This window comes from Saccopteryx leptura, chromosome 3 (genome assembly GCF_036850995.1).
Source record: "Saccopteryx leptura isolate mSacLep1 chromosome 3, mSacLep1_pri_phased_curated, whole genome shotgun sequence".
NCBI classification, from domain to species: domain Eukaryota; kingdom Metazoa; phylum Chordata; class Mammalia; order Chiroptera; family Emballonuridae; genus Saccopteryx; species Saccopteryx leptura.
In genome coordinates this window covers 130,273,303-130,389,070 of record NC_089505.1, presented here as the reverse complement: position 1 = coordinate 130,389,070, position 115,768 = coordinate 130,273,303, and the positions used below count along the sequence as shown (strand labels likewise).

At 38.8% G+C, this 115,768-nt stretch overlaps 2 protein-coding genes and 1 non-coding gene across 5 annotated transcripts in view; 1 reads left to right on the top strand and 2 right to left on the bottom strand.

The window, feature by feature from the left end:
• Positions 1 to 15,327, top strand: part of FYB2 (FYN binding protein 2) — a 115,597-nt gene extending 100,270 nt beyond the window's left edge. The window contains exons 16-20 of one of the 2 annotated variants that reach the window (XM_066376394.1): positions 6,188 to 6,271; positions 8,626 to 8,716; positions 12,481 to 12,637; positions 12,731 to 12,764; positions 13,101 to 15,327. In XM_066376394.1, the coding sequence (XP_066232491.1) occupies positions 6,188 to 6,271; positions 8,626 to 8,716; positions 12,481 to 12,637; positions 12,731 to 12,764; positions 13,101 to 13,122 (388 nt within the window). In that variant the 3' untranslated portion in view covers positions 13,123 to 15,327. Of the gene's footprint in view, positions 1 to 6,187; positions 6,272 to 8,625; positions 8,717 to 12,464; positions 12,638 to 12,730; positions 12,765 to 13,100 lie in introns of those variants that run through there. The other variant, XM_066376395.1, reaches the window with a different exon arrangement.
• Positions 15,328 to 26,589: 11,262 nt separating this feature from the next.
• Positions 26,590 to 93,543, bottom strand: PRKAA2 (protein kinase AMP-activated catalytic subunit alpha 2). Of its 2 annotated transcripts, XM_066376392.1 has the most exons (10): positions 93,320 to 93,408; positions 76,332 to 76,406; positions 63,235 to 63,376; positions 47,369 to 47,462; positions 46,293 to 46,437; positions 44,548 to 44,635; positions 42,954 to 43,178; positions 37,940 to 38,444; positions 36,094 to 36,220; positions 26,590 to 34,466 (listed from the first exon to the last, which is right to left on the bottom strand). In XM_066376392.1, the coding sequence occupies exons 2-10, from the start codon at positions 76,348 to 76,350 to the stop codon at positions 34,228 to 34,230; spliced, it is 1,584 nt and encodes a 527-aa protein (XP_066232489.1). In that variant the 5' UTR covers positions 76,351 to 76,406; positions 93,320 to 93,408; the 3' UTR covers positions 26,590 to 34,227. The 2 variants fall into 2 exon arrangements, with proteins under 2 accessions (XP_066232489.1, XP_066232488.1); XM_066376391.1 differs by lacking the exon at positions 76,332 to 76,406 and having other exon boundaries at positions 93,320 to 93,543.
• Positions 93,544 to 98,404: 4,861 nt separating this feature from the next.
• TRNAP-GGG (transfer RNA proline (anticodon GGG)) lies at positions 98,405 to 98,480 on the bottom strand. The gene has a single exon. It is a non-coding gene; the product is annotated as a tRNA-Pro (tRNA).
• Positions 98,481 to 115,768: the final 17,288 nt, after the last annotated feature.

Sequence of the window (115,768 nt, the reverse complement as noted above, 5' to 3'; positions counted from 1 at the left end):
TTTGGTTGGATATTTTGAAAGAGTGGGCCTAAGGTGTGTGTTGTGGGAGAAGACTGGTAGTCATTTTAGAGTAGATGAGGAGACCTCTGTGAGGAGGTAAGAATTCAAGAAAAAAAAAGTTTGGTGCTTCCTATCACACTTAGCCATGCTTTTTGTCTCGTTATTTATTTTATCCCTCATTTACAACCAAATTCAGTTTTTACTTTCTCCAGGAAACCCTCTCTGACCTTACCTATTCGGGTGAGCTACCCCTTCTTTATCAGAACCTTTACCATGGTTGCAGTGGTCTTACTTCTTGCTTCTTCTCTCAATGGAAACTCCTTGAGGTAGGGATGGTGGCTTTCCAATCTATATCATGTGACCATACACCAAAACTTAATTTGTTTACTCAGTTAACAAGAGATTTTATGATTGTTGCATTATCTTTTAAAGAAATCTTTATCCCAAGGTTCTATAATGTTCTCCCATATTTCCTTCTAAAACTGTTAGTTTTGCCTTTTACACTTAAACCTTAGACCTATCTAGAATGGATTTTTGTATTCCTAGGGAAGTAGAGATCTAATTAGATTTTCATCCATGAGTAGATATCCTAGCATGATTGAGTGGTCCCTATTGTTCCCATTGATCTACAGTACCACCTTTGTCATACCAAGTTTCCATACATCTGAGGATCTATATTTCAAGTTCTCTACCCCATTTCACTGTCATCTATATTTTGAGCACTGTGGTCTGAGACAGTAGCTGACCAGCTATTAGTATGCTGAGGAAGTAGTTGATATCAGCACTTTTACATGTTCTGACACATGATTTATACCTAGTCATGGTCAGTTTTTATAGACGTTCCATGTGTATTTTAGAAATCTATGCCCTCTTGTTTGTTTTTTTACTTCTCTAATATTTTGATACAAGGATCAATTTATGTCCTTTAAATCAAGAGTGTGTTCATTCTCATTAAAATCTTCTACTGATTCATGAATTTTTAGATGCTTGATCCGTCAACATTTAAAAGAAATTGGCTGAAATCTTGCACAAAGATGATAGACTTGTCAGTTTCTTCCAAAAGTTCTATCATTTGTTGCTTTATATATTATTATTACAAAATTTATTCTAGTGAATTGAATGTTTCTTCATTCTGTTACAGCCATCTCTATCCCTAATACTATTAACAAAAATACTTACATACTTTTACTCAGTCACTGTTTCATATATTTAATATGTATTAACTCATGCAATCTCACAACAACCCTATGAGGTAGATGCTGTTATTATATAAATTTTATAGAAGAGAGACTGAGGCACAAAGCTTAAGTTACTTGTCTAAGCTCACACAGCTAGTGTTAGAACCAGAATTCAAACCCAAGCAATTGGATGCCCAGTCCATTCTCTTTACTATGTACTACAGCATGCTCTATAGCCTAGTGATTCTCTGTCTTAAAGTGTAATTTGCCCAATATTAAATACCATATTTCCCCATGTATAAAATGTTCCCAGGTATAAGATGCACCTTAATTTTGGGACCTGAAATTTGAAAAAAAAAAATGTATTACATAAAGTTATTGAACTCAAGTTTTATTCATCATAAAATTCATACAACTCCTCATCACTGTCAAAACTCCCATCCATTAGCTTGTCCTCATCTGTGTCTAATGACTAATCACTGCCCTCATATATTGCCTCATCCTCAGTTCTATCTATGGCATTGGAAATGCCACACTTCTACAACCACTGTATAAGATGCACCCAGTTTTTAGACCCTAAATTTTTATTTATTTATTTATTTATATTTGTTATTTTCCGACGTTAGAAGCAGGGAGGCAGTCAGACAGATTCTCGCATGTGCACGACCGGGATCCACCTGGCATGCCCACCAGGGGGCGATGCTCTGCCCATCTGGAGTGTTGTTTCATTGTGTCGGGAGCCATTCTAGGACCTGAAGTGGAGGTCATGAAGCCATCCTCAGCGCCCAGGCCAATTTTGCTCCAATGGAGCCTTGGCTGCAGGAGGGGAAGTGAGAGACAGAAAGGAAGGAGAGGGGGAAGAATGGAGAAGCTGATGGGTGCTTCTCCTGTGTGCCCTGACTGAGAATCAAACCTGGGACTTCCACACACCGGGTTGATGCTCTACCACTAAGCCAACCAGCCAGGGCCTAGTCCCTAAATTTTTTAAACAAAATGTATATCTTATACATGGGGAAATATAATACCTACTGATCTTAGTTAGTATTTCTCTAGTAAACATTTTTATTTTTTAATTTTGTTTTCCATATTCACATTCATTGTCTCTCATATAAATTTGGCTCTTAAAAAAAATTCAGTGTGACAATTCATCTTATCTCCTACCTTGTCCTTGACATAAATTTCCGTCTTCTGAAATGTTATGGTGCTGATGCTAGCATTTTCCTCAGGACAGACTTGCCTTTTGTGCTTGCATACTGTTCTCTGTCTGGTCTCAGCTGACTTGGTGGTGGCTATTAGAGTACTATGAGTAATTCTTATTCTTCGTGTCAAGTGTGACAATTTGTTAAGACAAAATAAGACAAAAGACTTTTATCCAGGATTGAGTAGTTTTGAATTTGGAGGACCCTTTTTGAATATCCTTCTGCCCTGTACTGCCAAGTAAGTAAGTCCAGAACTCTGAACAAGAGGACAATCTAATCAGAGCTGTGCTTCAGGAAGAGTAACCCAGCCCCTTTTCAGGCTGCTGTGGAGAAAGTCTGCAGTAGAACAAATGTTAGAATGTCATTACAATCACTCAGGTGAAAGGTGACCAAAATGTCTTCTAGGGTGGTTAAAGGAATGGAGACATTAGTTCAGAGAATTTAAGTAGATGTTATTAAATTGTGAATTCCTCTGGTAGAAACCATATCTTCCTTTTTTACTTTTTTAAGTTTTCCATTGATTTGAGAGAGAGAGGGGAAGAGAGAGAGAACAAGAGGAGAAGGAAGAGACAAAGAGGGGATCATCAGCTTGCCATTCCACTTAGTTGTTCCATTTAGATGTATACTGAAACCATACCTTCCTCTCCATTATACAGCTCCTAATATAGCGCCTAAGACATGGTAGGTACATGAGAAACACTTCATAAACAAATATTTACCAAATCACCCTATCAAAATCTGATTTTCATGTGATAAAGGAAATCTTTTGTTTGGCCTTAGAGGAACCAATTATTAAAGGTATCTGTGGCAGGTAGAACACTGATGGCAAGTAGCAGAATTTGAAATGAGAAGGAGGAGGGGGGAAGATGGTATTTGAGTTCTTCTAAGCTTGGCTAGTTTCATGTCATGTCTTGGTAGGGATTGGACTGAGGAATAGCCCAAACCATTCTGGATGAAACTGGTGCTAGATAATCTAGACCTTGGCTTTGTGTTTCATTTCCTTTTGTTCATTAAAATATCTCCTAGGGCAGTGATGGGCAATCTTTTGAGCCTGGTGTGTCAAAATTCGCCCAAAAATCAAGCATAACTCGGATGTTGTGTCACTTCGAGAAAAATGGCCTAACCAGAAGTCCCAGAACTAGACGCTCTGTGTCAGAGTTCTGTTGTTTTGGCCTATAGACCTCCGGCACAGAGTGTTTACACTACAGCAAAGGTTTTATCCTCGGCTACTGCACCTGGCCGTGCGGGATTCGAGGATGAAACGTCCTTCTCAGCATGCTGCCCCATACTTCTCTGGTATGCGGCCACATGTCATCAAAAATGGCTACACGTGTCAGTGCTGACACACAGTTCATAGGTTCACCATCACGGTCCTAGTGAGTCAGCAAGAGAAGGAAGGGAGAATCTGGCAAAAGACACTGGAACAGCTTCTACAACCTGATATCAATGGGACGTGTGTCACGTCATCTTCTCTGAACCTTATTTTCTTAACCTGTGATGTGATAACAATCCTTACCCTGCCAAATTCATTAAGGTCTCCAACTAGATCCCTAGAAAAGCAAAAATAAGTTGACAAAGAGGCAGACTTGATTGTGATGTTTTCATGGTTAGCAAGGGTATAAATTGGTATGATATGATCTTTCTGAAAGATTAATTTGGCAATGTGTATCTAAGATGCCCTGACCCGGCCCTGGCTGGCTCAACGTTAGAGCATCGGCCCAGTGTGTGGAAGTCCTGGGTTTGATTTCCAGTCAGGGCACACAGAAGAAGCACCCATCTGCTTCTCCACCCCTCCCCTTCTCGCTTCTCTCTCTTTCTTTCCTCCTGCAGCCATGGCTTGAATTGGAGCGAGTTGGCCCCGGCCACTGAGGATGGCTCCATCGCCATCAGGCAATAAGAGTTCAGTTGCTGAGCAATGGAGAATGCCCCAGATGGGCAGAGCATCACCCTCTAGTGGGCTTGCTTGGTGGGTCCCTGTCCAGCTGCTCATGAGGAATTCTGTCTCTATGCCTCGCCTTCTCTTACTGAATTAAAATAGTTAATTAATTAATTAAAATACCTAGACCCTTTACTTAACCCAGTAATTTTACTTCAAGCAACTTGCTCTAGTAAAACAAACAAACAAAAAACAAAGAAAACATAAATATCTGTTTCAGGGTTATTTATAAAAATGAGATATTTAAAACCACTCAAACAATGAATGCTTTAATAAGTATAGTAGTCAACATAAACATGAAAATATATGCTATTTTAATGGAGGAATATTTGCACTGTGACAACTGAAAAGTAGTAGAATGGAAAATGGTATGTATAGTATAATTTCAATTCAGTTTTTAAAAGGACTTGGGAAATATTTAGAAGGAAACTCATATGTCTTGAGAGACCTGATTACGCTTATTTTGTCTCTTCTCTACTTCTGCTTCCAGTTTTTAAATACTCAGACTGTATTGCTTCATAATCAGGAAATAAGCTTTGAAGTAGGCATTGGCCTTGCCCATTCCCTGCCCTCACAGCTGTAGCTTCTTCCAGACAAGCCCACCCACCGGTGCTCACGGAACGCTCACTGAGTGCCCAGCATTGTGCCAAGCTGGTGGGACACTTTGGATTATGTTGTTGGATCCCATCTTCTGAGAACCTAAAGCGAAGAGAGAAAGTGAGCAACCATTAGATAGTTTATAAGCAGTAATTGCTGAGCTCCACGTTCTAGACTCCAAAGGCAGCAGACATTGAGAAAAGAGAGGGATTGGAGATCGCTTGACCAGTCCTGGGGGCTTCTTTAAAAACATATCTAAGCTGCATCTTCATAAATGCTGGGTCTTTGACATTCTGTTGGACATCTGTGACCATAATCTGAAGGGAATGGGAACATAATATCTCTGAAAATCTCAAAAATTCCTGTGACATACTATCCTGTGGTTATAATTTACTCAATGAAGAGTTTGTTAAGTGTTCAGTTGTGCAGACACCAGAGACAGACAGATGGTTGATGGAATAGGGTCCTGTTTTGCTCATATCAATGATGGACATATTGGTAACTGCGTCATACCAAGCAAAAAAATGTTTTGAAGCAGAAGCATGGTAAAAGACCATAGACTTTGGAGTCAAAGGCCCTGGGGGTGCAAAGCCAGCATTTCTGTGACCAAGATATTTCTCTGATTCTCTATTTCCTCCTTTGTAAAACTGTATGAATGACTACTTTAAAAAGTGCTTATTGTGAAAAAACAAATCAATTAACATATGCAAAAGCACAAAGACTTGACACAGAGTTGCAGAAAAAGTATTAGTTCTTCCTCTCCCCTCCCTGAATCCTTTTCTACAAATGCTGAACACCAGTTGACTAGTTTTCTCTCATAGTGGAGATTAATATTATTATTCATGCTTTAAAGGGAAAGAAAATGAAGCTCAGAAAAAGATAGAAAGTATGATATAATAATCATATTGATAATATGATTGATGTTTTTGCTTCTGGTTTCAAATTTGTATTACAGATTGATGTTTTTGCTTCTGGTTTCAAATTTGGATTGCTACAGATCAGGGGTCAACACTAGATGGTCTTGGGACTAAATATGGCCGGCCACTTGTTTTTGTAAATATAGTCACAACAGCGGTGTTAAGTGGTTACCATAGAGATGTTATGCCTTGCCAAGCCTAAAATATTCACTATCTGGTCTTGCCATAGATTATCAAAGTATACTTCTCGATGATTTTCAAATATGTTTTTAAAACATAATTGCCCAGGGAGCACTGATAATTCCATAACTATTTCCAATCTTAATTTACTTGCCCCCCCAAAAATGTTTTTCTCCTCAGAGATGAAGATAAAGTAAAAAGTTGGAAGTCCAAGTTTTTTAAAACAAAGGAGAAAAAAGAGAAAAGTGCTGAAGAATCAGAGAGGTAAGTACACAGGTGCCCTACATTACAGCTCACTTGCTGCCATTGATACCTCTCACCAGCTGCGTAAACTTTGGCACGTCAGCAGATTTGATTTTCGGCTCTTCACCTACAAAATGAGAATTGCAACACCTAAATTCTAGTTCAGCGAGAAGATCAGAAGAGACACAGGATGTGGGAATGTAGAGCCACACTCGTGTGTCCTCTTCACCGTCATCCCTGCTTTTTGGTGAATAGGGAGCGAGGAAAGAGTTCAAGCCAGCCCTGACCAAACCATGAGGTTTCCAGTCTTCTTTCAGGCTGAAAGCACTGTTCTCCTGTAATACAAACCTTAAATAACATACCAGTTTGAACTTAAATAAGAGTAGGTATCATATAGTAAGACTGATTTCCCTAAAATACAATGTAATTCCAGTTATGTCTATGTTCATGTTAAAATTACAAAATATTTTATCAACTCAGAATCTAACCCTCACTCATGTTGTTCAAGTTCGCATTTGGCTGTTGGGGGAGGTGATGTTTTTACTGTCCCAGGTGGTTGCTTGGTGCTCAGTGCTCCAGCTCCCCTCAGTTGTTAGGACATGGGGCAGACCCCAGGTATACTTTTGAACCAGTGTCTTCAGGAAATCCTTGTCTAAATAGTCATTAAGCTGGGAACACTGTGTGGTCTGTCTGCTTTGGAAAACCTGTCTAGAAAGGTCCTACAGGGACACCCCGAAAGAAATAAGACATTAGTCTCTACCAAATTTAAACTCAGAGGATGGTATGCAATGACCTTCCCCTTATGTTTATTTTCTTTGGGTTTAGACTTGATGTAATTTATTTTTCCCAGGTTGGAAAGATCTATTCACAGACTGGGAAGCACTTCCCATTTTAAACTACATACCTTTGCATAGCATAGCAAAACAGAATTCAAAGAGAGGAAATAACAGAATTTTTTACTGTCCACTGCCTAACCCCCTAAAAAAAATGCTTTTCAGTATTTTAATGACTACACATAAGTCTTTTTAGGAAAGATTTTTCTAGTGGTTTTTCTTTTTTTAATTCTTACAACAAATTGCTGTAATAGTTTACTTTTATTCTCAATGGAGTAAATGTGAAAATGTGGTAAATTTACAAATGCAATATACTGAGGCTATCTTGACTCCTGCAGACTGATGGATCAATTTTTATGGGCTCCTGATTTCTTTTTGAATGGTTTCTACCATCATTCATTCTACCAATAAGAAATGCTTTCTATATCAGTATAGCCCTTTCATTATCCCTTTAATAGTCCAAGATGATATGTTTTCAGAGACACCGGGGAAGGGTATGACAGGTATAAAGCCATGGGGATGGTAGCCCACCTTGTAAGATGTTCCATGCCCACAGACTCTGCATGTCGATGGGAAAGGGCAGCTGAAAAGGCAGAGTGGCCACATTATCACATACCCTGTAGACCATCGGAATAGGACTTTATCTTCTAGGCCGTGGAAAGATGAGATGGTTTTATGTAAGAGAATGACATGGTCAATTAAATTTTAGAAAGATGACTGGTGGCCAGTATGCAGGCGGAATCACAGAAGGAAAGACAAGAGGAAGGTGGCCATAGTCTAAAATAGGGCAGAGACTGATCTTGCACGGAATGAAACAGATATAGGTGATACTTCTGAGTAAAAGTGACAGGACTTGTTGACCTGTTTCCCTCTGTCAATACATAAATACATAAAAGCACTAAAATGCAGCGCCCCCCCACCCCCATGGAAGGGCAGGGTGGAGGAAAAGGAAGTATAAATATGAGCACAGTCAGCTTCTGCTGTCGAGACTTCCACTTTTATACCCTGAAACTTGAGCGTGTATTTTGTGACGTCTTGCTTTATTTTTTTAATTCTGTCTTCTCTAAAATCAGTCAGCAAACTGGACAGTTCTTTGATTGTTGCAGAGACTTTTGATTCCCCAGTTAGGTTTGAAAACCCACAAGATGTGATCATTCACTCACTCTTACTGGTTTCCATTAAATAATCTGAGGGTGAATGGGACAATTTATAACTCTCAAGTTTTTCTTTCTTAATTATACTTGTAAATCTGATTCAAAGCGGTTTTTTGTTTAAATTGCTTAACTAACTAGATGTTATTTCGAGTTATCTTGCTGCCAAAAAAGTGGTTTTTAATTGTAGTGGAAAAGAACTGGTATTACTCTGTTCAGCTGTTTTGACAATATGCTGTAGTAGAAATGTGTGTGTGATAGAAGGTATATAAAATTATATACACAAAGAAATTATACTTAAATTTATCCTGAAATAGGATGACTTTATAGGTTTGGAAGCATAAGAGTTTTGTTGTAGTACAGTTAACCCTACCTGCATTTTTCTTGCCAGTTTATCACGTAGGAATTTCTTTAGAATCAAGAAGCAAAAATTGGAAAAGAAGAGACTGGAAAGAGAAAATCTTTTCAGAGAAAGATTTGAGGTAAGTTCTGCCCTGCAGGTAAAAATCAACAATATGAAAGGCAAGAAACTTCTGTTTTGAAAGATTCTGTGTTGTACCTCTGCCTCCCTGGGATTAAGTCATGGTTTTTGACTAAAAAGCTGGTATTTTTATTTTTTCCTGATACATTTCTGTATTACCCTGCCTTTGTATATGCTATTTGCTATGCCTGGGAAAACTCCTAAGTTGCACAGTTCAAACATCAACCACTGTTCCCCAACTCCTTCAGGCAAAGTTACTCCCTCAGAACACTTTAAAAATCTATTATACACATACCTGGCCCTGGCCGGTTGGCTCAGTGGTAGAGCATTGGCCTGGCGTGCAGGAGTCCCAGGTTCGATTCCTGACCAGGGCACACAGGAGAAGCGCCCATCTGCTTCTCCACCCCTCCCCCTCTCCTTCCTCTCTGTCTCTCTCTTCCCCTCCTGCAGCCAAGGCTCCATTGGAGCAAAGTTGGCCCGGGCGCTGAGGATGGCTCTGTGGCATCTGCCTCAGGTACTAGAATGGCTCTGGTTGCAACAGAACAATGCCCCAGATGGGCAGAGCATCGCCCCCTGGTGGGCATGCTGGGTGGATCCCGGTCAGGCGCATGCAGGAGTCTGTCTGCCTCCCCATTTCCAACTTCAGGAAAAAAAAAATCTATTATACACATACCTGTAAGTACAGTTAGAACCAGTTGATCGCATTACAACCTATGTGTGCACGCATGCACACTTGAAACTAAAACTCGAGTCTCTTTTGAGATTTTCCTCTCAAATTAGCTCCCAACATAAAACATAAAACATTCAGTGAATGAATGAATCACTAAACAAAAGAAATGAATAGATAAATAAGTGAAGCATCTGATGCTCCTTGATCTTGTATCCTGTCATTAGGATCTCATGGAACATTCTTCCAGAATTCCAACTAAGTCAGACTATCCTCCCATCTGAGTTTACATACTGTCAAAACAAGAACTTATTAAGAGACATACATATTAAACACCACCCATGTGCCAGACATTGGATTGAGTATGCATCCTGCTCATAAAATTTATCCAAGTTACTTCTCTGCCTATAATCTTTCAAAAGTTCCACATTTCCAAATGGATAAAGTTTGGGCTTCTTAATATGGCACATATAGTTCTTCATGTCACAGAAACACATTAGGTTTTCAGTTGATAATTTCATACTATTAAAGTGTGGGATGAAATTGTCTACTGCAAACTCTGATGCTACTTGACTAGTTGAAAAACAACAGTGTAACAACTTCTTTTTATTTATTTATTTATTTTTATTTATTCATTTTTAGAGAGGAGAGAGAGAGACAGAGAGGGAGAGAGAGGAGAGAGAGACAGAGAGAGAGAAGGGGGGAGGAGCTGGAAGCATCAACTCCCATATGTGCCTTGACCAGGCAAGCCCAGGGTTTCGAACCGGCGACCTCAGCATTTCCAGGTCGACGATTTATCCACTGCGCCACCACAGGTCAGGCACAACTTCTTGATGAAAAGACCCAGACATTCCACCCAGTGCTTTTCTCCCCCACTGTCTTTGGACTGCCCCATATGGGGCAGAAATTCCATTTCTCCTTATTGCCTGTGGAGTGTTTCTTTGATATTCCATTAGAAAAAGTATGTCATTTCAATAACTTTTTTTAGCTCAAATCACAAAACATTAGGTATGTTTGTGCCAGGCATGGAAGGTGAAAGCATCAATAAAACTGTCTTCCACTTTCATTTTATAATACAAAATGTTTATTATAATGCTATAACAATTATATACAACATGCAATTGAAACTATAAATTATACATAGCATTCATCAGGCAAGGTGGTTAAGAGAAAAATAAAAGGCATTCCAGGCATGAGCGATGGCATTAAACTATGACAGGTAGGTGGTATATTCAGGATTATCATATGGCCCAGGGGTCAAGAACCTATGGCTTGTGAGCCAGATGTGGCTCTTTTTTTCCCCCCCCCTGAAGCTGGAAACGGGGAGGCAGTCAGACAGACTCCCACATGCGCCCAACCGGATCCACCCGGCATGCCCACCAGGGGGCGACGCTCTGCCCCTCTGGGGTGTCGCTCTGTTGCATCCAGAGCCTTCTAGCCCCTGAGGCAGAGGCCACAGAGCCATCCCCAGCGCCCGGGCCATCTTTGCTCCAATGGAGCCTTGGCTGGGGGAGGGGAAGAGAAAGACAGAGAGGAAGGAGAGGGGGAGGGGTGGAGAAGCAGATGGGCGCCTCTCCTGTGTGCCCTGGCTGAGAATCAAACCCGGGACTCCTGCACGCCAGGCTGACACTCTACCGCCGAGCCAATCGGCCAGGGCTCTAGATGTGGCTCTTTTGATGGCTGCATCTGGCTCACAGACAAATCTTTAATAAAAAAAAATAATGTTAAAAATATAAAACATTCTCATGTATTACAATCCATTCATTTCCTTCCGCTCATGTTCATGGTTGCGGGTGGCTGGAGCCAATCACAGCTGTCCTCCGGGACAACACCAAATTTTTATTGGATAATGCATAACGTGCATGGGTCATTGTATGGCTCTCACGGAATTACATTTTAAAATATGTGGTGTTCATGGCTCTCTCAGCCAAAAAGGTTCCCGACCCCTGATATAGCCGGATGTTTCAACAACATGGATAAGAATGAGGGTGTGAGGAGTGACAGTCTGCAGAGGACCTCGAATGTCAGGCTGAGAAATGTGGATCTTGTCCTGAGAGCAATGAACAGTTTTTAGAACTCTGAAAAGGAAGGTGACCAAATCTAATTTTCATTCTAAGAAATCACTGTGTAGTCACTGTGAACAACAGTCTAGAAAGGGTAAGGAATCAATTAGGAAGCTATTACTTTGTAAGACAAATCTATCTTGTGCTCAGACCCCACTTGGTAGAGGATGATCTTATAATCCATCAGCCAAATCCGGGATACTTCTGAGCGTGGAAGGAGGCACACCCAATCACAATAAATATTTGTCACTGAAGACTGAGCAAAGGGAGGTGTCTGGCCACCCCAATTTGGTAAAGTTGACATCTGTAAATATAAGCTATATATTCTGGAACTATGTTATTTTTCAGTCAAGGGATTTCATTAATCAGAAGGTGATGTACCTATAAATGTGTGGGCAGGTTAGTTTCAAACAAAAAAAAACCCCTCCCCTGATGGCAGACACTGAATTGCTCTTTTCTTTTCCTCTCACAAATGACTGTCTTTGACCACAAAAGGAGAGTGGGAATGCCCACACACCCATTCCTACTCCTTTAAAATGTGTGCTATAGCTATCACAGAGAGGAAGGGGGGTGGTGGGGTGGAGAGTGTGCCACCTAGAAGCACTAGTTATGTAAGAACATTATAAACTTTAAGAGGGTTTTCTCCCCCCCCCCCCCAACACATACCCCTTTTTAACTTCTCCTTTCCTGGGATTGGTGGTAATTTTATTACTGGAAGCCAGTACTTAATGAATACCCATGTTACAGCCCTCTCATTCACCAGATTCATTCTAGTACCATTAGATAATGGATGTGAAGACACTTTGAAAATAGGGTCATACCAAGCAAATATAAGATTGTAGCATTTCACAATTATTTCCTTAAACAACTTTACTTTCATGAAATAGCTTGCTATTTTCTATTCTATCTAAAAAATTAGATATTTACTAATATCTAGCACTTTGAGGTTACTATATTATGTCCTCCATTAATTTTATTACAATGAAAACATGAAATCTATATGACCCTAATCTGATTAGGAATTTCTCCTTTTAGTATGACAAAGAGATTACTGTCATCAACACCGCAGTGGCATGTTCCAGTAACTCCAGAAATGGAATATTTGACTTGCCAATAACCCGTGGAGAAGAACTGGAAGTCATTGATACCACAGAGGGAAATCTAGTGCTATGTCGCAATTCTGAAGGCAAATGTAAGTCATTGGCTTAATGCCCATAAAACTATACTGTTTCAGAAATTCTCAAAGCATTATCTACATAACTCTTAATGATTTTTGTTTCTCTAGATGGATATGTGCTCATTGAACACCTAAATTTCAAGTGAGTGGTTAGATTTTATACTTCAAATCATGAATTCTAAATACTCAACACACTGCCATGTACATTAGGCTCAAGGAAATACTACTGAATTTATTTATACTCAGAAAAAAAACACTAAAAATTAGATATGCAGTGCTCTTTCTATAAGGGTTACTTCGGAAGAGACTTTATTATTGTATCTCTTGAGTATGTCATCAAACTTCTCTCCAGACAATAATTATAAACATTTTAAAAGAGCATAAAATTATTAAACTGGATACAAAATTCCCCATAAATCTCCTGTTCATTATGCCACTGGTCTATATTTCAAAATATATTTTTTTTATTTTTTCTTAGGCATCAAGGTTGGTCACCTTAGGAAGATCAAGATCAAATGTATGGATGCACAAGTGAACTAGTTCTAAGACATCAGTCCTGCTCACGTTAGTTTCAGTTCATGGTCAGAATGAGATGGTAGAATCTGTGGAAACTCTGATAGGAATTTAGGAGAAAACAAAAACAAATCCTCCACACTTAGTTGGTTTTACTCCTAAAGGTTATCTTTCCAGGTCTATTTCAGAATCAACTCCACTGCTGGCTCAGAGACTATGAAACCATGTGCTAGCATTTCAGCACTAATTTAATGAGCTACATCCAAAGTTAGAAAGCATGCCTTATGGCACTACCTAGTCAACTGTACAGATGGTTAGCGCGTGTCTAATATTAGTACATGAGCATTTGTAATTTCTAAAAGATGTTGTACATTTAGGTTGGGCATAATTTAATTCTGAAAAAAAATAGTGTGACCAAGATCTTTTAAATACTCAAAGTATAACCTTGAAATAATTACAGCTCAGTCTTGAAAAAAAAAAAAAGGTATACGTGTTCTGCTTTATCACAAAAACAAAATCAGACTAAAAATGCTGCTCAAAATTGGTTTCTTTGGGAAGAGTATACTGAAAATTTATTCATAAGTTCTCCCAACATCACTTTAACATATATATATATATGCTGTATTGGTTTAAAATGTCCTGTTGCCCAAAATAAGTAATACTTATTATTATTTTGTCTATGCTTGAACACCTATTCAAATAATAAAATTCATATATATTTTCACTTATATGTGAAAGAAAAATAGGCTGAGCTGTAAATAACACTCTATATTTTAAATGATTTACACTGTCTGTTAAGCAGGGTGAGTCTGGCCTTCAAGGGGTAAATTTATTCTGTGGCCTCATCCTTTATACTGTGAGATTATTTCTTAGGCTTTTAGCTTTTTTTCTTTTTCAATTTCCAAATTGCACTTGTCAATAAAGGCCAAGCTTATTCTAGAAGACAAGAATGGAAAGTATTGTAGAGTTTGCAGAGGGAAATAGATATGAATGCAATGCCTAGAAGATTAAGAAAGGTTTTATAGATAAGATGGCGCTGCAGATCGGTCTTGAATCACAAGTATATTTGTTAGACAAGGCACAGCGATGGAAAGCCATGCTCTCTGCTGGCTGGGAAGAAATGGAAGGGGACTAGGGTGCCCTGTGTCTGGTGGGAAAAGGCAAGAGCTGGCGTGGGGTACGCTGGGGCTAGAACGTGACAAGAGTTCTGACTCAAAGGTCTCAAGCCGGAAAGCAATGACAGATGTTTAGAGAGAGAAAAATTTACAACAATACGAGTGATGTAGCAGTTGTTTTTGCAATATTCTAGGCAAAAGAGCATTTGAGGATAAGACAGCCTCAGTAAAAACATATAGGACAGGAGCCCCATCAGAGAGATCACGGAGGTAAGGAAACAACAGAATCAGTCTCGGTGACTGATTAGAGGAGAGAGAAAGAATTAGAGAATGACTCCAAGATTTCCTTTTGGGGAGCTGAGATTGAGGATGGAACCAAAAGTGAGACTGTGTTTCTGCTTGGACCCCCTGAATTAAATTCACCTACTGAGAGGCGGGGCAGTCAGGCCAGACCGGAACAGCCGGTGTGGAGGTCGCACCTGCCCAGAGCAGGTAAGTGCGGCTTGTGTGCAGGAGGTGAGGAAGAGCGAGGGCAGGGCTGTGCTGAGGAGAGATCTGTCGCGCAATAATCCTGTAAAAACGAGAATCATAAACCTTCTATCACTCCTGCCACCTGACCAAAACATGAAGTATTTTAAACCTACCATGGCAATGGGACTAAATTTCAACTGAGACGAGTTTGTCCCCTACACGTTCCATCTGGGGCTCGCCTCTGAGTCTCAATTGTCTCATCAGTAAAAGAGGGCTAATAACACTCACCTGTCTACTTCACGGGGTTGTTGTCAGGCTGTAATATAGTAACACAAATAAAAGTGTCCTAAAAATCCTTAACACACAATACTGCACAAATGTTGCTAATTTCAGCGCCTGGCCTTTTCTGAAGTTGGAAGATGTTTTGAAATTCAAATCTTAAGACGTGAAAAAAATTGCTGGGATACAAGTTTTATATAGATCTATTTAATAAACTCTTAAAACAACATTTTTCTATGTTTTTAAAGTATAAACAAAACTAACCAGTTACTACTTGTTGACATGGACTATATTTTTAGGAACAATAAAGACTTCTATCTATACTCAGCGTGATTGTCTTATTTTACTTTCAGCCACATTTCTTCCATCCTTTTACCACTGAAATTTCTCACACTATTGATTGGCAAGATTCTCTAATGTGAACATTATAACTAAGATGTCAGTGGTGTCATCTGTCTCCTAGAATGCTAATCTTAGCAAAAGTTTCAATGGAAAGACTGAGTCTCTACTTTTTACCATATTTCTCCATATATAAGACACACGATTTAAAAATAAATTTGGGGTCTAAAAACTGGCTGCATCTTATACAGTGGTTATAAGTTCTTTTACTTGCATTTCCCACTTTTTCGTGCTTGTTTTTGCGCTCACTGTTGAAGACAGTGATTTGTCATCAGACAGATGAGGACAAGCTAACGGATGGGAGTTTTGACATTGATGAGGAGTTGTATGAATTTTATGATGAATAAAACGAGTTCAGTAACATTATGTGATACATTTTTTTTTCCAGATTTTGGGCCCCAAAATTAAGCTGTGTCTTATACATGGGGAAATATGGTGATTTTGCATGGACACATACCAGTAAAGATAACATTCTGTCAGATAAAAACATCCAAAGGTACTTGACCCCACCAGAGGTGAACACGGGCCCACACAAATTCACTTCTCAGCCAAGTCACCTGCCACAACAAGACCTCCCCTTCCTCCTGTGGGTACTTCTGCGCAACACTCGGTCTCCCAGGATGGCACACCATGCCATGGACCAGATCCTCCTGTACATCTTCAGAACTTTTAAACATTCTAGGGGAAGACTAGGAAGAGAAAAAAAAAAAAGAATATATAATGACAAATTCCTAAGAAGTGGTTGTTTCTGGGTAACAACCCTGAATGATTTTAGGATAATTCCTTTTCAGCTTCAAACTTCCTGTACTTTTCAAATGTCCCACAATAAGCGTCCCCTACCCATGGAATTTAGAAAATAAAGGAAAAAAACGTTTTTACTAATAAAATACAAATTCCTTATTCTAAATTTAGAAAAACAAATTAAAATCTTTACTTACAGATCTTGACTTGCATGTGTCATTAAATGAGGACTAAAGTATAATGTTTTTCAAAATGTTGCTTTTAGGTATATAAATACGGACTGTCACCGTTATCATTTGGACATGGGATCACATCAGCACTGCTTGTTCTCTTCTCAGCAGCCATTAGTATAAACTTCCATTACTACCTGAGACCCTCTAGGCCTGCCCTTCCTGCTCAATGGCTGTGTAAGCAGAGTTTCAGCCTCCGTAGTAGCATGCCCCAGCACCGTACCTGTACATGTGTTATGTTCCAGTTTAAATAGATTATCCAGGCGAGCCCTATTCAATTGTATAAGCCCTTAAAACCAGAAGAGTCAGCCACTCAGATATGTAGTGGAAGAAGAGGCAGTGGACATCTGAACCATGAGCACCCTGTTGCTGGCTTTGAAGATGAAGGGAACAGTGGTCCAAAGAACCACAATGGCCTCCAGGTGCTACAAATGACCCGGAGCCCAGATCCAGAAAGAAAATGGGACTTCAGTCCCACAGCAACAGGAAATTAAATTCTGCCAACAACTTAAATGATTCTCCACCAGAGCCCAGCTCTACAAATGCTTCATTTTCAGTCTTATGTGACTGGAAGCAGACACACCAGCCAAGTTCACTGAATTTCTGAGTTATAGAACTATAAGATAAATTGGTGGTTTGGGAGTAAAATCAGCATCACAGCAGCATGAAACACCCCTGTGTATATCCTCTTAAATCTACAACCAGTAGGACATTTATAACTGAACAAAGGTTCCTCTGCTCAGCACCCTAAGACACACGAGAGTATTGGCATGCACAGTGGAGGCAGAAGTGGGGGGCCTCTCTAGCTGCCAGGGTGGAGCCTGCACCCCCAGTCAATGCAGTGGTGCTGGAGGAGTTGTGGTGTGGCCGCCACACCACTGCCTGCCAGAAAGTAAGAGGCCAGCAGCAGCAGCAGCAGCGCCCAAGAATCCAACTCCCTCCCACGGGTTGTGGTCGTGCTCACCAGAGAGACTATAGCAGCAGTAGAGATGTCTCTAGGCTCCTGGACACAGGGCCAGCTGCCATAAGGAAGCAGGAAGCACCATGACAGTCTGGCAAACCAGGCCATTCCCACACCTGCCACCTTCCCATCATGGTGGTGGTGACACAAGACTCAGGCAACCCAGACACAGTAGGGCACCCACCATCCTGATCACCCTGGTGGCGACTTCCACAACCACAATGACACCGTCCCCTCCACCACCACCACAAAGTGGAGAAAGCACCAGAGATTGGAAAGACGTAAGTAGTGTGCAGGTAAGAGAAAAACTGAAATTTGCATTATAGCACCTCCTACTGGAAACAAAAGACTTCTAATTATCAAACTGCTGAATTGGTAAAATCAAAATGGTACCTAAACACAAAATGTGTTCACTACTGTAAAAGCTCTGTAAGAGGAACAACACATCAAACACCATGAACCACTAAGGTAACATGGCATCACAAAAAGAAAATGACAATTCTCGAGAAACCAAATTAAAAGTCATGGATGATTGTGATCGAGCAGTCATAAAGAAACTCAACAAGATATAAGAATACTCAGAAAGGAAGGTCAACAAGCTCAAGAATAAAATTAATGAACAGAAGGAGCACTTTACTGAGTAGACTGAAACTCTCAGAGACTGAAACTCTCAGAAAGAACCACAAAGAAATTCTGAAGCTGAAGAACTCAGAAAATGAGGTGAAGAATGTATCAAACAATTGGGAATAAACAGACAGATCAGATCATGAGAAAGAGAGAATTAGCGAGCTCAAAGAAATTTAGAAATGATTCAGACTGAGGGGAAGAGAAAACTAAGATTTTTTAAAATGAAAGAAGTCTATGAGGACATTCTAACTCCATCATAAAGGGCAATATAAGGATAATGGCCATCCTACAAGGAGAACAGAGGGAGAAATAACAGGACATAGAAGTATAAGAAGCTGACAGAACACCTAATTAGCTCAATGCAAAGGGTCCAAGAAACATTAAAATTCAAAAGTTAATGCCAGCCCTGGCTGGTTGATCTGGTGATAGAGCATCAGCCCAATGTGTGAAAATCCCAGGTTTGATTCCCGGCCAGGGCACACAGGAGAAGCGCCCATCTGCTTCTCCACCCTTTCCCCTCTCCTTTTTCTCCATCTCTCTCTTCCCTTCCTGCAGCCAAGGCTCCATTGGAGCAAAGTTGGCCCAGGCACTGAGGATGGCTCCTGGTCTCTGCCTCAGGCGCTAGAATAGCTCTAGTTGCAATGAAGCAACACCCCAGATGGGCAGAGCATCGCCCCCTAGTGGGCATGCCAGGTGGATCCTGGTCGGGCACATGCAGGAGTCTGTCTCTCTGCGTCCCTGCTTCTCACTTCAGAAAAATACAAAAAAAAAAAAAATGTTAATGCCAAAGAATTTTCCTGAAACCTTTATGAATCAGTGTCACCTCAATAAATTCAACTAAAAAAAATTTTAAATTACTATGACCTTAGCTCTGGGGAAAAAAATTTTCAATGACAGATGGCCAGCAGGCATATGAAAAAATACTTAACATCAGTTAGTTTATTACCAGGGAAATGCCAACCCAACCACAGATTCTCATTTGTAAAGCACCCAGGAAACATAATCTGATCCTTCTGGCCTTCCCTTCTTCTCTGCTCAAGCCTAGCCAGCCACTTGAGTCCCTTAAGTACTGGGAACTTCTAAGGCCAATGACAACATAAGTCCCTCACATCATTTTAATCAGAATAAGGAAATGTCATAAAATGTCTGTGTTCACAGTTTTGGTTTCATTTAGGATATCCATAACACTCCTTAGAGCCTCTGCACGTATTCCTGGCTCCATCTTGAATGCTTAAAATGGGTCTGTACTCAGACCTGGTATGTTCAACCCTCTAAAAAATGATACAAGGATCAGGAGCATGTGAGAAAACAGTATGTTCTACCATGAGGCATGTATGAGTTATCTGTCATTGGGTCAGCTCTGACTTCTGGTGACCCTATGAATAAGTGATGTCCACAATGTCCTGTCCTCAATAGCCCTGCTGAGCTGCTGAGCTCCTATAGATACATGCCAATGGCTCCTTTTATACAGCCAATCCATCTCATATTTGTCTTCCTCTTTTCCTGCTGCCTTCTGTTTTCCAGCATGATTGTGTTTTCAAAAGAACCCTGCCTTCTCACAATGTACCCTTCAGTTTTGTCATTCTTGCCTCCAGCAATGTTTCAGGTTTAATTTGTTCTAGGACCCACTTTGTCTTTCTAGTTTCCAGGGTATCCATAGACTCTCCTCCAATACCGTATTTCAGATTAATCAATTTTTCCTATCCACCTCCTTCACTGTCCAAGTTTCGAATTTATACATAGTATCTGTAATTGGGAACACGAGCATGCGGATGCTCTTAGCCTTGGTATGTAACAACACGTCTTTGCTGTTGGTGATCCTTCCTAATTCTCCCACTGCCCTTCCAAGTCTCAGCCTTCTGTTTATTTCTTGGCTGCAGGCTCCATTTGAATTCATGACTGAACCAAGGTAAGCAAAATCTTTAACAAATTCAATGTCTCTGTTGTCTGTGTTAAAGTTGTACATTTCTTCTGTAGTCACGATTTATGTTGTCTTGTTCAGATGCCATCCTACTTTGACACTTTCTTCTTTCACTTTCACCCATTATTTCATACCACTGCTACTTCCTGCCCATAAGATGGTGTCATCTGCACACCTGAAGTTACTGACATTTCTTCCACCACGAGGTAAATACAGGGAAATGGGCTTCCAAGGCCAGCAAAGGCTAACTAAAGGTGAGGCCCAAAGGGCATGAGGAAATGTTTGCCCTAAAAATGTCTTCTAAAGATTTCAATAAGGCCACAAATGCCACATTTTAGAAGTTCATTCCTGTGGTTTACAGCTGTGCCTTCTGAGGGCACTAATAAAAGGCCAGGGAGTGCATGACGGGGTGGCTAAGTGTTGCTTGCACCTTAGTGGAGCAGCTGTTTCCTTTATGGCTTCTAGCTGAGACCAATGGTCCTGAACTGTCTTTTTAGAGAGCAAAAAGGACAATTTGGAGCAGTGGGCACTCTTTGAGGACATGGGTCTTGATGGGGCACATATGTGGTCATCCAGAGGACACTGCACGGCTGCAATGGGATGAGAGTGGAGGCAGATGTTTGAGTTTAAAGTCAGTTTGTATCAGTCAAATGCCCATGTTTTTCCATTCTCCACTTTGATACTAAAATTTTTTTCTCACTTTCAATCCTTTCCTCTTGATTTTCCTCCTCTCATTTTACTTAATTTCTTTCTTCCTTTGCTTCCCTGTCCTTTTTTCTCTCTGCCTTCCAATAACTTCAGCTGAAGCCAAATGTGTATTTTGATAATCATCAGTGTTTCTCAAACTTGACTTTTAATATATATAGGTATTTATAGGTGTGTACATAAACAAATGTATATGCACATGTGCACTTACATACAAAAGTTTTACCCTTTTCATAGAAAAGTAAAACAATAACCAATAAAAGCTTTTATGGGCCCTCCATCTCAGTTTAAAGGATTATTAATATAAAATGGCTTAAATATTTATACATATAAGGTTGGTATAAATTCACTGTGTGTTGTTCTTAAATAACAAAAGAACCAAAAAACATTTTGTTTTATAAATCTGTAAATCAAGAAATACAAATGACCTTAATTTAATGTGCAAGATGATAGGACTTGTAGTGACATGTACCATGGAGAGAACTGACCTGATGTGGGTCCCTCGCTCCAGTCCTCTACGTGGCACGTGACGAGGCGGCTCTCCCCCCAGGTTACACTACCACGACAGCCTTGAAAAAACCTATGATGAAGAATTCTCAAGGCAGCCAGGGAAAAAAAGACAGTAGGCTACAAAGAAACCCCATCAAATTATCATCAGAGTTCTCATCAGAAACCCTACAGGCAAGGAGGGAAAAGAATATGAGAGGAAAAATCACCAGCCATGAACATTCTATCTAACAAAGTTACCCTTTAGGTATAAAGGGGAAATGAAGGCTTCCCGGACAAACAAAAGCTGAAGGGATTTACCACCACAAGACCCATGTTATAAGAAATGTTGAAAGGAGCTCTTCAACTCAAAAGAAAAAGACAAAAATACACAAAATTTTGAGTAAAGTGTCTGAGAAAAACAGGAAATTGCAATTCCATTTTGGTATAGGATGTTAAAAACTTAAATATAAGAAAAGTTAAAGGAGAAAAGCATTAAACACTGTAGCTACTTCAATTTGGTAACAAACACAAATATATTAAGGGACAATTTGTGATGACAAAAACATAAAGAGGAGGAGGAAAAGGATGAAAATTGTTATCTATGAGACATTTTCTATAAATCTCATGGTAACCACAAAACAAAAATCCAGAGCTCAGACTTGAAAAATAAAAAAAGAGAAATGGATAAAAACATCATAGAAAACCATCAAACTAAAATAGCAGAAATAACACAAGGGGAAAGAAACAATGGAGATACAGGGCAATCAGAAACTAAAAGATAAAATGGCAGTAGTAAGTCCACATATGTCGATAATCACCCTGAATATAAATGGGCTGAACTAACCAATCAAAAGGCACCAAGTAGATGAATGAATTAAAAAACAAGACCCAACTATATGCTGCCTTCTCAGAGACCCGTCTCAGCTCCAAAGACACACATAGGCTCAAAGTGAAGGGATGGAAGATGACAACTCAAATAAATGGTATGCAGAAGAAAGCAGGTGTAGCATAGTTACATCAGATCTGCTGCATTTCTATATATGAACTACTATCAGAAAGAGAAATGAGGAAAACAATCCCACTTATAATCGCAACAAAAAGAATAAAACACCCAGGAATAAACGTAACAAAGGAGGTGAAAGACCTGTACACTAAAAACTACAAGACATTGTTGAAAGAAAGTGAAGAAGACACAAAAAGTGAAAAGAACCCAGATTCATAGGTTGGAAGATTTAACACTGTTAAAATGTCTATTTAACCTAAGGCAATCTACAAATTCACTGCAGTCCCTCTTAAAATTCCAACAACATTTTTCAAAGAAATAGAACATAAAAATTTAAAAATTGTGTAGAACCACAAAAGATCACAAGTAGCTAAAACAATCCTGGTAGGGGAGGGGGAGCAGGAGCTACCACACTTCCCAGTTTCACTACACTACAGTATAAAAAGCTACAGTGATCAAAACAGTATGGTATCAGCAGTAAACAGATACACAAACCAATGGAACAGAATTGAGAGCCCAGATATAAATCCACACATATATGGACAACTAATTTATGATAAAAAACCCAAAACACCTAGGAATAAATTTAACCAAGAATGTAAAAGACCTGTACTTGGGAAATTATAAGACAGTGAAGAAGAACTCTGAAGAAGATACAAACAAATGGAAGCATATAGCGTGCTCATGGTAGGAAGAATTAACATCATTAAAATGTCTATATTATCCAAAACAATCTATAGATTCAACACAATGCCTATCAAGATATCAATGGTGTATTTCAGAGAACTAGAACAAATATTCCAAAAATTTATATGGAATTACAAAAGACCCCAAATAACTACAGCAATTTTGAGAAAGAAGAAAAAAGTTGGAGGATCATGCTACCTGGTATCTAACTAGACTACGAGGCCATAGTAATCAAAACAGTATGGTAGTGGCATAAAAACAGACATAGATTGATGAAACAGAATAGACAGTGCAGAAACCAACCCACACCTACCTGGTCAACTAATATTTGACAAAGGAGGCAAGAACATACAAAGGGGTAAAAATAGTCAACTCAATAAATGGTGTTGGGAAAACTGGACAGATATGTTTTTTTAAAAATGAAACTAGACCACCTTCTTACCCATACAAGAATAAACTCATAAAGGGTTAAAGATTTAAATGTTAGACTCAAAACTATAAACCTCCTGGAAGAAAACATAGGCAGTGAAATCTTGGACATTTCTCATAGCAATATTTTTTTCTGATATAACTCCTCAGTCAAGGGAAACAAGAGAAAAGATAAACACATGCAACTGCATCAAATTAAAAAGTTGTGTAGAGCAAAGGAAACCAATAAAATGTAAAGACAACCCACCAAATGGAAAAATATATTTGCCAATACAGCTGATAAGGAATATCCAAAATATATATATAAAGAACTTACAAAACTCAACACCAAAAAAACCAAACAATCCAATTAAAAAATGGGCTAAGGACCTGAATAGACACTTTTCTAAGGACATACATATGGCCAATAGATACATGAAAAGATGTTCAACATCACTAATCAGAAAAATTCAGATTTAAACCACAATGAGATATAGCTCACACCTGTCAGAATGCCTACCATCAATAAATCAACAAACAAGTGTTGACGAGGGTGTGGAGAAAAGGGAATTGTTGTGCCATGTTGGTGGGAATACAGATTGGTGCCTCCACTGTGGAAAGCAGTATGGAATTACCTCAAAAAATTAAAAATGGGGCCCTGGCCGGTTGGCTCAGTGGTAGAGCGTCGGCCTGGCGTGCAGGAGTCCCAGGCTCGATTCCCGGCCAGGGCACACAGGAGAAGCGCCCATTTGCTTCTCCACCCTCCCCCCTCTCTGTCTCTCTCTTCCCCTCCCACAGCTAAGGCTCCATTGGAGCAAAGTTGGCCCGGGCGCTGGGGATGGCTCCATGGCCTCTGCCTCAGGCGCTAGAGTGGCTTTGGTTGCAACAGAGAAATGCCCCAGATGGGCAGAGCATCACCGCCTGGTGGGCATGCTGGGTGGATCCTGGTCGGGCGCATGCAGCAGTCTGTCTGATTGCCTCCCCGTTTCCAACTTCAGAAAATACAAAAAAAAAAAAAAAAAAAAAAATTAAAAATGGAACTGCCTTTTAACCCAGTAATCCTACTTTTGGGAGTATATCCTAAGAATCCAAAATATTAATTTGCACCCCTTTATTCATTGCAGCGTTATTTACAATAGCCAAGATCTTTGGAAACAGCCCACGTGCCCATCAGTAGCCCAGTGAATTAAAAAGCTGTGGTACATTTACACAATGGAATACTACACAGTCATTAAAAAAAATCTCTTACCTTTTACCACAGCATGGAAGGACCTGGAGTGCATTATGCTAAGTTGAAATAAACCAGTCAGAGAAAGGCAAGTACCATATGATTTCAGTCATATGTGGACTCTAATGAAAAAAGAACTAACAAGCAAAATAGAGACAGACTCAAGAGAGCAGGAGGATAGCTGTCAGGGTAGGGGGCATCTGGGTGAGGGGGTAGGATTGAGCAAAAGAAGAACAAAAGAACAAAGAAAAAACTCATGGACATGGACAACAGTGTGGTGATTGCTGGAGGGAGGTGGAAGATGGTACAGGGGCATAAATGGTGATGAATGGAGACTTAAGTTGGAGGGGTGGACACAAAATATGGTGTACTGGAAAATTGGGCATTTGAAACCTATATAATTATGTTAAACAGTGTCACCCCAATAAATTCAATTAAAAATAAAAATTACATATTAAATAACAAAAAAGATTAATGGTTTGTGAAAACTGGATTGTCACATGCCAAAGAATGAAACTAGACCACTATTTTACATCATATACAAAAATTAACTCAAAATGCATTAAAGCCTTGAATGTAAGACCTGAAACAATAAAATACATAGAATTAAACATAAGCAATAAGCTTATGGACAAAGATCTTAGTGGTGTTTTTGTGAATTTGACTCCTAAGGCAAAAGGAACAAAAACAACAAAGAAATAGGTCTACATCAAACTAAAAGCCTTCTACACAGCAAAGGAAACCAACAAAACAAAAAGGCAACCACTTGAATGGGAGAAGATATTTGCAAATGATATCTTTTCTTTAATACAAAATTAATACCCAAAATATATAAAGAACTCATATATATTAATGACAAAAAAGAAACAATCCAATTAAAAAGTGAGCAGAGGATCTAAATTGACATTTTCTAAGGAAGATATAGAGATGGCCAACAGGCACATGAAAAGATGTTCAACAGCACTAATTAGTAGGGAAATGTAAATCAAAACCACAATGAGACATCACTTCACACCTGTTAGAATGGCTATTATGAAAAAGACAAGTAACAACTGTTGGGGGGGATGTAGATAAAAGGGAACCCTTGTACATTGTTGGTGGGAATGTAAATTGGTGCAGCCACTATGGAAAAGAGTATGGAGGTTCCTTAAAAAAATAATAATATGATCCAACAATTCCTCTTCTGGGTACTTATCCAAGGAAAAGGAGAACACTAATGTGAAAAGATTTATGCCGATGTTCATTGTAGCATTACTTACAATAACCAAGACATGGAAATAACCTAAGTGCTCATCGATGGATGAATGATAAAGAAATTGTGGTTTTATAAACACACACACACAGAATACTACTCAGTCATAAAAAAGATAAAATATTGCCATCTGCAACAAAATGGATGAATCTTGAGAATATTATGCTAAGTGAAATAAGTCAAACAGAAAAAGACAAAAACCATGATTCCACTCATGTGAAATACAAAGATAAAAAGATAAATGAACCAAAAAAATAAAATAAAACTGAGATCCAGACAACAAAGTGGTGGTCACTGGGGAAAGTGGGGTGGGGTGAGGGCAAACAGGTCAAGGGTGTCAGATCTATACTGACGGGTGGACACCCGACTTTTGGAGATAAGAACACTGTAGTGTACAGAGATACCCAATTATAACGTTGTACACCTGAAAGTATATTATTAACCAGTTACCTTAATAATAAAAAAATTGGGTTAAGTCACTAAGTTCATGGTAATCTGTTATGGCAGCAACAGAAAATAACACAATGGCTAAAGTTAGAAACTACAACGTACAACAAAGAAGACAAAGATGGTAATGAAATCTCCAAGGAGTCTGAGGCAATCTTTTTCTACAACAGCTTTCTCTGTAACTATTAACTGACATGCAGAGTATTAGCTTAATAATTGAACAGAAACAAAAATAGCTTTCAAATTAACCAGACTTTGTGAAAAAAGCTTATCAGCAATCGAATATGCTTTTTTCTTTTGTTACCTATGAGTTTGTGCAGTACAAGTATTAACTAGGGTGAGCCTATACCTATGAAAGGCGATGTAATTCAAAAAGACATCTTTGCCAAAGTTACTGAAGGCCATATCCTTACTACTGATCACTGAACCCTCAAAAAATATTCCTAACGAACAAAACTGAAGTTTGACGCTTAGTTATTAAAACACATAAGCACTGGGAATCTGGTCTTTATTTTTTTCTTCCTGAAAGCAAATTACAAAAAGTGATCCCAATTTCAACAACTAAAAACATTATTTGAAGTTAACTTTGCCATTGATTTGAAAGAGAGAGAGGAAAGAGGGGAAGGGAGAGAAAGAGAAGTATCAACACATTTCCCTTAGTTGTTTCATTCAGTTGTGTACTCATTGATTGCTTCTCCTACATGCCCTGACTGTGGGTCGAACCCGTGACCTCTGGCATACTGGGTCGAAGCTTTACCCACTGAACCACCTAGCCAGGGCCTAAAAACATTTTAATAGATATATAATCAAGTGTTTCAACAGTTTAATGTATCAGCCTATGGATTTTTTTTTTCTTTCTCAGAGACGGTCTAAGAAAGAATGCAGAATATTCTTGGAAAAAAATGAAATAATATCCAATCTTACACTTTCTTGATTGTCATGGACATAACCTAATGGCTGTCACCTTTAAGTTTTATTTGTTGCAATCAAAATTCACTATATGATATTTAAGTATACATGATAAAGAATACAAGCAATCTTCCTAAAACAATAATTAAGTTTTACTATGCTTAGAGTTTACAGTTTTGTAACAATTTTACATTAAACACTCAGAACATTGTACAACCATACATTTGTGAACAGTCTTGAGAAAAAGCTGTATTTTGGTACATTAAGGCAGCTTCAGCCAACATTTTAAAAAGTACTGAATATTTTTTGCAACAAAAGACAAATTTGATAACTCAATATTCAATGTGTTCAAGAAATGTTAAGTCACTTAAAACAAGGATACCATAATTTGTGGAACTGTGGTTTTAAACATTTTTACTACTATATTCTTACCACATAAAACTTACCTAAAATCAAGATATTCATCCTATCAGTATCAAACATACCTAGAGAAAAAGGTGAAGATTTACATTAAATACGAGTATAATAAACCCTGTATGTAAACAAGGGCCTTCAAACAGTTTCTCACACACACCTGTGAGGTAGGTTATTATCCACACTTTGCGGATGAGAAAACTAACTGTGGTTGTGACCTGCTGACACAGCAGCTACAGTGAGACTCAGATTCCAGATTAGATGATGTCCTTTGCTCTCCATCACGTCTCTCTTTGACAGACTTTTTATGAGGGTCGAAATATCAAGATTGCTATTCGTCACATTCATTTTGCACACACGAGAAGGCAGCCAAACTTTCAACAAGGTGACTTAAAAGTGAAGCGACACAAGAGAAATAGAAAAATACATCCAGTGACCAGCTCCCAGCGGGGAGAGGCTGAGGTCTGGCCCAAGGAGCTTGAAAACCAGCAAGCCCAAAGCAAGCCCTGTGGTCGTTCAAAGAGAGAGGATACAAAGAAAAGTGGGAGGAGTTACAACAAAAGAAAAACAGTTTAAACAAGTTTTTGACTAATTTTTACTGTTCCTATAATTTAAAAGAGAAGGCACAATTAAGGTGTTTTTGTTTTTAGATCAGTAGATCTGTTTCTTTTCCATTTTAGGAAAATGGTATCTGTCTTAAAAAATGGCCTTTCTTTGTAACAAAACTTACTTAAAAGGAACTTTTAGCTGTGAAAAATGCATGCGTAAATTAGCAGCAAAAATTAACTATGGGATTCTCCTTGGCTAGAATGTTCCTATTTCTCCTTGAAATTTTAAAGCAACACAAAGTAGCAAACCTTGAATAAGCAAACGAACCAAAAACACACTGTATGAACCTTGTCAAGATTCTGTGAATGCTCAAAAAAGTTTTCATGCTAGGATATTCTACAAATACTTTTTCCTGTAAAGTGCGCTCTACTCTAGAATTTCCTTAATTGCACTTTACTGGAAGTGAAACTTACCTACCCTGCTTGTCCCAATAATCATGAGCTACTTCCATAAAATCTAAACTGCTGTAGATATAAACAATTGTTATCAAAATTCACATACACAGTTGTGGCTGAAAACTGGCATTGCTATGCAAGGCTGGCAGTAAACATTAACATCAGCTCACAAAATTAATTCAGGCCCACAGTCTGGTAACTTCTAGACCAGCCTGATTCTTATCAGGTTATGGCTGAAAAAGTTTAATTAAAACCCAATCCAGTCTGAACCGTGGGTCCTGCTGGCTCTGCTATTACTGTTCAGTGCCATCAAATGCATAATTATATGTGGGAAAGGCTAGTAAGAATGCCAGCAACTTGTTTAAATAAGATTTATATAACTTTTAAAACTCATCAAACAAAAATTACACTTCAAAGGTTTATAAGGTTTGAGAGAATCTCCATCAAGCTAATAATAATTAGGTAATTTGTGAATAGAAATATACTCTATGAAAATAAGTGTTTTACCATCTAATATGCATATAAAATAAAAAATCATCAATCTGTATATGAAATTTAGATAAGCCTAATTCAGATAACAGTCAACAACTATAATAATTTAGGGTAGGGGCGGGAGCTAGTTTTACTTTCTAAAAAGGTTGTATTATAACCACCATGTAAATTAAAGAAGCATGTCCTAAAAAGTTTCTCCTGTATTTTGTAAGCACCGTCAATAACTTACAAGTACTTGCAAAATTCAATGTTAACCCTAAATTTTGTAATTACACCAAGTTGGTACAATCAACTGGTTCCAATAATTAAACTCCCAAACATTCCGTTAAGACGATATCATGTCACTCTATGATTTGAACGCGATCCCTCTGTGTTTATCACTCAAACCCTCAGCTGTTCCTGTGGTTCAGACTGTCCCCCCACCAGGAAGGTGGTATCTAAGAGCAGTGGTCCTCGCGGACACTTGAATGGCATGAAATCTTTACGAAGAGCGTTCTGGCCCTGCTTCCTCCTCTGGAAAGTGGTTACCTCACAAGGTTACTTACTGCGTGTTAAGTTCATAGAGGTGGTGGGTCTCTTGATCTAAAAATCACTATAAAAATGTAAGGAACACTCCTATCACTTCAAATTAGCCACATTTTGCTTTATGTCAAGTGCACATGATGTTTTTAACAGGCTTGGTTTTCTGAATGATTTCTGCCATTTGTATTCCAGGAGGCAGCTGCAGTTAAAAAAAAAAATCAAGTATAAACCTTCCAAATGCCTCACCAACATACAGAACATTCTTACTAGTATGAAAACTCTAAATATATAAATAGTGGACACTAACACAAATCATATAAGACAGAACTTTAAAGCTCAAAGGTACCTCAGAGGTCTCTTCATCTATCCCTCCCACTTTAGAGGTTACAAAAATGAATCCCAATATAGGAGGGGACTTACCAACAGATTGCACATTATCCCTCATCCAGAATTTCTAATAAAGTAGAATCTCTGAGAACTATCATTAAAATAAATTACATTCCGTATTTTAAAAGTCAGTGATAAGATAACCGGGTAAAGAAATGCCAGATTGAAAAGCTAGAGGGATTTTGAAAACAAACAAAAACATGCAGAACTGTGACCATGTCTAGAATTTAGATAATGAGATTTCACAACCATTCATAGGATTTCAATGATTAACCAGTGAACAAGCAGTCAATGTCTGTGGCAGACACCTTCCAAGCTTTCACATTGTACAAACAGAAAGTGCAGTGCTTACATGAACTCAGTATGCTGCACAATTAACAGAGGGTCCAGATAAATCCAAGCAGTCAGAAAATCTGTAACAGTTGTCCATGATTATGTCCTCATTTATGTCTCACCTAATACTAAAAATCAGCTTCTATTCCCTGAGTACAGACTGGCTAGGGAATGAGAATGCAAGCCCAGAATTATTTAACTGTCATGGAAATCGGATTTGTAGAAAACAGAACTACCTGTACTGCAAACAGAAAAATTCCCTGACACAGAACTATGATCATCTCTGATTTAATTTATGCTCCTGGATTCTCTTTGTAGAGGGCTAGTATCAAGGAATGCAAACACTACAGATTACAAAAGTATCTCTTAACTTGATCGAAACAAAAACTCAACTTATAATAGGTTTGCCCACCTCCCTCCCTACAAATTCAATTTGAGATGTTGTTTGTTCCTACATTAAAGGATAGGAATTAGATCTAAATATGGTGTCCTACTTAAAAGTACTTAGAAAATGTTCACTGAAGACACATTTTGAAAGTAAGAATCAATGATATTGACTCATTATCCATAGAGCCATAAGCATTAGTCACTAGTCTTAGTACTTTTTTACAAGTGATCTTGTTCAAGATTTTTCAGTTACTCATCAGCATAAATAATAAATTTTGCTCCCAAACAATACCACCTGATGAAGGAAATCGAGATGCTAGGAAACAGATTGTATCTATACACACTTCTGTGTAGTCCAGCTCAAGATGACTATGTCCACAGGTTAAAATGAAATTATTCTGACTCTGAACCAGATTGTCTCCAACAACTGATAAAAGGAAATCCTTATTCTTAACTATCCTAATTATGATAACCTGGAACAATAATTTTCCTAAAAGAGTACCTTCCAATTTTTTTTCCCCCATGAGACAGTAAGTTTAAAAACATGTTCAAATTAATTCTTGCAAAGCAGGGTTAAACAAAGTGAAATGGTGGTCTTTCATCACAGAAGGACTCGGCAGAGTCTTGACCACTCATGCCCTCTAACCCTCCAGCAGGGGAGTCGCATGGGACCTTTCCCAGACTTGCTCAGATGGAATCGTTCTGCAGGCCATCTCGCAGGATACACTCTGGGAGGTGGGTGCTCTTCTAGGGCCCTATGGGGTCCATTTCCATGATCTACCTAAGGCTTTATCTATAAGCTACTAACAGGCATTCTCTTCCAGAATTTTAACTGGAAAAAAATCATTGTTCCTACCCAGCCCGACCTACCTTATACACACTCACAATTCACCAGTTTGTGAGACTGAAATGTGGGAGTGTAGTACTGATCCCTTCCCTCTCTCTCAGGAGCAACAAGCCTCCTCTGATGTTCTAGTTCCTGTTACACTGGACTAAGCCTCTGGTAATCTTCTCTCCACAAAAAAAGTCTAAATTCACACAATAGCTGTGCTTTAAAAACTTAAATAAACAAAAATCAAAACTGTGACCCTTGGTTCTCCTAAAATTCAACCAGTACCTACTGAACTATAGATATTCATGAATACTGGCAAAAATGAGAAAACAGTAAATAATTTCTAACTTTCAAAATATATGATAATCATCCATATAATTTTGATATGTTTCTTATATATGATTTATTAAGACTAATGAAGTTAAAATACCACTGCATTCCTTCCTGCTGTTTCCCAGCCTTCAAAATTGTTGGGGATTTTGTCACTGAGTAAGGAATCAGACTAGTTTCTTATTTCTAAGGTCATCTCATTTACTGTCAGGCAAATGTTATAAGGTGGTCTTGTTTATCCCAAAAGAGGTATTCACACATTTGGAGATGCCAAAATTATGCTTTATCAATAATGCACATCAGACTAATACAACAGGACTACTGCTCATCTCTATAAAAATAGTCACAAAAAAGCACCATTTGGTGCCACTAGGTGGCAACCTTTCAAAGGTTTAAACCTAAAACTTCTTAATTGCAACCTCACCTTCTTTCTCAACAAGGATTCCTTTTATTTTGATATTAAGAAATTGAACTTAAACAATTACTTAACAAAAAAAAAATTTTTAAAGATCTACAAAACAATACAATATAACACTGAAAATTCCTGACTCATTTAAAGGTAGACATGCTTGTCTTCCATAAATGCAGGAGAAATTTGGTCTAACATTCTCATTTGCTTCTGGTAGGAAACATTATTTTTGGCAAAGAGAAACCTGTCAAGGCTTAGTCACTTTTTGATTTCAAGAGCTTAATCTTTTCTAGGGTCAGGTGAATGAGATTGTTAATTATTACATACTAAAGAAAACAAATGAATAAATACAAACTAGATAAATTATACATAATTTAAAAATTAAATACTTTTCCTAACATAAAATTAATAAGCTATTATCTACCCTGCTGCATATAGGTTGTGTTTTTAAGATTAAAAAAAAAATTACTTGGACAAAAAACAAAAACTGTTTGGTTTTTCACCTGACCAGGCGGTGGTGCAGTGGATAGAGCGTCGGGCTGGGATGCAGAGGACCCAGGTTCGAGAGCCCGAGGTCGCCAGCTTGAGCGTGGGCTCATCTGGTTTGAGCAAAAAGCTCACCAGCTTGGACTCAAGGTTGCTGGCTGGAGCAAGGGGTCACTCGGTCTACTGAAGGCCCGCAGTCAAGGCACATATGAGAAAGCAATCAATGAACAACTAAGGTGTCACAATGAAAAACTGATGATTGATGCTTCTCATCTCTCTCCGTTCTTATCTATCCCTCTCTCTCTGTCCCTGTAAAAAACAACAAAAAACAAAACTGTTTGGTTTTCCTTTAAAAGCATTGGTGTGTGAAAACATATATGTATATATGTAAACAACAGATATATTTATAAGAGAGAATTTTTTTAGTGTCTAAGGCCTTCCTTGCCCTAAGAGTTTCAACAGTGAAGGTCACAGCCTATGAAGCTTTGGAGTTAAATTAAAGCCCTTAAGGCCAGAACAGTGTTTTCAAATTAAATGGCTAGCAACCAAGATTTAGAAAAAAGAAAGGACAACAGAGAAGATTTAAAAGCTGATCCAATTAGCCACAAAGGAGCAAACAATAAACAGAGACAATGGTGACCAGGGAAACTGAGGAAGAGGGTGGCTGCAATTATAAACTTCAGATGAAGAATTAACTTGAGGGATGCAACAACACACACACACGCACACACTAAGAGATCAAAAATAAGAATTCTCTTTTAAGGGACTATTGATATTTTGCTTTGTTTCATGTAACTATCAATTTTCATCATGCTTGATAAAGTATAAAAATAAACAATCAAAAAGCATTTGAGAAAGGTAGGTTTTAAAGGCATGTTTGATAATAAATGTAAGTTTATGACAGAGGTTGCTGCAATTCCAGATGTTCTAATACTGAATAGAACCTTGAAGGCTCTTAAAATAAGTATATTATTCATGGAACTATCAAGATAAAACCTCTAGTTGGTTATACTTGTTTTAAAGGAACCAGGAAATCATGGTTACCTGTTTCAGGACCTCAGCTTTTTCGTTAAACACTAGGGAAAAACTGCTAGAACTTGGCTTCTAAAATTTTGGGGAAAGGCTTTTACAATTTCAACATTTAAATACTATCTTACTAATGGTTCTTTTTTAATCTTCCTGTGCAAAAGAATTAGGTGCATAAACATACTTCAAGCCTGCTGAAACTGTTAGGATGTAAACTGATTCCCCTACCCTGAAGAGGAAAGCGAGCAGGGCTGCCTAACCACCCTTCGACTCACAGGGTTCACCTGTGAAGGTCTATTAATCATCTGTACAGAATTCACAATTTTAATTAACAAGCTTCATCAATGTTCACCTATTAAAGATACTGCCTATATAAATTCATCATAGACAAAATAGAATTACATATTTCTACAGGTAAATAAATGTCAGGCTTTTTTGTTTTCAGTAATTTCAATGGCATTGAGTGTCCCCTGTTGATATTCATGTCTGTCAATCAGCATTTTAGAGTGTATGATACACATGAATAAAATAGTAATTTAAAGAATATATGTGATTTTCACAGTGCAATAACAGAAAGATATAAACTAGGAAAAGATCATCAGCGGGCTAAAGTAGTAATCAGACTGGCACACATTTCAAAAAAGTCCATGGTGTGACTGCCCAGGCGCGGGGCCGCCGAAGACAAGGTGCTCCCGGTCAAGGAGCCGGTGAGGGAGCTGGAGAGCGAGTGGCTCTCGGGAGTCGCGGAGTCGAAGCTCGATCTCGGTTTGTGTAAGCCAGCGGCAGAACAGGAACGCTGAGGGGTTGAGGACCCAGACCTCTGCTCCACCACCTCATCTGAAATGGACAAAATAGCAATTCATTGGAAAGGTAGATTTGCCCCAGTCCCTCCTATAAGACGCCGTATTCAAAATATTCAGTAGGAAACACACCTGAACAAAGGTGACTTAAAAATGTCATATTTCAGTGTTTTAAGAGCAGGGTGACAACACCTATTCCCTCCCACAAGCATAACAGACATCACTAATCAATCACAACACTCCCATACAGTTAAAACGTGACCCCACAACCCCTTCTCAACAAGGACTCGGCATTAACTTTGAAATCAAACTGATATTCTTGCATATGTAGAAAGCACATCCTTAAATTGTTCTGGCAGTGTATCAACAAAATATCATGTATGATAAAAATAAAATTTACCATCACACCGTGGTTCTAAACCTTTGGTGTACTGGAATTGCCTGAGGGGAGGGGTGAGGGAAATCTTTTTAAAAATACAGATTCCCAGTTTCCCACCTCCAGAGATTCTGACTTAGTAGGTCTGGGGATAGCTCAAAAGAATCTGCATTTTATTAAGAACTCTGTCATTTCTTTCTTTCTTTCTTTCTTTCTTTTTTCTTGTATTTTTCTAAAGTTAGAAGTGGAGAAGCAGTCAGACTCTCACATGTGCCCGATCAGGATCCACCTGGCATGCCCACCAGGATCCGGGGCATTGCTCCGTTGAAGCCGGAGCCATTCTAGCACCTGAGGTGGAGGCCATGAGCCGTCCTCAGCACCTGGGCCAACCTCGCTCCAATGGAGCCTTGGCTGCAGGAGGGGAAGAGAGAGAGAGAAAGGAGAGGGGGAAGGAAGGAGAGGGGGAAGGTTGGAAAGGGGGAAGGGTGGAGAAGCAGATGGGCACTTCTCCTGTGTGCCCTGACCGGGAATCAAACCCAGGACTTCCACATGCCGGGCCGATGCTCTACCGCTGAGCCAACCAGCCAGGGCCAAGAACTCTGTAATTTGATGATGGTGGTCTGGGACCAGATAAACACTGCTACGGATGATGCTAATTTGAGAATAAAATTCGAAAGCTCTGTTTAAAACAACTTCCTTATATTTGTACTCAGTTCTTCTCTTGTTCCATTCAGCACCTGACTGTTGGCTGATGCTATTTTTGTTCTACTTTGAAGGAAATGCACAGGTTGACTCCTGGTACACACTACATGTTTGGACAGGACCTCGTCCCCGACTCCTTTGGTTCCCAGACAGCCACAGCACCAAAATCTAACCTACATCCCAGAAGAGGCCTATCTGGTCACCGTGGCCAAACAGGATGAAAGAAGCTGATGAAGAAGTTTAGATATTGTAATGCTAACAGCAATAATATGTGAATGAGGAAACGTGACAAAGAACGTGACATAAACTGATTTTAGGTAAAAATTGCTTTCCTGGTTTTTGCTCCACAGCCAACACTTCAGGTGACTTTACAGCAAGGATGCACTTCTTCTGGAAAGGTGCTGGATTAGAGACATCCCGTGTGTCTTTATCCTTTTCATTTCACTTACGTTTTTAGCTAGATCTAGACTACTGAAAAAAACAGCATAAAAAACCTACCCACCATGCCTCTGAGATGATTTTAACATCTTGTTAACTAGTGGCAAGTCTTATCTTCTCAGAGCTCATGCCTGCATAACTTCCTTACCATCAATGCTTTTAAAGTCCAAAAGATAGCTTCTACTGTCAACCAGGTAAAGCTGTAAGCTCATTTTCACATAACTGCCAGTCACTGGATTTTTTCTCCTTACCCGAAGGTGGTATGCGTTCACTACCTAAAACGAGAAACCTTTGTTAAGGAACGTTAAAACCAACAAACTATAAAATAAAATATCTCCCTATTCTTACTGCAAAGAATATCAAAACAAATCACTGATAGAGGTGGGATAAAGAAGAAATTCCTGAATGTTCCTTTTTTTATATTACATGGTAATTTAGTATTTTTAATTCCCACTACCAATACTGTGTGTGTACAGCGACTAAAATGAAAAGGAACTCAGGGATTATAAAGTCTAGCCTTCACTGTAGATATGCCTCCCTCCAAAACATCAGTAATGATTTTGGTTGCCCAGCCTCAACTTGAATAATTTTACCTATAAATATGGAGTAGAAAAAATAAAGGGAAAGTACTATATTACAAGTTTGCAGCAAGCACTGTAACAGGTACTGTCACAAAATTTAAGTTATCACAAAAAATCCTGTGAGAAAGATATCTGCCTTTTGGAGATAAAAAGATTCTGGGTTTGCAAAAACATCAAATTAGTTACAAAAATTTTTCAGTAAGAAAATTTCAAGATATTAGCATCTCTTTTTTCAAATGACTAAATAATAAGTGCTTCAGAAAAGAGAGATCTGATTTTAAATAGCTTTAAGGAAGTACTTTATGCATTTTACATATAAATAATGAAATGAAAATGACTTATTTATTCAAACACGTCAAGTGAATATTTACATTGTATGTTTAAATGTTTTTCTTCTACCTTTAAAAATACATTCACAATCCTCAAGAAAGAATAAGTTAAAAGAATACCTGAGATAAAAAAAAATGTCCCCCCCTCAACAAATAAATGGAACTGAAATGAATTTGAGCACTTTTTTTTTTAAAGTAAAATGTGAGCTGAGAGTAAGAAAAATATAACTAAGGATTAAAAACACCAGCCAAATAACAGAGGTTTTCTCAAGAGAAAAGTCAGACCCTGGCCAGCTGGCTCAGTGGATAGAGAGCATTGGCCCAGCATATGGTTGTCCCAGGTTCAATTCCCAGTCAGGGCACACAGGAGAAGTGACCATTTGCTTCTCTCCCTCCCCCTCCTTTCTTTCTTCTCCACCTACAACCAGTTGGCCTCTGGAACTGAGAATAGCTTGGTTGGTCCAAGCGCATCAGCCTCAGGCACTAAAAGTAGCTCAGTGGATTCCAGCATCGGCCCAAGACAGGGGTTGCAGTGTACCCCGGCTGAGGCACATGTGGGAGTCTGTCTCTCTATCTCCCCTCCTCTCACTTCAACGAGAGAGAGATAGACTGAATAAATATATTCTGATGATATAATCTGTATTGACCACTACCTGCAACTGCTACTGGCAAAAAGAAAAACCCTGCCTAGAAAGGAAAGGAAACACAAACTATCTTTGAAGATGCATGACTTTTTACTGCTATAATGAATACCGAAAGAGGCTATTTTCTCAATTAACTTCAAGTTGATTACTTTTTGTTTCTTTGATAAATAATGCTATTTTTTTAAATTCAAAAATATGTAGATCCTCAACATCAACACTGTTCTTCCTTACACTGGTTGGTTTTGTTTTGAATGCACATGGTATATGACTGCAAAGAAAGGCATTTATATCCAGAAGCATCAAGACCACTAAATTTATATATAAATCAAAAACAACTTTTTTATTGACCCAGTATTCAATTCGGCTGCTCAGAGCAACTTACTATACAAAAAAAAAAAAAAAAAGGCTTCTACAAATGATCTTAACATACAAATTCCCACCTTCCATTCAAAATCCAGCTGCTTCATAGCTCGGTAAACTTCAGCCATAATGTCATATGGTTTGCTTTGACTTCGGATTCCAAGATGCCACTTGGCTTTCTTTACAGCTAAAGATTTGGGCTTAGTTGTATTCAGTGCATCCAATGGACATCTTGCTTTAGGGCTGTCTGCTATTAGAGGTGGCATCCTTTCTGGATGAGGTTTCAGGCCTGGGGGAATGTGCATGGCACTGTCATCCATGAAAGAACCAGTTGGGGGACTAGAGGCGAGGTAAAACTCACTGGCTTGGTTCATTATTCTCCGATTGTCAATAATAAGATGATAAGCCACTGCAAGTTGGTCTTGAGGGTCACCACTATACAGACTGTTCATGACTTCTGATTCTGTACACTCAAATTTTTCACACACTTCTCTCACAGCCTCATCATCAATGACGTTAGCATCATAGGAGGGGTCTTCAGGAAATAAGTAACTGGGCAAATCTTGTTTAAACCATTCATGTTCTCTAGGAAAAATACCACAATAGATTATTGTAAAAACATGCTTTGACAAGTCCCAAATAATTTAGACATGGGGCAATACAATGTAACAGAATCAGAAAGACCTGCTCCCTAGACACTTAATGGCTGTGTGATCCTAGGTAAGTTATTAATGTGTACCCTCAAATAACTACTGGTTATTCAGACTTGGGTATTTGACATTTTCTCAAAAATAAACTGAACCTGTCACCGTGAAGGAGACAACTGGAAGTATTTGATGTCAATGATAAAAATCTAAGCTTTCAAGCAAAATTTGTATAATTTGTATCTGTCTCCATGAGCCTAAACATTTTCCAAAACATAAAGACTTTTCTGGTAACTTTGTAGTGGTAGCAACAATAAAGTGTGTGTGTGTGTGTGTGTGTGTGTGTGTGTGTGTGTGTGTGTGTTATTTTTCCGAAGTTAGAAGTGGGAGGCAGTCAGATTCCCACATGCGCCCAATCGGGATCCACCCCGCATGCCCACTACTAGGGGGCGATGCTCCATTGCAGCAGGAGCCATTCTAGCTGATGCAGAGGCCATGGAGCCATCCTCAGCGCCCAGGCCAACTTTGCTCCAATGGAGCCTTGGCTATGGGAGGGGGGGAGAGAGATAAAGAGAAAGGAGAGAGGGAAGGGTGTAGAAGCAGATGGGTGCTTCTCCTGTGTGCCTGGCCGGGAATTGAACCCACGACTTCCACACACTGGGCCGACGCTCTACCACTAAGCAAACCGGCCAGGGCCCATATGATTTTTGATAATGTATAATGAAATGTGTCATCATTTGGCAAATCTTTATAACTCAGTAACTCAATATTTTCCAAATGACCAATGGATGATGTTACAGAATTATATATGGATATAAATGCACTCAAAATGCAAAAGGGACCAGTAGATTTCAATATAAGAAGTATAATAGTTAATGGATATGTTTTCTGATTTGGTAATGAAACTAAAATGTTAAGCTTTGGTTTCATATCAAAGGAAAATACGTACAATTATCTAAAAGCTATTAAAATGTTCCTCTCTTTTCTAGCCCCTTATATGAGTGAGGTCAACATTTAGTCCATGGACTTCAACTAATACAACACAACACAACACACTGCAACAAACTGAATGAAGAAGTAGGTATGTGAACCTAGCTGCTGGCTCTGATTAAACCACACATTGAGAAGATTAAAAAAATGTAAAATAATACCACTGTTGTCACCATTATCTTTTGGGGAAATAAGGCTATTTTTTCATAAAACATGTTATTCAGGTTAACATGTATAGGTTTACTATTATTTTAAAGTGAGTTAAATAATTTTTAAATTTCTCATTTTTAATTGCTAATATGGTAAATTCTGATAGATATACCTGCATTAAAACACACACACACGCACACACTCTAATTCTTTGGAGACCTCAATTTTAAGAGTGTAAAGGGGTACAAAACAAAAAATTTCAAGAATCAGTCTCCTAAATCTTATATTCTGACATTCCTGGGTCTAGGATATCCCATGGACTATTCTTCCAAGATTGCGTAAGCATTACTACATGGGGGAATGGGGCACTCTCTAAGCTTAAATTCAAACCAATATATATTTTGCCTGGATACCAACTCATTTAGGAATATTCATGAAGGCCATTCAATGGGGAAAAGACACCCTCTTTCACGTCACAAAGACATTATATTCCAGCTGGATAATGATTAAACAAACACAAAATAAATATATAGTTACAAATAGAGAAAATTGAAATTTCTGTGATAAAGAGTCTAATGAAAACAAGGTAAATGAGAGAATATAATTCAAAATGGGGGGCAGGTGATTAAAGAAGCCACTCTGAGTAATATTGAAGCAGGTAGCAGAATGATTAGAAGTCACCTAAGCAAAGAGTTGAAGAACAGGTGCTCCCAGCAAAGAAACAATACATGCAGACTCTGAGACCGAGTTTTGCTACATTGAAGGGATGGAACCACTATCATAAAAGCATAACGACTTATGAGTTGGAGTGGCAAAAGATATCAGAAAGTCTGACAGCTACAGTCTACAAAAAAGGTTTGGGCATTTGAACCTATGGTTTAAAAGCAATGGAAAATTTTAAAGAGACAGGTGTGACAGGATGTAATTTTTATTCTGTAAATTTCTTCTGCTTGTGATATAGAAATGGAATTGAAAAGACAAAAATAATAATGAAGATGGTGGTGGTGATGCTAGCGCAACAGACCAAGTGAGAAATGATGGTGTGCCAGGCCTGAGAATACACCAAGATGAAACTTCATCAGCGTCTAGTAGATCTTTCTATTAAACACTCATACTTTTTTAGTTGTTGGTTTTTCTTACTCTTCCCCTAACTGGGAGCTTCCTGAAATAGAGGCCATGTCTTATTTAACTATACTTCAGTACCCAATAGAGTAAATGCTCAATAAATGCAGAATAAATAATGAATAGACACATGAAAGACGAAGACAAAAGTGAATTCATTAATGAATTTATCTGCTATATCATGATAAGTATTAATAAATGTTTAGCAATAAAAATGACTGATAGTATTAATTTTTTCAAAATAAATAATAGAAGATAAGAAATTATATTACAAAAAAAGGAAATTATATTACATGTCTAAATCAGGTATCAGTTTCATGGTCTATAAAATAAGATTAATAACAGCTACCTATTAAGAGTCAATGAAATAAAACATGTCAAGTATCTAGCAAAATACCTGGTATATAATAATTATTCAACAATTAGTAATTCTTTCCCTGTTAAACTGTATTTTATTAAGTCAAGAATTCCCAAACATTAAAAACCTGAATTTGGATAAATAAAAAAATTATGAAAACTACTAATTTAAGTTGCTATATTATTTTAAATTTTAAAAAATGAATGTTGCTATTTTATACTGCCTATATGCTCTTAGACTTTCACTAACATTTTCTTCTGAAGTCAGTACATAGACAAATATCTGTTTTAAAATAACACAATCAATACTTTATTCTTCTAAATGTGCTGATACAGACACAAGTATATATATTAACATATCTAATTTTCTTCCTAAGGAAAAGCCAATTAAATGAAGCAAACAATCTAAAGAAGTGTGAACACAAAAGGATTTTTCCCCTGTAAATTCATTTCCATAACTAAATCCGGTGCTAATTTACAATTCTGCATGTGTATGCATGAGGCCTGGAATGCTGGGGAAGAAAACAGTGCACGAACACAAACGGACCAGTCCTCCTTCCAGTCATGGAAACAACTGCCTCAGCCATCGTTTAAATGTTCCAGGAACCAAGGGTCTCTAAAACAGTCATTCTGGCTTATGAAGAGGAGGATTCTGGAGAGCAGTCAAATGAATGTGTTTGTAAGCAAATACCTGATGAAATGTTAGGTAAAGGCCTGACCTGTGGTGGCGCAGTGGATAAAGCGTCAACCTGGAAACGCTGAAGTCGCCAGTTTGAAGCCCTAAGCTTGCCTGGTCAAGGCACAAATGGGGAGTTGATGCTTTCTGCTCCTCCCTCCTTCTCTCTCTCTTTCTCTGTCTCTGTCTGTCTGTCTCTCTCTCTCCTCTCTAAAATGAATAAAAAATATTTTTTAAAAAAATGTTAGGTAAAAACAACAACAACAAAAAAAACCCTCAAAGAAACATGTACAATAAGTACAAGTGGAAGGCAAGGAACCATCCTGGCTTGCGCGCACTATATAAAGGTCATAGCAACACCAGCCGCTGCACTTCCAAAGTTTCTCACATAACAAAAAATCCTTCATAGCAAACTCACTAGCAACTATTTTTGGATTCAAAATCTCTGCAAAACTTTTATTCTTTATTTCATCAACCATATATAAAATGCATGTCTCACCCTGTTTTCTATTGGAAATTTATTCAAATACTTTCTGGGCATATACTATAGCCTGACCTTCTAGCACTGCATATATAAAGATGAGGAAGACACTCTCCATTTACCCTTATTTAACTACAATTTGAGAGAAAGACACACTGGAAAACAGCTAGATGCAAAGTGAGAAGAAAACAATACAAGCATGAACAAAATGTGAAAAGCATGAAAGTGGAAAGAACTAACATTGTCTAGGGAAATTATACATAGAAGTGATTGCACAAAGGAGGTGATATGTGAACAGAATTTCAAAGATGAATAGAAATCCATCAGGTCAAAAAAGGCAGACAAGACATCAGAGGCACAAGGAAACATATAAACAGAGACATGAAGGCATAAAATATCATATGTTTGAGGAAACTGGAAAAATCCCATGTGTCTAAAGCCCTGGCCAGGTGCAGCAGCGAGTGCAGGAAATGAGACTGCAGGAGAGGGGAGGAGAGCCTTGCCATGAAGGGCCTCTTATGCTTTGCCAGCTCAGCTAAGAAATTTAGGAAACAGTGTGAAATATTTAACAGACAAGTGGCATGATCAGGCTCGTGTATTAAGGAAAGCACAATGTGCATAAAGCACTACAGCAGTTAGTAACACTAGATGTGCACACAGTGGAGAAGGCTCACCTTATGTCTTTGATAGTTGCTCGTTTCAGGGGGTCCACCTGTAGCATGTGCATCAGGAGCGTGGCGACAGAACGATTGAGATATTCTGGGATATAAAACACACCTCCTCGGATCTTCTTAAATAATGTGGGCACGTGCTCATCATCAAATGGCAGGGTGCCACAAAGAAGAGCATACAAGATGACACCGCAGCTCCAGATGTCAACTTCGGGGCCGGCATACAACCTAAGAGAAAAGGTGACAACACGCACCTGAAATGCAAGAGTCACTCACTATACACATGGTATGAACTCGGTCCAGACTGCTTTCAAGGTCTTGAGGAAGCCCATGGCCACTCCTCAGCTCTCAATGGTTGTTCCTCATGGAGAATAATTAATTGGTCTAACCAATTACTATCCAAGTCTTCCAAGAGAAAAGAGGATTTTCATTTTTTTGGCACAAACTCTTTTCACTGAAATTATTAATTCACTAATTAAAAAATATAAAACTTTCTATGATTGATTTTTTATAGAAACATCAAAGTAGATGAGCATAAACTTGGAATAAAAACAACTCAATACCATAGAGTATATAGGCTAAATCTTTTTACCATGAAACAATTACCAAAAAAATACATTATGTAATAGAATTTCATCTCTGGTATACCTATTTTTAAAATATTTGAGACAGTAAAGTCTCTAATTAATGCTGTGGCAACGTCTTTGACAGTATTCCTCCTGTATCACATCATCCTAAGTATCTGCTACTTTCATTCTAATCACTTGCAAGCTCATGGGTCTAAGATTAGCTTTGCTCCAGAAAACCTATGCCTAGAAGGTTATTCCTTTTTTCTTTCGACTACATACAGTATTAAAATTCCTGACAGCACATTACCAAACTCAAAACTGGGTCTGAGTTAACAAAGTAAATCTCTACAATTCCAATTAAAAGAGTGTAATCCATTTCAATAAAAATTGCTGTCCATCTTTTATACTGTTGGTCGTATTGTCCAAATTCGTACACTTGCTACCCATGATAACACCTTTACTATCATTTCTCTCATAGGATTCTGTTAACTTTTAAAATCAGACATTGGTCTCTGTAGAAGACTTGGGTTTACCATTGCAATCTGCATAAGCATTTTAAAAAACATGCCAATGAAAAAATTACTTGAATAATTACAAAATCTCCAGTTGTGCAGTTGAATTCATGAAATGACATACTGCTCCCCAAAACTGCATTCATCCAAAAGCAAAATATAAAATATTCTATATACTTAGAATATGTAAAATGTCATTAAAGGATCATGTCTACTAAGAAAATAATGGCACTAGCTTAAATTTAGCAAATACTTTATCTGCACTTTCCTAAAATAAAAAAAATCAACATTTATTTGTCATTTTTAATAAAAACATTCTTAAATACATTCATAAAACAAAATTAAAGGTTTAAAAATTGTTTAATATAACTATTCTCTCTTCAAGAATGAAAAAATTAAAGCAATAATTTGTTTCTAGTGCTAAAAATCTTATCTTGTAAAGAGAATGCATAATTAAGCATTATAAGAATGAACAAAAGATTAGAAAAAGCTTACTGTTCGTTGACACATTATTACCTTCCTGAGATTACTTCAGGTGCTGCATAATTTGGAGATCCACAACTTGTTCGCAGAAATTCACCATCTGACATCATATTAGATAAACCTGAAAATAAAAATGTTTACCTGGTGTTAGATATTTCTAAAAGTAGATATAGATAAATATATGAGGAAAAATGTCTTTAATGCTCCATGCATCATACTTTAATTATTTAAAAAAGCAGTGGAAAGCATTTGTTATAAAGAGCCCAGTTTAGAGCGCTCTTACACTATGACAAAATAGCTAAAGCACCATCACATCTGTGATTGAAATTAAATTCCTTCTATAAATAAAAATGTTGATTCACTTCACAAATATGATATTATTCTAACCTATATGAACTTTTCCAAACATTAAGAGCATCAAAATATTATTTATCCACTTCTACAGATGAAAGAATGTAGTCTATTATGGTTTTGTTATACTTTCAAAAGCCTTTTTTAAAAATTCTCTAAGTAGAAATCAGACAGGCCCCAATTTATAAAGATTATGTTTCAAAAATTTTTAATTTGGAAAGCTTTAATTTAACATAGAAAAAAATAATACATTGAATCAAAAATCTAGATGAATTATAGTACTAAATGAGTTCTGTGTTTTAGAGAAGAAAGAGAAATAGAGAAAGCAGTTTCCTGGTTTTTAAACATAAGGTACTGACAAAAAATTTAAATAAGCAGTGCTGACCTCTGGGACACTTCCATTTCTCTCCGTAATATATTACTTCCTAGCCTGACCAGGCGGTGGCGCAGTTGATAGAGCGTTGGACTGGGATGCAGAGGACCCAGGTTCGAGACCCCGAGGTCGCCAGCTTGAGCGTGGGCTCATCTGGTTTGAGCAAAAGCCCACCAGCTTGAACCCAAGGTCGCTGGCTCCAGCAAGGGGTTACTCGGTCTGCTGAAAGCCCACGGTCAAGGCACATATGAGAAAGCAATCAACGAACAACTAAGGTGTTGCAACGCACAATGAAAAACTAATGATTGATGCTTCTCATCTCTCTCTATTCCAGTCTGTCCCTGTCTATCCCTCTCTCTGACTCACTCTCTGTCTCTGTAAAAAATAAAAATATATATATATATATTACTTCCTAATACATTTCCCAAAACACCCTACTATGGCACCCTTTCCAGTTATGTTTACCCCAGAAAGTGTTTGGTGCATAAAAATTACATGTTAGCTTTTCTTCCATCCCTGACAGAAACTCCTATTCTTTTAACCAGTGGTATATGCTTCCCTGAGACCCCGATTCACAGAAGGGCTGTAAAGCTCCAAAACAGCATGCGAATTTTTACAGTCTCTCTGTCTAAGTCAGCGGTTCACAACCTGTGGGTCGCGACCCTGGTGGGGGTCAAAGGACCAAAACACAGGGGTAGCCTAAAGCCAGGGGTCTAAGTGCATTCATCAAAGAAAGTGCCCGTATTTTCAAAGGAGTTTGTGGCCCCCACATAAAAACTTCAAAAGAGTTACATTTCAGTGCCTTAGGTATAAATGCAGATTGAATGGCTTACCTTGATGCCTAGCCCTCTAACTTCTCTAGAAGTATTTGCTGTACTTTTTAAAAGTATGTTTAAATAAAAAGAACAAGCTGAATTGAAGGTTGTGTAACTAATCCTTTTTTACAGTACAAGATTTACAATGTTGAAGTGGAAAGTTCTTACTTCTTTAAGAATCGATACTGACACTTTGAAAGGCAGCTAGTACACTTCTGAGCAACACTAGGGTTACATACCGAAATCAGCGATCTTGGCATTCATGTGCGCGTCCAACAGCACATTCTCTGGTTTCAGATCTCGGTGAACAACCATATGCCTGTGACAGTAATCCACGGCAGACAGGATCTGCTGAAAGAGCCGCCTGGCTTCCATCTCCTCAACCTATCAGTGTAAAAGAAGCTGCACTAAGAATATTTGAGACATCTATAGCACGAGTTCCAGTTTCATTATCAGCCTAAATATAAATGAGTAAAAGCTCATTAGACTATGCTAGAATTTCCAACAAATCAAACCAAAAACTTGCATTAAAGCTCAACAGGTTTTTCTTTGCTGCTAGGCAGTAATATTTAATTCTCAATTAATATTACTAAATGTGTAAAAGTTTTGGGGAATCGGCAAGTAAAACAATCTAAAATAGAATTTATGGGAAAGTGCTAAGAAAAGAAATACGTGAAGCTTCAAAATGATGCTGCGGAACAGATTTTTCATTTTGAAAAGCATAGGCATCACGCTGGCACCTAAATGGAACTTATTTCCTTAAATCAGTATTTCAAAGGTATACTTTTTAAGAAAGAAAATATGCCTGACCAGGCAGTGACGCAGTGTACAGACCGTTGGACTGGGATGCAGAGGACCCAGATTCAAGCGCGGGCTCATCCGGCCTGAGCACGGACTCACCAGATTGAGTGCGAAATTGCTGGCTTGAGTGTAGGATCACAGACAGGACCCCATGGTCGCTGGCTTGAAGCCCAAGGTTGCTGGCGTGAGCCCAAGGTCACTGGCTTGGGCAAGGGGTCCCTCACTCTGCTATAGCCCCCCCCCATCAAGGCACATAGGAGAAGGCAATCAATGAACATATAAGGAGCTGCAACAAAGAGCCACAACAAAGAACTGATGCTTCTCATCTCTCCCTTCCTGTCTGTCTGTCCCTCTCTCTGTCTCTGTCACACACAAAAAAAGAAAAAAAAAGATAGTATGTCTAATGATCTGTTTAGTTGAGCACTATTACAAAAGCGACCCCAACTTTAAAACTATCTCACTACTTCCCTCATTTTTAGCTTGGGAATTTATTGTAATAGGCAGTGTTACTCACCCGTCCATGTTTACAGATGTAGTCAAATAATTCACCACCAGACACATATTCCATTACCATAAAAAAATCTGTTGGAGTGCTGATCACCTGGTATCTTTTTTGTCAACAAATAAAAAAAAGTTCATAAAAAATATTACTTTATCCAAAATCAACCTGTACATCTATTACAGTATTTTAAGATGGCAACAAATTTATAATGTTATCAAAATAATCAGAGAGCTATAAACATGGAGCTTAACAAAATTCATCCACTTTCTGCAGCCTATGGACTTTCTTCCAGTTGTTCCCATTCATGTTTACAAAATCTCTGAAATCCTTCAATCTTCAACAACTAAGCGAAGCATTAATTTTTTCCACTTAAACAAAACTTGTTTACTCTATGGAGATGAGATAACATATATTTAAACATAAGTAAAAAGTATTCTTGGAAAGCTTAAATGATACTACAGGGATATAATAAAAAAATCCAGAATGTAAACAAATGACCCTTTATTCAACAAATAAACCCTAAGGAAAAATAGAGAGAAAGGAAAAGCTATAGATGAAAGCATAATGACCAGTTATTCTGTACACACTTGTTTTGATTCTGATTTGAACAAACCAACTTTAAAAATCATTTATGAAACAATCAAAAAAGTCTGAATACTGACTGGATGATTGATAATATTAATTTTTTAGGTTTTAAAATAAACTGTGCTTAAGTTTATATATTAAAAAGAAGCCTTCATGTACCAGAATAGATACTAAAGAATTTGCAGGTTAAAAACATAAAATTTGGGATTTGCTTCAAAGTGATTTAGGGTAGAGAAGTGGGGGGGCAGATAAAACAATACACTGACAATGTGGAAGCTGAATGAGAGCGAGATGAGGCTGCATCACTTTACTTCGTATACACCTAAAAATTCCCATAATAAAAATGAAACAGAGGTACATATATGTGCGTGAAAGTTTGTTTATTTATTTATTTCCAGTCATTCAAAGCAGGGCACATTAAAATTAAAGAACCCTAGCTCTATTTGACAAAATAAATTTTTTTTCCTAAAGACTAAACCTTCCCTTCAAACACACAATTATACAAAAGTAAAAATTCTGAAAAAAAGTAGAACATTGTTTTAACTGAAGTTGCATTTCATACCTATAAATGAACAATTGTTCTACTTTCTAAAATAGGTTTGCTTTGTTTATGAAAGACCTGCCTGATCATGAGTAATGTCTCCTTTACACTGAGTTACTCTTTAGGACCACTAAGTCTAGTTGTGCAGTTTTTGCATGGTTTAACGGCACCCTGTGGAAGGCAGAGCAGGAGCTGAGAACGGGCCCCGATGCCACTCCGTGAGCAGTGTGCACCTCGATACAGAATGTGTCAGAAGCAGGGGAACCTTTGAATAACTAGTCCACCCAGATGAGGCAATGGTGAGGTCAGTAGCTCCTCCCCGTGCTGTGGAGCCTAGAGTCTACCCAGGAAGATGGGCATTAAACAAGCATTCTTTCCAAAACACGAATCTGTTCTTCAGTAGATTCCTAATTAGAAATCTTCAAGGGTTTCTCATTGCTCCCAGGAACTGGATTAATCATGCTTCTGTCATCTCTGTAGTTCTGTGTCACCTTTGATTCCCACCACTATGGTAATCTATTTCTTTTATTAGTCGTGCTGCATTTCCTCTGCCACAGCTCCCTTGTGTACACTGTTTCTGCTAACCTGGATCCTGTACCATGACCTGTGAGCCACCCTTTAACTGGCTCCTCGTCACCCTTTAAATCTCAGCTTACAGGGCCTTCTTAAATCCAGAGTAAATCCTTTCTGTTCTCACAGAAACATCTCACTCAGCTCCAGAGCATTCACCTCAGTTTCTAATTAGACATTTATTTTAATGATGATTAGGTTAATGAGTATGCACCTAGCAAAGTATCTACAACAAAGCAAATATTTAAATATGTGAATTAGCACTTTTTAACAATGAGAGCAGCTTGGAGTCACAACCTTGATAATCTGAAACTGAAAAATTACAGCACAATTACAATAAAACTTTAAGCAATAAAACTTCAATTAGCAGAATAAGGTAGGGATAATGGGAAACAGATTTTTGAAGAAAAAAGTCCTAAGACTTTTTATCAGGAATTTAGTGAAAAAAACAAATTCTAGAATGTGTTAAGCCTGGCCAGAGAAAGCCAAATCTTTGTGTGCCCTCTAAAATAATCGATCACATTGAAGCATTACAAGAAATTCAGTCATGAATCACTCACACGTCATTTTTTTCATACAACTGAAAAGCAAACTAATGTACATTAGAAACTTTTTCAGAAATACTATCTTTAATTGAGCAATAATAATAATAATAATAATAATAAAGAAGAAAACTCAAGCATGCAGAAAAATCTAAAGCATTCCCCAGGTGTCCAAGTAGTGTTCATTTTTCAGCAATAGCCATTTAAATAGCATATAAAACTGACCAAAAATAAATCTTTCTAAAGTTAGACAAAAATCAACATTCATAAGTATACCTTTTAGATGATATCTATAGAGATTTAAAAATACTATATAGCAATGTACACAGAATAATACTTTTCTTCAATTACAGCTCAGTTATAAAGAAATGAAATAGGCCCTGGCCGGTTGGCTCAGCGGTAGAGCGTCGGCCTGGCGTGCGGGGGACCCGGGTTCGATTTCCAGCCAGGGCACATAGGAGAAGCGCCCATTTGCTTCTCCACCCCCCCCCCTCCTCCTTCCTCTCTGTCTCTCTCTCCCCCTCCCGCAGCCAAGGCTCCATTGGAGCAAAGATGGCCTGGGCGCTGGGGATGGCTCCTTGGCCTCTGCCCCAGGCGCTAGAGTGGCTCTGGTCGCGGCAGAGTGATGCCCCGGAGGGGCAGAGCATCGCCCCCTGGTGGGCGTGCTGGGTGGATCCCGGTCGGGCGCATGCGGGAGTCTGTCTGACTGTCTCTCCCCATTTCCAGCTTCAGAAAAAAAAAAAAAAAGAAATGAAATAATTATTATCCCTGGTTCATGGCCCTCCTCTTTATTGGTCCACAAATGGTCTGTTTTTATTTATTATTTTTAATGATATAAGTACCTACAAATCCATCATCCCAATGAAATGCCAGGGCCTTTGCATACCTTCCATCTAGCCATACAGTAGTTGCCCCCCACCTCATGAGCTTCTGCTCACCCAAAGTGGCCATCACCCTGCAACCCCTGCTCGTCCTTCCCTTGCTTTCTCTTTTATAGTGTTATTTATACATGTATGTATGTGTGTATGTGTATCACTCTCTCCATATATATGTAAAGTATATAGTCATATGTGCATTTTATTTATTTATTTTCTTTTTTGTGGCAGAGACAGAGAGAGTCAGAGAGAGGGACAGATAGACAGGAAGGGAGAGAGATGAGAAACATCAATTCTTTGTTGCGGTTCCTTAGTTGTTCATGATTGATTTCTCATATGTGCTCTGACCTGGGGGCTACAGCAGACCAAGTGACCCCTTGCTCGAGCCAGCGACCTTGGGCTCAAGCTGGTGAGCCTTGCACAAACCCCATGAGCCTGCGCTCAAACTGGCGACCTCGGGGTCTCGAACCTGGGTCCTCTGCGTCCCAGTCCGACGCTCTAACCACTGTGCCACTGCCTGGTCAGGCTTATATGTGCATTTTTATTTTAACTTTTCCTAGGTTTTAAAAAAAAGGTATCATTCCATATATAATATTTTAGGACTTGTTTTATTGAGATTCATCACATTGTTGTGTTTGCTATAGTTATTTAATTTGACCACTGTGTAATATTCCTTTGTACTTACTCATTTAGTCTCCTGTCAATGGAGAGGCTATTTCTTCATACAACTTTCCACTAAACAAAAGGATATTTAGGTCATTGCTACAATTTTGCAATTATAAATAGCACTGCTGTGAACATTCCTGTACATGGTAAGATTTTCTCTTTGATATATACCTGTGAGTGAAATTGATGAGTCATAGTTTATATGAATGTCCAATTGTTTCCAAAAAAGAAAAATGTCAACTGTTTTCCAAAGAAATTTTGGCAATACTAAAATATTTAAGAAGGTTGTGTATTTATGTATTCTCCAGACACCATACACATTTCTTATGACATGTTTAATTATGTTTCCTGCCTGTTTTTATTGTTGATTATGCTTTTATTATTTATGTGTGACATATAGAAATCAATATTTTCTATAACATCCATTAAGATAATTAACATGTCCTGGTTCCTAACTTTTTAAAAGTATATATATTTTTCAGTCATCGACTTACATTGAATTTGGCTTTCACTTTTTCTTTCTTCTCTTCTTTTCAAGTGAGGAGGGGAGATAGACTACTGCATGTGCCCCACTGGGATCCACCCAGCAACACCCATCTGAGGCCAACGCTCTGCCCATCTGGAGCCATACTGGCTACCATGTCATTTTTAGGACCTGAGGCAGAGGCTCCATGGAGCCATCCTCATTGCCCAGGGCCAGTAAACTCAAACCAATAGAGCCATGGCTGTGGGAAGAGGGGGGAAGAGAGAGAAAAGGGGGAGAGGTGGAGAAGCAGATGGTCGCTTCTCCTGTGTGCCCTAACCTGGAATTGAACCCAGGACATCCACACACTGGGCTGATGCTCTACCACTGAGCCAATCGAACCGGCAGGGCCTTGTTCCCCCCCCCCCTTTTTTTTTTTGTATTTTTCTGAAGCTGGAAATGGGGAGAGACAGTCAGACAGACTCCCGCATGCGCCCGACCGGGATCCACCCGGCACGCCCACCAGGGGCAAGCTCTGCCCACCAGGGGGCGTCGCTCTGCCACGACCAGAGCCACCCCAGCGCCTGGGGCAGAGGCCAAAGAGCCATCCCCAGCGCCCAGGCCATCTTTGCTCCAATGGAGCCTTGGCTGCGGGAGGGGAAGAGAGAGACAGAGAGGAAGGGGGGGGGGGTGGAGAAACAAACAGGCGCCTCTCCTATGCGCCCGGGCCGGTAATCGAACCCGGGTCCCCCGCACGCCAGGCCGACACTCCACCGAGCCAACCGGCCAGGGTCTTTTTTTCCCCTTTAACTAAGTCTATATGTAGCTCTAAAGCAGGCGTCCCCAAACTACGGCCCGTGGGCCACAATGCGGCCCCCTGAGGCCATTTATCCAGCCCCCACTGCACTTCTGGAAGGGGCACCTCTTTCACTGGTGGTCAGTGAGAGGACCACTGTATTTGGCAGCCCTCCAATGGTCTGAGGGACAGTGAACTGGCCCCCTGAGTAAAAAGTTTGGAGACCCCTGCTCTAAAGGATAACTAAAAAAATGTATGTGTACATATTTATGCAATATTGTTATCAGGCATAAATTTAACACATCATGAATGGTATCAAATATCCAATCAAGTTTCTTGATTAGCTTATAATGTTTTGTTTTTATAATTTTATTCAATTAGGATTCAAATACAATATATACATTTGGTTGATATGCGTCTTATGTTTTTTCATTTATAGGTTGCTTTTCTTTTTTATTCCTTTGTTGAAGAAAACCTTTGTTTTTCTGAGAGTCTCATTCTGCTGATCCAGTCTTTATAGTAGCATAATGCATAATTTCTAGCCCCCTTTTAGCTCTAGAGACTTGATCAATTTCAATAGGCTACTGTACATGTTGAGCCAAAGGCATATAATGCCCATCTCTCTTTTTTGGGATATTAACAGCCATTGCCAGTCAGAGCCTAGATTTATTAATTCATACTGAAATTTTAAATGCTGGTCAATTTGTATGGCCTAATGAACTATTTAAAGCAAATCCTCATCCAAAACCTCCTTCCTCAAACCACTGTCTCTGAAGTACCAATCACCAGATCACACTATCCAACACCTTTTCTCAGTATAGCCATTAACCAATCTCCTTGCCAACTTGCCCACATTCTGATTTAGTTTTTTCCCCCACTCTTACTATGGTCATCTTTGGGGTATAAATCATACCCATTTAGACAAGTTCCTTGACCACCTCACCTCTATCTATCTTTTCCTCCTATGCACAGCCCCACATCTCAGGGACACATACTGTCTAAGACTAACTCTTCCCATTATGCACTGGATCCCCCCTTGAACTTCTTGTTTATCTACATTCACATCCTTAGTGATCTTATTCAGTCTCAAATACCATGTATATGATGACTTCTAAATTTATCTCTAGTTTACAGTTCTCCCCGTAACTTCGGATTCACATATTCAATAGCCTATTTGTATGTTTACTTGGATGGATAAAAAACATGTCAAATTCATAAACCCAAAATAAAATTCTTAATACCACCCCTCAACACCCCACCTCAAGCTTCTTTCTTTTACAGCCTCCTCCACTTCAATTAATGGGAAATCCATTCTTTTATTTGCTAAAGATAACCTTGGGGGCTTCCTTGACTTCTCTACATCTAATCTGTCAGTGAATGCTGTTATTTCTACCTGGAAATCATATACAGAAGATGCTTATTTCTCAGTACCTTCCAGACAATGCTCTATTCCAAGGCATCATCTCTTTTACCCAGAATACTGCAATTGACTTGCATCTGGTTTCTGTGCTTCAACAGTAGTCAGGCAATATCCTACTTCTGATCAAAACTGCAATAATGGCTTCCCATCGTACCCAGAGTAAAAGCCAAAATCTTTACAAAGACCTTTAATAACCCACGCAAGCTGGTTTGCTGATTCATCTCTGAAATCATCTCTTACTTCAATTCCCCCTAGATCATTCTGATCCCTTGATCTCTGGCCTGTGGGAATTTCCACCTCAGAAACTTTGTGTTTGTTGTTCCCCCCATCTCTTATTTTCCTCTTCAGGTATCTGCTTGGCATATCCCCTCACCTCTACACTGTCTAACATACATGATATTTTACTAATATAGGGTTTATTGTCCAACTCCTCTAAGTGTTTTTTCCCCCCAATTTCTTGTTGTTGTTTTTTTTTTTTTTTTTTTTTTTCTAATTTCAAAGGAACAAATCAGGCTTAAGATGTCACCCATTTAGTTCCTTACAGAGAAGTTCTGTGAAGAAGTAGCCTTAGGGTGAAAGGTCTGGAGACAGTGTTTTATATATTTTATTTTATTTGTTTTACAGAGACAGAGAGAGAGTCAGAGAGAGGGACAGATAGGGAGGAACGAAGAGAGATGAGAAGCATCAATCATTAGTTTTTTGTTGCGCATTGCGACACCTTGGTTGTTCATTGATATCCTTCACATATGTGCCTTGACCGTGGGGCTACAGCAGACCGAGTAACCCCTTGCTCAAGCCAGTGACCTTGGGTCCAAGCTGGTGAGCTTTACTCAAACCAGATGAGCCTGCGCTCAACTGGCGACCTCGGGGTCTCGAACCTGGGTTCTTCCGCATCCCAGTCTGATGTTCTATCCACTGCGCCACCACCCAGTCAGGCCCCCCAATTTGAGTTAATAGAGAAACCGTGCAATAAATATCCTTACTTCTTGGCATTTAGTTTTCAAACTTTCTTGCTAATTCTAGAGACCCATTCTGTAACAATGAAACAATTCTTGGCAGCTAGTCCAAGACTGGACAAAACAAACAAAACTACAAAAAGGATCAGGTCTCTCTCCTTGTTTAAATCACTAACATTATTAGAGGCTATGTCAATAAGCTTGTTCTGCAGCAAGAATGCATGAGAGTGCTTTTTATTTTTTTAAATTCAGATCCACAATTAAAGAGGCAATGTAACCAAGTGGATTCAGCACAAGTTAGGAAGCCAGAAGTTTTAAAGATCAAATTCACCACTGCCAATTACTTTCTGACCAACCCTGAAAAGGTTATAGAATGTTCTGTAACTCCTGCAACAAAGCAAAATAGCAAATAGTTAAATAATTCTAAACCAGAATGAGGTAATGAAACCAAAGTTAAACAATTATAAATAATTATAAAAACTGAGGTAAGAAAACACTGGTAGTGTAAATGCTGAGGTCGCCGGTTTGAAACCCTGGGCTTGCCTGGTCAAGGTACATATGGGAGTTGATGCTTCCAGCTCCTCTCCCCCTTCTCTCTCTCTGTCTCTCCTCTCTGTCTCTCCCTCTCCTCTCTAGAAAAAATGAATAAATAAAAATTTATAAAAAAAAGAAAACACTGGTAGAATGACATCAAAAATAAATCTTCACGACAAAACTTGCAACCCCACTTCCTGACAAAATCTGTGTTTGTCAGAGCAGCTCAGAACCCAGGGCTCGTACCTCCCCTGGGGTCCTTTAGGGTTGGCAGTCTAGATGAGGAGGACAAGAAACAAGGTAAATACCTAGATTTCTCTCCCTTCTCCACTCTCACTTTGCCATGTGATACTTTTAGTCTGGCTTCCTGGTTTTATACTCTTACAGGAAGTAGCCACTCAGTAAAAAAAGAACAAAGAAACACAGCTTAGAAGACACTCATGTCTGACCAGGCGGTGGTGCAGTGGATAGTGTCGGCCTACGATGCAGAGAACCCGGGTTCAAAACTCCAAGGTCGCCAGCTTGAGCGCAGGCTCATCCAGCTTAAGTGCAGGCTCATCCAGCTTAAGTATGGGCTCATCAGCTTGAGTGCAGGGTTGCTGGCTTGAGCGTGGTGTCATACGCATGACCCCATGATCCCTGGCTTGAGCTCAAAGGTCACTGGCTTGAAGTCTAAAGTTCCTGGCTTAGCACAAGGTTGCTGGCTTGAGCAAGGGGTCACTCGCTCTGCTGTAGCCCCCACTCCAGTCAAGGCACATTTGAGAAAGCAATCATTGAATAACTACGGTGCTACAACAAAGAATTGATGCTTCTCATCTCTCTCCCTTCCTGTCTGTCAGTCCCTCTGTCTCTCTCTCTCTCAAAAAAAAAAAAAAAAAAAGTCACCCAATAGCTAGAATAAAGTCATTACTAACACAGAGTCAGAAGCACAAAACCACTCAGAATCATGAAAGAGAACTGGAATCAGCTCACAGATTGCCAACTCCCGCTTTGGGCCAATGCACCTCAAACACAAGGCATTACACCAGCGCAAATACATTTAATCCTCAAATAACACCAATGTAAAGTTAAGGAAACAAAGAAGAGGAGAGGTGAGTCACTGATCTCATAGGTTTACTTAAATTCTTATGATAATCTTTAAAATCCTATACATATATATATTTTATATCATCTAGAACAATAGTCCCCAATCTTTTTGGGCCACAGACCAGTTTAATGTCAGAAAATATTTTCACGGACCGGCCTTTAGGGTGGGACGGATAAATGTATCACGTGACCGAGACAAGCGTCAAGAGTGAGTCTTAGACGGATGTAACAGAGGGAATCTGGTCATTTTTTAAAAACAAAAAATATCGTTCAGACTTAAATATAAATAAAATGGAAATAATGTAAGTTATTTATTCTTTCTCTGCGGACCAGTACCAAATGGCCCACAGACCAGTACCGGTCCGTGGCCCGGGGATTGGGGACCACTGATCTAGAATATACCATAGGTTCTAGATGATAACCTTATAATCAAGTACTGCCATGCAATTTCAGGAGCCTTTCTGTTTGTTTATAATTGAGTGCAGTCTCCATGGTAGTGGTGGAGAACTGAGTCACCATAGGTTATTCAATGTCATGCCAAACCCAAGAAAAGCTTTCTCTGAACAGTCAGTGGCATATTCATACTGTTATTAAGATGCGCTGAATGAGCCCCATTACTGAACATAGCAACAGAGTTCACTAGCAATATATATAGCTACTGATACTAAAGACTAAATTATTTTCTTAGAGTTTCATAGGTTAGAAGTCTGACATACGTCTCACTGGGCTGAAACCAAGGTGTCAGGAGAGCTGCATTGCCTTCTGGAGGCTCTTGGAGGGAAATTTGTTTCTCTGTATTTTCCAACTTTTAGAGACCTGAATTCCTTGTCTCGTGGTCCCCTTCCTCCATCTTCAGAGCCAAAATAGAGCCAGTTGAGTCCTTCTCACATTTTAGCCCTCTGACCTTGCTTCCAGTCTAAAATCTCTATGACTCCTTTGACTCCCTCTTCTACTTTTAAGCATCATTGTAATTAGTTTGGGCTCACCGAGACAACCCAGGGAAATCTCCCTGTTTTAAGGTCAGCTGAAGCTCTGGCCAGTTGGATCAGTGGTAGAGTGTCAGCCTGGTGTGTGGAAGTCCAGGTTTGATTCCCAGTCAGGGCACAAAGGAGAAGCAACCGTCTGCTTCTCCACCCCTTTTCCTCCCCCTTCTCTCTCTCTTCCTCTCCAGCAGCCATAGCTTGACTGGTTTGAGCAAGATGGCCCCAGGTGCTGAGGATGGTTCCATGGCCTCGCCTTAGGTACTAGAATAGTTCAGTTGCTGAGCAGTGGAGCAGTGGCCCCAGTAGGGGGGCTGTTGGGTGGATCCCGGTTGGATGCATGCAGGAGTCTATCTCTCCCCCCACACACACCTCTCACTTAATTAAAAAAAAAAAAAGGTCAGATTAGCAACCTTAAATCTGTAGATTAAAAAGAAGTTCTATAGAAAGTAACCTCCTAGGGTAATCTGATCATAGACTCCTAACTGGGCAGGTCATGGTAGGGAGTTGCATCCCAGACATGTAACTTCTTTAGTAAAAAGCTTATCTTTATCTTAAGCAAGGCCTATCTGTTCTTTCTGTACATTGAGGTCAACATACTTTTGAAATACCTCTTTTCAGACCCCTCCTTCTAAAGTATGACCACCCTTAAGAGAGCACATAATCTTTACTATAATCTGATCCCCACCTCACTTTCTCCCACCTTCATGTAGTCTTCCTTACTTAATCTTCTTAACCCTCCTTACTCGCAAATGCATGAAAGAAACTGAAAACTGTTATTCTCAGAAGCATTTCTCCCAATCTTTTGATATCTTGCTTCTAGGATTTATCCTCTGCCTCAAATAAACTTTTATAAAAATTCTGTCTAGGTTTGAACATTTTTACATTCACAAATCTATAACTTAATTCTCCTTTTCTGGGGATTAGAACATCTTGGGGGCCATTATTCACCTACCACAGCTACTATTCTAGCCTTGTTATGAGCTATAACAGTGTACCTACAAGATTATCAAACTATTCCCAGTTAATGCTGACCTCAAAGATTTCTCAGTAACAAAGTTTAGGCTAAATATATACAGGCTTTCTCTGCAATATTATCTGAAGCAAAATAAATAATATAGTATTAGACCTCCTTCTACTAGTTCTACTACTTAACAGTGACTTGGTTTTGCAAAACACCATTTTTTGTCACACTACACTATAAACATTATTTTGAATTTCATTGACTTCATTATTTTAGTTGTATCTAAATTGTGAATTTATTTTGGATTCCTAATTGTGTCAAAGCTATAAGCATATGGAGTTTACATTTACTATAGTTCTTTGTTTCTGTATACTAAAGTAACAGTATAGTCATATGTCTTTTAAAAGAGGGACACATTCTGAAAATGCATCATTAGGCTATTCTGTTATTGTGTGAACATCACAGAGTATGCTAACACAAACCTAGATGGTAAAGTCTGCTACACATCTAGGCTATATAAGACAACGTGTTACTGCTCGTAGGCTATAGGCCTGTATAACATGTTACAGTACTGAATACTGTAGGTCAGTGTTTTTCAACCAGTGTGCCGTGAGACATGGTCAGGTGTGCCGTGGGGAAATTAAACATGGGTCTCCGAACTACGGCCCGCATGCCAGATACGGCCCACGGAGGCTATTTATCCGGCCTGCCGCCAGCCGCCTCCATTCGAACATAAACATTCCCCTCACAATCCCTCCAGCTATCAGCGACAGGAAGAGTGGAGGCATAGGGAACGCTCACTGACCAATCACCTTCTAGGATTCATCCCGACCACTAGTGATGAACCAATAGTAGGCCGCCTCTCATCCACACCCAGGAAGGTCCCCGCTCGAGATGCCGCGCACTTGTCATTGTGTGGCCATGGCGAGTAGTTGAAGCTGCTACTCCCCCCCATGGTTCCGATTTCTAATCCTGGTCAGGACTGGAGGTAATGTTGCCACCACTAGCTGAAGCCTCAGCCTCAGCTGGTTATGTCTATCCTGATGGTGTATATGATATTTGACCTTTTTCCTTTTAAAAGAGGCCCCTGCAGAGGGTGATATACAATGCATCACAATGTTATCTAACTTTAAAGCTAATGTTTGCTGATCTTCCTTTGGACAGTTTTTGGTTATCTGTTGCCAAGGAGTTCCCCATTCTGGCCAACAAAGCTATTTTGACATTGCTCCCGTTTTCAACCACATATCTATGTGAGCTGAGCTTCTCAATCTTGACTGCGATAAAAACTAAAAACAGAGAGCCTGACCGGGCGGTGGCGCAGTGGATAGAGCGTCGGACTGGGATGCAGAAGACCCAGGTTCGAGACCCCGAGGTCGCCAGCTTGAGCATGGGCTCATCTGGTTTGAGCAAAAGCTCACCAGCTTGAGCCCAAGGTCGCTGGCTCCAGCAAGGGGTTACTCAGTCTGCTGAAGGCCCACGGTCAAGGCATGTATGAGAAAGCAATCAATGAACAATTAAGGTGTTGCAATGTGCAATGAAAAACCAATGATTGATGCTTCTCATCTCTCTGCCCCTGTCTATCCCTCTCTCTGACTCTCTCTGTCTCTATAAAAAACAAAACAAAAAAAAAACAAAAAAAAAACTAAAAACAGAGAGACTGAGAACTGTCGAGGAAGAGCTTCGTGTGTGTCTTTCTACCATTCCTGCCAGGATATCCCTTTTGTGTTCATTGAAACAGGCCCAGGTTTCACACTGAGTATAAATACATTTAGAAACTATATTATTAACTATATGTATAATATGTACTGTGTTAGAGTGTCATTCTGTGTCATTTTGGTAGGTGGTGTGCCCCAGGATTTTGTAAATATAAAAAATGTGCCGCGGCTCAAAAAAGGTTGAAAATCACTGCTGTAGGTAACTGTAATACAGTAAGTATTTGTATATCTAAACACTATCTAAACATAGAAAAGGTACAGTAAAAATCTGGTATAAAAAGCCTTAAAAAACGCTCCACCTGTCTAGGGCACTGACCCTGAACGGAGTGTGCAGGGCTGGAAGATGCTCCAGGGAGTCAGTGAGCACTGCAGGAACGCGGCAGCCCGGGACATTACTGCACATGACTACAGACTTCATGAACACTGTCCCACAAGCCCTCCCCCAGCCCCCTCTGACAGAAATTGAACCCTGAGGTTGTCAGTGCTGCTTCGTGAGCAGATATGTGGGCTGGACTGACTGGAAACATCCAGGAGAAACTGGCAGGGTAAGGCATAGATTACCACATAGTGTCAGGGGAAGTGAAAGGGGGCCTGAGGATCAGGAGGAATGAGACCTCAGATGGAGAGATCAAGGAACACAGAGGACTGACACGGCAACGTGGTTTTGGCTATTCCATCTTGGAGCAATGGTCAGATTAAGAAATTTTGTGGTATTCATACACTCACACACACACACACACACACATACATACATACATACACATGAGGGTGTTTAAGATGAAGAGAATATAGAACTGAGGACTCAGTATTTTAACTTTAGAAATTTACTTTGGTTCCCTTGACATTATCTGGCACAAAGAACTAACACTGAATTAATAGAAGAAAGCTTTACATCATTACTGAAAAGCATTTCCAAAGTAGAGGGACAGGCTGGCTCCACACTGCCGCAGAAAGCTCTCAGCAAAGTGGCAGTGGCACTTACTAGTTGTAAAAGCAGCTCCTGTGGACCTGTGTCCTTGTACAGAATCTTAGGTCCTCAGCAAAGAATGAACAGCTGTTGTGGACCGTAAATGGCAAAAAGCCTTTGCAGATTCGAGGCTTAGCAAAAGAGACAGTTCTCCCCCCTCCACCTCCATATTGGCTATGATGCTGAGTATTTGCACCCACTTCACTTGCTACCTTAAGTTGCTGGAAGCAATTTACGTGCCCTTCCTCTTACTCTTTGTTTGTTTAGATGATGGTTGATTTCACTTATGCATGGTAGGGGGATTCCTATTTATGCCTTGGGAGAGTTCCTGTTTTAGCCTTGGATGTGTAACTTTGTATCAAGGACTTCCTTGATTTGCATATGGCTATATAATAAAGCAAACTGGGGCTATGGGGCACTCGGATATTGACATCAGCATTTGAAGAGTCCTCCCGGTCCCATTTTTTCTTAATAAGTACGTTTCCTTAATTCTGCACCGTTTTTAGGAGCTGCGCTGGTCCGTGGCAGACAGCAATGTTCTCTGAAGACCATGAAGCTAGGTCTGGGAGGGCTGTGGCGCCCTCTGGACACGGTGCACTGGGGGGACAGGCTCCTCCGTGCTGAATAGGTCAATGAGTGACTAATAGGGATGTAATGTGAATACTCAAAACTGAGGTGCTGTAAATGAGAAGGAATCTACTGCCAAGCCCTAAAGATATTGCTCCTGTCAGAGAAAAAGGTTCCTCCTGAACAACGTATCTTCCATTTCTTATAAGAAATTCAGCTCCATTATAACCTTATGGGACAAACGTTGTACACATGTTCCACTGTTGGCCAAAACATCACCATGCAATACATGACTGTATATTAAAAATATACACAAATTTATTTTTCCTTTAAAAGAGATTTATATAACTCGATTTTGTGCAGAATAGATATTAACAGCATGGAGTTTGGAATCAGATATGAACTCAGCTACCAGCTCCACAACTTATTAGATATTTGACCTTGGACAAGTTGCTGATACTCTTTAGATATGCAATATCCTTACCAATAAAATGAAGATAATATCAGGAGGATGAAGTGAAATTATGTATGTAAAACTCTCAATATAGCTTCTAGCCATCATTAGGTACTCAATAAGTAAAAGTAATACTTATTTTATAAAACTTTACCCAAGCTTTAAGATAAACAAATACAATTTCCAGTGTTTAGCATATCACATTTTCTCAGTGAATATTACACCATAATTTCAAATGATTTAAGGGAATACTGTTGCATATTTAATGTCTAAATTTTCAAAAATTAATTACATTGGAATTTATTTAATTGGCTTATTTACTAACATCTAATAAATATTTACTTATCTTCTAAGTTTGTAACTTGTCTTATCCCCTCAAGAATTCATTTGCCTTCCCAAGAGCTTTACTACCAATAATTAAAGTAATATTGCAATTATATACTCTGGTAGGTAATCTTTAATAGTTACTTTCTACCTTTTCAAAAAAAAATACCCTGAATATGTTAATGAAAATTGACTAGAAAGAAAATTACAAAATAAATCTAGGAATATCGAAGTCCTAAAAAACTTCAAAGTGAATACTAGAAATAAGAGTCAACTTCCAGCCTGACCGGGCGGTGGCACAGTGGATAGAGCGTCGGACTGGGATGCGGAGGACCCAGGTTCAAGACCCCAAGGTCGCCAGCTTGAGCAAGGGCTCATCTGGCTTGAGCAAAAGCTCACCAGCTTGGACCCAAGGTCACTGGCTCGAGCAAGGGGTGACTCGGTCTGCTGAAGGCCCACGGTCAAGGCACGTATGAGAAGGCAATCAATGGACAATTCAGGGGTTGCAATGCGCAACGAAAAACTAATGGTTGATGCTTCTCATCTCTCTGTTCCTGTCTGTCCCTGTCTATCCCTCTCTCTGACTCTCTCTCTGTCTCTGTAAAAAAAAAAAAAAGAGTCAAAAAAAAAAAGTCAACTTCCAAAGCTGAACCCATCACTTGAAAACAGTACCAATTTTGAAACAATAACTTTTAATTCTACACCAAAAGTATGCAAAAAAGAATTGATAGAGGTTAAATAAACACTTGCTAAATATAAATATGAAAAGAAGTCCTTTTATGAAAGGTTAATCAAAGACAAACTATTTGTAAATTCATAAATAGTGTCTCAAGACAGTTTCTCTTTTGGTTTACTGAGTACAAAAATACTTACAGTTTGATAATATGTGGATGACGAAAGAGTTTTAGATTTTGAATTTCGCGTTTTATTTTTCCAACAACATCTAAACTGCGAATCTTCTGTCGATTTAAGATTTTAACTGCCACTTTATGGCCTGTCAACTGATGTTCTCCAACTGAAAACAAAAGAAAGAAAAATAAACTGCTGTCATAGCAACACACTCATTTATTTATACTTCCGCTGTACCCTGTTTCTTTCCTCATATAAACTACTTTTATATCACTTAGTGCAACAGAACTGAAGTTAACCCTTTCACTTGTCTCTTTCACTAGTGTACACTACTGAGGGCAGAAAGGGTATTTTAGTCTTCTTTGTGTTCTCAGCACTGAGCACAGAGATGTTCACTAAATATTTGTGGAAAGGATCACTGAATTCTATATTCCTACGTAACAAATATAATCACACTTGGAATACCTTGGATAGAATAGAATTCACTATGTTTTGTTAATCTCTTTATTTCTCCTCTTCTGGTTAATGCTAGTCATTGTATTACAGGACAACATATGATTGCTGTAAAATTAAAAACTCCTCATTTCTTTCATTACTATTTTCTCAGAAAACTCATGTGTAGTCCTTTTTTGGCCTTTTTCATAAAATCTCCCTGTATTAAAAGAAATCCAGTATTTATATTTCCCCTTATTTGATCGAATCTCTACTTCTTCCAAACCCTCATAGTACAGTTACGTTTATTTTTAGATATTATGTGCCATTTACCATTTTTAAGCTATTATAAATATTTATGTTTTTTGACAAATCATATGGCATGAGCTATTAGTTCATACATTTCTTGAATGACAGTCAGTATTCATCTGAATCAGGAAGTACATAGCATAGGGCACATAAAAATGATAAATAAATCTTGTGTTAAATGAAACAATAGCCTTTCCCCTTTCCTATAACACGTGCACAGTACCCACACTACTAGTGATATACTTAAATGCTGTTCTGATGAAAAACTCCTCACTTGAGGAACAAATGTTTCAGCCCCCCTTTCCTGTTTGTTTATTCAGTCTAAAAACATTTTACTGAGTACTTACAACATGACAGGACTGTACTGATCAAAGACATGAAAAGAGAGGTTTATTAGGTCTCTATTTAGTGTGGGCTGGAGGAATATCAGCAGTAAAAGAGATAAGTTTTGTATGGTATTAAATCTGTTGGAAGACTATTAGGGATACTTTATTTGTAAAGGGAGAACACAGACAAGAACAAACATTAAAGAAAACCAAAGATAAACAAATTTGCCATAACTTGTCAAGTATATTAGTTAGTACTCAGACCACTATCTATTCTGACAGGAACACTAAGGAACATTCATCCAAGAAACAACTATTTAATGAATGCCTACTATGGTATGTGTTGTACTAGGCTCTTGGGATTTAAGTGGTTAGCAAAGTAGTTTTGTCACACCACTAGTTGTGCCAGTATCTATTCCACCCTCTTTCCCAGACATAAGACTCCCAAATTACACCTGAGCACATGCCTATTAAGAGTAAAAATTGTGTTCTAGCATCTCTTGTAACTATGTGGCCACGTGACTATGTTCCTGTGTTCTGGTCAATGACGTGAAAGCAGAAACGTTTCTAACAACTTCTTCATCCCTTCCTACATCCTGAAGCCTGGAATTCCAAGCCACCATCTTGTACCTTGAGGACAGGATTAAAAAGGTTAGTAATGAGAGGAGAAAGAAGCCCATGCTTCTGACACCATCAGACATGACAAGTCTGAACTACCTGCCGATTGTTATAAGACAGCAAAATACTATTTTGTTTAAGCCAGTCTTATTTTCAAAATTTCTGTCATTCACAGTTAAATATAATTAATGCACTATTCAGAATACTATAAATCTCAAAAGGCTTGAATTTACTTCCTAAAATTTCCAGTTTTGCTGAACTACTAATCATGCACTAATAAAAATAAATGATAATTTATAGTCCATACAATTTCTTGGATTAGTTTTACAAATTTATCACCCATTAGTGGTTCATCTTGTTTTTCCTAAATTATAGACAAATTGCAAACAATATTCTAAACCTATGGACTTTTACAGGAAAAAATCTACATTTATACAATCTACAATTACACAATACATTTTTGAATTTTACATTTGTTAAGGTGAAGAACTGTCACATAGAAGAATAAAAGTGATTTAAATTGTTCTAGAGACAGAACTGAAAATAACAGAACTTCAACTAATGGAGTCATGAATGCTCTTCTCAACTCCTTTTTTACCACTACTAAAAATTTCCTTTCTAATATAACTACTGGACCTTCAATATACTTTTTATCCACAGGACGTGTAACACTAAAATCTACTTGATTCTCAGTTCATCTTTCAATACTCGATAACAGAGGGTTGAAGGTCAGGTCTCTTGTAGTCTTTGTCTATTGCCAGGGCACAGTTCCAGGCAATCCACAATAAGCCAGAAAAATGGGATACAGAGAGGCTAAGAACTTGCCCACAGTCATTCAGCTACGAAGTGGTAGGGCAGGGATTTAAACCCAGCAGTGTGCACCATTCACTATTTAGACAGCGGATGCTCAGCCATTTGTCAGGATTATAAGTAACAGGTTGGACTAGATCAAGCCTAATTCCCCTTCCAAGTCTTAAGATTTTTCTAATTACATCCCCAAGGATCATTCCACATGACAGGTATAAGACTTTTAAGCCACTCTAGCCTCCTGATGATTTTAGTTGCTATTTTCTGGATGCCCTACATCTTTGACATGTTTTTCTTGATGCACAAGAAGACTTCATATATCTGAATTATGTATGTAGCTATAAATACATGACTGTTTTTGCACAAAGACTCCAATTTTTCAAATCTCCATCATTCATACTGAAGTCCAGTATTCTTTACCAAACTGCAGATCCTATATTTTTATTAAATATATATAATTTGGAACACTTCTCTTTCTATACACCGTTACTAATTCATACAAAATACTTCCTCATTCAATTTTAATATCATAGAATTTAAATTATATCTAATAAAATAAAGGGATAATTAAAAATAAAGCTTTGATTATTTTAGGTCTGAATTATAATGTTTATCTTCTAGGCTCAAACAAAGAGTTGTCAAAACATCTTTTTTTTTTTTTTTTAAATAAATTTTTATTAATGGTAATGGGATGACATTAATAAATCAGGGTACATATATTCAAAGAAAACATGTCTAGGTTATTTTGTCATTAAATTATGTTGCATACCCCTCGCCCAAAGTCAGATTGTCCTTCGCCACCCTCTATCTAGTTCTCTGTGCCCCTCCCCCTCCCCCTAACTCTCCCCCTGTCCTCCCTCCCCCCACCCCTGGTAACCACCACACTCTTGTCCATGTCTCTTAGTCTCATTTTTATGTTCCACCAATGTATGGAATCATGTAGTTCTTGTTTTTTTCTGATTTACTTATTTCACTCCTTATAATGTTATCAAGATCCCACCATTTTGCTGTAAATGATCTGATGTCATCATTTCTTATGGCTGAGTAGTATTCCATAGTGTATATGTGCCACATCTTCTTTATCCAGTCTTCTATTGAAGGGCTTTTTGGTTGTTTCCATGTCTTGGCCACTGTGAACAGTGCTGCAATGAACATGGGGCTACATGTGTCTTCACGTATCAATGTTTCTGAGGTTTTGGGGTATATACCCAGTAGAGGGATTGCTGGGTCATAAGGTAGTTCTATTTGCAGTTTTTTGAGGAACCACCATACTTTCCTCCATAATGGTTGTACAACTTTACAGTCCCACCAACAGTGAATAAGGGTTCCTTTTTCTCCACAGCCTCTCCAACATTTGCTATTACCCGTCTTGTTGATAATAGCTAATCTAACAGGGGTGAGGTGGTATCTCATTGTAGTTTTGATTTGCATTTCCCTAATAACTAATGAAGCTGAGCATCTTTTCATATATCTGTTGGCCATTTGTATCTCTTCCTGGGAGAAGTGTCTATTCATGTCCTCTTTCCATTTTTTTATTGGATTGTTTGTTTGTTTGTTGTTGAGTTTTATGAGTTCTTTGTAAATTTTGGATATTAGGCCCTTATCTGAGCTGTTGTTTGAAAATATCATTTCCCATTTAGTTGGCTGTCTGTTTATTTTTATATCAGTTTCTCTTGCTGAGCAAAAACTTTTTATTCTGATATAGTCCCATTCATTTATCTTTGCCTTCACTTCTCTTGCCATTGGAGTCAAGTTCATAAAATGTTCTTTAAAACCCAGGTCCATCAGTTTAGTACCTATGTCTTCTTCTATGTACTTTATTGTTTCAGGTCTTATATTTAGGTCTTTGATCCATTTTGAATTAATTTTAGTACACGGGGACAGGCTGTAGTTGAGTTTCATTCTTTTGCATGTGGCTTTCCAGTTTTCCCAACACCATTTGTTGAAGAGGCTTTCTTTTCTCCATTGTGTGTTGTTGGCCCCTTTATCAAAGATTATTTGACCATATATATGTGGTTTTATTTCTGGGCTTTCTATTCTGTTCCATTGGTCTGAGTGTCTATTTTTCTGCCAATACCATGCTGTTTTGATTATCGTGGCCTTATAAGATAAAGTCAGGTATTGTAATGCCCCCAGCTTCATTCTTTTTCCTTAGTATTGTTTTGGCTATTCGGGGTTTTTTATAGTTCCATATAAATCTGATGATTTTTTGTTCCATTTCTTTAAAAAATCTCATAGGGATTTTGATGGGAATTGCATTAAATTTGTATATTGCTTTGGGTAATATGGCCATTTTGATTATATTTATTCTTCCTATCCAAGAACAAGGAATATTTTTCCATCTCATTGTATCTTTTTCGATTTCCCTTAACAATGCTTTGTAATTTTCATTATATAGGTCCTTTACATTCTTTGTTATGTTTATTCCTAGGTATTTTATTTTTTTTGTTGCAATCGTGAAGGGGATTATTTTTTTGAGTTCGTTTTCTAATATTTCATTGTTGGCATAGAGAAAGGCTATAGACTTCTGTATGTTAATTTTGTATCCTGCGACCTTACTGTATTGGTTTATTGTTTCTAATAATCTTTTTGTGGAGTCCTTCGGGTTTTCGATGTATAGGATCATATCATCAGCAAAAAGTGATACCTTTACTTCTTCTTTTCCGATATGGATGCCTTTTATTTCTTTGTCTTGTCTGATTGCTCTGGCCAGAACTTCTAGCACCACTTTAAATAAGAGTGGAGAGAGTGGACAACCCTGTCTTGTTCCTGATTTAAGGTAGAAAGTCCTCAGTTTTATGCCGTTTAAAATGATGTTGGCTGATGGTTTATCATATATGGCCTTTATCATGTTGAGATATTTTCCTTCTATACCCATTTTGTTGAGAGTCTTAAACATAAAATTGTGTTGTATTTTATCAAAAGCCTTTTCTGCATCTATTGATAAGATCATGTGGTTTTTGTTCTTTGTTTTGTTGATATGGTGTATTACGTTAACCGTTTTGCGTATGTTGAACCATCCTTGAAATTCTGGGATGAATCCCACTTGATCATGATGTATTATTTTTTTAATATGTTGTTGTATTCGGTTTGCCAGTATTTTGTTTAGAATTTTAGCATCTGTATTCATTAGAGATATTGGTCTGTAGTTTTCTTTCTTTGTGCCATCCTTGCCAGGTTTCGGTATGAGGGTTATGTTGGCCTCATAAAATGTGTTTGGAAGTATTGCTTCTTCTTCAATTTTTTGGAAGACTTTGAGTAGAATAGGAACCAAGTCTTCTTTGAATGTTTGATAGAATTCACTAGTATAACCGTCTGGGCCTGGACTTTTATTTTTGGGGAGGTTTTTAATAGTTTTTTCTATTTCCTCCCTGCTGATTGGTCTGTTTAGGCTTTCTGCTTCTTCATGACTCAGTCTAGGAAGGTTGTATTGTTCTAGGAATTTATCCATTTCTTCTAGATTGTTGTATTTGGTGGCATATAATTTTTCATAGTATTCTACAATAATTCTTTGTATATCTATGATGTCTGTGGTGATGTCTCCTCTTTCATTTTGGATTTTATTTATTTGAGTCCTGTGCCTTTTTTCCTTGGTGAGTCTTGCCAAGGGTTTGTCAATTTTGTTGATCTTTTCAAAGAACCAGCTCCTTGTTTTATTGATTTTTTCTATAGTTTTTCTGTTCTCTATTTCATTTATTTCTGCTCTGATTTTTATTATCTCCTTTCTTCGGCTGGTTTTGGGTTGTCTTTGTTCTTCTTTTTCTAGTTCCTTAAGGTGTGAAGTTAAGTGGTTTACTTCGGCTCTCTCTTGTTTGTTCATATAGGCCTGAAGTGATATGAACTTTCCTCTTATTACTGCTTTTGCTGCATCCCAGAGATTCTGATATGTCGTATTTTCATTTTCATTTGTCTGTATATATCTTTTGATCTCTGCGCTTATTTCTTCTTTGACCCATTCATTTTTTAGAAGTATGTTGTTTAGGTTCCACATTTTTGTGGGTTTTTCCCCCTCTTTTTTGCAGTTGAATTCTAGTTTCAAGGCTTTATGATCAGAAAATATGCTTGGTACAATTTCAATTTTTCTAAATTTGCTGATATTGTCTTTGTGGCCCAACATATGGTCAATTCTTGAGAATGTTCCATGTACACTAGAGAAAAATGTATACTCTGTCGCTTTGGGATGAAGTATCCTGTAGATGTCTATCATATCCAGGTGTTCTAGTATTTCGTTTAAGGCCACTATATCTTTATTGATTCTCTGTTTGGATGACCGATCTAGAGCTGTCAGCGGTGTATTGAGGTCTCCAAGTATGATTGTATTTTTGTTAGTTTTTGTTTTAAGGTCAATAAGTAGCTGTCTTATATATTTTGGTGCTCCTTGGTTTGGTGCATATATATTAAGGATTGTTATGTCTTCTTGATTCAGTGTCCCCTTAATCATTATGAAATGACCATTTTTGTCTCTGAGTACTTTTTCTGTCTTGTAGTCAGCATTATCAGATATGAGTATTGCTACACCTCCTTTTTTTGGGTGTTGTTTGCTTGGAGTATTGTTTTCCAGCCTTTCACTTTGAATTTGTTTTTATCCTTGTTGCTTAGATGTGTTTCTTGTAGGCAGCATATAGTTGGATTTTCTTTTTTAATCCATTCTGCTACTCTGTGTCTTTTTATTGGTAAGTTTAATCCATTTACATTTAGTGTAATTATTGACACTTGTGGGTTCCCTACTGCCATTTTATAAATTGCTTTCTGTTAGTTTTGTATCTAGTTTGATTCTTCTCTTTTGTTTTTCTATCATTTGTTTTTGTTTGTTTGTGTTCCATACTTCTTTCCTCTGTTGCTACCTTTTTTAAGTCAAGTGTTTTTGTGGTGGTTTTTTCTAGGGTGGTTACCATTAAGTAATGAAAAGGGTACCTACCATATTCATTGTAGTACCCTATCTTATAAGTATTTCTGCACTTCATCGTCCTTTGCTACTGTTAATCTCCATCCTCTCCCCCCTTTTTTTCCTTTGTTGTCACAGTTTAAGTTTGGTTTTATTGTGTTCTTGGTGGAGCTGTTACTTGTGGTGTTGTTTTCTTTTGTTCTTTGAATCTGGTTGGAAAACCCCCTTTAGTATTTCCTGGAGTGGGGGCTTTCTGTTGATAAATTCTCTCATCTTTTCTGTATTTGTGAATGTTTTTATATCTCCTTCATACTTGAAGGATAGCTTTGATAGGTATAGTATTCTTGGCTGAAAGTTCCTCTCTTTCAGGGCTTTAAATATTGGGGTCCACTCTCTTCTAGCTTGTAGAGTTTCTGCTGAGAAATCTGATGATAATCTAATAGGCCTTCCTTTATATGTTGTACTCTTCTTTTCCCTGGCTGCCTTGAGAATTTTTTCTTTGTCATTGGTTTGTGTCATCTTTATTATGATGTGCCTTGGAGTGGGTTTGTTGGGGTTAAGAAAACTCGGTGTTCTGTTTGCTTCTTGAATTTGAGGCTTTAGTTCTTTCCACAGGCTTGGGAAGTTCTCGTCTATTATTTGTTTGTGTATATTCTCCATTCCATTTTCTTTCTCTTCTCCCTTTGATATACCTATTATTCTTATGTTATTCTTTCTGATGGAGTCAGACAATTCCTGTAGGGCTTTCTCGTTTTTTATTATTTTTGAGTCTCTTTCTTCTTCTCTCTGTTGTGCCTCAAGTTGTTTGTCTTCTATTTCACTAATCCTATCTTCAATCTGGGCTGTTCTGCTAGCTAAGCTTGTTACCTCGTTTTTCAGCTCGTGAATTGAGTTTTTCATTTGTTTGATTTGTTTTTATAGTTTCAATTTCCTTGGTAATATATTCTTTGTGTTCATTGAGTTGTTTTCTGATCTCCCTATATTGCCTTTCTGTGTTTTCTTGTATATCTCTGAGTATTTTTAAGATTTCTATTTTAAATTCTCTGTCATTTAGCTCCAAGGCTTCCAATATGTTGTCTTTTCTCCATAGATTTTTCCACATCTATTTGTGTTACCTCTCTTTCTTTTGTATCCATAATATTCGATTTCCTCTTTCTTATTGGCATCTGAGGGTGGTCTTGTTGATAGCACTAATTAGAATTAATAAAGAGTAAAAAGAAAAAAAAAAAAAAAAAAAAAAGGTAAAACACCCCACAAAAAAAAACAGTAATAATTTATTATTTCCCCTTTTTTTCTTTCTTCTCTTTCCCTCCTCTCCCCTCCTCAGGGAAATATCGTGCCTATAATGGAGGGCCTGATTTGGGGTGAAGAGTTCAAGGGGCAAAAAAAGGGGAGTAGGGACCTACTAAATGCAAAAAAAAAAAAAAAAAAAGGAAGAAAATCTTAGACAAGCATAAGATGATTTGCTTGTGAGTGATGGTCAACTAAGAGATATAATGAGAGGGATAAGAGGGAACCAGAAAAAAGGACAAAAAAAGGAATAATAAAGAAGAAAAAAATAAAAATAATAAGTAAAAATCTGTTGTATTAAGTGGAGCGAAGACTAAATACAATGGACAGCTTGGGTTGGGAGGACCCAAAATGCCACAAAAATAAACAAACAAGAAAAAAACAAAAACAAAAGCGAAAAAGAAAAATAAAGCCAAAAAAATCCTTGAGTCCCAAATTAACTAATTTGTTCGTGATTGAGGATTAAATGGGAGGAAAGTAAAACGAGAAAAGAAAAAACGAATAGAAAGGAAAAAATAAGAAAAAGAGAAAAACGAAGGAAGAAATAAAAAAGGAAGAGAAAAAAACAAGATAAAGCAAAACAAAAAAAAAAACAAAAGAGGAGAGAGTGAGAGTTAAGTGTTTTGGAGTATAACCTTAAAGGAGGGTGAGGATGAAGAAGAGAAATAAAATGTAACACTTATGGGTAGTGTAGTTCAAGAAAAGGGAAGCATAAGATGGGCAGAGAATAGAAGGACCGAGGTGGAGGAAATAAAGGCAATAAGATAGAAGAAACAAACAACAACAAAAAAAAAATTAGTGGAACAAGTTGTAAAGTCTGTGGATTTTTCTTGATTTTGAGATGTTAACTTCTTCCTTTTTCTTTTCTCTCCCTCTTCCTGGTTGGTGACTCTGTACCCCAGGCTCTGCCCCTGTGTCACACTTAGGTAGGGATTTGCAGTTGATGGGATTCTATGGCAATGTCATATAATTGGCTTTAGTCTTGCTGGTAGTCAAGGCTTGTTGGCGTTTGCAGGGTCCAACGATGAGAGAGTTTGCTTTCCTGGATTCTCTCTCCTAGTCCCCCCTTCTTGAATTAGCAGCCTGGTGATCCAGCTATAAGGCTGCAACTGCTTCTGCCTGGGGGGTAAGAGGCTCAAAGAGCTGGGAAATCCCCACTCTATCCCCACTCAGTGCAAGGCTTTGGGAAAGGCTCTGGCAGTCAGGGCCTCCAGTGTAATCAGGCGGGGGTGGGAGTCAATTGTTGTCAAGGTGACTGTTCAGCGCCTAGCATTCAGTTGGACCTCTCAACCCAGGCTTTCCACACTTTGTAGCCTGTTTTGGCTGGGAAGAAGAGGCACTAGTCTCTGCTTGCGATTAGTGTAGTATAGATCTTATTATCTGCCAAGTCCTTCTTGTTAGCGTTTATCCCTGAATATGGAGGCTCTATCAATCAGAAGTTGCCCCCGTCCCTTTAGCGAGAGGCACTAAAAAATATCACGCCTCTTGTCTTGGGTCGCTGAACTGAGAGAGATCTTATCAATTAGAACCGAGGGTGCGCAGATTTCACGGGTTAAGCTAATTTCAGTGATTGGGTCGCAGCTGTGCTCCCAAAGGTATTTCAGGCTGCCTGCGCGCGCATCCCTCCCCCAACGCTTGATTGTTAGCTTGAATGGCTGGGTGAGGTGCCCCGCCCGCGGAGAGAATCTCCCAAGTAGGGAATACCGCCCTGGGGCCTCTCCCGCTCCCCCCGTTGCTGGCAGCTGGGGCGCACCGGGCGCAGGATGATGGGGCACCCTGGGTGTGCGGGCCAGCAGGGCGCTCTGGGCGCGTGGAATGCCCAGGGTACACGCGCGAATGGGGTGCTCCGGGCACCGGTGGCTGGCGACTCTCACTCGCAGTGCGCGGGCCGCTGGGAACGTTAGCGGTGCTCGCTCTGCAACCGGACCGGGCGCGCGCCAGCGGCTGCTCGCCGCTCCGGAGTTTGGGCGGTGCTCGCTCTGCAACTGAACCGGGCGCGCGCCTGCGGCTGCTCGCGGCTGCTGCTCGCAGCTCCCGAACAGGTGCGCGCCTGCGGCTGCTCCCGGCGGCTGCTGCTCGCGGCGGCTGCTCGCGGCTGCTGCTTGCAGCTCCCGAGTGTGGGCTGACTCACCACAGGCGCACTCCCTCGCGGCTTGAATGAACGTCCCTGCGGTAGCTTCCTCCACACCCTCGTCTCTCAGATTCAAGTGATAACAGTCCTTTCGCTTTCAGTTTGTGTGGAACTCCGGAATGCTCCGAGGATAAATTTTCCTGTTTCTAGTTGATAAATTTGTTGTGATTTTGGGGAGATCTGTCGGACGCGCTGCTCACGGCGCCATTTCCGTGACGTCACTCCAACATACTTCTGCTATAAAGGTTACAGACATGCTCTATAATAATTTGAACTATGTCAGGAAAAAGAAATCTTCAGTCCACAAAAATAAAACCAGGGCCCTGGCCAGTTGGGTCAGTGGGAGAGCGTCAACCTGGCATGCAGGAGTCCCAGGTTCGATTTCTGGCCAGGGCACACAGGAGAACCGCCCATCTGCTTCTCCACCCCTCCCCCTCTCCTTCCTCTCTGTCTCTCTCTTCCCCTCCCGCAGCCAAGACTCCATTGGAGCAGGGATGGCCCGGGCGCTGAGGATGGCTCTGTGGCCTCTGCCTCAGGTGCTAGAATGGCCCTGGTTGCAACAGAGCAACACCCCAGATGGGCAGAGCATTGCTCCCTGGTGGGCATGCTGGCTGGATCACAGTTGGGCACATGTGGGAGTCTGTCTGACTGCCTCCCTGTTTCCAACTTCAGAAAAATACTAAATAAATAAATAAATAAAAATAAATAAAGTAAAACCTATTTAATTTCATATGCTCCACAGGACTAGTAGTTACATGTGGTATTCCCTACGGCTATACAAGGCCCTTGACTGAGGTACAAAATTTGTTAGCAAATTTTTTGGCAGTTGAAAAGGTATCTCATTGGACATGACATTCACAATGCTATGCTACCAGGAAATTATTAGCCTATATAAGAAAAATCAAGTCTATCACCATGTTATCAAACACAGCTGGAAGTTTTTTAAAATTTTCAGGGCCTGACCAGGTGGTGGCACAATGGATAGAGTGTTGGACTGGGACGCAGAGGACCCAAGTTCGAAACCCTGAGGTCACCAGCTTGAGTGCGGGCTCATCTGGTCTGAGCAAAGCTCACCAGCTTGGACCCAAGGTCGCTGGCTTGAGCAAGGCGTCACTTGTTCTGCTGTAGCCCCCCGCCCCAGTCAAGGCACATATGGAAAGCAATCACTGAACAACTAAAGTGTCACAACAAAGAATTGATGCTTCTCATTTCTCTCCCTTCCTGTCCGTCCCTATCTGTCCCTCTCTCTCTGTCACACACACACACAAAATTTTTTTTCAGGGTATATTTAGGAGGGTATGACCTGAAATTCAGACTACAAAAATGCACACAATCCTTCAGGAGGCTCTAACTAAAACACAGGTGAGACCACAAAGAGAAGGACATCATCCTACATAAAGTCCTGAGGCACTTTAAGATCTCTATATAGAAAGTTCTCGATTCTGCTGGTCCATGGACTTATGCCTTAAGTAGCAAAAGGGAAAACAAAGGGTGCTATAGGAAGGGAACTAATCAGAATGGATCTCCAAAGGCAGGATGAGAAGACCATTCTGGGGCCCAGGAAGTGAAGTAACTTAGGGAAAGGTAGCTACGATATCAATAGAAAGAAAGGTATTTCTGAAAGGCAGATAATAATGGTAACAATGAGTGTCTACCACATACCAGGCACTCTGTACACATGCATGTGTATATGTGTGTACATGAACATTAAGCACTTCATATACATTTTCTTACTTAAAACCTACAGGGTTTTTATGGAGAAAAACTTAGGAAGCTACATCTTGCTATCTCCAAGGCAATTCTTAAAGAGGAAAAAGTTTGTTCTCTTCTCATTTCCTAAGAGTCCTGGAGAGCCCTGTTGCCATGGTAAAATGAATAATAATAGATTGGAAACAAAACTTGGGACTAAAAAGAATACGACAAAATCCTCTTCTCAAAGTATACTGCCCATTCGAAATATAACTTGATTGTTTTACCCAAAAGTTACACTTCTGATAGACATTCTTGTCATATTCAAGTTCTCATAAACCTTTCATATTAAGAAGACACTTTCTAAACTAAATCGTTGTGAATGACAAATGATTACGTATGAAAGATACATCTACCCAAACATGTATCCATCCTTAGCTGAGATAAAGATTTTATCAAGAATGTGATGATATATTAGTGGAAAATGATTCCATACTTACAAATGTAGAATATCATCATACTAAATAGCCTTTTAAAGATCACTTTCAAAAAGCAGTGCATTGTGAAGCTCGTAAGTATAATTCTACAAGACAAATGAAAAAAGCCAAGGCTCCAATGTTCTATTGGTGCATACCTGTTATAGTCACACACATTACTCTGAAGATTATGGTAGATGATTCAGAAAGTAGCCCCAGTCATGACAAAAAATCTGAAATGTAAAGTAGGAAAAAAACAGTATTTCTAAAATAATATTTATATATATTTTAAATACGTATGTTTATCTAAAATAGTAATATAAGTGGAGAAAATACAAGTACAAGAATGTTAAAAGCAGCTTTATGCATAATAATCAAAAATTAAAAACTACCCAAATGCCCATCAACTATGGAATGATATATTATGAATGAAAGAGATACAGCAATGAAAAGGAACAAATTACAATGATGTGGATAAATCTCACATACATAAACTCAAGTCAAAGCCAGACACAAATATGATTCTGTTTGTATAAAGTTTAAAAAATAAGTTAAACTAAGCTGTGATTAGTGGATGGAGGAAGAAACAGTAGCTAAAATGAGACACAAGGCTGACTTGTGAGATAGTGGTCTTTTTTTTGTTATCAGTGTGCTTATATGAGTATGTGGAGTTTGAGAAAACTTATTGAGGATTTATGTAGAAAGTCACTTAGATTGTAACTTTTTGAATATGTGGTATACAATTCAGTAAAAAAAGTTGAAGAATGTTTGGACAACATTATACCCACACCAAGCTGATGACAAGCCAAGGGACACCATGTGTCAGCAAGTAGGGCCTTGTCAGGTGTCAGTCACCCTTACTCATTTATATCAAGAGCCCTCACTCAAGAGTCAGGAGTCAGCTGACGCACACATGTTCTAACCCCTACCATCGCCAGTCTCCTGCCAAAATTACACAAGGCTCCTTTCTTCTTCGCCTGTGGTGAAAATAGAACTGTCTCATCACTTTTCTTCGAATTTCCTTTCCCTGGAAGTCCTTTAAATTTTAAATTTCTTGAAAGAATAGTTCTGAACAGGAAGCAAACAACTTTATTCCTTTTGATCTGGCACTGATTAAATAAGTACTACCAGAACTCTTATGAGGTAAATATTATTACTGCCAGTTCATAATGAGGAAACCAGGAATCAGAGATCAGTGATTGGCAAGGTAGTATATTTGCCTCCAAAGCCCAAGCTCAAAACTCACACTACTTGTTTATAACACATTGGGAACGCTTACTTGCATATTTATCCTTTTATCTCTAGTAGCTGAGTTGGGAAATTCGAGCATAATGAAGGGATGGGGTCTAACAGTGACAGGCTAGGAGAGGAAGGACAATGGATGAGAGTAATCAAGTAAGGAGAATTGCTGTGCTCAGTTAAAACGCAGGCTGGCAGAGAATATGGCCTTTGCACTGCATCAGATATACAGTACTAAAGTTATTCATCAAGAGCTGCCAAATGTCAAGAAAATAAAACACAGATGGAAACAGTCCCATAATATGTAACAGGCACACGATTTTTTTTTTTTTTTTTTTTTTTTTTTTTTTTTTTTTTTTTGGTATTTTCCAGAAGTTAGAAGCAGGGAGGCAGTCCGATTCCCGCATGTGCACCCAGCATGCCCACCAGGGGGCGATGCTCTGCCCATCTGGAGAGTTGCTCCCTTGCAGCCAGAGCCATTCTAGTGCCTGAGGCAGAGGACATGAGCAGACATGGAGCGTCCTCAGCGCCAGGGGCCAGCTTTGCTCCAATGGAACCTTCGCTACGGGAGGGGAAGAGAGAGATAGAGAGGAAAGAGGGGGGAAGGGTGGAGCAGATGGTTGCTTCTCCTGTGTGCCCTGACCAGTAATCAAACCTGGGACTTCCACATGCCGGGCTGACGCTCTACCACTGAGGTCATTTTTATTGAAAGAACTCATACATCCTTGACCTTTTTTCTCCTAGTTGTTTTTACTCTTTATCTGTGTACTTGTTCATTCATTTACTCATTCAACAAATATTTTCTGAGTGTCTGCTGTGTCCTAGGCATTGCTCCAAATGCTGAAAATACAAGTATAAATGAAACTTGACTTCTGGTACAGAATATAAACAGTAAACAAACATATAATGGTGACATAATGGCAAAAAATAAAACAGTATGTGTCACGGGTGAGGAGGTGGGAAAATGGGCTATTTTAAATAAACTGGTAAAGGCCTGAAGATAAGATCTTTTTAGCAGATTTTCTCTACATCTAACTTCTTGGAGAACTGATTATATGATATGCTGCATTCTGCTTTATTTTTAAAACCTATGTTTGTACTTGTTTTAAATAATTTTAAATTTTTTCTTTAAAGCTAAGTCAATCAAGAATCCCAGAGAGGAATCAGCTTACTTTTACATAATCATATAAGACAAATCATTTAGAGTCAGAAAAAGTTTTCCAGTATAGAGTCATTATTTAAAATCGCTAGAGAAACCATTAGCACTTGATCAAAAATAAAAGATTTGAAAAAATGTTCACAGATATCCTCACTCAGATGAACAGTTGAATCTGCCAGAAACACTCCCAAAGCTTCTTAAATCATCCCCTCTCTATGTCTTTTTTTTTTTCCCTATGTCTTTGCAACTGTGGTCCTTCTGTGTCTATTTTCTTTCTGTGTTTATATCTTGTTCTACATGCTTTGTCTCCTTCTTCAAACTATTTTTCTGTCTTCAAACATCTCCCTTTCCATCTCCATAAACTGTCCCTGAGTATATTTAATCAACACAGTTTTATGTTCCATGTAATTTTTCTTTAAAGAACTGTAAAATGACTTTAGAGTTCTCTCCAAAACAAAATGAGAAATAAGCTGTTTCTTATCTGTAAGGTTTTTATGTCTTCGTTTTAGTGGTTACAATACAGATTACAATATACAGCCCTGACATAAGAGAATTTAATATACACTAATATTTTTACCATTTCCTAGGCAATGCAAGGACTTCAGCACACTTTGTTTCCTCTCCCACTTTTTCTTTTGTATTTCTACTTACATTTTAAACATCACAAGACTATTATTTTGTAGTATAGTCAATATCTTTCTGTCTGAAGAATCCTCTTTGATGTTCCCCTTACTGTGGGTCTGCTGGTGACAAATACAGTGGTTCCTCGTCTATCGCAGGGGTTAGCTTCCAGAACCCCCCGTGATAGGCAAAAAATCTACGAAGTAGTGACTTTATATTTATTGTATTATTTATATATATTTTAAGGCTTTATAAACCCTCCTCACACTCTTATAAACCTTTCTCACATTGTTATTAACCTTTCCCACACTCTTTTTATAGTTTTCAACATTTTTAGGCTAGAAAATGCTTATTTTACTGCAAAAATAATTAAAATAATAAATATATAAAAATACCTATATACCACAAAATCCTGTGATACAACAAAAACTCCACGATACAAAATTAGATATATACAATTTAAAAATCCGCGATACAGTGAGACCGTGAAAAGAGAACTGCGATATGGCGAGGGATGACTATACTCTCAATTTATGTATACCTAAAAATGTATTTTGCCTTCATTTTTAAAAGATATTTTTGTTGGGTACAAAATTATAGTTTGGCTATTCATTTCTTTCACCTCTCTAAAGACAGATACCATTACACCATTTCCTTACTTTCATTGTTCTGTTAAGAAAGTCAGATTATTGTGCCTCTGAAAGCAATATACGTCTTTCATTCTTTGGCTACCATAAGACTTTCTCTTAATATTTTCTCCCATCTCTGCAGAGATAGATGCAGTCCACTCATGTATCTCAAGCAAACAGGACTGGTTTTGAGCAGTTTTTCAAAGATGTGGTTAGGAACGGTTTTCTTATATTTACTCTGTTTGAAATTCATAGAGCTTCTGAATCTGTGGCTTGATGTATGTAATCAGTTTTGGAAAATGTCTTGCTATCATCTCTTTAAATATTGTCTCTGCCCCACTCAGCCTCGCCTCTCTTTCTGGAATTGGGTAGTACCTCCTCTGTATGATCATCAATGTCTTGGCTTAAAAACGACATTCACATTAATAGGACATAATAGGTAGTAATCTAACACTAATTTTACTTAGCTTTTTAGAACAATTTAGGAATGTAAACACAGCATATCAATGTAGTAGAATCAAATATATCTTCATTAGGATTCCTTAAAATACCCAGTTGCTGCTTCCCAGACCCCTCATTACACAGGGCAGACTAGGTTATGGGGGCTGAAACCCACATGCATGAATACAATGTACTCCAGTATTCATAAATTTCAAAGAATAACCACATCATATAACAGCCCATTCATGAAGCTTCTAAGCCCTTTACCAGCAGTGCATTCAGTTAGAAAAGACATCATAAGGAAAGCTAGAAGTCTGTTTGCCTAAAATTTTATGGCAGTAAAACAATGTAGAAGTAATTTAGTCCCTTGGTAACATGTCTCTTCATAATCCTCCCAGTCCAGATGTACTTCATCAATCACAGATCATTTTCACAATATATACTGGTGTTTGGTAACAGAAACAAACAAATAAATCACATTTATCTTGGTAGATGTCAGGAGAAACTGCAATTTACTTTTTTCTATAGGTTCCAATAATATATACATTGACATCTTACTGCATTCCTATATATCTCCTACACTTTCTATTGTTTTCTCTCTTACAGGATTTCCTTTATTTTTTTAGAGAGTTCACTTCTCTGCTAAACTTCTCCATCTTAAACATATTAATACAAGTTATTTTAAACTCCATGTCTGAAAACTTTAATATCTGAATCACCTATGAGTTTGTTTTCATTGTCTTGGCTTTGTCTACAATGTTGAACATTGTGTGTGAAAAAATGTCGAGGCTCCGGAGGATAAATATAAGAAGCAGATCATCTTAATAAGCCTAGGATTAAGCTGATTCTAGGAAGAAGTTTAGTCTTCAGGGAACTGCAACAAAAACCCCAAATGTTTACCATGTACTCTCCCTCCTTGATAAGCTGTAACCTTTGTTTTAAGTCTCCAGGACTTAAACTCTGCTTAGTTTTTCTCCCTTTTAGCCACATTTACTATTATTTCAAATCAGCAAATGACTCAAAAGCCAAATAAAATGTCATGTTCACTCATTTTTCTTCTGACAGGGATATTGACTGCTCAAGCCCTGGCTGCCTTCAAACAAACTTTTAAATTTTCTCCAGATTTTATCACTGTTCTTGACTAAGGCTGATTTGATACAAGTTTGAAGTCATAGCCAGGTATGAAAGTCAATCACATTAGAAAAAAAAAATGTATACACAATAATAGAATTGTTAAGGCTAAAAAGGACTTAATAGATTATCTATACCAAACTTCCATTCAAACTAGGTAATTTTGTGGTAACAACCTTGAAAGATTACCATACAGTATCTAAGTAAATATGTCAATGACAGAATCTAATTAATTTGTGGTAAAACGCTAAATCACTTCTAGACAGTCTTCGTAATGGAAAGAACCTTGTTTTTCTGGATTATAATGTGTCTCTTTAAAATATTCACCCAATAGTCACAGTTCTATCCTTCAAAGCATTATTGAATATGGTGACTCTTTTTCCAGGTGACGGTACTTTTGCCATTTAAAAGCTATCACATTTAAAATACATCTCATAGTATGAAAAAAAACTTTGTTTCCTTTGCCATATCTCACATGGCATACTTTTTGTGCTACCCTAATAATAATGGTAATTCTTTGAGTGAAATGAGTAATTTTCTTCCAAATTGTAGTGCCAAACACAAAACTCAATATTCAGAATTTAATCCTAAATACAGCAGAACTATGAGAAATTTCTACATTTAAGTATTCATAATATATACTTTGTAAGCTTGTGGCCAGCTAAAACTTCAACGTCTTAAGAACCTCTATCAACTGTTCTCCTCTTTTATGCACCTCCTTTTTGTTTTTGTTTTACCTTAAGAGCTAGATTGGATACTTGTCCCTATTAAATTTCACCTTCTTGGTTTTGACCTAGCAATCCAAACAGCTGGTATAAATTTAAATTCTGATTCTGTGATTTGTCTATTAATTATCTCATCTAGCTTTGTGCCACCCCAAATAGGAAATCTTACTACACTTTTTAAATAGTCAATGCCTGAGATGTCTCTGCAGGATGACACCTAACTTCTTTGGGAACAGCTGTTCAGCAGCAATGAGCCATTCAGAACACATTTCTTGGAGCTCCAGTGGCGCAATCAGCGCGCGGTACTTATACAGAACACATTTCTTCATCGCATCCAGAAAGCTATTATAATACACAGTCTAACTTCTTGCTGAAATAAAGTTTATAGTATAACTGCTATACTATCTAACTGAATTAGTAGAGCACTAAAGGGGCCCGGTGTAAATCTGAGAAACGGTGGATCCATCATTTCATATTTGACTTAGAATTCAATTGTCAGGCAAGAATCACTTAAGTAAATTCTGTGATGAATAGTTCCAATAGTTTTAAATTAATAAATCATCATTTGTCATATCATTAACACACTTTAAACACTTGTAAAAAATTTGCTTAAAATCCAATATGACTATAAAAAATAAATAGTTTACACACACATAAATTTCATTAACTGAGTCAGGGAGAACTGAAGTCAATTATAGAATACAATATAATACCAAGTTATACTCAAGCATATTAAGAAAGAAAATAAAATTAATACTTATGGTATTTATCAAGTAAAGTAAGAATTTTGAAAAATGGTATAGTATATTTAAAATATTTTATTCCATTATTTTCCATTAGCTAGACAACTATCTTATAATTAATTTGTAATTTAAAATGCAGAGATTGTTGTGTTTTTTTTTACAGAGACGGAGTGAGAGTCACAGAGAGAGGGATAGACAGACAGGAACAGAGAGAGATGAGAAGCATCAATCATTAGTTTTTCACTGAGACACCTTAGTTGTTCATTGATTGCTTTCTCATATGTGCCTTGACTGTGGGGCTACAGCAGACCGAGTAACTCCTTGCTCAAGCCAGCGACCTTGGGTCCAAACTTTTGAGCTTTGCTCAAACCAGATGAGCCTGCGCTCCAGCTGGCAACCTTGGGGTCTCGAACCTGGGTCCTCGCATCCCAGTCCAACACTCTATCCACTGCACCACCGCCCGGTCAGGCTACAAATGCAGAGATGTTAAACGAGAACATATTACTCATGGTGTTTCTAATAGTATGTAGAAAAAAGATTTTAAAAAGTATACTGCTCATAAAAATTAGGGGATATTTCAAAATTAATATGAAGCAATAAAAAAGCATTTGATTTTTTATTAAATAATAACATCAGAAAAGCAAACAAGTCAAAGTTGTTTGATTATGCAAATGAGATGCAAACTCATTTATCATGATTGAGTAGAAAATGACATATCAAATGCTTTTTTTATTGCTTCATATTCATTTTGAAATATTCCCTAATTTTTGTGAGCAGTATATTTCAATAAATGATACATTGGCATTCAAAATAAGACACATTATAGCAAGATCTGATAATCTTCAACTATATAAAAGGTTGTTTTAAAAATCTAAGGGCATATAAATAATTACTAGCACTTTAAAAACAAAGGCATCACCAAAAGAAGTACAGTAAAATGTATTAGAGACAAAGATTGTTAAATATAAGACACCACTTAAGCAAAAATACTGTTCCCTTAAAGGGGTGAAGGTTTCTATTATTAGCAGAGATAAGAGCTGCCTGAAATTCTTTCCTTAATAACACCACACTAAAAATAAAATGGTTCCTAACATTTCAAAATAAACACATTGCTTTGCATATGCATTTCAATCACTTAACCAAATTCAAGGTGCTTTCTCTTATATTTGCATCTAATAAATATATACAAGGGAAATTTGCTCTCATTTTTATAATACATTCAGTATTTTAGAAGTCTTGTACCACCTACTTACTCATTAGCTCTTAAAGGATTTGAGATTAGATCCTCTGCTAAATCAAATTAAATTATCTGCTTGCCTTTAAAAAATTAACTACTTTCTCTACAAAGTATTTTTCTATCATCAAGAAAACCACAGGAATCCCAGAAAAATAAATGGAACAGTATTACCATTACAAAGCAATAATACCAACAGCAGTACCAAATGCTTTAAGGAAACCTAACATGGACAACAAGATAAGTGAATATTTTGTTGTTTTCACAGAAAAAAAAAACCAAAAATAACACTAGATAAAGCAGTGCTGTGTCAGCACGGAAAAGGAGAAAGTCCAAGGAAATGAGGTAATTACCTCAGTATATGACCAAACTACAAAGAATCTTTTCTAATTTACATAGATGTCTTAGGACAAAGTTTGTAGAACGGCATTTTTAGTTCTGTATTTCCTGTAGTTTTCAAAATGAACTTCATTCTTTCTGTTCTACTTTGAGACACGGCCTTAAAAATGATCCCTACAGTGAAACTGCCAGCTGCTGCTCACATCGTCCGCCCTTTCCCCATTTCTGCCTCCCTCCTTGCCGAGTGCTGAGAGTGCTAACAGGGGATCTGAGGCCCGCACGTTAGAGCCTCTCCTACACACATGCATTGCAAGCGATGTATAGGAGAGGGTGATGAGTGAGCGGCATCTAGAGAATTAGAGTTTTCTGTACATATTTGAATAAAATATAAAAGACGACCTGGGAAAAACAAGTAAACTCTTCTTCCCCCTCACCAAATAAATTTCTGTTCTCAGAACCAGACCACAGATTATTCTCAGAGCTAAGCCCAGATTGAGTTTAAGTATATAACAGATCCTAGGTACATAAAAGTACATCAGAGTTAAGGATTGTTGAGTATCTTCTACATTTTCTCATGTACTTCTCAGAACAGTGTAAGGGAACATACAGTATTATTTTCTTTTCTATAGATAAGTGATTTTGGCTTAAGGCCACACAGCTGACTTACAACACAGCAAAAGTTTCACACCAGGTCCTCCAAATCCAATGTTCTCTATGCCAGTGTTTTTCAACTGCCCTGGTCCTACTGACATTGGTCTGCATACAGGCGACTGGAAAACACTGACCTACACTGTATTTCATGTTGCCTTTGTGGACTTACTCTGAATCTATCTACATTTATAACATTGCTTCCTATGAACAAAATCCATTCAGAAGGACAAAACTACCTATATTTAAGCAATATAAATAATATATGACACTCAGCCATAAGAAATGATGACATCGGATCATTTACAACAACATGGATAGACCTTGATAACATTATACTGAGCGAAATAGGTAAATCAGAAAAAACTAAGAACTATATGATTTCATACATAGGTGAAACATAAAAATGAGACTCAGAGACACGGACAAGAGTGTGGGGGTTAAAGGATGGGGGGAGGACAGGGAGGGGGTTGGGGGAAGGGAGGGGCACAAAGAAAACCAGTTAGAAGGTGACAGAAGACAATTGGACTTTGGGTGACGGGAATGCAGCATAATCAAATGTCAAAATAACCTAGAGATGTTTTCTCTGAACATATGTACCCTGATTTATCAATGTCACCCCATTAAAATTAATTTTTAAAAAATGACAGCAAAAAAATAAAAACCTAAATAGCACATCATTTACCTCATTGTTTAAAGGATATGAATGATTTGATTTTGATTCAAACACTAATCTTCTAGTATTTGAGAAGAAATATAGCTTCATTATTTGGAACTATTTCAAAACTAAAGTCAGTTCAGCCAGTAATTTATATGAATGTTCACCATTATTTCCATTTCATTCTTACTCATTTTCCATATCTGAAAGAACAAGTTACATGACTTACCCAAAATGTACACTGTATTTTAATATAAACATTAATAATTAAGTATTATATAGCACAAATAAACTGGTTATTTTAAATTTTCCTCAAGTCAGGCAACCAAAAAGTAGGGGCAGATTATTCCAGTTCTGTCAAGGTTGATTTTAGAAATGAAGGCATTTCTAACCAAGCAAACAATGAACACCTCACACAGGGTGTGGAATTTATTCACAGGAGCCATTTGACAATTTACCTTTTTAAAAGCCATTTTATGTACCTCAAGTCATTTAATCCTCATAAAAATTCTAGAAGGTAGGTAGGCCAAGTGTTGTTTATTGCTATTTACAAAGGAGAAAACAAGCTCAGAGAAGTTTAATGGTTTTCCCAAAGTCATATAACTAGTAATGCAATGGAATTAAAATCCAGGGCTAATTAATGCCTTCTGAAATCAATGTTCTCTCTAGGTCATTAAATCATTTCTGCAAGTTCTCTTTAGTATGGCTACTAAAGGTTACTGGTAATCTTAGTCAAGGTTACTTTTGAAAATAAGTTATTTATTTATTTTAGAGATTGAGGAAGAGTGAGACAGAGAGATTGATCGATTTGTTGTTCCACTTATTAATACATTCATTGGTTGATTCTTATATGTGCCCTGACCAGGGAGTGAGTTCACAACCTTCATGTTTTGAGACGATGCTCAACCAATTGAGCTACCTGGCTGGGGCAAGGTTACTTCCATAATAAGAAAAACACTTGAAATACCCAGTATTTCTAACAAATTTGGGTTAAAATTATTAGAATTCAGCACATTCATAAGAAATGGAATGGACTGAGGTATAAGAATTAAATTTGGGAATATAAAAATATAAATTTTAAGCATACATATGAAGTTTCAAAAATCTTTTATTCTCTCTAAACATGAACCAAAATAAAAATATTTAAATCTTATTTTCTCAATCCCTGCTAAATATCTAACATGTAAAATTATATCCTGTAGGTTTGAAACTCACCAGATAATATACTATGCATCTTGACATTACATTCCATAAAGCACAAACTTTGGAGTCAGAGAATCTGAATTTGACTGTCAATTCTGCCATTTACTAGCACTGTGACCTGGGGCAACTTACTTAACATATCTGATCCTCAATTTCTTCGTTTGTAAAATGGAGATAATACCAAACTCAGGATTACTCTCGCAAATAAATAAAACCAAGTCCATATATAGTACTTAGAATATAGTAAAAATCAGGCTGTAACTTTTATCACCCAAGTGTTACAGGTATTTCTTTTATTCTACATTACATCTACATTTCAGCTCTGGTTTTCAGTAATTCAAATTGTCATTAAACTGAAAAGAAAAACTAAACACATTCATTTTTTATATTTATTTTTTTAAAAATCAGTTTGACCTGACCAGGCGGTGGTGCAGTAGACAGTGTTGAACTAGGTTGCGGAAGACCCAGGTTCAAATCCCAGAGGTCACCAGCTTGAGCGTGGGCTCACCAGCCTGAGCATGGGGTCACCAGCTTGAGCTTGGGATCATAGACATGACCCCACGGTTGCTGGCTTGAGCCCAAGGTTGCTGGCTTGAGCAAGGGGTTACTCACTCTGCTGTATGAGAAAGCAATCAATGAACAACTAGGATGCCAAAACGAAGAATTGATGCTTCTCATTTCTCTCCCTTCCTGTCTGTCTCTATCTGTCCCTCTCTCTGTCTCTATCACACCAAAAAAAAAAAAAAAAAAAAAATGAGTTTAATGATACCCTGGCCAGGTCACTCAGTTGGTAAGAGCATCATCCCCATACGCCAAGGTTGCAAGTTCAATCCTCAGTCAGGGTAGAGAAAAGAATCAACCAATAAATGCATAATTAAGTGGAACAACAAATCAATGTTTCTCTCTCCCCCTCCCACTCTAAAATTGATAAATAGGCCTGATCTGTGGTGGTGCAATAAAGTGGAGACCTGAAACGCTGAGGTTGCCAGTTCGAAACCCTGGACTCACCTGGTCAAGGCATGTATGGAAGTTAATGCTTCCGTCTCCTCCTCCCCTTCTCTCTCTCTCTCTCTCTCCCTCCCTCCCTCTCCCCTCTCTAAAATGAATAAAGCCTTAAAAATTTTTTAAATCAATCAATAACTTTTGAAAATAATTTAATTATCACATTGTAAAGGCCCTGACAGATTGATTATACATTACAGCATTCTCTTTTAGAAGAAAACAAGGCCCAAAGAGGCTAAATGTCCTGTGCTGCGCCTTGACACTACATGGGAGTCAAACACAATTCCAGCAAGGGCTCAAAATACTACAGGCACAACTCTCAAGTCCACCAAGTGGCCAAGTAGTTGTCCAAAAATCAATATAATATCGTTTGGGACATTTATTAATATGTCCAAAAAGGTAACGCTGTTTGTCTAAAAATTTCAAAGAAAGGCCCTGGCCAGGTGGCTCCACGAATAGAGTGTCTTCTGGGCACACCAAGGTTGCAGGTTCGACCCCAGTCAGGACACACACGAGAAGCAACCAATGAGAGCACAACTAAATGAAACAACTAAGAGGAACAATGAGTTGATACTCCCCCCACCTCTGTCTCCTTCCACCTTTCCCCTTTACCACTGTCCCTCTGGTTCTCTCTCATATCAATGGAAAAATTTAATTTCAATTAAAATTCTATTCACTAATCTTTCCACTTACCTCAAAAATAAGTAGAGAATTAGCAAAACATTTATTTAAATTCTTGAAAGCCAATTCAATGGGGCATTCAAGTAACGAGAAGATAATTCCTCGATGAGACTTTGCTGGCCAGAAAGAAGCTTAATGTGCTTACAAAGTATCCCTTGATATCATTATAGTAATAATATCAAAAACCAAATTTATCAGTCCCCATCTTAAAAATGCAGGCTTCTTTTAAAATAAATAATTAACATTACATTGCAAATATATTTTTCTTCAGCCATTTTTTGTACAACACAAACAACAGATCTATTCTCCTAGAATTTCTATCACTTTACTAATTTAATTTAGGTAAAAACTGAACAAGTCTAATTACAAGAGCTTGCAAACAGCAATTCCGCCCTACATTAGGAAGAGTAACAACTGAAACAACAAATATAGAGAAACTACTTAAGTAAATAAAAGTTTTACTTTTAAACTCTATTAGCCTGCATAATCTGTTTCCATAAGTAATCTTAAAACAGAATGAAGTAAAAATTCTATTTAAAAAATTTTAAATAAAACTTTATCAACAAACAGAAAAGAATTTCCATATGGTTAAAAAAAAAACACCCTAAGCCAGTGCTAATAAATGAAAACTGCCATTTTCAAAATCTATAATTAGCATACCAGTTGAGAAGGCATGTAAGATATTCCTCACTCCTCCATTTCCATGTTTTTATAACCATATAAAACTAAATAATCTACTATTAATTTAATATAAATTAACCGTACAAAGTCTAAATCTATACAAATAAAAAATGCATGTGTTTTCTGTGTTTCCAACAAAATGTGCTGGGACACTTGGATAACCATACTCAAAAAATTGACCTTGAACCCTTCTTTAACTTAATGCTCAAAAATCAACTCAGAATGGGTCATAGATATAAATGTAAGAGCTAAAACAATAAAACATTTAGAAGACAACACGAGAAAAAATCCTTGAGATCTAAAGCAAAGATTTCTCAGATATAATACCAAAAGTATGGTCCATAAAAGAAAACAAAAACCAATAAATTAGACCTGAAGTAAATTAAAAACTTTTATATTTCAAAAGATACCATTAAGAAAATAAAAAGTCAAACAATAGACTGGGAAAAAATATTTCTAAAATGTATCCAGTAAGGAATTTGTACCCAGAATTTATAAAGTATTCTTATAACAACTTATGAGATGGCAAACAAACCAATCAAAAATAACCAAAAGATAGGAACAGACATCTCACCCAAGAAGATATATAGATAGCTAATAAGTACATGAAAAGATGTTCAACACCAATAGTCACTGGGGAAATGTAAATTAAAGTCACAATGAGATACCATTTCACACCCCTTAGAATACCTGTAAGGTTGACAGCAGTAAATGTTGACGAGGATGTGGCAAAATGAGAACCCTCATATATTGTTGGTACACTATGAAATAGTATGACCATGTTGGAAAACAGTTTGCAATATCTCAAAAAGCTAAACATAAAACTATGATATGGTCTGACCTGTGGTGCTACAGTGGATAAAGTGTCTGTCCACCTGAAATGCTGAGGTCGCCGATTTGATACCCTGGGCTTGCCTGGTTAAGGCACATATAGAAGTTGATGTTTCCTGCGCCCCTCCACCCTTCTTTCTCTCTCTCTCTCTCTCTCTCTCTCTCTCTCTCTCTCTCTCCCCTCTAAAATGAATAAATAAAATCTTTAAAAAATAAAATAAAAACTATGATATGACCCAGTCATTCTATCCTAGTTACTGTATATACGCAAGATAAATAAAACATGTGTCCACACAATGACTTGCATGCAAATGTTTGTGGTGGCATTATTTGTAATAACCGAAAACAATGTTTTCAACTGGTGAATAAATTGACAGAATGTGACAGGCTTACACATGGGGAAAATAATTCAGCAATAAAAAGGAACTACTGATACATGCTATGTCATGCATGAACCTCAAAAACATTGTTTAAAAAGCCAGACATGAGATACTCCATATTGAATGATCCCATTTATAAGAAGTGTCCAGAGAAGACAAATTTATACAGATACAAAATAGTTTAGTGGTTTTCTGGGACTGACATTAGGAATGAGAATTAACTAACTGTACATAAGCATGAGGGATCCTTCTGTGGTGATGAAAACCTTCTAAAATTGACCTATGGTGAAAGCTGCACCACTTAGTAAAGTTACTAAAAATCACTGAATAAGTGAATTTTGATATGCAAAATATACCTCAATAAAACTATTTTTAAAAATGCATGTGCTTTGTTTCTCAACCCTTGAAGAATTAAATGTAACTTTAGATTGCAGCATCTTCTATAATTTGTATTAAACAAACAATTGTACTAATTCTAACCTTGGACTGGAAAACCACAATCTAACTTTAGAGAGGTTCTAACAAAGTATTAGGAACATTCCTCCCAATGGCTGCTCATTGGACCAGGGTCCTCCAGGTAGAGGATTTCTCATAAATCAAAATACCTTCTGTAGATTTATATTTTAAGGAGCCAGTGCCTTGGAAGCAGCTCAAGACTAGTGTATACAGAAGGGATTTAAGTTGTGCTTTGACAATGGGCCAATTGACTTAGCGGGGTAACTCAGTTGGTTAGAGCATCATCCTGGGCTCCATCCTCAGCCAGGGCACATACAAGAATCAACCAATGCACTGCTTGTTTCTCTTTTTCTCTCCCTACCCCTCCAACCTCTCTTGCCAAAATCAATTTTTTAAAAAGTTTGGATTAGACAATAAGTCAATTGATTAGATAGGTGTTTTGGTCTACATTCCCATTACAGTTGAATTTTTTTTTTAATAAACAAAAATTTCAACACAATTTGGAATGACATAAGGTAAGTTATATACCCTGTACTTGTCCAGAGAGCAAAGGCACCATTTGCTTGAGGACCTGCATAATGTCAAAACACAATAGTCTTCAATAACAGTATTTAATGACAACATTTCAAGCATTAACCCAATTCCTGGATCTTCCTACATTCATTCTAAATACATTCTCCTAACTATCCACCCTGTTTATGAGGTCTTTCAAAAATAACCTAGAACTTCACAGCACTCATGGGACTTCAAAGAATTTTACAAACTGTTTAGGTCTCTACACAAACACCACCTTGTCTGTGACATCTTGCCTGATACTTTATTGAAAACTGCCAACCTCAAAAAACTTTCTACCCATCCCTTCCCTGATGCATTTTTCTCATACATATTATTGTTTGTCAGACCTTACTACAGTATGAATTCCACAAAAGAATGGATGTTAATCTGGTTTTGTTCCTTGCTGTGCACCTACTGCCCACAACCCTGGCTAGCACACTGCAGGCGCTCAATACGTGTTTTCTGAACAAACGAAGGGGTACCAGACATGTGGGATAAGAGCTGACCTTTGCCACAAAAATGTACGAATTTCTTATATTTAACAGACTTCAGTTTAAAATAGGAATTTAAAAGGAAATAGAGACCTCAGAATAAAATACCCAAATTGCCTATCCAATATTTCTACAAGAGAGAAAAAAGCCATCGTTTTACTTATAACTCTCTATTTGCAGCTGTCAGTATTTTTAATAAACTGGCTCGAGTTCTGGAGAGAGGACCAATAAATTAAGTCCCATGTGACTCTCTGCTAACAACAACAAAAACGGAAAGTTTAATACTTAACTAGTAAGAAGTAGTAAAAAAAAAAAAAAAAAGTCTAAAGCAGCCTGTTTTTCTACATCCATAATGGAATTCCGTCATCAACAAAAACAGAACTCAGCACAATCCGCTTTAGCAGTTCTGGCCTCTTCAACCCCACATCCTCCAAGGTACGACCCCCAGGAGCCTTTCTTCTTCCCCATTCCAGAAGCCTTCCCAGAACCAGTTTATACCCGCCAACCACACTGCAGTCTCCGCCGTTCTCATTAATCCCTGACCTACTCCATCCTTCCACACGCCTAGCAGGAAGATCTCCTTACCTCCCAGCCCCTACCCATCCCTCCATCGGCAGCCCCACCCGAGTCGCCCCGCACGAACAAGTCCGGATGGCAGGGATGGCCCTCCAGCCTGGCCAGAACTGGAAGACATTTTACTTTTCATCCTGGTTCTGCCAATGTCTGTGTGACCTTGGGCAAGGTCCTAAAACTCTAGGGGCCCCGTTTTATCACCTTCGAGGTGAAGATAACACCTGCAGACAGTTGCTGTAAGGATTCAATGAAATCACCTGTAAAACACCTACCACAGGGCACCTGGCACGGAATGGGAACTCGAAATCAACCGTAAGTGGTGTTCCTCCCAACCCTATCCATACGGTCTCAGAGCCGGAGGGCACCTGACGAACGGTGCGGTCTCCGCGTTCCGGAGAGCAGCGCACTGAGGTCCGGCAGGGAGGAGCGCCCGGCTCCCGAACACCGGGCTGGCGGCGGGGCTCTGTCCTGGACCCCGCGACGCCTGTGCCTCCGCACGCGCCCTCGCCCGCGCCCCTCTTCGCCCGGCCCCTGCCCGGCTCCTGCCCTGCTGCAGCCGCCGGGCGGGGCCCGCCGCCCATCCCGGACCCCCAAGCTCCGCGGGGCCCGGAGCGGCTCCACCTGCCGCCAGGCCGGCCGCTGTCCGCGGCTCCGGGGCTCCCGCAGCTTCGCCCGCGCTCCCGCGAGGCGGACAGCGGGCGCGGCAGCCTCGGACGCGTACTCAACTCTTCACTTTGCCGAAGGTACCGACGCCCAGCGTGTCGCCCAGCACGTAGTGGCCGATTTTCACCCGCCCGTCATGCTTCTGCTTCTCAGCCATCTTCGGCACGCGCAGCCTCGCTCCGCCGCGGCCGCCGGTACGGGCTGCTTAGTGCGGCCGCCGCCTACCCACAGTGCAGCGGGCCGCGGCGGTGGGGGCGGCGCGGGGACGCCCGGGGGCGCGCGCGGGCGGCGGGGCCGGGACCAGGTGGTGCCCGTCGAGGAGCTGCGGGCGGGGCGCGCCGAGCCCACGGGCGGGGGCGGGGCGTGGGGGCGGGGCGCGCGGAACCCCGGGCGGGAGGCGGGAGGCGGGAGGCGGAGGCCCGGGGGCTGGGCCCGGGGCGCTGAAAGGGGGGTGTAGGAGCAGGGCCCCGAGCAACTAACGGGGTGGGTCCGAGGCGGACAGGTGTGCGCGGGAGGGGTGCAGGGGACGGCTCCCTTTACCTGGGGGTAGGGCCCGAGGGCGACAGTGGGCTGTGCGGACCTATTATGAGGAACACCGAAGGGAGTGAAAATGTGAGGGTGCGATTCAGGGCCAAATCCTAGGGAATGGAAAGAGGTGAAAATAGAATTTGAAGAAGAGAAACAGGCCCGAAGTGTGTGGGGGCGGAGGGGGAGGGAGACAGTACGTAAAAATGACAACGTGAGTCTACGGAAGTGGGTAGGAAGCGGTGGGGAAGAGCCTCGAACCAAGGGTAGTCGAGGACAGCCGCGCGGAAGTTTCTCAGATCAAGGACTGAATATTTTGGGTCCAGGACATGGCACACGGAGAAAATCTCTTGCTCTCTTCAATAGTCCTCCTTTCTGTATCTTACAAGCATCAATTATTTTGTCCTAAATATGCAAGACATCTTCTCCTCTAGAGCTCTCAATTCTAATTTACACAGTTCTCCAGTAAATCACAGCCACAATATTTTGCTCAGTTGGATTTGAAAACATGCTTATATAAATATATAGTGTAGAAATAGTTTGTGACAGAACTCCACAAAGATGGTGAAAGAAATGACAATGCGAACGGAATGTAGTAAGCATAGAAAGTTAAATGCATATGAACAAAGAAATTGTAAAGAGCAAGGGCAATATAAGAGCACAAATTAAAGAAAGAATAAATATGATAAAGACAGAAGTGGTGGTGGGGAAGACTAGAAGCATGATGCCCAGACACAGTATTAGACAAACATTTAGTAATAAAGTGATTATATATTCCTCTCTCCTTTCCTCCTGCCTTCCTTCCTTTTTTCCTTCCATCCTTCCTTCCTTTCTTCCATATTGTCCTATTCTTTCCATGTTGCCTATCTTACAGTGTTTAAAAATCATTTGCTGTTTGACAATAAATGTTTAAGGGTTTGTTGAACATTTTTAATATTGTGCATAACAATAGAGTTTCAAGGTCACATTCCTCCAAGAAGTCTCATTATACTGTTTATATGTAAAGAGAAAAATGTATTGATCAAAGAGAATAAGATATAACAAAAGTTTATATTCTGAGAAGTGATAAATATACAAATGGCAAACATATATCCATTATTGTTTAGACACCAAAACAATCTGAGAGCTGATCACAGCTTATAAATTATAGATATCACAGCTGTTGAGCAGAGGCTATTTTTGTTCATTCTTGAGATCATCTTTCTTACCAACAAGAAGTATCATGTAAGAATCACTCTACCTAGCTGGCAATTTGGAGAAAATAGCCAGTTATTTTTGAAACTGAGCTTTCATTTGGTTAAAGGTCACTCCTTCAGTATTTATTCAAGTAAGAAAACAAAATACCCACCTATTCAGCTTTTGAGGTTTAAGATGTCTGCCTGTCTCTTGTTTTAACATTCCATTAAAAGAAGTTGAAAAGTCTATTAGATTGCTTTCTTGAAGCTACATGAAGACAAACTTTATTTTATTGGTTTATTTAATTGTGTTTGTTTATTTATTTTTGAGAGAGAGGTAGGGAGAGAGAGACAGGAACATTGAGCCACTCCTGTATGTGCCCTGACCAGGGAATTGAACCGGCAACCTCTACACTCCTGGACAACTCTCCAACCAACTGAGCTATCCAGCCAGGGCTTAATTTTTATTGTTTTTTTAGAAAGACAGAGGAAGGGAGAGAGAAAGAAGGGGATAGGGAAGCATTTGTTGTTCCACCCAGTTGTGCATTTTTAGGTTAGCGTATTTTTTGCTCCTAAGACGCACTTTTCCCCCAAAAGTGGAGGGGGAAATGCCCGTGCGTCTTATGGAGCGAAAAATGTGGTATTTTATTAAATATTTTAACACACCATTTGGCTCAGAATATTTTTTTTCTTATTTTCCTCCTTAAAACCCTAGGTGTGTCTTATGGTCAAGTGTGTCTAACAAAGCGAAAATATGGTATTTCCCATGTGTTCCCTGACTGCGGATCAAACCCACAACGTTGTTTCAGGACCATACTCTTAACCTACTGAGCTAACCAGCCAGGGGACAAACTTTAAATAGATGTTTTAACACATTCTGCACTCTCAACTGTTGATAATTACAACTTAAGTATGAACTACCTTGTAGCTTTATTTTTTTTTATTTTTATTTTTTATTTTTTGCAATTTTCGGAAGCTGGAAACGGTAGGCAGTCAGACTCCCGCATGTGCCCGACCGGGATCCACTTGGCATGCCCACCAGGGGGCAATGATCTGCCCCTCTGGGGCGTCGCTCTGTTGCATCCAGAGCCATCCTAGCGCCTGAGGCAGAGGCCACAGAGCCATCCCCAGCGCCCGGGCCATCTTTGCTCCAATGGAGCCTTGGCTGCGGGAGGGGAAGAGAGAGACAGAGAGAAGGAGAGGGGGAGGGGTGGAGAAGCAGATGGGCGCTTCTCCTGTGTGCCCTGGCCGGGAATCGAACCTGGGACTCCTGCACGTCAGGCCGACGCTCTACCACTGAGCCAACCGGCCAGGGCCTATTTTTTATGTCAAACAAGTGTTTGATAATTTTTTTTTTTCAGAGTCAGAGAAAGGGATAGATAGGGACAGACAGACAGGAACGGAGAGAGATGAGAAGCATCAATCATCAGTATTTCGTTATGGCACTTTAGTGTTTTGTTTGTTTTTTACAGAGACAGAGAGTCAGAGAGAGGGATAGACAGGGACAGACAGACAGGAACGGAGAGATGAGAAGCATCAATCATTAGTTTTTCATTGCTCATTGCGACACCTTAGTTGTTCAATGATTGCTTTCTCCTTGCTTGAGCCAGCGACCTTGGGTCCAAGCTGATGAGCTTTTGCTCAAACCAGATGAACTCACGCTCAAGCTGGCGACCTTGGGGTCTTGAACCTGGGTCCTCGGCATCCCAGTCCAACACTCTATCCACTGCGCCACCGCCAGGTCAGGCGTGTTTGATAATTTTTTGATTTAAAAGTTCACTTAAACACAACTATCTCATTTAAATGTCATAAAAGAAACATTATCATCCCCATTTTATAGATGGTAAAACTTAGTTTTTTTCTTTTCCAATTTGCTCAAGGCTAATCAGCTAAGTGTCAGAGTCAGAACTCCTATCTAGTTCTGACTTGTCCTTTATCTTGCTACAATGCCACAGCTGCCTAATAAAAACATGGTGCTCTAGAAAAATTTAAAAGTTTTACAATTATAGTCCCAGTCTCGTATTTTTATTTCTAGGAAAGGCCAATAATATACCCTATAAACATATTTTTAGCTCTTTTCCTGACTTTTGTTTAGAGGAAAGGTTGAATGTTAATGGGGTGAGAAGGGTGGGAAAGGACAACGCTGGCGGCAGCCTCAGCCTTTCTATTGCCCAGAACCTTTCAGATATGGCTCCAGCTTTGTCTCTCCCTAACCAGCAGTGCAAACCTGACAGTTAATCAGACCAAATCTCCTTGACAGTCATGCCTCTTGGGAGTTTGACTCCCAAAGATGTTCTGATAAATGCAGCATTCCGCATTTTGTCACTATTTTCCAATGGCATTTTAGTTCTTAACCCTAGTCCATCTGTTACTGCCTTACCCTCCTGTTACTGCCTTACTGGGTCTTTGGGATTTTTTCAGGTGAATAATGGAGTACCACTGAGCTGATATACTGTGCTAGATTCCAATGGTATTAGCAGTAACCAGGTCCTTCAAGTCCTTATGCAACTTGTGCAGGGTTACCATCTCAGTCAGGCCTGCCTACTCAGACCAACCCTATTTTAATTGCAGTTTTATCTCACCTGTACTCCTGAACTTCCTCAACTTACTGCTTACACTCTACTTACTTGTTTATTATGTTTTTTGTTTTGTCTGACTCTCCCAACTAGAATGTAAGTTTCATAGAAGAGTTGTTTTCTTTATTTTGTTCACTAATGTATCCTCAGTTTCCAGAGCAGTGCCTTACAAATTATAGGCAACAAAGTCAGTTCAGGTTGCATGACATTTTAAGCTTATACAATCTGAGGGAATACTTTATGGGGAACAAATTGAAAAATTGGGTATGAAAGTGAATATTTATTTGAAATGAAAATAATAACTATCTAGAAATACTTGACAACACAAATATCCCAAAATTCAGAAAAGTAAATCTTTGTATATTAACTATCTCACATACCTTTATAATGCTTGTTTTCTATATTTTGGGGCTACATGTTCTTTTATTGTCTCTTCATATTATTTTATGGGTCTTTTTTAATAGAATAGAAAGATAATGCCATCCTTCCTCTATCTCGCTAGAACAAATTTTGATCACATGTTTCTCTTCAGGATCATTATAGCACTTTTATTTTATTTTATTTTATTTATTTATTTTTTCTTTTTGGTATTTTTTCTGAAGCTGGAAATGGGGAGGCAGTCAGACAGACCTCCACATGCGCCTGACCAGGATCCACCCGGCATGCCCACCAGTGAGCGATGCTCTGCCCATCTGGGGCGTTGCTCTGTTGCAACCAGAGTCATTCTAGTGCCTGAGGCAGAGGCCACAGAGCCATCCTCAACACCTGGGCAAACTTGGCTCCAGTGGAGCCTTGGCTGCGGGAGGGGAAAAGAGAGACAGAGAGGAAGGAGAGGGGGAGGAGTGGAGAAGCAGATGGGTGCCTCTCCTGAGTGCCCTGGCTGGGAATCGAACCCGGGACTCCTGCACCCCAGGCTGACGCTCTACCACTGAGCCAACCGGCCAGGGCCTATAGCACGTTTTTTATATAGTTAATATAGCATCTATCAATTCTGTTATTTTATATATATATAATTTATATATTATATTTATATATCCTCTCTATATAAATGAATACTTCATATATTTATGTATAGAAACAACATATTCCATCAGCTATAGTCCTATGGCCTAATGCAATCTGGCATATCATTCCAGAAATATTTGTTGAATTAAAATAAAGAAGATGGTTACTAAGCTATGGAATTAAGGAACAAGAATATAGGAAAGAGCACTTTAAAAAGAAGTCAAAGTTAATAGCAGGTTTATTTTATTTATATATATATTAAATACAAAGCATAATTTTCTATCTTGGTGTAGTAGTCATTAGTGAGGTTGGAAATAGGCATAAGCCAGTGATGGGCAATCTTTTGAGCTTGGTGTGTCAAAATTCACCAAAAAACCAAGCATAACTCGGGTGGTGTGTCATTTGAGAAAAAAACCCCATAATTTTGTGATATTTATAGTTTAAATAACAAAAATGTATAATTGTAATATATAACTGTATTTAATAAACCAAAAACTAATTATTTAACTTACCTGCTTAGTGACTTCTTTTTTCATCTGTCAGTCCGTTTCTTTTGTTGGTCTTGATATTATTTAACTTGTGTGGGTGCCATGAACTAAGATGAGTGAGGGGGAGAAGGAGTTCTTTAACTAATCTGCCTATTAGTGACTTTTTTGTTGCTGAATTTCATTGGCTAAATCTTCAATTGAAGGTTAGTATTTTGTACACTTTGAGCCCAAGCAAGCGCTACTAATTTCATCTGTCAATCTGTTTCTTTTGTTGGTTTTGATATTATTTAATGCTGAGAATAAGGTCTCACAAAAGTATGTAGAGGGAAAAATTGTGAGTAAAGCCGTTGCTATATTTTTCAGGGTGCTAAAAGTGTCTGGTAATCGGTTCCAGGCACTCCAAATTTCCTGTTTGTAGTGGCACTCCTCTTGATTCTCCAAGCGGCACCTTTCCAGATTCTCAAGCTTTGACCTCAAGTAGATATACACCTGAGCCCAGATGCTGTTTTGAATTTCTATAAGTTGCATCTTATGTAAATTAAGATGGCCACTGCTATTTCTAATGGCGGGAAACGACAACCATAGCACAGGCCCTCGCCTCTCCCAGCCTCCATCTCTTATCTCAGTAATGATGGTCAATTAGAAATCCACGACACCCCAGAAGAGTAGATTGGATGGTGGTTGCTGTGGTTATGTGGTTGCTGGTAATGGCGATCACAGGACCCCAGAGATGCATCCCCCGCGGCATTCCACTGCTCCCTGCTCCGCCAGGCCAGCTGGAAGTGAGGTCAAAGATCCCCTAACGGCCTAACCAGAAGTTCCAGAATTAGACGCTCTGTGCCCTCTGTGCCGGAGTTCTGTTGTGTTGGCTTACAGACCTCCAGCACAGAGTGTCTACACTACAGCAAATGTTTTATCCTCGGCTACTGCACCTGGCCGAGCAGGAGCTGAGGATGAAACGTCCTTCTCGGCATGCGGCCCCATACTTCTCTGGTATACAGCCGCATGGGGCCATGTGTCATTGAAAATGGCTACATGTGTCAGTGCTGACACACGTGTCATAGGTTCGCCATCACGGACATAAGCCATAACATACTGGACCTTAAGATTTATGATAAGGTGTTCCTGTATTGTTCTCCAGTTTAAAATGAAAAGAAAGTTGGATACTCAATGATTAATAAAGTGTGTTGATGGTATCTTATATGTAATACAAGCCAACTAATTGCTTGTTTCTTTTCATTTTTGTTATGAAAATGTTCAAACATACACTAAAGTAGTATAAGTAAACTCTACACTCAATGATTGTCAACATTGTTATCATTTACCAATCCTTGCATTTTTTTAAATAAATAAATTTTTATTAATTTTAATGGGGTGACATCAATAAATCAGGGTACATATATTCAAAGAAAACATGTCCAGGTTATCTTGTCATTCAATTCTGTTGCATACCCATCACCAAAGTCAGATTGTCCTCCATCACTTTCTATCTAGTTTTCTTTGTGCCCCTCCCCCTCCCCCTCTCCCTCTTTCCCTCCCCCTGCCCCCCGTAACCACCACACTCTTGTCCATGTCTCTTAGTCTTGTTTTTATGTCCCACCAATGTGTGGAATCCTGCAGTTCTTGTTTTTTTCTGATTTACTTATTTCACTCCGTATAATGTTATCAAGATCCCACCATTCTGTTGTAAGTGATCCGATGACATCATTTCTTATGGCTGAATAGTATACCATGGTGTATATGTGCCACATCTTTATCCAGTCTTCTATTTTTTTTTACAGTGATTAAAGCCTTTAAGCAAACTCTTGGCCAATACAGCAAGAATCCATAAAAGAGTAGTGTCCTTAACAAGGTCACCAAGTCCAAGTTGGCCCCAACAACATGCCAAGTCCCTGAAAAATGCAACCCAACCCCAGTTCAGTCCATTAGGAGCTGTCACAAGGAGCAGGAGTCCAGGAAAAGTCCACATCCAGGAAAAGTCTGCATGGCACTGGAATTGTTGTCACAATTCTATACTTTGCAGCTCACATCCAAGTCCCAATGACCGCTGCTTCTAGCTGGTAATGATTCAGGTAGACTGGAAAATCCATCTGCAGCATGTGTGGAGATGGAGCTTCTGTTCTCCTCTGCCTGGAGAGATGAGACCAGGTTGCTTTTCCCTGAAGCTCTGCGACTGTGGCTTGGTAAAGAGAACCTTGGGATACACTAAGCTGAGTGGCAAAGGTAGATTCATATTAGAAGTTGGCTACAGGGGGAAAGAGAGCTCTAAATTAGGAGTAGGTCCCAGCCTGAAATATGAGTGGGGCATTGAGGTAGGAGGAATAAAGGAAACACTATATGTTAAACAAAGCAGCAGAAAATGGGACTATCAACACCCACGACAGAGATCTTCGAGGGAAGAATAAAAAACCTGACTATTCAGGCAAGACATATTTAAGTGGCCCTTGTGCAAATGAGATCAGTTTACCTGCTTCTTGGAAGAAATACCCTAGGCTCGTCCATAGTGTCATAGATGGGGCCAACGGCCCTGGGCACCTTCAGCCTTCAGTGGCAAACCCCAGCATTCTGGGCAAGGTTAGGTCATAGGTGGCTGGAGCAGGGCTGGAAGAGACTGAACCCTGCCTTAGAGGAGCAAGGGGGAAGCCTACCTTCCAGTGTCCCTGTTTCCTCACAGTAGAGGCATGTAAGCCTGGCAGGCTTTAGCTCAATGACCTTCCTTTCCACTATTGAAGCAGGACCCAGATGGCAACCTATGAGACCCCTTTGGGGTGTTGGAGCCTTTAAGGGTGTATCCTAAAAGCTGGTAGTTCCCCTGATCTCTATTGGGCTTTTTCTGCCTCTTGGTATCTTAAAAGCCATGCTCAGAAGATCTTGCTGAGGGGTTTGAGGATCCCCATCCGCCTATACAAATCTTTTCCATATATCTGGGGCTATTTGGAAAAAGACAAAACAGTGTTATTAGCTGGATCAAATAAAGAAAGTAGTAGTTTTCAGGAGAAAAAGATTTGGCGTCTCCTGTTCATCAGCATTCAAAAGAAATTTAAAATTTTTTAAGTAAAAAGCATGGTATGGTAGACCTGTAGAAGTTCCAGGATATGACTCCCCCCTTTTAATTTTTTTTAAATTGACCTTAAAATATTTGCTGGGTACACTTTAATAATACCTTGACTTTAAAGATTGTAAGAAATACACATAATTCAAAAGGTTTGACAAAATACAGTATGCTTTTGCTCCATATGCAGGAGCATTGTCAGTTTAACCAGTTTAGGAAATCCAATAATAGAACAATGAATACAGACAATGAGCTATAACATGCTTAGCAGCCTCTCCTGTTCTGACAGAGGTTACTATAAATCCAGAATATGTATCCACAGTACCATGGACATAGGACTGTTTGCCAAATGAAGGTATATGAGTAACATCCATTTGCCAAAGTTGATCTGGTAGGGGTCCTCGAGGGTTAACTCCAAATGAAGGGACAGATTGTAGTATAGGACCCCTTGGACAGGATTTCCCAATCTGCCGTACTGCTTCCCAAGAAAGTTGAAACTGTTTACACAGGGCTGCAGCATTCTGGTGATGAATAGTATGAGACTGAATTACTCGATCTTTCGTGGTTGCTCTATATAATTTTCTTTTGGGTAGCTTGATCAACAAGGGCATTCCCTTGTGCTAAAGCTCCAGGAAGCATGGAGTGAGCTCAAGTATGTCCTATAAAACATGGAGCTCTATGTTGACATACAAGTCTTTGAAGAAGGAGGAAGTGCTGAAATAATTCATCAGCATTTGTCCCTAAGACCGCAGTCTTTATAGTGGAAACACCATAAGTAAATATTTGCTGTCTGTATATAGATTAAAGGGGGAATATGGAAAATGCTGAAAAGCCATGATAATGGCATATAATTCTAGTCTAGAGCTGATTTTAAGTTGACAGTTTCAGTATAAAGTTGTCCATTGATTTGCAAGACCGATTTGCCATTTAGTGGAAGTTTCCCAGAGCCATTGTTGTTGATCCTTTGAAAAAAGGAACAACAATAATTTTGAGGCTCAAAACCTATAAGCTATAAGGGTCGCCTATGCCCCTAGATAATCCAGGAGGCAACAAGATCAAAATATGGAAGTGTATTTCATGGGCTATTAGATGGTTCAATGTGCCCAAGCTGTAGCTGCTCTTGTACCAATCGAGCAGCTGTCCTAAGTTTCTCCTGAGAAAGGAGCCATTGGTCTACCCATACAAGATTATCTGATTTCAAAGTAATTGGGTCTGCACAATGCATTATTGGGGTAGCAGAAGCTACCAAGGCCCCTATGCTAAATTTTGATATCCTAATCCACACCTTCTGGTATTGGGTGCCATTTCTATGGGGGTGAGAATTCCTCGCTGTTCTTTCCCTAGTCCATTAGTGGGCAAAAATCCCTGATCAAGCATCTGAGTACTGACTAAACCATTAGGACTGACAAGCAATGCTCCTGTGTTTTTCAAAACATCTCTACCGCACAAGTTAACTGGCCATCCAGGGAGCGCATAAGGCTTAAAAAATCCAGAATGACCTTCTTAATCTTCCTAATGTAGAAAACTAGAACTTTGTTGAGGGGATTTACTCTGCCCTATATCTTGTAATTCTGTGGCTGCTGCATGAGTGGGCCAGAAAGGAGGCCAATGTAGCTTAGCAATAGCAGATACATCAGCTCCAGTATCTAAAAGTCCTTTAAATTTATGCTCATGTATTGTTAGTTCCATTTCAGGGCGTTCCTGACCTATTTTTTTTTTAAATCCAATTGGCAAAATCAGAGAGGCCAAATCACCAATTTGCTTGGGGCCCCTTTTGCAGGATGTGGCCTGAGAAGCAGAATTAGCATCCTTATACTATTCTTCTAACTGCCTGAATTAGCCATGAGACACATTTTTTTTTATTAATTTTAATGGGGTGACATTGATGAAATTGTCTTCCGTCACCTTCTAACTGGTTTTTTTTGTGCCTCTCCCCTCCTCCAACCCCCTCCCTCTCCTCATCCCCACCCTGTAACCCCAACACTGTTGTCCATGTCTCTGAGTCTCATTTTTATGTCCCACATATGTATGGAATCATATAGTTCTTAGTTTTTTCTGATTTACTTATTTTGCTCAGTATACTGTTATCAAGGTCCATCCATGTTGTTGTAAAAGATCCAATGTCATCATTTCTTATGGCTGAGTAGTATTCCATAGTATATATTGTATATACCAAAGCTTTTTAATCCACTCATCCTCTGACGGACACTTGGGCTGTTTCCAGATCTTTGGTATTGTGAACAATGCTGCCATAAACATGGGGGTGCATTTCTTCTTTTCAAACAGTGCTATGGTGTTCTTGGGGTATATTCCTAACAGTGGTATAGCTGGGTCAAAAGGCAGTTCAATTTTTAATTTCTTGAGGAATCTCCATACTGTTTTCCACAGTGGCTGCACCAGTCTGCATTCCCACCAGCAGTGCAGGAGGGTTCCCTTTTCTCCACATCCTCACCAGCACTTAGTCTGTGTTGTTTTATTGATGATCGCCATTCTGACTGGTGTGAGGTGATATCTCATTGTGGTTTTAATTTGCATTTCTCTAATGATTAGTGATGTTGAGCATTTTTTCATATGCCTATTAGCCATCTGTATGTCCTCTTTGGAGAAGTGTCTATTTATTTCTTTTGCCCATTTTTGGATTGGATTGTTTGTCTTCCTGGTGTTAAGTTTTACAAGTTCTTTATAAATTTTGGTTATTAACCCCTTATCAGATGCATTGTCAAATATATTCTGCCATTGTGTAGTTTGTCTTTTTATTCTGTTCTTATTGTCTTTAGCTGTGCAAAAGCTTTTTAGTTTGATATAGTCCCATTTGTTTATCCTGTCTTTTGTTTCACTTGCCTATGGAGACAATCGGCAAATATATTTCTGCGACAGATATCAGAGAGCTTACTGCCTATGTTTTCTTCTAAGATGCTTATATTTTTACGGCTTACATTTAAGTCTTTTATCCATTTTGAGTTGATTTTTGTGAATGGTGTAAGCTGGTGATCTAGTTTCATTTTTTTGCAGGTAGCTGTCCAATTTTCCCAACACCATTTGTTGAAGAGGCTGTCTTTACTCCAGTGTAGGCTCTTACCTCTGTCAAATATCAGTTGTCCATAAAGGTGTGGGTTTATTTCTGGGTTCTCAGTTCTGTTCCATTGATCTATATGCATGTTCTTATGCCAGTACCAGGCTGTTTTGAGTACAGTGGCCTTATAATATAACTTGATATCTGGAGGTGTGATACCTCCCACTTTATTCTTCCTTTTCAAGATTGCTGAGGCTATTCGTGTTCTCTTTGGTTCCATATAAATTTTTGGAATATGTGTTCTATATCTTTGAAGTAAATCATTGGTATTTTAATCGGTATTGCATTGAATTTATAAATTGCTTTGGGTAATATAGACATTTTAATTATGTTTGTTCTTCCTAACCATGAGCACGGTATATGCCTCCACTTGTTTGTGTCTTCCCTGATTTCTTTTATCAATGTTTTATAATTTTCTGAGTACAACTCTTTACTCTCCCTGGTTAAATTTATTACTAGGTACTTTATTTTTTTGGTTGCAATGGTAAAGGGGATTGATTCCTTAATTTCTCTTTCTGACAGTTCATTGTTAGTGTATAAAAATGCCTCTGATTTCTGAGTATTGATTTTATATCCTGCCACCTTGCTGAATTCATTTATCAGGTCTAGTAGTTTTTTGACTGTGACTTTAGGATTTTCTATATACAATATCATCTCATCTGCAAATAATGATAGTTTTACTTCTTCTTTTCCAGTTTGGATGCCTTTTATTTCTTTTTCTTGTCTGATTGCTGTGGCTAGGACTTCCAGAACTTCGTTGAATAAGAGTGGTGAAGGGGGGCACCCCTGCCTTGTTCCTGATCTTAAGGGGATTGCTTTTAATTTTTGCCCATTGAGTATGATGTTTGCTGTGGGTTTGTCATAGATGGCCTTTATCATGTTGAGGTATGTTCCCTGTATTCACACTTTGCTGAGAGTTTTGATCATGAACGGGTGCTGGATTTTATCAAATGCTTTTCCTGCATCTATTGAAATTATCATGTGGTTTTTCTCCTTCCTTTTGTTTATGTGATGAATCACATTGATTGATTTGCAAATATTGTACCAGCCTTGCCTCCCAAGAATAAATCCCACTTGATAATGATGTATGATTTTTTTCATATATTGCTGGATCTGGTTTGCTAATATTTTGTTGAGGATTTTTGCATCTAAATTCATCAGGGATATTGGTCTATAATTTTCTTTCTTTGTGTTGTCTTTGCCTGGTTTTGGAATCAGAATTATGCTCGCCTCATAAAAGGAATTTGGAAGTCTTCCTTCCTTTTGAATTTTTTGAAATAGCTTGAGAAGGATAAAAGTTAGTTCTTCTTTGAATATTTGGTAGAATTCACTTGTGAAGCCATCAGGCCCAGGACTTTTCTTTTTTGGGAGTTTTTTGATAACTGTTTCAATCTCATTTATTGTAATTGGTCTGTTTAGGTTTTCTGATTCTTCCAGATTAATTTTTGCAAGATTATATGATTCAAGGAATTTTTCCATTTCATCTAGGTTGTCTAGTTTATTGGTGTACAGTTATTCATAGTATTTTCTTACAATATTTTGTATTTCTGTTGTGTCAGTTGTTATTTCTCCACTCTCGTTTCTAATTTTATTTGAGTCCTCTCTCTTTTTTTCTTGGTGAGTCTGGTTAAAGGTTCATCTATCTTGTTTACCTTTCCAAAGAACCAGCTCCTGGTTTCATTGATCCTCTGTATTGTTTCTTTAGCCTCTATGTCATTCATTTCTGCTCTGATATTTATTATTTCCTTCCTTCTACTAGCTCTGGGCTTTACTTGCTGTTCTTTTTCTAGTTCTTTTAGATGTAGGGTCAAGTTGTTTATTTGAGCTTTTTCTAGCTTTTTAAGGTATGCCTGTAATGCTATGAACTTCCCTCTCAGGACTGCTTTTGCTGTGTCCCATAAATTTTGAATTGATGTATGCTCATTATTGTTTGTTTCTAGGAATTTTTAAATTTCTTCTTTGATCTCATTGTTTACCCATTCATTATTTAATAACACACTATTTAGTTTCCAAGTGTTTGAGTATTTTTCAGTTTTTCTATTGTGCTCGATTTCTAGTTTAATGCCATTGTGATCACAGAAAGTGCTCGATATGATTTCAATCTTGTTAAATTCATTCAGACTGCTTTTGTGCCCTAACATGTGGTCTATTCTAGAGAATGTACCATGAACACTTGAAAAGAATGTATATTCTGTTTTTTTAGGGTGAAAGGTTCTGAAGATATCTATTAAATCGAGTTGATCTAATATGTCCTTTAAGTCTGCTGTTTCTTTGTTAATTTTCTTTCTTGAGGATCTATCTAATGATGTCACTGGGGTATTGAAATCCCGTACTATTATAGTATTGCTGTTGAATTTGCCCTTTAAATCCATCAAAGTCTGCTTTATATATTTAGGTGCTCCTATATTAGGTGTGTAGATATTTATAATAGTTATATCTTCCTGTTGGATTGCTCCCTTTATCATTATGTAGTGACCTTCTATATCTCTAACTATAGTCTTTGTTTTAAAGTCCATTTTGTCTGATATAAGTATTGCTACCCCAGCTTTTTTTTCATTTCCATTTGCATAAAATATTTTTTTCCATCCCTTTATCTTCAGTCTATGTGCATCTTTTGATTTAAGGTGTGTCTCTTGTAGACAGCATATGTATGGGTCCTGTTTTCTTATCCATGCAGCTATTCTATGTATTTTGATTGGATCATTTAATCCATTTACATTTAGGGTTATTATTGACACGTAATTGTTTATTGCCATTTTATTCTTTAAAACTGTGTTCCTCTTTTGCTATATTCTTTTTCTCCTTTGATCTGTTTACAACAGGTCCCTTAGCATTTCTTGCAGCCTTGGTTTGGTTGTAGTGAATTCATTGAGTGTTTGTTTTTTTTTTGTCTGTAATGCTTTTTATTTCTCCTTCAATTTTAAACAATAGCTTTGCTGGATAAAGTAGTCTTGGTTGTAGGCTCTTGTTCTCCATTACTTTGAATATTTCTTGCCATTCCTTTCTGGACTCAAGTGTTTCTGTTGAGAAGTCAGAAGTCATCCTTATGGGGACTCCTTTGTAGGTGATAGTCTTTTAATATTTTCTCTTTATCACTTAACTTTGGTATTTTAATTATGATGTGTCTTGGTGTAGATTTCTTTGGGTTTCTCCTTAATGGAGTTCTCTGTGCTTCCTGAACATGTGAGATGTTTTCCTGCCTTAATTTATAGAAGTTTTCAGCTATGATATGCTTGAACAAAGTCTCTATCTCTTATTTTTTCTCTTCTTCTTCAGGAACCCCTATAATGCAGATGTTATTTCTCTTCATGTTGTCACAGAGCTCTCTTAGAGTTTCCTCTGACTTTTTGAGTCTCTTTTCCTTTTTCTGCTTCGCTTCCATGCCTTCATTTATCTTGTCCTCTAACTCGCTGATTCGATTCTCAGCTTCATCCATCCTGCTTTTAATTCCTTCCATTGTATTCTTTATTTCAGATACTGTATTTGTCATTTCTGACTGATTCTTTTTTATTATTTCAATGTCCTTTTTTATATTTGCTATCTCTTTACTTAGGTGTTTGTAATGACCATCTATTGTTGTTCTAATATCTTTGAGCATCCTAACAATTGTTATTTTAAACTCTGCATCTGGTAATTTGGTTATATCTGATTCATTTAGGTCCTTTTCTGGGGATTTCTCTTGGTTCATTTGTGTTGCGTTTCTTTGCCTTCGCATTTTCTCTGTGAAAAGGAAGGTTTTGGCCACTGGAGTCCACTGGGTATGGCCTCTGTTCCCTAGGTATGGCCTGTCTGCAGGCCTGCCACCCCCTCTTCTGTTGCTGCCTAGGGCTTTTGGCTTTGGGCATTGCCAGTGCCTGTCCACTGGGGCTGTTGCTGTGGTTTCCACCTCTCCTTCATGGTAGTGGCTGTGATCACATGCTTGGGTACACAAGCCTTGGTGGCCTTGGCCTTTGCCCCGCCCCCGTGGGTGGCGTTATGCTCGGCCCTGAGGGCAGTGGCAAGCACCTTTGCTCAGCTGTGGGTCTCTGCCTGTTTCTGGGCTTTTGCCCCGCCCTTGCAAGAGGAGCCCACTCGTAGAATGGCTGAAATCCTTGGCTCCACAGGCCAGGTGGGACTGTGTGCCCACACTCAGCTCAGTAGCAGAACTCAGCCTGTTGTGGGCTTTTGGCTCCACCCCTGCGGGAGGAGCTGGCTCCCAAGTCAGGCTACAAGCCTCGGTTACATGGGCAGGGCAAGGCTGTGCTCCTGCGCCCTTGCTCAGGGGCTTGTCTCTAACCCTTCCAGGGTTCCCACCCTTCTCCCGCAGGCTGGATTACAGGCTGCAAGCAGGCTGGGCTTGACCACTTTTGCACACCTACTCCTCCCCAGCCGGGCAAAACTGAGCTCACACGTGAGCCCAGTGGCGGCCAGCTGGCTTCCACCCTGCTGACAGAACCGCGCCTCTGCATCCCGCCACTGCCCGCCCTCCGGCGAGCCCTCAGTCGTGTGGGGTGTGGGCGCTGCAGCTCAGACCCTAACACTCACTACTGTAGACCTGAAAGCTCCCTCCTGAGCAACTCTGCTCTGAGTGCCGTGGGAGAGCTTGTTTGGCTGGTGTCCTGCTTCCCTTTGCTGGTATTGCTGTTTTCAGGGGAAATATTCCCTTCAGATTTGGGGAGTGACTTGTCCCAGAGGTTAGGGTGGCTGTCTCCCAAAATGTTTCTCCCTGTGCCTCCTAGATTACACTCTCTTCCTGCTACTCCAGTCCTCTCCTCTCTCCCCATTCCCCAGAGCCCCAGGTGAGTGGTTGTGAAAGAAGTTTTCTTCACAGTCCCTTTTAGAAGAATCTTGGGTCTGAGATATCAGACTCTTTCTCACAAACAGTATCCTGACTTATTTCCAGCTAAATACTGTCCTTACGCCTCTTCTAGGCTCTGGGGCTGCAGGCTGGGGCTTTGTTCCTGGGACTCAGGACCCTCCCCTCTCTGCTAAACTCACTTCCTGCCACGCAAGTCTCCCCTGGCTGCCATTCGCTCTGTGGAGCTGGGCAGCCCTCTCCGCATTTCCGCTTTTCCTACCAGTCTCAGTGTGGCTTCTTCAGTGTTTCTCGGTTGAAGAGTCCTCTTAGTTTAGTCCAAAATTGGTTTTTCCAGATGATATTTCTTAAAATTATTTTGCAATACACTTTGGTTCTGGGAGGTGGATGCTGGTACGTCCGCCTACTTCGGCGCCATCTTGTCTTCTCCAATCCTTGCATTTTTTAAAATTTGTTTATTTCCAGTGGTGTTTTAAAACAAATAATCAGATAGATTATTTCACTGCTGAGTACTGGTATATAGCTCTAACAGATAAGAACTTGTTTTTAGCGTAAGCATACTACCACTAATTATAGCTACTAAACTTAACAATAATTCCTTGCTATTATGGAATACCACTTTGTTCAATTTCCCCTCATTGTCTTAAAAATACAGTTTTACTTTTGGTTTATTCTCAACAAGATAAAAAAGAAAGTCTACAGTTACCATTTTGTTGATGTAGTTCTGATATGTCTTTTAATATATGATGATTTCTCCTCCCCCTCTTTTTAAATAATGTCATTTATTCGTTGAACAGCTGGGCCATTTTACTTGTTGGATATCCCAAACTCTGTTGGATTTGGCTCAATAAGTATTCTTGATCATAAGAAGTAGTATGTTGTTGTAGATAAAGCACAGTATTTAGAAATAAAACTCCTGAGTTCATGTCCCACGTTAGCCATGAAGCAATGTCCTTAAACAGATAATTTCACATCTCATTGGTAAAACTAATAGTGTTCAACTGTTTTACATTTAAAGTTTTAATGCCCTTTGTTAGGAAATTCACCTCCCAAATCCTAATGCCCATTTTAGAATGAAGCTATCAAAGGAAAAAGGGAGATTACTATAAAGTATTTTAGGCTAGTCTATAGTCCAAGATATCTCAACAAACTAATATTGGAATATTATTTTTTTCTACACACATTTACCTCTTGACATTTATTATTATTGGTTTGTAATGTTGAGAGAATATTGCCTGGCCCAATCCCTTCAAAAAGATAAGTAGATGCAATAATTAAAACCCTTTCAAGGAAATGTAATATGTACACAATGGAATACTACTTGAAATACAATGAAACAAGAAAGAGGAAATCTTACCCTCTGCAATAGCATTAATGAACCTGGCAAACATTATGCTAAATGAAATAAGCCACCCAGAGAAAGTCAAGTACAAGTACCATATGATTTTACTTCTATGTGGAATCTAAGTAGTAAAATGAACCAATAAGCAAAATAGAGACAGATTAGATAGAGAGCAAGGTGACAGCTGTTGGGTGTGGGGGGGGGGGGCTGCATGAAGGGGTGGAAAAATCAAGCAAAAAAGAGGAAACTCATGAACGAGGACAACAGTGTGGTGATTGCTGGGGGAGGGGCAGTGTTGGAAAGGGGAGGAGAGTATGCGGAGGATAAATGGCGACAGATAGAGATTTGACTTGAAGTGGTGAACACACAACACAGTGTACAGAGATGTGTTGTAGAGTTGTGTACCTGAAACCTGTATAATTTTGTTACCAGTGTCACCCCAATAAATTCAATAATAAAAAAATGTAGTTTTTAGCAGGTACCCTAGTAACAGATATTAAACTTAACATAACTCATTTTGTGGCTGCATTCACTTCTAAATTGCTTCAGTATGAGTCAACATTGTAATTTTCAGTGTAGCTGAGAAAAAATAAAACATTTTGGATCAGATTTCCTCCATAAGCAGATACATTGATTGGAATAACAAAGGTTGTTTGCTTTGCTGCATAAATAGTATGAATCTGACAGCATTGTTTGACTGTTGCTTCATGTGTGTGTTGACAGCTTGTCTGGAAAAAGCACAAACACACTTTTAGATCAGTTAAATCAATTATTCCTCCCCACACATTTGCATGGATTCAGTGCCTATCTATACTGAATGAACACTTTAAACTTCTAAGGTTTGACTGGGAGATACCAATGTTGCCTTGAATTTATTAGCATTTTTATTATGACTGCACTTTAGAATTAAACAACCCTTAACAAAACTATACAGTATACATATTATTATTTGAAGTCCTCTATAATACACTTTTAATGACCTCAAGTGGGTGTTAATATTTTGGCCATTGGCTCAATCCTGTTAACAATAGCTACAAAGCTTTGATATGATTAATTAGTGCACACTTAAGATAATTAAGTAATTTCCAAATTTCCAAATGCTTTGTAAATAATAAAATAATTCTCTCTCCAAGAATAAAGATCTTCTAACAATAGCAGCCAGAGAATTCAATTTATTTTTTAAATTAGAATATTGGCTTATACTATGTGTCCTTTAAGAGCTCTTAACTTTGAGATTCTGATTCTATGAAATTAAATGTCTTAATAAAGTAATAAAGTATTGATTAATAAACTTTCACCCTTAAATTTTAAAATATTGAAATGCTTTAAAAGTGGTATACAAGCAGCTATTCCACCAATTAAAGATTCCCAGAAATTTTTTTTTAGTATCTTCTTCCTTGTTCTAAATATATTTATTCATTGCACAAAGATACATTTGATGCCTGCTGAGTGCTCAGCACTAGTCTAGGCACTGGACATATATGTGATAAGACTAAGACAGTCATGATAGATAGTGTGTCTTGTTTACCATTGATGTTAACATTTGTTAAAGAAAAAATTAATTATGCCATTGTTAAAGAAGGTAAGGCCTGCTTTGTGCAGGATTCCTGTGATAGATATGAGAACTGCAATGGGGTTTTGCAGTAGAGGTGAGAGATTGCTCTTAACTCTGAATCAATAAAGAAAAGTGGGAATTTATAGCCAAGGAACAGGGTGGTAGGGTCAGTGGTGGAAATTACTAAAAGGATAGGGTAATTCATTGCTAAACTGACCTAACAGGATCCTTGCTGAAGGCAAGCCAAAGAGTTAACAATAAAGAATTTTGCTGGGCCTGACCAGGCAGTGGTGCAGTAGATAGAGCATCAGACTGGGATGCGGAGGACCCAGGTTTGAGACCCCAAGGTCGCCAGCTTGAGCATGGGCTCATCTGGTTTGAGCTTACCAGCTTGGACCCAAAGTTGCTGGCTCGAGCAAGGGGTTACTCGGTCTGCTGAAGACCCGCAGTCAAGGCACATATGAGAAAGCAATCAATGAAAAACTAAGGTGTCGCAATGAAAAACTGATGGTTGATGCTTCTCATCTCTCCATTCCTGTCTATCTATCCCTCTCTCTGACTCTGTCTCTGTCTCTGGAAAAAAAAAAAAGAATTTTGCTGGATATTGACAATGATTATCCTGGCTACACTAACTTAGAAGGACTCTTATTAAAACTGGGTTCTTAGGCTCTGGCCGGTTGGCTCAGTGGTGGAGTGTCGGCCTGGCGTGCAGGAGTCCCAGGTTCAATTCCCGGCCAGGGCACACAGGAAAGGCGCCCTTCTGCTTCTCTACCCCTCCCCCTCTCCTTCCTCTCGGTCTCTCTCTTCCCCTCACACAGCCGAGGCTCCATTGGAGCAAAAGATGGCCCGGGCGCTGAGGATGGCTCTGTGGCCTCTGCCTCAGGCACTGAAATGGCTCTGGTTGTGACAGAGTGACGCCCCAGATGGGCAGAGCATAGCTCCCTGGTGGGCATGCCAGGTGGATCCCGGTCAGGCACATGCGGGAATCTGTCTGACTGCCTCCCCGTTTCCAACTTCAGAAAAAAAAAAGGATTCTTAAAAACAAAACAAACAAACAAAAAAACTGGATTCTTGAGCACATGCCCCAAAATGGGGCCTAGATGAGCTAGAGAAGACTGATAAGAGGCAGTCAGGAAGAGAATCACATTTTTGTGGACAAACTAGACAATAATCAATCAAACAAATGTATAGCAGTCCCCCATTATCCATGGGGGTTATGCTCCAAGACCCCAATGATGTCTGAAACCATGGATAGTACCAAACCCTATATGTACTATGTTTTTCCTTATGCACCATACCTATGATGAAGTTTAATTTCTAATTTATACACAATAAGAGGCTAATAACAGCTAATAATAACATAGAAAAATTATAACAATATACTGTAATAATTAATTGAATGTGGTCACTCTCTCTTACAATATCTGATAACTGATCTGATAACCTAGACAGATATACTAAGTGACTAATAGGTGGGTAGTGTATACAGCTTGGAAACACTAGACAAAAGGATGATTCATGTCCCGTGCAAGAGAGAGCAGGAAAATGCAAGATTTTATCATGCTACTCAGATGGGAATGCAATTTAAAACTTATGAATTGTTTCGTTCTATAATTTTTTAGTTAGTATTTTTGAACCTTGGCTGACTGACCAGAGTAACTGAAACCGAATAAAGTGTAAACACAGATGGGGGGGACTACTCTATAATATAATGTAATTATATATACAATTAATGATATATATATAATATATTTATACATATAATTAGTATTATATATATTTATAATATAAATAATGTAATTATATATATAGTAGTGGCAAGTGCTATAAAGAAAACTAAGCAGAATAAATGGATACAAAGATGAAAATGGGGGAAAGGTTGAATAGGCATTTTATATAGGCTGTCAAAGAAAGTCTCTCTGAGAATGTAGTACTTGAGACCTGAAATCATGTGAAAGAAGGAGCCATTGAACTATCCGGAATTAGAGCATTTCAGAGAGATAGAAGAGCAAGTGCAAAGGCCCTGAGACAGTAAAAAGAGTATATTTGAAAAATATCAAGCAGGTCAATGTGTCCAGAGCAGTAAGTACAAGAATGAAAAGGAGGGGTTTCCAACTAGACTGCCTAAAGCCAGATCGTACTGAATAAACTAAATTAAAAACTTTAGGTTTCTTGTGATCACCTATTTTTGGATAATTCATGAACAGGAGTGATGGGTTATGAATGACAAACTTAATGGAATTCTCTAGACCAGGGGTAGTCAACCTTTTTATACCTACCGCCCACTTTTGTATCTCTGTTAATAGTAAAATTTTCTAACCACCCACTGGTTCCACGGTAATGGTGATTTATAAAGTAGGGAAGTAACTTTACTTTATAAAATTTATAAAGCAGAGTTACAGCAAGTTAAAGCATATAATAATAATTACTTACCAAGGACTTTATGTCAGATTTTCGCTAAGTTTGGCAGAATAAATCTTTATAAAACAACTTACTATAGTTAAATCTATCTTTTTATTTATACTTTGGTTGCTCTGCTACTGCCCACCATGAAAGCTGGAATGCCCACTAGTGGGTAATAGGGACCAGGTTGACTACCACTGCTCTAGATGGTTGTGTGGAAAAGAGTCTTAAGGTGACAAGAATAGAAGCAAAGAAACTAAGAGGCAATTGTTGTGTCCATTTGAGTATTGATAGTAGCTTAAACTAGAGTAGTAGCAGTGAATATGATGAGAGTCATTCAGATCTGTCATATACTTTGATGTTGGCACTAAGAGGATTTGTCAGTGGTTGGATGAGAGATGTGAGAAGAATCACAGAAAAGAAATGAAAGACTTTGAGGTTTTGGCCCATACAACTAGATGAACAAGAGTACTATTGACTGAAATGCAAAAGACTTTATGAGGAACAAGTTGAGAGGAAAGTG

Excerpts from the sequence above, each read along its gene's own strand:
- PRKAA2 (XM_066376391.1), bottom strand. The coding sequence starts at position 93,413 with ATGGCTGAGAAGCAGAAGCATGACGGGCGGGTGAAAATCGGCCACTAC. Across the intron at positions 63,377-93,319 it reads TACCTTCGGCAAAGTGAAGA|TTGGAGAACATCAGTTGACA; the intron begins GTTGAGTACGCG and ends TTTTGTTTTCAG. Across the intron at positions 38,445-42,953 it reads GCAACTATCAAAGACATAAG|AGAACATGAATGGTTTAAAC; the intron begins GTGAGCCTTCTC and ends TATTTTTCCTAG.